Source organism: Lissotriton helveticus, chromosome 2_1 (assembly GCF_964261635.1).
Source record: "Lissotriton helveticus chromosome 2_1, aLisHel1.1, whole genome shotgun sequence".
NCBI lineage: Eukaryota > Metazoa > Chordata > Amphibia > Caudata > Salamandridae > Lissotriton > Lissotriton helveticus.
The window spans coordinates 862,672,358-862,816,536 of NC_136059.1; positions in this window are offsets into that span (position 1 = coordinate 862,672,358).

Genomic DNA, 144,179 nt, shown 5'->3' on the forward strand with positions numbered 1-144,179 from the left:
ACGTAAACGCAATTGCTTTTTTCTTGCTGATTTAATTGTTGCGTAGTCAATTATACATGGATCCCAATTCTTGGTGGCTAGTTGCAATAGTTCTTTTTCTATTGAAAGTTTAGCAGACCAAGGATTGTTTGGTTTTGCAAATAGGATTTTTACAACAGCTTTCATGGAATTGTCAGGGGCCGCTGTTGCCAAGTAGAAGTATTTTGCTAAGGAGGCCAACACTTCTCATTTTTGTTGAATGAGGTCAAATTCGAGGCGGATCAAGGTATTTCTTGTGCAGGTGGGCAGATGAAATATTTGTTTGTATGCTGCACAATACATATGTTTTTTCCAGGTCTTCTGCAAACATTCCCAGGAATGCCTGTTGCGCATAGTTGACTGATAGTAATAGTTTGGCTCGTAGTACCCTTCACATTGCCGTAGTTGTTGGGCTATCAATGGTAGCATATAGCTTGCAAAGGGTTTGTATGATCATTTTTACTTTCAACCGCATTTTATGTATGAAGCGAGGATAGGCCAGTCTCTTTTAGCCAAGCACAAAATAGTTCTAACTTTGTACACAGTCTAAGATCTGGGATATGATCTATGGTCGTCTGATTATTACAGGTAGGTCCATGAGCTAATTCTGGCTCAGACAACTTGGATAAGAAATTAACATACTGTCTTGCGTGTAAGAAAGTTCAAGCGGTGATAGCAATGGTGATCTGAGCAGGGAGAAACTTAGCTCTGACTCAGAGAAAGAGTCTAAGATGATGCATGAGCCCTCGTTCCGCATGTGTGAGTTTGTGTCTTGATAATGCTTTCCCCTTTTGGCTTTTCTTCATGTGCACGAGTTGTCGGGATAGGTTTTGAAATGTCAAGTGGGTTCGCCATGCAGTGTTGTATTTCCCGGGCAATAGCGATTTGTGAACTTTCTTGATTGCTTGTTTCCTGCTTTGTTTCATGCCTTGTAGTGTGCTTGGTTATTGAGACTCGATCAGCTTCCAGGTTGTGGCAGGAGTGAGGCCTTTTCCTTTCCCAAAGGGGACTTGCTTCTTCACAGAGACTGGGCATTGTTTGTACAATGGTTGGATGGAGAGATTCTATTCCTGGAGATGTGAAGTCTTGGCCTGTCTTAGACTCACTGCCTACGCCAGTAGCAGTCTGTAGGCTTTGCTCTTTTATAGTTGAAAAAACATCTGTACCAGTGCTTTTGAGATCCTGGGTGCCTGGTTTGTGTCGTCAGGGCTTCTCTCTTTGAGAGTGGGGTTCCTAGTCCGTTCCCAGCTATGCAGGTCATACGTCTTTGGGTTGTTTGTCTGGGCCGCTGCTCCCCTAAATGTGTCTATGTGACGTGGTGTGTTCTCAGAGGCACCTTCCATTAAATTTCCTGTGTGCGCCGAGGTGTTGTGGTGGATGAGAAGGTTCCATGTCCCAAGCGATGGCCCTGGTTCTTTAGATTCCCACGCTGGTTAGGGGACTAAAGAGGGGTCTGTGCCAGTGCCTTGATTCACGCTCAGCTCCTCTTTGTGTCACTGCCTCATTTGGCCGTTCCATACTCAGGGAGTTCACCTGGGGCAGAGATAAAAAAAAGTCCTTGGGTAGGCACTGCCTCGGCACTCCAACACCGTGCAGCACACCTGGGTCGATTTTGCACATTGCAATAGGTTGTGGTGGGTGTCCAGCAGCTTATGTATGAGTGTGTTACTTGTGTTACTTTCTGTTTCATTGGGATGCAAGTTGTGCCTGCCAGCCTGCCACTTGGCTGTTGGAGTTCCTCAGTGGGCCTTCTATCAATCTGGACAAGCAGGATAGCAAGGAGACCAGACAGAGTTGGCCCTTTAGTGTTCCTCCCTGAGCCTACTATGGGCCTTTGTGACCCAAGCAAGCTAGCTGGCCAGGAGGCCGGGCTGAATTGAAAGACTTGAGGGGTGTTTAAAACAAATGAAGATAATGAATTGCATGAATTAAAGAAGGAAAACAACAATAGAGGTAATACTGCTCAAAGGGACCAGTCAGAGGGAGTAGGGTACAACACCGTGCTCCAGCAGAAGCTGGTTGGGGAGAGTCAGCAGCTACAGAGATCTGTCCACAGCACCCACTGCACTGCCCTTCACTCATTTCATGCTTCCAGTGACGTCCTCTCAATCAGTATGAGGAGTGGGTGTTGTGTGCCTGGGTTAGGCCCAAGTAAGACGCTTCACATTTTTTTACATTGTCCTAATTTTGCACAATAACATTTCAGCTGTTACCTTTTGCACATATTCATGTGCGTAACCATGGTGGATTCGTTTCTCTGAAACAACTTCTGTTTACACATCTAGCTTCGCATAACATTATCACAATGACTCGAATATCATGTACAAGGCCTTTTTACGCACTATGTACAAATGTCCTTCTATCCAGGCTATGTACATATCCATAGCATTGCTAATTTATACCTACATCACAAGGATGCTTTCTATCATAAATATTGAGAATCCCAAGAGATTGATGGAGGAGGTGCATCAGTTGACACAGAGAGCCTCTGCGTGCTGAGAATTTACCACGCAGCGGTCTGTCATCTCGTAAGGGGTGTTCTGTTCGAGACCAAGACGGGGCCCTCCATTCTCTCCCTCCAGATAATTGGGTTGGATCATCTCTCAGGAGATTCTTGGCTACCCACCTACACACACTATATGTACACACAGAGTAGGGTTTGCATAGTATGAGAACACCTGATTACTACCTTGTTTTATATGCCTGCATATATACACTGTTTTAGCACCATGGTAGCACTGCATCTACAATTCATTCTTTTCGTGCTTGTTATCACTTTCATCTGCTTCTGTCTACTGATTATCGCAGCACATCTCTTTCATACAAGGATAACATTGGTTCAAAAAATATATTAAAAATGTCCGACTGTGCATTCTCTGTATATTGCTCTGGGCACGGGTAAGCACGAGTGATGGACCACGATCCCTGAGGGGTCAGGGTTGTCATGTTCAGTGGTTGCCAGAAACCATTCACTTCCTGGTATGGTTAGGGGGGCTTATGGTGGCAATCTGAGCTAGCTGGTCTCTAGGCCAACATATCCTGTGGGGTGCTTGGATTCGGTAAGGGACCTCACCCAAAGTTTATGTTGTCCAAATAACGTGCAGATCCTACGGATTAGTGGGATCTACACAACACCACCAAGTGAAAGTGGATTTGGGAGAAGCCATGCATGGGGATAATCTCCAAATGACAGAGAATATAGTTAAATGTATGAGTATAGTTCTACACTACTTATGAAGAATAGAGGGCGGGAAAGCCTCTGAAATTCTCTGTAAATTATTTCAATATTTGATGAGCCTATCTTGATCTCATATGAATCCATAACCTGGCATTCACAACTTTTACTTAATGTAATTGATGTTATTGTTTTGGAAAACATTGTTACATTTTAATTAATCAACAATAAATGTAATACACATACTTATCCGACTTTCCATCGCTTAACTAGAATAATCATGCATACCCAGCATGAACAACATTCGCGGGACACCAAGTTGCCACACAACATCCTTCACATACAATGTCAGGACCCCAGCTATGAATATTATGTATTGGAGTACGCTAAGTTGGCATGGCCAATGTACTTTTTTATCATTTGAGTGTGAGGGGTAAGTGTAATACCAAGGATGATTTGGTTGGGTGGTGAGACACCTGGTTATATATAGCTCCCCTGTGGCTCATCAACTATGTGTTGCTTGTAAGCAAGGGAAAGGGTGTGGCAGCTGCTACGTAACATAACATTGTAGGTCAGTAACTGCGAACAGAGAAGATGTTCTTCAATTAAGTGTTCTGAGTGACAAGCTAGACAACTCAAGCTTTGCTCTTGATGTCTTTTTGATGTTACGCCAAACCCCTCACTGATAAACATTTTATTTATTCTCACTTCCCCATCTATAATTCTTTATGTTTTATATTTGAATCCTCGATTTTGAATAGCCAGATTGTGAAACCTGGCTATTGATTGCTGTGCCAAAGTTGTTTGCCACTGTTCCTATGTCACAAGGGGAAGCACTTGCCTACCCTGTCTTTTTTTGCCTCACTTGGATCTATGGAGACACGGGCGAGGCTATGAAATGAAGCTTGGCTGCATCACCCACCTTCTACCCCTTCTCCCAGTACTCAGACATGAGGAAGGTGGTAGAAGTGAGCTACTTGTTGTCTGCTCCAAACACCCTGTCACATGTCACCAGTTGACATCTGCAGACCCAAGCAGTAAAGCAGTACATGCTAGCAAGCGGCCACTACAGAGCCGCTGTAAGTGCACTGCCAGTTTAGCTCTCAATGTGAGTGGAGAGAGCGTGGACATTGCAGGGAGCTTAGTGAAACTAACAGATAGTGGTGGGGTAGGTGGACTTTTGGCCAGGCATTTATTTTGCACTTTGCCAGCGGGTGCTTTTTTTTTGTTGCCTGAGAGTGGTGCAAGTGGAAGACATGAGGCCAAGTTTTTGTTTTTCCTGCTTTGGGTTTTGTAGAGAACTGAGTTGGTGGATGACAGGAGTCAGGTATTTTTTCCATTTTTTGCAGTCGAAGAGAGGTATACGAACTGAGTTTTTCTAGTCGGTGGGAGCAGTCCTGCTTTATTTCATATTTGTATGAGGGAGGGGAAGGGCTGAAGAGAGGGTGTTGTGGGTGGGTGATAGGGCTCAGGTAGTTTTGTTTCAATTTGGGTAGGGGAAGGAAAATTGCAGGGGTTGGTTGGCAGTCAGTCAGCTATTATTTTATTTGTGAACAAGGATGCAATGTTATATGGCTTCCCGATTACTTCTCTGCCTGTACAGAGATGTTTAAAGCAGGGGATTATAAATTGTGAGGCTAATTGTAACATAAAATTATAGATGGGTAATAAATGAATATTGGGGATATTTTTCACCTTTACATCAAGCATAAGTCAAGTTTCACACTTGTCTATTTGATTTCTCGCAGAACCCTGGGGTGATACGCACCTCTTATTCACTCTTACTGATAATAAATTCTATGGGCCTCTTTTATGAGGCCATGTGTCACTTTTACGCCGCCGGTGCATCACTTTTTGTGACGCACCAGCAGCGTAAAAAATGTGCCTTGTTGCACCATATTTACAAAGTGCCGCATCAAGGTGGATGCGTCACTTTGTAAACCCCTACGCTACATTATACCTACGCCAGGTATAATGTATGCAGGGGGGCGTTCTGACGCAAGAAAGGGTCATAGAAGTGACGCAGTGAAATCTATAAGATTTCACTGCGCCACTTCTAGGATACAAATGCGTCAATTTCTTACGCCTGCCTCACAGCAGGCGTAAGACTGATGCAGGCCCTTTCACATGGGGCTTGCCTCATGTGAAAGGACACATTGCTGGAGTTGCGTCACTTTTGTGACACACTCCAGCAATGCATCACTTTTGCGGCATACAGATACGTCAGAAATACTGACGTATCTGTAACTCCTTGCACCATGATGCGTCATACTGTAAATATGATGCATCATTGGTGTCGCAAGGAAGGCGCAGTGAAAAGTGACGCATCGCTATTTTCACGCAGCGATGCGTCACTTTTCATAAATGAGGCCCTTTATGTTCTTCTCCTTGGGGTTCTGAGTGATATTATCGACAACTCGAGCTTCACTCTGTTTTTTTATTAAATGTCCCTCAGAACCGGTATGTACACAATATCCTTTATTCTCAATGACCCATCTATAATTCTATACATTGTGTGTGAATTGTGGATAATGTGCAAAATCTATCAACGTAGGTCAATATTTTGTTTACTTGCTTTGTTTTCACACATAGTAAACACGGCCAAAATCTAGCAATGATACAACTGCAAGCAGGAAACAAGATCCTTTCAGCAGACATATTGCTGCAAGAAGCTCGTTGTAAGAACACTTATGTCACATTTAATGCCCACAGAATACACATGAACAAGACAGAATGCAATGAAAACATCCCCTGCTCTCGCTGATACACTTCTCAAACCTTGCCAAAAAAAAACTGCTTCAGCCTTGTGTTCGAGGTCCCAGGAGGCCGCCGGTTATTATCCCCCACTGAGCTGGTGCTTAACACACAGAGTTCCAACAATTCATACAGAAAAATAAACCATAACAGTCCTGTTTATTTTTGCTTTCGCAGAGAGGTGCTGACATTAAACAGCTCTGCCCGGATGCTATAAATCAGCATGCGCGGATATTCGCAGCATGACACCAGGGCTCCTTGGTAACAGTTCTCATGAAGGCAGCCGGCTGTCAGAACGCCTTCAAATTAAACTGTTATTACTCTAGTGTGCGTTGGTAACTTGCTGGCTATTAAGCTCTTTTTACATCTGAGCTATGGGCATTTGGTACTGCTTTCAATATGCAAGTTATATATAAACAAGATTAAGTGGTTCATGTAGGGATGACGGCTCCGATTATTGCTTGATTCACACTGTACAAACTACAGAATAATGATGATATCTTGGCCTTTGAAAAAAAATAATTTTCCACTTGAAGTTGTTTTTTCAGCTATCTAAAAGGCATACACCGCCAATCCACAGCATCCATGCCAATTGGAAGAACAGCAATAGGGGGAATATACTAGCGTAGCTATCTCGTGAACTTTGTGAAATGAATAACAGCAATTAAAGCCGCCGTCTGACTGATGCAGGGAAAAGATGTACTGCAATGACTCCATTTAACCTTAAAATGACAGTGACAGATTAGGTGGCTATGAGGCACATTGCCGTGTAGCTCTGTTCCCTGCTGGCATGATAAGAAGTGAAGCATTGTAGCGTTGCACATAATGTCCTTTTCGCGCCATTTAGTTTCAAATGTATTTTAATGGTAAAAGTGAACATTTGATTAAACGGTCGCCGAGGGAAAACTAAGTACTGTTGCTATTGTTGATGTGTGCGCGTTGACCCTTGTTTAATCCAAATGACTAGTTCTCCTTGTCTGACACAAGAGATTCAGAAGTTGTTCAGTTTTTTTTAGACATTTTTATTTTTCATTCAAAACAGAAATCATGACAAGAAGTAGCATTTTTCTACACTGATCCCCCTCCCCAACCATGGCAGCTTGGAGCTCTCACAGCAGCATTATTCTGTAATCGTTATTATTATGCTTATGAACACTTTCCATTCAAGTGGGTTGCTGTGGTGCAGAGATAGGTGTTCAGGGTAAGCTTTTGTTTGCAATCAGTTGTTGACCACTCTAGGCTTCGGTTGCTGGTCTACACTGATGTAAGGTCTCCTTGTAAGACATTGGGGTTTGGCCACTTGCAGGTTTAGCGCTGGAGGAGCCCCGTGCACCAATCTTTTTTGGCACCCCCTACTCCTGTGACCACCTTCTCCATGGATTCCATCACTACGACCGCCCCAATAGTGTCCCTCATCTCTCTACAGCCCCTCTTTCACATGCATTTCATTTGTTTTATAGCACTACTCATACCAGAGAGTGTCAGAGCACTTTGCATCACACACACTTCATATCAAATCAAAGTGCATTTGTAGAGCTCAACAGGTACCTCGAAGGAGGTGCTCTGGTGCTAGTGCAGACTGACAGCGAAGTACAGATACAGAGACAATGAACCATATATCTGTAAATCAGTCTATAGTATATTATGGGGAAGTACCACAAGACCAAAAGGTACGTTTCCAAGTATTCTATTTTATGCAAAGTCGAACAGGTGTAGGAAACACCACCGACCTGGCAGAGGAAATAGCTCCAACTGCGGATCAGATTCCATACATAAAATTCCAAAGACTACACTAATGGAATTAATAAACTCAAAGATAGAGATGCAGAGACGGCAATACACTGAGTCTCAGAGAGGCTGACAGGGCAGAGCCAGCTACCATGACCCACAAGACGCAGCCTCCAGTCCACTCTGCCTACGGAGATGCAGTCAAAGGAGACGTGGCCGAACAGATTTGAAAGCACTCGTAGAGCTGTACAGGGGGGAGGTGGATGGGGCCCCTAAAGTTGAGCGCCCCCAAAGCTATTGCCTCACTCACGCTGCTCAGCCCTGCTTGCTGTGCATAATAAGGGTGATAGCATCGGCAGAGGTGGAACAAGTGCATGAGTGGCATGGCGGCTACACCAGCGGAATGAGTGGAGAAAGGTAAGCCCTCTTTCTCAGGTGCTGCCCCATTCATCCAGTAGAGGTCCATGCCTGCTATCTTGCTACCGCCCACCCCACTGACACCTATCAGGTATTTGCCTATTGCACCGTTGGACTCCCACTTACCCACATTTCGCACAGAGCAAATTAGAGCTCAGAACTGGGCAATATTAGGGAAACACCTCCTGGTCGAGAGCCCTGGAGCCTTGAGTACCTTACTTTTGAAAACATTTGAAAATCCCCTCTGTAAGAAACACGAGGTGAGGTGACGTGGAAGTGGGTAAACATGGGGCACAAGAAGCGTGGCCGCACTTTTTAGGCCAAGCTATGGAGGGTTGAGTGGGGGGGGAAGCAGAGATGGCCTGACTAGCCACAGATGTGGTTTGCAAACCCCAAGTGCTCCCCTGCGCTTGAAAAGTTCCCAATCTTTCTACATTCTGCTTGCAGAGTATTGTATAGCCATGGAGCCACGTAGTAGTGGGTATATAGGCAAATTGAAGTAGCTGGGACTAAATCTCTTGGCTGTAGAGTGGTGCGAAAGTCATAGTATACATTTCTTGTTCACTTAGTCTGGGATTACACTGGTGTGGTAGCAGTATTAGTTGCTGGAACTGAAGGGTTGAGCCGAAGGGAAAGCAAAATTAGTCTGGCTAGGCCCAGGCTTGGTTTACAGGTCCCCCGTGAGTGCCCCTGCCTTTTGTATATCCATATCCATCAAGGAGTCAGCAAGTGATTGTGATTGCCATCGTGACTGCAATGCCGTTACTGATAATGAGGTCCTTGCGATCCTGTGGGACCACTCAGCCGCAAATAAAGTGGAAAAGAATGAAGATTAAACTGCATATCTTCACCATCAGCTCAGAACTAATTCTTCACGACTCAAATGGCTCCTTAGCTACAAGGCCAGGGGCTTTCTTGGAGACAGTCATGGGGAATTTAACCAAGTTCAATATGCCTAATGGTACTGCTGTCTAATCCTCCATTTAAACATTTTTAGATTTCAGAAAAAAACTCTTCAAGGAGACAAAATCCACCTAAGCATCTCAGCTACAATGGCCACTAGAACCTCAAAAACATCTGCAACTATAGGAAATCTTCTATCCTTTCAAGGTGTGGCTTTTGGGAACAACTTAGCAATTAGGCAAAGCCCAGCAGCCAGATCAAACTAACAATTATCAGACAGTGCTTCTAATCCAAACAAAAAGCTAGGCTCTCACATGACGGCTGTAATGGTGCAAGTCCATTCCAATCCAGAGTGCTGCCTCTTAACATCACTTCTACAATGGTCTCTAGCATCATATGAAATCGGCCAATTCCCCAAAATTGCACAACTAAAGACAATAGCATGTCTTGTGTTACTCTAGTTCAGGACTTATCGACCCATGTCCTAAGTGATGAGAAATCTGTCATGGTCTTACAACTGAGCCAGCAAATTCCAACAAATTTGGCCCTGCCACCATTAAAATTGACAACGAGATATAAAAGCATATTGAGTGTCATCTCAGTATAGGATCTATCAACACTTGATCCAAGTAATGAATGGTCTGAAATAGACCCCTTCAGCCCAGTTCCCACAACAGAATGCAAACATCCTGATCCAAAACTGATGTTAACGCCTCAGAAAATAAACTTTGAAAATTTCCCATTGCCAGAGTTAGGCCCCACAGAGGCGGATGATAAGAATTCTATGAATAACTCATTAAAGTCTGCTGATTTTTCTTTTTTGGCAAAATACAGTGCAATCAACTCTGATGATGTTAAATCCTCTATGGAGCCTTGACAGGACCATGCTGGGATATGGGGGAATATGTTTAGCATTATGGATGAAATACCAGGTGCACTACATTTCCATTCTGATAGATTGAACATACAGTTGGAGTTGCTTAATACTCCTGCTCTTTATGTTGCAGGGATAGACTCGAAACTACATAAACTGACTGACTTATTTGTAAAGGATCCCAGTGTATACAGGGAGCAATTAAATACAATTCAAGTGAGTTAATCAAAAACAATGATTTTGATCCGCAAAGTTTTATTCACAGTGGGATCCAGTGTATTGAATATACATAGCATAGAATACAATCAACTGTATTGAAAGTCATACAGTGCCCCGAGGAGGGAAGGGGGAAGTGATAGTGAATAGGTAAGGGAAGTGATGGGATTGTGTGACAGTAAAATCAATCCTTTAAAGACTTGTTCATGCTATAATTGGTATAGCAACAGCTGCCATTAAATATGGCGACATTATTTGAAAAGTGGCATACAACACAAGGTACAGTGTATATACAGAATATTGGCGTGAGGTTGCCGCAATTGAAAAAACAGTCGACGTTTCGACCCTCTGAAGTTGCAGGACAGTTTAACCTTGCTGTGGGGTCTTCATCAGGACCAGGGGGTGGGGCAGGGGACCACAGGGTCAAAGGCATTGATCGGCTGCCCTCGTACGGAGCTCTCAGATTCATTCCTACCGATAGACTAACCACGGATTCATTCCCCACGATGTCTGAACTCACCGAATCCTGATACCAAACAGGACGCTACCATCGATGCAGCTCCACTGTCTTCCATTCCTTAATCAAGACCACACGGCGGACTTTTGACCCTGTGGTCCCCTGCCCCACCCCCTGGTCCTGATGAAGACCCCACAGCAAGGTTAAACTGTCCTGCAACTTCAGAGGGTCAAAACGTCGACTGTTTTTTCAATTGCGGCAACCTCACGCCAATATTCTGTATATACACTGTACCTTGTGTTGTATGCCACTTTTCAAATAATGTCGCCATATTTAATGGCAGCTGTTGCTATACCAATTATAGCATGAACAAGTCTTTAAAGGATTGATTTTACTGTCACACAATCCCATCACTTCCCTTACCTATTCACTATCACTTCCCCCTTCCCTCCTCGGGGCACTGTATGACTTTCAATACAGTTGATTGTATTCTATGCTATGTATATTCAATACACTGGATCCCACTGTGAATAAAACTTTGCGGATCAAAATCATTGTTTTTGATTAACTCACTTGAATTGTATTTAATTGCTCCCTGTATACACTGGGATCCCTTCCTCTCAGTACCTATTGAACCCAGGTCCCAGTGACTATGTCTGGGTAAAACCCCCCTTCTATAGACTTATTTGTAAAAGCACAATCTGACACAAATAATCAACTAGTTACATGCACTTGTGCCCGTATTTTAGACAAAGTCTCAGCTCTCGTAAAAATAGTACAAGCTTTTGAGAAAGAAGTTAAAAACATGCCCTCTTTTCAAAATCTGAAGCAATATCATCATTAACCCCTGGTACGAGACAAAGGGCCTGATTTAGATATTGGCAGAGGGTTACTCCATCACAGCGGGGACGGATATCCCATGTGCTGAAATGTAAATCCTATAATATCCTATGGGATTTAGATTTTGGTGGATGGGATATCCATCATTGTTGTGATAAAGTAAACCATCCACTGATATCGAAATCAGCCCCAAAGTGTTTGCCAGATCCATGATTGCATAATTGCACCAATTGATCAGTCTCTACTAAGTTAAAAAGCTCAACAGAGGAAATTGACAAAATGTCTAACGCTCAGAATATCTCTGTGATTGAAAAGGTTAGAACGGCACCCTCAGTGTAGGAGTCAGGAAGCAATTTAATACATGTATTTAATGAGCAAATAAGCCTTACACAAAAGGCCAGAAAAGGGCTAAGAATGGTTCAGAATAAATATAAGAAAATAGTTTTACCTGCAAGGTTTGAAGAGAAGCCCAAGGGTTGCCTTGCTATTTTTAAATCTAATACCCAGAACAACCATCATTCACAGTCGAAATCAGCAAAGATGGGGGACAGCTGCATAAATCACAAACAGGCAAAATTAATTAATTCTCAACTTGGGCAGCAAATAGGTGGATTGCCAAACCACGATATGAAGACAAGAATAAAGGCCTAACCTTACTGCCAAAAAGAGAAGAATGCCAAACAAAGCATTGAACCGAAATACTGTGATAGAGAATTAATTACATTTTATCCTTTATTGAAGCACTATTCTAAAACTGATAGCTTCAATCCGTGTTCTTTTACATCTCACAGCAGGTGACCAGTGGCGTTGCTAGGTCTCTTGCCACCCGTGGTGGTCAAATGCTAGTGATTCCTGCACTTGCCTTCCCTGCGAGTAACGACCGCAGGTAAGAGCGGGGGGGTCACCGCCCCCAAAATGTATGCCGCTGGGTGAAGACCACCCGCCCCCTCGCTATGCCACTGCAGGTGACCTTGAGTCAGTCCTATTTAAGCAAGATTCCTCCATTCCCTCTCCAGGATCTACCTTTGCCACATGGCAAAATACTGACATTGCAAATAAAGTACTTGAATGCAGATCACACTTCGCAGAGTGAAGAATTTGTAAGAGAGTAGGGTCTGCTTCCTATGGTTACCCCCACTTTTTGCTGTTTTTTCACTTGTTTTTTCGACTTTAGTCTGGCTGTGGCCCTGCTAATCAGGACCATAGCCTAGCTGTTCTCTCTCTAAACTCATTGCATGTACTTTAGGTACATACCAGATTGGTTACTGAGTTACCTTGTGAGCCCCCTGGTATATGGTACCTTAGGCACCAAGGGCATTGGTACCCCAGAAGCCTACCAGGGGCTGTAGCATGTATTATGCCACCCCTGGGAAGCCTTCCAAAATGGCACCACAGGTCTGCACTTGCAGCCTGGGTAAGGTGGAGTAAGCACCCCTTACTTAGATATAGTATACCTATATCTACCTATATATATAGACACATATTAACCTATAAGTCACTCCTATGGCAGGCCTTGACAATCCTGAAGGCAGACTGCTTGGTTTTGTGTGAGAGGGTGCACTAGCTTGAGCTGAGCCCCTCTGCAGCTTACCGAAATACCTCATTATAGCTGTTCTATGATATAGCCATACCATATACTCTTAAGTGCATTATAATCCTCGCGCTTAATTCTAAATTTGGTTTGGCTTTATCAAAACATGTCATGTGTGGTGTCAAACCTTTGGAATACTACCCCCCTGCCAGTTCTGGCAGTGGGTGTAGCATTCCCCCCTTCTAGAGGGAGAATACATGTACACACTGGTATACCCGGTAATAGTTTTAAAGAGCCTCACCATCACAAAATGGATGCTGCTGCCCCAGACACAAGTCTGACATCCTGCTTCTGGATGAAACTCCGGCAGAGGAGGCATGGACAATAGGTTTCCTGTCCAGGGAGGTGCCAGCACCTCCCCAGACAGGCTTTAGTGTATTGAGGCAGGGTGGGTTGCATTCAGTGAATGCGTTTGAGACACTTTTTGCGGGACACAAGGTGCTCCATGCATTTCCCAGTTCAAACCGGTTGCTGGAGCACCCAGCCCCAGCTCTGGTGTGAAACTGGACAAAGGGGAAGGGGGGTAACCACCTCTCTCCAGGTCCTACCATAGGTGGGACCTCAGAGTTAGTCCATCCCCTAAACTTAGTATAAGTTTAGGAACCCAGTCACTAGGACTTTAGATTACCCTGGACGAAACTATGAAGATGGAATCTTGGACCTTCAACATTCATATTGACTGGAAGACGGAAAAAATCTCCTTTGGGGTCAAGGAGTGACCTCCCTGTTCAAACAGGCACCAAAGAGCATCCTGCTGGTCTGCATTTTCGAGGCTCCCACTGGATCCCGAAGAATCTGTGACACAGACTTCCAGACATCTCCAAGACTGACACGAGTCCCCAGCAGAACTGAGACCTGTAGCTATCACAACAGATGTGGAACCGGAACTCCTGGACATCCTGTAATTTTGCATCTGCACCTACTTTACGAAGTTTCCTGAAGTTGTGCTTTGGGATTTTTGTTGCTCTTGCCCCGAGCACCTTTTGCACCGAAGCTGAGAGGCCTGCACTCCACGAGTGTTCCGTGAGTCCCCTTTCTTCACTGCAGCTTGAGGCTCCTTTGCGATCTCTAGTCCGTTGGCTATTGGGTCCCCACGAAGGACAATCCTTTGTATTTTGGGTTTTCCTGGTTGCTCTAGACTTGCCCTGACTCCCCTCTAAAGGGTGAGACCCTCAGTCCTTGCTGGTTTGCACCAAAGCCAATCTTGTTTTCTTGCGTGGGTTGCTGTTGCCAAGGCTTGTTGGGTCCAATCTGGATACCAATACTGCAGCACTCGACATCCAACATGGCACAGCTCGAATCCAGCTCCTGGTTGTCGTTGACGCCTCCTGATCCTCGTGGTTGAGGAGTCAAGTTTCACCTACTTCACCTTAAAGCACCCGACATCGGCAGGCACCTTCCTGTCGCCATCCTAGTCACTGGTTAGTGACCCCGACCGTGCCCTCCCTGCTTTCAGGTTATTCAGATCTCAGATCCACCCATGGATTCACCCGGACACTTTTCCTCTGGTCGCCTGCAGCACTTCTTCGCAGCTCTCCATTGAAATCGACGACGAAACCCGACACCAAAAGAAGCCTATGCACCCGGCTTCCCTGGGTGAAGTAGCACGAGTACTCTCCCATGGGTCTTGACTTTCGAAGTGTCTAAGTCTAAAAGGGTTCCATCGTAGTTCACTCCCAAGTGTCCTTAATATTTTAAAATTGTAACTTGCTTTTCCTCCATAGAAGTCAATGGTGGGGGGGGCGTGGCTTGGACGGCAATGCGGACGGGAGCCTAGGTCCGATGCCTCCATAGCCTCGAGGCAAAAGAACTGTGAATTAACCACAGCCAATTAAGTCCACCCAAGAAACAAAAGGTGCCCAGACCATCGAAATACCTGGTGACCACAAGGAGCCTGAAAAGAGGCCGCATCCACAAGCGACAGCGGAGCAAAGGAAGATTTCCCCCAGTACGACGCTTAGGAGGAAGCGGATCGGCCATGATGGCGGCGGTAAAAGCTGAAGGCGAGATGCATGCGAGGTGAACACAAAGAGACAGCGTACACCCGCCAGAAGTGGCTAGCAAACGTCGTACCCAGCGGTGCACAATAGAGAACCGGGAACGACCGCAACATCAAATCGGCAAGAACCAGCGGAACAAAGGGCGAAAGTGAAACCAAGAGCAGGGCGCAGCCATTTTCAGATACACGTAGTCCGCTCCCATCCACAAACTGAACACTGGAGCAACAGCGAGTGAAGTGAGGAAGCGAATGGAGGGAAGGGGATGCGCAAAATGATTTAAAAGGTAGCACAGGCAGCGAAGAAGCTTGCAAGCCCACCACAAGACCCACAGACCCGGAAATAAGAAACCGAAAGAGACGCTGGGGCGGCCATCTTGCAGACAACAAAAAAAACGAACACAGACACTGCAACCGCTAGAGCGCACCAATACAAAAGAAGCGCACAGGAAGAACTGAGCGCGCACAGAGGAACACACAACAGCGGGGGGGTCCCAAACCGGAACCTCTCGGCGAGCAACAACCCAACAAAACATACCGAGCAACAGTAAGCGGGAGAAGGCAAATCCGAGTGTAACGCGGGGGAGCGGCCATCTTGCACACTGCAAACGCTAGAGCCCACCGATACAGCGTAACGCACAAAAGTAAGAGGGGCAGACAGGAACAAAACACAACCCGATTCCCACCGGCAAGTAATAGCCGATAGGCACGCACCCCGTAACAAGAGGCAGTAGAATATGGATACCGTGGGAGCGGCCATCTTACGGATGGCACAGGCAACTGGCACGAACATCTCGACAGCAGGCGCCTGCCAAAATAACAAAAAGGAACGCACAAAAAGACACGGCCCACAGATAAACAGCGCAACTGCAAGGGGTACCAAGAAGCTAGACACAAGCGTAAGCCACTGCACCTCGCGGGGGTAGCACTGGTGCATATCGAATCAGGACAAGTCCTAACTCTAGGACAACACGGGGAAGATCAGCCAAGCTAAGGAACTGGCATGAGCAAAGGCAAAGACGAGGACGAGAACAATCCGGGAACCCAGTAGATACAGAAACAAACAACCCGCCTCAACACAGAAAGGAGAGCCAAACAAAATCAAAACCACGCTCCAAAAGGAAGGCCGACTAGGCAGCTTCCAAAGGAGAAGAGGCCTCGCAGAAATGTCCGGACACGAGGGCAAAAACTGCAATGACCCCAAAAAACAAAGGAAAGACCCACCAGAATCACCTATAAAACAAAGAAACAAAACAACCATGGACATGATCTTAAAGAAAGTAAATGAGGGCAACGAACTGGCCAGGTCGATAAAAATCACCATAGATATGCATGCAGCTCGAGCTAACGGCAATAAGGGCCGACCTGCACAACACCAACACTAGAATAGAGGCTGCAGAGAAACGCATCAGCGATGTGGAAGACGCAACGCTAAGTAGCCGCAAATTGCTCACGGACAATGCCAAGACCTCTAAAGCACTCCAAAAACAACTGGCGGAGCAGGACGATCGGGCAAGAAGAGGGAACATCCGCATCCTGGGCATCCCGGAAGGTATGGAGGACAAAGATGGATCATGCACGACCATGCTCGAAGACGTAATACCGCGGCTAACAGGTCTCAGTTTCGAAAGACAATTTGAAATTAACAAAGCCTACAGAGTGCCAGTCCAGAAACCAACACAAGGCAAAGGACCTAGGCCAATAATATGCTGCCCGCTAAGGTCTAGCCACACTGAGGCGATCTTCGCTTTCGCCAGAAAAAACCCAAACCTTAAATGGGAAAGCAACAAGATAATACTCACTCAAGATTTCTCACGACAAACAGTAGAAAGCAGGAAGGGCTTTCTAGCCATGAGAGACACCTTACGCAGGAACAACATAGCTTTCACCTTCGCAGGCCCAGCGAGATTCAAGATCACTGACAAATGGAGAACAGTGACCTTTGATGACCCGAACGACCTAAGGAAATACATCCAAGGCCCACCAACAGAAGACATGGAAGCCAAGAATCTAGGAGCAGCAAAAAGAAGCGCATCACCAGACAGTGTGGAGAAATCGGACTGAACACTCGAACGGAGCATCCGCATCCCTCGGGATCCTATGAGGAGGATGCGACCTCCCAACCAGAACTACCTCGACCCAATACCACAGAACTATCTACCTCAAGAAGCCCAAAACAGGCACAACAAAGCTACCTCTCAGCTGATCTGCCACTGTACTCAGGAATCCATATGCTAACTTTTTACCCTATAGAGCTCTATGGACAAGCAGCTCTCGCAGCACCAGCAGACAGGACCACCGGCCACAACAGCTCCAGCGCACCGCAGCACCGGCTGCTGCCCTGCAAAGGGAGGAGCCAGAAGGCCACCCCAAGGAGAGCTGCCAAACCCCACGTATATCCTTTTATGTTACGCATGCAGTGTCCCTTTGATCACTACACTTTAAGACTTGGGAAGAACTTAATATAAGCCTCGGGGACTTTGGAGTAGGAAACGTTGCTGTCGCACACCCAATCAGCAAATGATGGGGGGAGAGGTGGGAAGGGAGGGAAGACAGCTATACAGGCTTTCTATATCTACTAATCTTTTACTTCTATCTCTTCTCTTCACTATCAATGTGCTAACCGGAGGTAAACACACTCAACCATCCCCAAACTTGGGCAGGTCACACCTTATAACGAAGCGAACAAACACATGCACGGCTACAAGTAGCAAAGGCGACACACAGCAGACAAGATGACACACAATCAACAAGGCCAGCTTCTGGCCAACATCAAAATTGTATCCTTCAATGTTAAAGGACTCAACCACCCGGTAAAAAGAAGGAAGGTTTTGGAGCACTTAGCCAAGCTGAACAGCGATGTGTGCGTCCTCCAAGAGACAAAACTAGCAGCAGACGACATTAACCTAATCAGAGTGAACTGGATAGACCAGTCATTGGGCTCTCCGGCCTGCCACAAAAAGAGAGGAGTCATCACGCTAATAAATAAAAAAGCCAAACTGAAACTACGTGACTCCTATGCCGACGATGAAGGGAGAGTCCTAATAACCAGTCTAACCAGGGGAGAAGAAACAATACATATAGCAAATATCTACGGGCCTAACACAGAAGATGCATCCTTCTGGACCAATGTCGAGGATAAGCTGAGCACACTTCTACAAGAAGACCTCCTAATAGTCGCAGGAGACATGAACCAGGTCCTAGACCAAGCCACTGATAGACATCCACAAATGTCCGGCCACAGCACGCAAGGGGGGAGCACTCTGAAGAATTTATGCACTAAGTTCCACCTTAGAGATCCCTGGCAACTCCAAAACCCGGACGCCAGGGACTACACCTTCTACTCACACCCACACAACTCCTACAGCAGGATAGACTACATCCTAATCTCAGAAACCCACACCCACCTCATCGACGAAACAGAGATAGCACCAAGAGCCATCTCAGACCACTCACACATCAGCCTAACACTATCAGGAAGACAGAACGAGAAAATCACGCAAAGATGGAGACTGAATGGCAGTCTTCTCAGGAACAAATCGACCACAGAAGAGATAGGCAACACCATCAAAGACTACCTGGAGCTAAACGACAACACTAGCACGGAAAAAGAAGTCCTCTGGAACACCCTGAAAGCCACCATCAGAGGCACACTACTCTCTATCAAAGTGAAACTAAATAGAGAAAGAAGCAAGAAAGAAGCAGAACTCGAGGAAGAGATTAAGGCTTTGGAAACAGGCCACATAGCCAATCTGAGAGACAGGAACACGCTCACAACGCTAACAAAAAAGAAATACGAGCTGAACAGAATCCTGAGTGAGAGAGCCGGAACCTGGCTGAACAAATAGAAGGCCATCAACCTGTGCTCAGCCAACAAAGCGGGGAAAGCCCTCGCCTCATATCTGAAGAGCAAACAAAGGCAACCTGCAGTACTCTCAATTACAGACACAAAAGGTTCTTCCCACACAGCGAACAAGGAAATCCTCAGAGTTTTCAAGGAGTTCCACGAAGATCTGTACAGGGAAGACCAAAGACTGGACAAAGACGGCGGGGCCGGACTTCTAGGCAAGATCACCCTGCCCACCCTCACAGATCCACAAAGAGCAACACTGGAACTAGACATCACGGGGGACGAAATTGAGAAGGCAGTAGCGAGCCTCAAGGATAATAAAGCACTGGTAGAGGTGTTCTCAAGCTGCATCCAAAAGGGGAGAATGACACCCACAATGGCGGAAGCAAACATCATAGTGATACCAAAAGAAGACAAAGACCCACAGCACCCCAAGAACTACCGGCCAATCTCGCTAATCAATGTTGACTGCAAGATATACGCGAAGATCCTAGCCACAAGACTGAACACGCTCCTGCCTAACCTCATACACTGCTCACAGGTGGGATACCTTAAAAACAGGATGTCCCATGACAATACTAGGCTCTTATGTCACCTGATCAACCATGCATCCAAAAGCACAAACGCCGCGGTCAAGATCGCCCTGGACGCTTAAAAGGCCTTTGACAGAGTGTCATGGCCCTTCCTAGACAGCACATCATGTGCCACCATGAGGTCATGGCGACATCCCTGAATATTGGGCACTCCATTAGGTTCTCATGAAAGTGAGACTCCAAGAGAAAGTTCGAAGAGAGAATTTTAATCATTCATCATTCGATTTTTAAAGTTCATCAGTTGGTTTTTACACAATAAAAGCATCCAAAGAAAATTATCTCCATGCTCCAATGCATTTCAGGCTAAGGCAAGCCCTTCATCGGGGAGCCTCTGCAATTAAATCAGACACAGCAATCGGTATCATAGTACAGTGGAACTAAATAACAATGGTACACAAATAGGTGAAATCTAAGTGCCGGTGAAAATTATAAATGGGTGCTGACGAGTGCTCCAAAAGAGACTAGTGATAGGTGCGGGTGAAGACCGGAATCATTATTGTGCCTAACGATATGCAAGGATCAAAAAAACGCGGGGTGAAAACGATATGAGCGGGTGAGGACCAGAATCATTAAAGTGCCTAACGATATGCAGGGTGAAAACCTTAATAAGTGTCTAAAGGTGTCTGCGGGTAAAGACCGGGTGAGCAAACATTAAAGTGCCTAACGGTATGCGGGAATCAACGCAGCGTGAAAGAACATGCTTACAAAATACGAGTGCATTCAATAAAACGCGTGCACAGCGTTTACCGATGTGCTAGATGGCTCAAAATCTAAGGTCGGCTTTTCAGTTACTCACAGTGAATCAGAATAGACGCGAGCTTCACACGCCGGTATCAGTGACACAGGAAGTGCGGTGAGATTAGTATGAAAGAAAATCGAAAACGGACTAACAGGTGGTCAACAAAAACGTGGTGGCCATCTTAGAGGGGTTGCCAAAAGAGTAAAAGTGTGGGTAAAAGGTCTAAATATTAAAGACTACAGACAGTTATTTACAGTAATCGCATGTAGTGGAACAGTGATATTTAAACAAAGCATGAAAATTCCAAACGATCATTAAGACCAGTCGGTTTCATTGTTTGCATACGATAGATCCAGGCCATTTCTCTCTGAAGTAAGTGCTTATTGTTATCCATTCCTTCCATTTTGCGCACTTGTTCCAGAATCAGGAATTTCAACTGAGAAACGTTATGTCTATGCTCGTTAAAATGCACAGCCACATTAGATTTGGTGTTTTGGAGTCTAATGTTCGATTTATGCTCGTTAATCCGAGTTTTAATCTTTCTTTCGGTCTTCCCAATGTAGCATTTCCCACAAGGACATTTAATCAAGTACACAACGTTTGTTGAGTCGCATGTAGCGTCTACGATCAGTTTAATGGGGTTGCCTCTCATGGGGTGGTTAACTGTAGTTCCTGGAATAATGTTATTGCAGTTTCCATAATTTCTGCATGGTCTTGTTCCTTTAGAAAGTGTTTTCTCTTGATGTTTACTTGTCAGGAGTTCTTTGAGGTTGGCACTGCGAGTATATGCGAACAGAGGTGGTTCCTTAAAAGTCGTACCAAAATCTGGTTCAACACTCATGATGGGCCAGTGTCTTAAGATTATACGTTTGTATGTGGAACTCAAATTAGAAAATTTAGAAACAAGTACCATTCTATTGCTGGTTTTTGGAGGAGCCTTGACAAACAATGATTCTCTCGGGGTGTCAATAGCTTTCTTCTTAGCGCTTTCAATGAGAGTGGGGGGATATCCCCTGGTTAGAAACCTCTCACCCATTTCATGTAGTCTGACCTGAGTTTGCTCTGGGTTGGAGGTAATCCGTCTAATTTTCAACATTTGTGATGCGGGCAAGTGTGTCTTCAATGAACCTTGGTGATGGCTTGAAAAATGCAAGGCATTATTGCGGTCAGTTTTTTTGCGAAACAAATCAGTTTCAAGACCATTCTTGGTGATGGTGACTCTGACATCCAAAAAAGTAATGGATTTGTTGTCGATCTCCCAGGTGAATTGTATGCGTTCATTTGCTTGATTCAAAACAGTGAGGGCCTGAGACAGAGATTCTTTTGTATCTTTCCATACGATGAAAACATCGTCAATGTACCGTACGTACATTTTAACGTTATTGGTCCAAGTCGGGTTGTCATAGATATGGGACTGCTCAAAGTACTTCATGTAAATATTGGCGTAGGTGGGCGCCGCGCAATTACCCATCGAGGTTCCAGACAGCTGTAGAAACCAGTCGTTATCCAGTTGAAAGTAACTCTGATACAGAGTAAACATGGTGAGTTCCATGAGGAAGTGCTGCATGTCTGGTGCAAAATTGCTTTCGAGAATTGATTTCTCCATAGCTTCAATGCCCCCGGCATGGGGGATCGAGGTGTACAGGGAGCGGACATCCGCTGTACATAATAAAATCTGTTCATCTCCAGTGAGGTTCAATTCAGCCAGTTTTCTCAAGAAATCAGCGGTATCCTGAATGTAACTTTGCATATTCCTGACGCTGTGTTGTAAATATCGGTCGATAAATTTTCCGACTGGTTCATGCAGTGAACCTTTGGTAGAGACAATTGGCCTAAAAGGGGGGTCCTCCAGGCTCTTGTGTATCTTAGGTATAAGATAAATAGTGGGACTCTTTGGAAATGGTTTAAGTAGATATTTCTTTGTTCTATCATCTATAGTACCGTTTTCATAAGCTTTTTGTACGATGTTAGTCAAAATCTCCTTAAATTGTGTAGTAGGGTTACCTGGTAATTTCATGTAGGTTTGTTCGTCTTGGATATGTTCTAACATCTTGCGGTGGTATAAAGATGAGTTCATTATCACCAAGGCGCCGCCCTTGTCTGCCTTAATGCATTTAATTTCTTTGTTTGTGGAGAGTCTTCTCAAGGTATCCTGATCTTTTTGAGTGATGTTTTTTTGATTTTTCTTCTTGTAGTTTAATTTCAAAATGTCTTGGTTCACCAGACTCTCAAAAAGGTCAATACTCTTATGACTTATAGGTGCCTCAAAAGTACTTACGGGTCTAAGGCCCATGAGTAAATCGTGTTTGTTAGGAAGTGGTGGTAGAACATGATCAAAGTAATGTCGTAACTTGAGTTTCCTGGTGAATTTGTATGTGTTGACTTGTAGTTCAAGAGGATTGGTTCTGTATGTCGGTACAAAAGATGTACCTTTAGATAATAGATCCATTTCATGTTGATTTAAAGTGACGTCAGAGATGTTAATGATCAAGTGTTCTGCTTCTTTTTTTCTTTCTGTGTGCTCCGAGTGCTCGGATGAGTGGATTTTTTCTCTTTTTCTCTTTCCTTTTCTAAGACCCCGCCTGGGTCGTTTGTAGTGTCTGTGCTCTCGACTAAAAAAGGAACCGCAGTGGAGGGACCTGGTTGTTGACTGGATTCGGTTGGTTTGCTTACGTTTGTCGGTGTTTTCCTAAATGGGCGGTTGGAAGTGTCACACTCAGAGGAGGATGTATCTGTTTGAGAAGTCGGTGGTTTGTTTCTCCTACGTTGGGCATAAACATCAGCCCACGTGTATACTTCTCCCAATTTATAATCTTGGGTGTCTCTCCTAAATTTTCTGATTTTTCTCTCGTTGATTTCACGAGTGTGTTTATCAATCTGCACCTTGGTATCTTCCAGTATGTTATTCCATTCCTCCGTGGTAGTCATTTCTGATAATTCTTTCTCCACTTCTTTAATCTCTTTGCCCAATTCAATCAATATATTTGAAAGTTCTTGAATAATAAGCAATATCAAGTCTAGGCTGCATTTGTTCAACACTGCGTTCCATTTTTCCTGGAAGGACTTAGAATTCTTGCATAATGACGGTTTCAGTGCTATGCGCAAACCCCTCGGGATGCGTAAGGCGCGATGGTATTTTAAAAGCGTACTAGCATGCAGTTTTTGGTTTATTTCCCTCTTGGATAGGTACAATAATTGTCGTATACATTGTTCCTTGGTGCGATTAGAGGTGTTAGATGCTATGTCTTCATCAATTAATGCGTAGATGCGAGCCGTTTCATCGGCGTCAAATGCCAAAACATCCACCTTGGCATCAGTTGATTTACTGATTTCTTCGTATTGCATGTTCAATCGATGCGTGCTGCCACCAAATTGGGCGGATAAGGTAATGCAAAAAGTTCAAAAGTAGGAAGCGCACAGCTTATTTTTAAAGTTAACACAAAGTTATTGGAATGTTCCTTAAAGGATTGGGTGCTCCCAACAGGTAACGTGTCCGTCCTTAACACGTCTATTAACAATACATCATGTGCCACCATGAGGTCATGGCGACATCCCTGAATATTGGGCACTCCATTAGGTTCTCATGAAAGTGAGACTCCAAGAGAAAGTTCGAAGAGAGAATTTTAATCATTCATCATTCGATTTTTAAAGTTCATCAGTTGGTTTTTACACAATAAAAGCATCCAAAGAAAATTATCTCCTTGCTCCAATGCATTTCAGGCTAAGGCAAGCCCTTCATCGGGGAGCCTCTGCAATTAAATCAGACACAGCAATCGGTATCATAGTACAGTGGAACTAAATAACAATGGTACACAAATAGGTGAAATCTAAGTGCCGGTGAAAATTATAAATGGGTGCTGACGAGTGCTCCAAAAGAGACTAGCGATAGGTGCGGGTGAAGACCGGAATCATTATTGTGCCTAACGATATGCAAGGATCAAAAAAACGCGGGGTGAAAACAATATGAGCGGGTGAGGACCGGAATCATTAAAGTGCCTAACGATATGCAGGGTGAAAACCTTAATATGTGTCTAACGGTGTCTGCGGGTAAAGACCGGGTGAGCAAACATTAAAGTGCCTAACGGTATGCGGGAATCAACGCAGCGTGAAAGAACATGCTTACAAAATACGAGTGCATTCAATAAAACGCGTGCACAGCGTTTACCGATGTGACTAGATGGCTCAAAATCTAAGGTCGGCTTTTCAGTTACTCACAGTGAATCAGAATAGACGCGAGCTTCACACGCCGGTATCAGTGACACAAGAAGTGCGGTGAGATTAGTAAGAAAGAAAATTGAAAACGGACTAACAGGTGGTCAACAAAAACGTGGTGGCCATCTTAGAGGGGTTGCCAAAAGAGTAAAAGTGTGGGTAAAAGGTCTAAATAATAAAGACTACAGACAGTTATTTACAGTAATCGCATGTAGTGGAACAGTGATATTTAAACAAAGCATGCAAATTCCAAACGATCATTAAGACCAGTCGGTTTCATTGTTTGCATACGATAGATCCAGGCCATTTCTCTCTGAAGTAAGTGCTTATTGTTATCCATTCCTTCCATTTTGCGCACTTGTTCCAGAATCAGGAATTTTAACTGAGACCAAGAATAAGCCTACAAAAACTCAGGCTGAGCAAAAGCCTAGGAGGGCTGAACGTAACAAACTTTAAGACATTCCAAACAGCATGCATAGCCAAACAAGGACTACACTGGCTAGACCCCAAACAACAGTACATACCTGCCTGGCTCACCCTAGAGAGAAGAATCTTAGAAGGTCTCGACCCAATAGCCCTACTAACAGCGAAAAAACACCCAGAAATCACAAATAATGCGATACTTAAGAACACCAAGAACGCCTCCTCAAAGTCGACAGGTTGATGGAGACGTGCATCAAGAACACCAGGTGGGAATCGTTATGGTTCAACCCTAAAATAAAATACCGAGAGAAAACGCTCAACATGGCCCCCTGGTACAGACACGGCATCTCCATCGCCATCCAGTTGGGAGACCAAGACACACACATCACCTTTGACTCCATAAGACTCACACACAAACTAACAGACATCGAGCTCTACAACTTCCTCAAGATAAAGGTGGCAATAACAAGAGCTGAACTCAACAAAGCTACTCCCTCAACAATACAATATGCAGCGAACCTAAACAAAATAGGTCACCAAACCTCACACCTCTACAAACTGCTAAGCCCAGGGAAAACTAACCTAAACAACAAAGCCCGAGAATACTGGAAATCTATCACCGGCGAGCATCTCACGGAAAGAGAGAAAACAAAACTATGGACATCAGCTACACACAAGAAAGTTACCACCACCCTAGCCCAAACCAAATTCTGGCTTCTGCACAGGACATACTGGACCCCGGCCAAATTAGCTGCAATAGGAATAAGAGACAGTGATGTGTGCTGGATCTGCAACAAGCATAAAGGGGACCTGGCACACCTAATTTTCCTCTGCCCGAAAGTCAAGAAGTTTTGGAGTAGAATAAGCGACGTCATAAACAACGCCCTAGGCCCCTCAATACAGCTGGACTTCCAAACTCTAGCCACGACTTTCATGTCACCAGTAATAGAATCCAAGGGGGACAAAGAACTGATCGATCTCTTACTCACCGCAGCGATCAAGACAATCCTGAACAACTGGAAGGACACAGGGAAAGCATTGTTTAAGATGTGGTTCAACTGGATCACCTTCCTACGGGGAGCAGACACCATAACATCAAACCAAACAAGAACGACCCACATGAATGCAGAAATGTGGCTATCCCTGGACAACTACCTGTCCTCACACAAGCCCCCCTAGACCAACGCCGTGTCGGCACATAAGCTTTACCACACAGGCAAGGTAGCCTGACCAAGAATATATGTAACGCGCACTAGCATTCCTCCATCTCCCACTCTCTCCTCCCTCCCCCTCTTACCTTTCCTTTCAGCCTCCCAGGGAAGTATCCGAGTACCACGGACAGCGCTGCATACGACATACGAATGTAATACGCATGCTACAAAGCCGTATGTAACCCCACCGGCACATAAATGTTTTTGACAACTGCCTTTCCCCCCTGGGGGTCCGTGACTCTATACCTGTATACTGTACCTTGTAAATACCTCAATAAAAGTATTGAAATAAGAAAAAAAGAAGTCAATGGTAAATCGCAGCTGTGTTTAGACACTGCACGCTTCCCCCGTGGGTCTCCTGCGTCCCTACCTTGGGTGGTTCCTGGTTGCCCCAGTGGTTCTGCAGGCCCTAGGCCTCACTTCTATCCCTCGTTTGGACTGGTGCAAGGTGCCCACTAGAATAGTGGACATCATATGCCAGGCCACAGAATTTAAGTCAAGAAAGATGTTCTCTCAGATTACCAGACATTACTGATACCCTCTGTGCCATACAAAATGGAAGAGCAGTCTATTTCTATAACGTATAACTCAAACCCCCCCCCCCCTTCAGAAGTGTTATTGGTCTTCTCTTTAAACCAACACAAATGTCGGATCTCACAATATCAAATATAATATCTGGCCCATGTACTTGCAAACAAATCCCTAGTAGGGAAAGTTCTAATGGAGGATTGGTCACGGCTCCCCGTGTGTCTTGTCCAAATCAAAAACTAAGAGTGATAATTGAAGCCTGACCAAACTTGCCAACCCTCAAATGCCCATGAGATTGTGCTCCTGGAATGTGCATGGCCTAGCAAGGTTGCTGGAAGATCCAGAGAAAATAATTATTTTTTACAAAACTTTAAAATACTAATGTTACAAGAAACACAGGAAAGAGCAATGTACTCCAATCATTGGTTACCCTTAATGCCGCTGGCACTTCACCACAAGGTAGTCCCAAAAGAGGGCTATCAATATATATATAGCTACAAAAACAAGATTAGGGAGTGAAGAGGTAGTGCCCTGCCCGGTCCGGGTGGGCGCAATACCCCTGCCTCCTGATGTCGTAGGTCCCGCCTCATCCTCTTCTTCCACACTAGTGGAAAGAGGTCATAGCCGCCGGTGCACCACAACACCCAGCATGCCGGCGCACCACAGATGTCCTGCTCTAAACCGGGTATGGCTGTTGGTCCTTTTGGCCAGCTGAGCCCACTGTAAGACAAATCATGATGTAGTGGTTGTACATGTCAGGACAAGACACATACCTAGATGAGCAAAGATCAGACTTTGTTCTCCTCTGATCATACTATACAGTTGTCAGTGTTTATTAGCTTAAATTATGTGTATGTTCACTGTCATCTCCTGATTTGAGTCTGACATGGACATCTCACAAGATTTTTGGTGGCTTACACATCTGAACTGCCAACCCTCACCTTTGGCATTCTTGTGATCTGTGTGTCCTGTAACTGCTACATGGGCAGGTTCCAAACCTAGGGGCCCATTATGATGGCGGGCGGATTGACCCCGCCAGCCTGGCGGGGGCAATCCGCCCGCCATCATCTCTAGTTCCCCCCGCCATATTAGTATGGCGGGGGGGACCTCGGCGGACGGAAAGACCGTCTGCCGCTTTTCCGCCACGGTCGCCTTGCGGCCGGGGCGGAAAAGAAATAATATTGTGGCTGTGTGTATTAGACACCGCCGGCCATATTATGATGCCCAAATTACAATGCCTTTCCGTGGCGGGAAAGGTATGCGGACTTCACTCTGGGGGCCCCCTGCGGGCCCCCAGTGTGAAGGACAGTAGGGGGGTGCACACGGGGGGGTACCTGTGGTATCCCCTGCACAAAGGTCCCCCCCGCATTTGCATAATCAAAGCGGCAGGCACCACGCGGTGCCTGCCACTTTGATTATGCAAATGCATCACAATCATTAATAGCATTGAGGCGGGTGCTGGTGTGAAAACCACCCGCCGCAATGTTATTAATGCATGCATGATGCGCCCGCCACTGTGGCGGGCGCATCCTAATGCCCACATCGGGACCCCCGCCCTTTAGGCAGGCGGTCCCGTATACCGCAAGGGTGGCGGGCAGGCAAAGCCCGCCCGCCATCCTAATAGGCCCCCTAGTCTACAAAAAGAGATCAGAGACAGTCCAGATTGTATTGAAATGGGCCTGTGATATGGAGTCTCTGCATTTTTACATCTGGACAAATGTTATCTGTTGTGTAGTATTGTATGAGACAACACAAATGTCGATTGGGGGTCACACATCCATATATGGTCTGGGCTATTAGGCTTGCTAAATTGTGAGTCAAACCTTTTGATATTCACTTATAAAATCTGACAATCCGGTGCCACATATTGGCTTCAGAGACTGATCAGGTAGTGCTGTGCACTGGTGAACAGTAGTGGCTCGTTGTTATAGCTATCTGTACATGAAAAATTGGCATACAAGCCACTGAGGGTAAGACATGTGTCTGTGGAAACACTTGACAAAATTGGAAACAATTAAGAGTGAGGCAAGGATCTCAAAGTCTGTCTTGACTCCATGGCAAATGATGATCTTTCTCAATCAGAACCCAAACTCACTGAATGCAATGCAAGTTACAGCATCTAATAGCCATTGGCCTCATATGCACACTGGACAGTGTCTGTACCATTCCTCATCCAATGCACACATCAGTTATGATTCCATTGGTTCACTGTTAGCAGTGCTGGCAGTGCAAATGTATGTACAAATGAATGTGTGTGCCTTTATTCCCCGGTGTCATGATTCCACGTACCCCTTCATGTAGTACACATGCCCTTTAGGCACATGTAGCATTCCCCTTATCGAAACCCGCCCTTGTCCCGTGCGCCCCGCACGCTTCAAAGTCAGTGTGATTGGGTGTATGTAAAACTTGGTATTTCATGCCTTATAACTTATTGTATTTACATCAATCATGCTTTCACTGTGCCTTGCGCTGGTTTTTGTGGTCTGATTTTGTTTTATTTCAGGGGTTTTGGACTTAGCGCTGGATAAAACTGAGCCTTTGCCCTGCGAAGGTCTTGTTGCTCTCTCCCCGCATCCCTCACACGGGCCTTTTGGTGCACGTCTGGAAGGGATTTGAAGACTTCGTCTTCACGCAAGTTCTAGCCCGTAACAGGGAGTGGCTGGGTGCGGTCCAGTACTTAAACCGCACCCAGCCTTCTAGAAGGCGCTTTGCCTTCTGATTTTCTCCGGAGAAGGTCGCGTCTGGAGAAGGAACTTACCTGAAGGCATTTCGATTCCGGAAGCACTTCAACTCAGCTCCTCTTCAAAGCGGAACTTCTTTGGCAACCGGAATGAGAATCCTGAAAGACAAGGTGTTAGAAAGCTAAGTACTTTCATTTTTTAAAGGCGCCCTTCGCAAGAAAGGTCAACTGTAATTTTTGGAACTCTAAACTAGCAGAAGACAATGCAAGGAAAAGACTTTGGACATTTCTGATTCAAGTTTATTTTAGCATCTCAGATTTTGAGGAAACATTTGTTTACAAGTTACATGTGTGAAATACTCAGTGAAATACTTTAGATTGTGAATTTAGTTTTTGTGCCTAATGTAAGGTGATTGAAGAAAGACATATCGGATATTGTGTGCCTTTTGGTCTGTGCTTATTTTTTGTGAAACTAGAGGAAAATACAAGAACCCCAAGACAAAGAAGCAAGAAGTTAATTTCAAGTAAGTGATAGGAATAGTTAGGAAAGTTTGCGAAAAGACTTTTAAAGAATGTAAAGTAATCCTACCTTTTATTTTTAGCATAGTACAACTTGATCATACAAGCTGACCACCTACAAGCTGACCACTAATCCTAGAGGACGTCTGACGACTGCATCACCACAACCTAGAAAGAAATACTGGACGAACGCCAACATCTTACTGATCGCAGGTAGGGGAACATCAGAACATCCAGACTGATTTTAGGTTCCTAATACATTAGATTAGAATAGCTAAAAGGTCTCAGAATAGTTAGGAGAAAACTTTTAGGTTAGATTTGTAAAGTCTTTTTGTGCTTGTTGCTTCGCAGGTCGACAGCAAGAACAAAACTCTACACTTCAACGTCCAGTACCGGCCTCCCTCCCTAATTCCTAGTTTAAACCTTACTGTTAACTTTTAGAACCAGTAAGTTTTAGTTAGTGATTTGGGAAGTTGGTCCCTTGCGTCTCTGCGAAATCATCTGCGTCATCCAAGAGGGCTTCTACCAAGACAAGGTAAGGGACGACGTGGATAGCTTGACAGAAGGCAAAGCCCACGTTGATAATTTCGCCCAGACGCAATGGATCAAATCACCCTGCAGGATTTGGCCACAGTTTTAGATGCAATTAGACAGGATAACGCTGCTTTACGTAGAGATTTGTCCTCTCTTCAAGACTCTGTGCAACAGAAGCCAGACTTGAAACCTGCCACTTTCCAGGGTTCATCCACTTCTGGTTCTCAAACGCAAATCCAAGTTGTAACTCCGGTTCCTACCCCTTTAGCCCCACCAGAGAGATTTTATGGGGATTGTAACAAATTCTCAGTGTTCTTACAACAATGTCATTTGCACTTTATAGCAAAGACTTCAGCCTTTCCTGATGATTCCTCCAGAGTAGCATTTATGTTATCCTACATGGGTGGTGACGCAGCCCTTTGGTCAGTCCCCTTAGTGGAAAACGATGAGCGGATTTTGTATAACTTTAAAGATTTTGAGAGGGCTTTAAATGGGAGAGGTGTGGCGCCGCGGCCAGGGCGACTGACGCTGGAATCTGGGGACCACGGTTCGATCCCCGGCTCCGGCGGCAGGGTAGCCCAGCACCATGTGACTCTGGGCAATAGCTCGCTTAATCTTCCCGACGGCCCCCAGCGCCTAGAGACCCTTACGGGTGATTGTGCGCTTTACAAATGTGGACTTTAAAGAAGATGTTTGCAAAACATCTTTTTGTTCAGTCAGCAGATAATGAGCTTTTAGGATTAAAGCAAGGATCATCTGATTTATTACATTACATATCTACCTTTAACCGTTTGGTTTTAGAAGCAGATTGGCCTTACGACAAAAGAGTCTCTATCTTCTACAGAGGATTGAGGGACGAATTAAAGGATATGATAACCCAAATTTTAGAGCCTCCAGAAGATATAAGTGCTTTCATTGACTTAGTGGTTAAATTGAATCACCGTATTTCAGAGAGAAAAGGTGAAAGAGGGAAGTCTGAACATAAGTTAGTTTTCTTTAAAGAAAGACCAGCACCTAACCGTGAAACTAGTTCTAAATCAGATGCTGTAGAACCTATGCAGATAGGTTCTATCCGTGGATCTTTATCAAAGGAGGAGAAGGAAAGGAGACGACGATTAAATCAGTGCCTTTATTGTGGAAAGACAGGACACTTTGTAAAGGAATGTCCCACACGACCCAATAAATTTAAAACCAAATCATCTGACTTAGCTATCACACAAGAAAAGTCGGAAAACTAGAAAACTCGGTAAAGGGAGAGGTCAGTTTATCGGGTTTGTTCTCTAGTTTGGCCTCAACTCTTCCTCCCATCGGTTGTAGACACTTTTCTATTCTAGTAGAACTTCGAGGTCTGCTTCCAGAATCTTACACTAGAAAAGTTGAAGCCATTATAGATTCTGGAGCTACTGGAAATTTTATAGACTCTCATTTCTTCCTCCAGTTAGGTTTTAAGTCTTTGTTAAAGGACCATCCTGAAACCGTCAGAGCTGTGGATGGCAAAGAATTGACTTCGGGTCCAGTAAATAGACAGACAGAATTATTGGAAATGGATTGTTCTCCTATACATAGAGAAAGGATACAATTTGACATTATTGATGCTCCTCAATTTAAAATGATTCTAGGTATACCTTGGTTGGTAAAACATAACCCGTTCATAGATTGGGTAACCAAGTCAATTACTTTTAAATCTTCTACTTGTACAGATCATTGCTTCCTTATTAAGAGATCTAAGGATGTGATTCAAGGTTTTGACTTTGGAATTGAATCGCCCAATATATTGATTTTGGATGGGGTTCCATCGGTATATAACGATTTATCTGACGTATTTGACAAAAAGAAAGCCAACACCCTTCCACCACATAGAGATTTTGACTGTAGGATTGATTTAATGCCTGGAGCAACCTTGCCCTGCAGTCGAATTTATGCTCTTACAGAGGCAGAAAATGTCCATCTGAGAGAATACCTTGATGAGTACCTTGCTAACGGATTCATTAGACACTCTAAATCTCCAGTTTCATCAGCTCTTTTTTTCATTCCAAAGAAGGGAGGGGAATTGCGCACGTGCATAGATTATAGAGCTTTAAACAATGTAACCATTAAGAACAGGTACCCCCTACCTTTGATTCCTACACTTTTGGACCAAATAAAGAAGGCTAAGATTTATACTAAACTGGACTTACGAGGAGCTTACCATTTAGTTAGAGTAAGAAAAGGAGACGAATGGAAGACAGCGTTCCGCACAAAATTTGGTCTCTTCGAAAACCAAGTTATGCCATTTGGTCTATGTAACGCTCCTGCCGCCTTCCAGTTTTTTATAAATGAGATGAGGTTTTACATGAGTTCATTGACATCTGTTGCGTAGTCTACATAGATGATATTCTCATCTATTCAGATTCCGAGGAAGAACATGTACAACAAGTTCGCGCCATTCTTCAAAAACTACTTTCAAACTCACTCTTTGTAAAATTGGAAGAAAGTCTGTTTCATGTCTCTAAAGTGGACTTTCTGGGCTATATTATTAGTCCAGAGGGAATAGAAATGGACCCTAAAAAAGTAGAAGCTGTAACAACTTGGCCGAGCCCCACTTCTGTGAAACAAATCCAAAGTTTTCTAGGGTTTGCAAATTTTTACCGCAGATTTATTCAGGACTTTTCTCAAATTATAACACCCATTACCAAGTTATTGAGAAAAGGAGTAACATTTTTATGGTCCCCAGCTGCTGATGAAGCCTTCCAGAACCTAAAGAAGAGGTTTACTATGGCTCCAATTCTATGTCATCCAGACCCCAGTCAACCCTTTATTGTGGAAGCAGATGCATCTCAATTTGCATTGGGCGGAATTCTTTCACAACGAAATTCTGATACTGGCCAAATGCACCCTATAGCTTACTTTTCAAGAAAGTTATCAGAAGCTGAACAAAATTATGCGATTGCTGATAAGGAGCTATTGGCAATAAAAGCTGTGTTTGAAGAATGGCGTCACTACCTGTTAGGGGCTCGTCATCCTGTAACTATTTATACTGACCACAGAAACCTCCAGGCTTTAAGATCTGTAAAAGCTCTATCTGCTAGACAATTACGTTAGTCTATGTTCGTCAATGACTACAATTTTGTAATTACATATCGTCCAGGGAAAGAAAACTTAAAGGCGGATGCTTTGTCTAGACTTGGAGATAAGGGTCCAGATCAACCTGAAATTATTCATCCTGTAATCCCTACTTCTTGTTTTCAGGGAAGTATATCTGTTAGTGACATCATTAATGACATCAAAGAAGCTCTGAAAGAAAAAGATATTGAGTTATTGAAAAGAGATCATCCTTTTCTATATGAGAAAGATAGTTTGATGATGGTCCATGATTTAATTTTCGTTCATAATGAGAAGATTCAAAAATCCATTATTCATCTTCACCATGATACAGTTTTGTCAGCTCACCCTAGTATCTTGAAAACTATGGAACTTATTAAAAGGAACTTCTGGTGGCCTTTTATGTCCAAGGACATTCAGCAATTTGTAGAAACTTGTAGCATTTGTATTCAACACAAATCTTCTCATCAAGCTCCTAGTGGGTTGTTAATGCCCTTACCTATTCCACCTCAACCCTGGCATACTATATCATTGGATTTTATAGTCGAACTACCTGAAACCAAGAAGGGATTCAATACTATTTTGACAGTTGTAGATCAGTTCACCTGAATGGCCCATTTTATTCCTTTAAAGAAGCTTCCTACTGCATTGGAACTTGCTCATTTAATCATGACCTATGTGATAAGACTACACGGAATTCCTTCGGTGGTAATTTTGGACAGGGGTTCCCAATTTGTTTCTAAAGTTTGGCAAAAGCTGAGTTCTTTGTTACATATGGAAGTTTGTTTATCTTCTAGTTATCATCCCCAGACTGATGGTTTAACTGAAAGAACTAATCAAACTTTAGAACAATATCTTCGTTGTATGTTGCCTAATGTTTCTGAAGAATGGTCCGATCTTTTAAGTCCTTTGGAGTTCGCCTACAATAACTCCGAACATTCTTCCATCAAAATGTCCCCATTCTTTTGTAATTTCGGATTTCATCCGAAAAGTATTCCCGAAAATTTTAACAACAACAACGATGATTCCGTACCTGCAGTTTCTGACTATGTATCCAAGGTATTCACCATTCAGGAAGAAGCTAAATTCAACTTGGCCAAAGCAAAAGAATCCCAAAAAGAAGCCAAGGATAAACATCGATCTGAGCAACCTCAGTATGAAGTTGGGGATAAAGTATGGTTGAGTACAAGAAATTTGAAATTAAAAGGAAACAGGAAATTTAATCCAAAGTTTATAGGCCCCTTTTCTATTGAAAAAGTAATTAACCCGGTTTGTGTAAGATTGTTTCTTCCTCGCAAGTATTTGATACATCCTGTTTTCCATGTCTCTCTAATTAAAGCTTTCCATCCCCAAACTCGTATTTCTAAATCTCCGCCTTCTATCACAATTGAAGGTAACCCTGAGTTTGAAGTGAAATCAATTTTAGATTCTAAAAGAGTTAGAGGAAGGCTTTTTTATCTCATAGACTGGAAAGGTTATGGCCCTGAGGAAAGATCATGGGAACCTTTAGAACATCTTAAGAATGCTCCTAGATTGGTCCGAATCTTTCATTTAAGACACCCAGATAAACCAAAACCAATTTCCACTGTTCTTGGGGGGATCTTGAGGAGGGAGTACTGTCATGATTCCACGTACCCCTTCATGTAGTACACATGCCCTTTAGGCACATGTAGCATTCCCCTTATCGAAACCCGCCCCTGTCCCGTGCGCCCCGCACGCTTCAAAGTCAGTGTGATTGGGTGTATGTAAAACTTGGTATTTCATGCCTTATAACTTATTGTATTTACATCAATCATGCTTTCACTGTGCCTTGCGCTGGTTTTTGTGGTCTGATTTTGTTTTATTTCAGGGGTTTTGGACTTAGCGCTGGATAAAACTGAGCCTTTGCCCTGCGAAGGTCTTGTTGCTCTCTCCCCGCATCCCTCACACGCGCCTTTTGGTGCGCGTCTGGAAGGGATTTGAAGACTTCGTCTTCACGCACGTTCTAGTGCGTAACAGGGAGTGGCTGGGTGCGATCCAGTACTTAAACCGCACCCAGCCTTCTAGAAGGCGCTTTGCCTTCTGATTTTCTCCGGAGAAGGTCGCGTCTGGAGAAGGAACTTACCTGAAGGCATTTCGATTCCGGAAGCACTTCAACTCAGCTCCTCTTCAAAGCGGAACTTCTTTGGCAACCGGAATGAGAATCCTGAAAGACAAGGTGTTAGAAAGCTAAGTACTTTCATTTTTTAAAGGCGCCCTTCGCAAGAAAGGTCAACTGTAATTTTTGGAACTCTAAACTAGCAGAACACAATGCAAGGAAGAGACTTTGGACATTTCTGATTCAAGTTTATTTTAGCATCTCAGATTTTGAGGAAACATTTGTTTACAAGTTACATGTGTGAAATACTCAGTGAAATACTTTAGATTGTGAATTTAGTTTTTGTGCCTAATGTAAGGTGATTGAAGAAAGACATATAGGATATTGTGTGCCTTTTGGTCTGTGCTTATTTTTTGTGAAACTAGAGGAAAATACAAGAACCCCAAGACAAAGAAGCAAGAAGTTAATTTCAAGTAAGTGATAGAAATAGTTAGGAAAGTTTGCGAAAAGACTTTTAAAGAATGTAAAGTAATCCTACCTTTTATTTTTAGCATAGTACAACTTGATCATACAAGCTGACCACCTACAAGCTGACCACTAATCCTAGAGGACGTCTGAGGACTTCATCAACACAACCTAGAAAGAAATACTGGACGAACGCCAACATCTTACTGATCGCAGGTAGGGGAACATCAGAACATCCAGACTGATTTTAGGTTCCTAATACATTAGATTAGAATAGCTAAAAGGTCTCAGAATAGTTAGGAGAAAACTTTTAGGTTAGATTTGTAAAGTCTTTTTGTGCTTGTTGCTTCGCAGGTCGACAGCAAGAACAAAACTCTACACTTCAACGTCCAGTACCGGCCTCCCTCCCTAATTCCTAGTTTAAACCTTACTGTTAACTTTTAGAACCAGTAAGTTTTAGTTAGTGATTTGGGAAGTTGGTCCCTTGCGTCTCTGCGAAATCATCTGCGTCATCCAAGAGGGCTTCTACCAAGACAAGGTAAGGGACGACGTGGATAGCTTGACACCCGGTTGTCATGAAAAACTTAAACTCCCAGAATGCACTCTGCCCGGTACAGTCAATGTGCTACAGTGAGCATTTTGCTTCATGGTGACTGCTGCATAGACACTGAATAGGTGAATGGAGGCATGGGACACACGATGGTACAGCTCTGTCTTCACTCACATCATACTTCCAGACACATATTGCATATAATTCACCTACCAGGTCTCTGCTGGCTGCTCATGCTTCTCCAGCTGAGCATGGAGGGTCGGCCAAGCTACCTGCAGGACCCTCCAGTACTGTGGCGAGAGGCAGGGAGGATGCACATGATTCTGGGAAAACTAGCCAAGTAGCTCCTCAGCCTTGTGCCCGGCCCAGCGTTTTAGGTCCTCCGAGTGCTTAAGGCATGCCCTCGCCTTCCTGGTGTAAACGCCCACTGCACCGCAGCGCTCATCAATTTTGGCCCATAGTGTGGCCCCACTGCATTACTCAGCTGGTCCTTTGACCCCCACATATAGCTGAGGATATTTGATCAGCACCCCCTTAGCTAAAATGCCTAATTCCCTTTCAGTGAAAGGGGGTGCTTTCTCCTCATAACACTTAGACATTCGGGGAGAAGTAAGGTTGAAAAGAGCAGCAGGATGGCAGAGGATCTGATCTGTGAGAGAGGATGAATCAGAATGAACACAAAATGGCTGTCAACAACTTCCTGTGATGTATTTCTTGTCTCCCACTTTCTGTATATAATTTCCTGTATGAAATAAAGGGTTCCGGTTCAATTTCGGAGGTTCCGGATCGTAAATGTAATTTCCGGTTCCGGAGCATCGTATCCACATGTGAGGCGCACACTCCGCAACTGGAAATTACGTTTTCCGGCCGAATCTCCAAAATTGAACCCTTCCCCATTATTTCATACAGGAAATGATTTACAGGAAGTGGCAGGGCGCCTGAACGATAATATGGCTAGCACAGAGAGCTTTAAACTGGATACGTTCCTTGATGGGGAGCCAATGCAGTGCCTCCAAGGCCCTTTTAGAGGAAGCTCTCCTAGGCAACCGCAGGACCAGACGCACAGCAGCATTCTGGATATGCTGCAGTCTCTGGAGACACCTAGTATTTGCTCTCAGGTAGAAGACATTCCCATAGTCCAGCCTGGAAGTAACCAGGGCATGGACCAGGGTCCTCCTAGCTGACATGGGGAGCAAATCAAGTGTCTTCCTCAGGCAGCGAAGAATACCAAAACACACCCTGGGTGTGATAGTCAAAAGAGATTTTAGCATCAATCCATATGCCGAGGTTCTTAACCTGATCCTTAGGAGTAGGTAGGGGGCCCAACGTGTGAGGCCACCACCCCGAGGCCCAAAGTGACGGGGACTTACCAACAATTAACACCTCAGTTTTGTCCCCATTCAGTCTGAGACAGTTGTTGGCCATCCATCCTGCCAGATCCTGAAGGCAAGATGCAAATCTGCTGGCTGCATGCTCAGCTGGCTGTGTCAGAGCCACAACCAGCTGAGTATCATCGGCATAAGTTACTGCCTCCACCCCATACTGTTCAGCTATTAAGGCTACTGGTGCCACATAAAGATTGAACAAGGTGGGGCTGAGGCTAGAACCGTGGGGAACTCCCTGCTTAAGGTCAAAAGCTACTGAAGAAATCATCCATCTCAATGGACTGGTAGCTTCCTCGGACTCTATTCTCAGGCAGCCTTTGTTGCATCTCCAGGACTGTTTTTATCATTGTGGTATATTGTATTAATTTTGTGTTCACTCATCCAGAGGAGAGTCATTGTTATAATATAATTTTGGGGACACATTGTCTAAAAGATGTTTAAGAAATTGCGTTCTGGAAGGGAAGTGGGAGGTTTGCCTGGTGCAAATAATGAAACTACTCGCACGAGAAATAAATCGGTAAACAATCCCCCCCTTAAGGGTCAATGCCATCTGTATGAGCTTTGGGATTTGCCCTCCCCTAAGAACGCTAATATACCTACTAAAAAAGCCCCCTGCGCCTCGGCCCAGGAGGTCCATCCGCAAGCTATTACATGCCTGCCGCTTTCTTTTGCGCAGCCCGCACCACAACAACCTGTGCCAGGGGTGTCTCCTTCCCTTGCTTTCTCCGAAGGGAATGGAGAGAGTAAACTTACTTCTTCAGTACTTGATAGGGAACCTATGAATCTTCTACCTTTGTCTCAAACCCCGCCGAAGGATAGGTTGGGTGGTGATTTGTCCGCACTATCTATTGACCATGAACTTTGCGGCCGGTATGTAGATATAGCGAAAATGGAGTCCCTGGCCCCTATTAAATCTTCGGGGGGTGCTACCCCATCTGGTCTAATGTTGTATAGTAGTACCCCCTCATTGAACGATCAGGACATGTCTGATTTGTTAGTCGCTTCCGGGACCCCGGGTCTTAATCTATCTGGTATTTGCCGTCCACTGGAAGCATGTGAAAAACCAATTTCTGAATCCATGATTGCCTTGGAACAATTACTAGCCTCTATTTTGTCTCTTTTGGGGAAATTTGTTGGCAATTCGGATTGTATTTTGGAATCCGTTACCCAAATACTGAAGTCATTGTTACAAAAGTCACCGGATATGAGGAGTGTTCCCCCCATGACCGAACATAGTCTGCCGTTAGGGGAAATAAATGTGGCTTCAGTGGATTCTGACACGAAAGCTGGGACATCAGTTTTGATACCACATACTGCAGCTATCCCCTTAACTGCAGTGCCAAACTGTATAAATAACTCAGTTCTTGAGATAATGGAGGAAAATAAATCCATTTCTGACCCTAAAGTGGTTCAAGACCTATTTCCCATCTTCGTGTCTGAAAATAAAAAAGAACTTACTGATGATAAAGATGAGGTAAAGGTAAAAAATGGTAAATCTAGAAGCAATAAGGGGAATAAAAGGAAACCAACTCGTAAATATAGGAAGAAAAGGCAGCGTCGGATAATTTTTCAAAATTCTTTGCCTGCACGGGAGAATGAAGTGATCGATTTGGAGCCATCTTCTATACCTGTAAAGGCAGATATCGATATTGAACTGAACTTACCCATTAGTACCTTTTTTAAGGTAGAAAGTGAATTGTGTCCCCCAATGACCTTGGAATCTATTCCACAAACGGGGGGCCTTCTTACCAGTCTCGCCCTACCATCAGCGACTGGAGTTTCAATTCAAAATCCATCTGGGTCTCTTAACCCCTTGGCCTCTCCTTTCCTTGTAGTTTCAGAGAATGGTGACCGCCATTCACCGGATTGGCCTTTAACAACTTTAAAAGCTCCAGTAGAAACTCTCGTGTTAGACTTTTTACCTTTATTTGACGTTGACTTGCCCTTATACAGAGCTTGGCTTCTTAAGCGTTTTAGTGAGATTGAGAGTCTCCATCATATCCAAACTAGGGATATTGAGTTAGTCTCCCTGTTTGGTGAAGTCAAGGTAACGAGCATAAGGGTGAAATTTTATTCTCCTATCATTGTAAATTTGATATTACAGCAAGCTGAGAATTTCCAGCGTACAGGCATTGATATTCTCCCGATCTTTAACCTTGGTAATATAAACCCGTCTTTCGGGGAGGTATTTAGAAGGGAGGAACAAAACGGGGTAGCCTCTCCTCTTAGAGACCTGAAGATTTGTGTATCTAAGGGAAAACGCTCGGTTTCACAAGTGAAGCCACTTCCGCTGACTCAGAACTCCTCTCTGGTAGAGGACAATAATCGGTGGAACTGGCTGCACAGTGCCTTATCCACAAAATCAAAAGATAATCCAAGATTGTTTCAGCATCTTTAACACCCCACTAAATATTATCTCCTGGAACGCTGCAGGGATTCACAGTAGCCCAGAGAAATTTGAGTTTCTATTCTCTCTAGGAGCTAATGTGATCTGCCTACAGGAAACGTGGTGTACTGATACGCTGAAGGTCTCTAAGGATTATTATATCCTGGAAGTCCCTGCCGTCCCTTCTAAGAAAGGTCACGCCAGGGGAGGAATCGCTTGTCTATTATCAAATAAATTGCACTGGAAATTCACCCATTATATAGATTCTAGCAAACTTTTTCATGCTATAACCATTGACAATTTGTTTAATAACGGCATAAAGTCCCCTATTGTAATTGTGAATGTTTATATTCCTCCGGAAGAGTGTTTTAATGTGACTTTAAAGCAGGTATTTCGACACATTGATCTAATTAAAAATGTCCCATCCCCTACGGACATTTTGCTGGTAGGAGACTTGAATTGCAAAATCTCCAATGTTAGTCTGGATCTTTTTAGGAATAAACCTAAAGAAGAGGCGTATTTTGTCCCGCAATCACTCTTCCCTGATAAATTAGTGACAAACAAAAGAGGGAAGATTTTGCTAAAAGAATTAGTGGCCGTCGATGGACTTATATTAAATGGGAGATTTCCGTCTGACGTGCCTGCAAAATTTACTCACAAGTCTCCGTTTGGGTCCTCTATCTTGGATTATGCAATTGCAGACTATGGTTTGTTCCCTTTTATTCAGGACCTTAAGATTATATTTACTCCTCTGAGCGACCATAGTATACTGCTTGTTACTATTTCCTTAAAGCCTTTGACAATTGCACCTTGGTCTTTTAATGGCAGTGATGCCGCCTTTCACGCCTCTTCGGGAAGGTGCTATTGGAATCCCTCAGCCATTAATGGGGTACAGGATTTCCTAGCCGATACCCTATTAGTTTTAAATGAGTGGCATGGGAATGAAATAGCATATTTTGAAGAATTTGTGCGCAACATTACTTTTTATGCTAAAAAAACTTTCCGACCTAGAAATAGGGTAGCGGTCCCTAGCACATTGCGTAGCCTGAACAAGGAAATAAACAAACTAGTTCGCGAACAATATCTTGATAGAGTGATGGAACGTGGAAAAGAAATATCAAGGCTAAAAAGAAAGAGAAGTAGATTCCAGTTAAAATTAAAAAAAGTAAGGGAGGACAATGTATGGATTAATCTGAGGGAATCTGTTGTCCACAGCAGGATCAGAGAATTTTGGACTATAATCGGCAAGGGGTGCGGTTCTAGACTAGGCCCCTCCCCTATCCCTATAGCGGAAGAGGTATGGATTTCCTATATTCGGGATCTCTATGCAGGGAACGGGATTTTAAGTGATGATATTGCCATCGGTGCTAATTCAGGTAATGATACCGCCATCAGTGTTACTCCCGCGGGTCTTACTAATTACCCCGCTGAGAAAGAAATTGAGATAGCTATAAAAAGCATGCGTGTCTCCGGGGCAATGGGACCCGATGAACTCCCCATGACGGTTCTGAAGTCGGATCCTCCAAGGTGGAGTAAAATCCTGTATCCCCTGTTTAAAGCATGTTTTTTGACGAAAACGGTACCTGCCTCTTGGAGGGGAAGTATCTTGGTCCCTATCTTTAAGAAGGGAATTAGGGACAGCCCCAGTAATTATCGTTTGATTGCTCTCCTCGACTCCATCGGAAAGGTGTTTGCGAAATGTCTTCTAAAATCCCTCTCCGGTTGGGTAGAGGAGAATAATATTTTGCCATTAGAACAGACTGGCTTCCGTAGGGACCACGGTACGTTAGACAACCTTACTGCTCTTCATGTGGTTACAGATAAGTATGTTCAGGTGAGAGGAGGGGTGGTGTATGCTGCCTTTATTGATTTCTCCACAGCGTTCGACAAAGTTGACCGTGGAACGCTGTGGAGAAAATTGGCAGTGCTTGGTCTTCCATCCTATCTGTTGGAGCTGGTGCGGGCTCTACATACAGAGACCTGGTGTAGGGTCCTGTTGGGGGGCGAAAGGGGATTATCGGATATAATTCCTTCTTTGAATGGCCTTAAACAAGGCTGTTTGTTGGCCCCCCTCTTGTTCTCCCTATACACGGTTGACCTACCCGCCGCCTTGTCTTCCAGAGAGGGCATCGCCCCGGTGGTCGGGGGGACCCCTATATCTTGCCTGATGTATGCCGATGATGTCCTTATCCTTGATCTAACCCCCAAAGGACTCGCAAATCGGCTTCATGCTCTTCATGCTTTTGCTGTGGCTCATTACATGAAGATTAATATTACTAAAAGTAAAGTTATGTGTATAGCCGGTACGAAGAGGTGCCGCTCTGTTGATTTTGGTTGGTTTATCGGGGGCCAAAAACTAGAGGTTGTAAAGTCCTATACTTTTTTGGGGAAAATTATTACGGCTAACCTGAGTGAGAAGCTCCACATAGAGCATTGTACACGCAAAGCTATTGCCCATGGCAAAGGTTTAAATTCCCTATACCATGCAACGGGGAAACGGCACTTTCCGATTTTATTGGAAGTGTACAGATCTAAAATCCCCGCTACAATTTTGTATGGTATTGAACTTATTGATGTGAAAAATTGGGACTTTTGCCATAAGATTGAGGGGAAACTTTTAAGATCTCTCTCCTCCCTAAACACTGCGTGCTCTTTGGCCGCCTGTAGGCTCGACTTTGGTCTCAGGAGTAGTTGGGTACAGGGATTATCGGCCCTTGTAAGATGGGTGGCCTGCCTTGCAGGAGCAGAGGTAGGGACTATGAGAGCTCTCCTCAAAAGTGAATTATTGGGTAATTTTAATGAGTTTTCTCAACTTGTTCGTAACTTTAGAAAAGCTGTAACCCTTATAAAATTAGATGAAACTGCCTTGTTTTTGTACTCTTCTTTACAGTTAAAACTTGTTTTAAAAGCAGCTTCATGGGACTTATGTTTCCAGTCGGATAAAAAAGTAATTTGTGGGAAAAGGAAGGTAGATCCTCTCCTTGATTCCTATCTGATGAAACTCCCACAACCCTATGTAATATGGACCCTACCGCATGGTATCCGTAGATTTTGGTTTCTTCTACGCTACGATTTATTACCTTTAAACCGACTGTTATCTAAATGGTACGGCTCCTCTCCCTTGTGTAATTTTTGTAAAGTAAATATCCAGGACTGTATGCATGTGTTGTTGATTTGCCCCGCGCTCCGTAAATTGCGCTTTAGATGGTTAAAAGTTATCTGTCTGCATCTAGGCATTGTCACTTTGAACGATTTTTTGTCTGCACTTTATTGCCCTCCTAATGAAATGTTCTGCTTCCATATTTTTAACTTTTTTAAAGGGTTCTTAGCTATTTATTAATATGTCTCTGGAGATGTTTCTTGACTATCCGACCTTTGTAGTTTGGTTTCATATGTCAGTCTTGTATTTAACTTAGGATGTTTAAAGGGTATATTCTCTCCTTGCTCTTTTTTGTAATGTAATTGTTGTGTGTCTAATTCTGTACATTTTTATGTGGCCCTCTTCTGAGAGCCAAAAACATAATAAATAAAAATTGAATTTGAAAAAAAATTGTCAAAAGCTACTGACCTGTGATAGCCCTGCTCGACATAGAAGGTGCGGTCATGAAGGAAAGATTCCAACCAAGTCCATGCCTTCCCAGTCACTCCACCCCTCCTCAGACACTGCAGCAAGGTGTGATGTGCCACCGTGTCGAATGCGGCACTAAGATCGAGAAGAATCAGTGCCGCTGTCTGACCCTCATCTACATGCTTCCGCAGAGCCTCTGTCGAAAAGAGAAGGGCAGATTCAGTAGAGTGGTAAGTACGGAAACCTGCCTGGGAGGGATGTAGTAGCCCATATGCCTCAATGTGTGCCGAGAGCTGTAGATTAACCAGTTTCTCGGCGATTTTGGAAAAGTAAGGGAGGAGAGAAATAGGCCGCAGATTGTTCAGTTTTGTTATACTAATCTGCGGCTTTTTCTTGAGAGGAAGCACCACTGCTTGTTTCCAAATTGTCGGCACCCTGCCGGTGTCGAAAGATAGAGTCAGTAGGTGCTTAACATAAGGAGCTATCATTCCAATATTACCTCCCAGGATTTTAGCGGGAGCTGGATCTCTGGGGGAACCCGATTTCACCCCATTGGCTACCTTAATTAACAACTCCTCCTCTGGAACCAAGAAGGCCCTTAGGCCATCCTTTTCCAAACTTTCCTCCTCCAGCCGCCATTCACCACTGGAGCCGGCCCTGGCTTCCATGGGGAAAGTGGAGTAAATGTCCTGCACTTTTTTGTAAAAATATTCCGCTATCTGGTTGCAGGAATGCACAGAGGAAACAACCTGCTCTCCAACTGAGGCCAGTGAGGATACCTCTTTATACACCAGAAAGAGTTCCTTAGCCGAGCTCTCCGCTTTATCAATTCGCGCAGAAAAATAAGAGATCGAGCTTTCCTTATTAAAGCGTGATATCCCTTAAGGCTTGTTTTATAAGCCCTTTCAGTGTCCGATAGATAACCCTTTCTCCAGGATCTTTCCATACGCTTACAGGCTGTCCTAGCTTCTTTCAATTCCGCATTGAACCAGGCTGCGGATTTAGTACGCCGCATGGGACAAGTGCTAGCCCAGGGGGCCGTAATGTCTAGGGCCATCTGAATGCGGTGACCAGGGCGTTGCATGCCCCATCAATCGAAGCGCCCAGTCCTTCAGGGGGACTCCCCTGAGTCAGACTAGCACCAACATTTTCCGGGGAAAACTTAGCCCATTTCCGCTGTTTCTTATTGGTGTCCCTTCCTTTCCCAGTCTTACTATCCTTCATGTACTTAATGCGAAAAGGCACCAAGGAGTGGTCCGTCCACACCATCGGGAGCGGAGGATCAATCACAATGCCTTCCCAATTACAAAATATTGGGTCCAGCAAGTGTCCTAACCGATGGGTAGGTAACGTCGATTGCAACACCAATTGTATAGTAAGCAGATCTTGGCGAACCTCTCGGGCCGCCATATTAGCCACATCATCAAAATGCAAGTTAAAATCACCCAGCAATAGGAGTTTGTCGTAGCGCAGGGCAGGAGCCTCTATTTAACTTTCTTGATAGAAAACGGCCAGCAGAGGTCAGTAAAATACCAGAATCACTTTATCATACTCTAGGTTCCAGTCCATAGAAATTGTCTTCCACCAAAGACCCTGATTTTATATTAAAAACAGAGCTTGGACCAAACCATTTCCAGCTGAAAGGCAATATTTCCCTCCAGGTGTTCCCATACCTGCCTGCCATGTCACACAGTTTGGTGCACCCAAGATAATGTGCTGCATAGTTAAATACATATAAGCTTCCAAAGGCGAGACCGATTGCATTGCAAATGCTGGTTGTTTTTTTCCTGTCTTTTACTGCCAGGTTTTTCCTGGCAGTGACAGACAGGAAAAAAAGCCTTTGCAGTTTCCATATTAAACAGGACGGGCTGTGTAAAGTCCTTACTCCAACAGTCCATACTCCATCGGAGCAACTATTCCATCGACAAAGCCCACAGGGCTCATTCCACAGAATAATTAAACTCCAGCAGACTCTGTATGAGGTGGGCGGACCATCAGTTTGGTGGACTGGGTACTCTGTAATGTTTGCGATGGAGTACCCTGTCCACCAGACTCTATATCAGGCACTAAATTAATTAATTGTTTCTATGCTTAGGTGCATGTGTCTCCCAGCAATGATGTACCAAAAGATGCTAATAGTACTTTCCACTTTGACACGCTGAACCACATCTAAAGTGAGATGCGTAAAATGGTGTGTGTGCCACAGACATCCAATGACACAAATTTGTTGAACTAGACTATGCTAACATGGTACACTAATCTTAAACAACACATGTACATGTTCCTTTTAGCCTTTCTGCTTTTGTGCTGGTTTTGTATTATGTCTAATTCAGCACTAGGATGCTCTGTTTGAGTGACAGTGTGCTTTACAAGTACCCCCTCCACCCCAAGAAGAAGAATCACATTGATTTAGGGAGAGGACTGAGCACATTGGTTTATGGAAGTAGGTTTGTGTAAATGTGTTTATTTCCATACTGTATCAACACCTCGTTCTTGTAAACATAGGGGCATTTCCTTCTCAACGCCCCAACCCATGTTCAGAGTGTGCTGTTTGAAAGTACGAGTCGGCTATAGGAAATTGTAATAATTATAAAAAATACACCACACTGTACAAGAAAATGAACCGTTGTCTTAAAAGGAGGTTACCACAGTTACATACAATTCAGATTCCATCATTTAAAAATGTGTGTTTTTAAAAAAATGTCACAATAAGAACCCGTTTGACTCAACAGCAATCCAGGCCTTCTGTCGAGAAGGTATCATTTGTTGCTGACTGCATTTATTTTAACTCTGCAGTACCTCGCATTCGTCTTGTACCGGTTAGAGTAAAACACTAAACCTACATTGTAATTTCCAGCACTTACTAAGAATCATATTATTATACCCATAGAAGCGTTTCCACCTCAAGTTCCCATCATAAAATATGAAATGTGTTTTCAAGATCAAAACATACACTTGACGTGCCTTCAGATTTGCCCTGCATCTTTGAAAGGAACAATGCCGGAATGCTAATTAAGCTTGACGTGAGCATGGGTATAAAATGCAGTATGCCATTCAGCATACCATCGGTGAAAGTGATTACTAATTATAAACATTCCAAGCGTGGTGACAGCATACCAAGATGGAGATGTTGAATATTTCAGCGTGGAATATTATCTGGCTTGTTTAAAGTAGAACTACGTGTTCTGAAACCAATAGAGGTAATTGGTATGCATGTAAAGGCTGGCAGGCTGAGCACATCACTTATTTATAGACTCTTTTGATGTAACTGTGGGGAAAAGTGTTAATAAAACATGTTTCAAAGGAAAATGTATGCTTGCCATTATAATATGACAGAAAGTACAAATCATTATACCTAAATAACCTTTTTTTCTGAAGTACATGGCTCCTTTATTCATTTCTTAAACTACTGCAGTTCATTGAAATGTATTACTAAGGCAAGAATGCTAGAGGAAAAAGAAGCACATTCTGCATTAGTTTAAGCTACGGTACAGCTGCACAAATTGAGGTAACAGCTCAACGCATTTTATGTTCCTTCTAAGCCTGTGCAGAATTCATTATTTTGTTATAAAACGTTGTATTTATGAAAGCAAACACTAGAACGTATCCCCTTAAGTGTCAATTTACACATACAAGGCTTCAGTAGGAACATTGCTAAACAATTATAATTTATCAAAGGAAACGTTCTTAAAGCATCATCAGAAAGTGAACTGCGTTTCATTTAAAATACTGATATAATGAGGTCTGGCCTAACCAAAAGAAGGGAAAATGGAAAGGAAAAGACATGTTAAAAAAATTCTCTCCAATGCCTATATAATACACAGAAGCCTGCAATCCTAGCCTGAAACCGTATCTCTAATTTTCTTCAGTCTAGTTTAATCTCACTTCTTACCAGTAATAAGCGAATAACAACTTTGTTCTACTGTAATCATGCATTGCCATTTATCTGTGGTGGCGCAATGCGTGTTACTACAGCCACAGGGCAGTACATAATGCAGCTTCCTGAGCAAAAAAGCCAATGAAATTGCTTCATAAACAATTTAGAAGAAGGGCCATTATTAGCTTCCTCTATTTATGCTTCCCTTAAAAAATCAGTAATACTTAAAGATACCGTTGTGGCGTATGTTTTTAGCACTGCTAGGTTCGGATCCAAAACATTTTTGACTGGTGGTATTGGGTTTGGTGGTAATATATATGTGACAAGAACTTTAGTGCACATTCGCTGTGTGGCATTTTGTTGTGCTTGAGATGTGTTCTGTTCTATTTGGTGCTGCATTATTGCAATGCAATTTAATTTTATTGTAATGCAGTTTTTGTGTTGTGTTCTCATTTGACTCTTATGGGTGATGTGCTATGACATGTTTCAAAAGTGGTATAGTTTTGTGTACGTTATTGTCTTATGTTTAGTTATTTACTAGGTATATGTTAACACATGCTACTATATTTCCAGACAAATGCTCAAATGCCTTGTACATTCCTGTAATAGGGACACATTTGCCAATTTCTAAGCTGCGATGCTCTTCAACAACTTAAGACACCAATCAACCCAAAACCGTAGCTTCCAGCAGTACTCATTTTATGTGATACAGCCCTAGATGCATGGCCGGACTGGCCGGACTGGCCAGCCGGTTAAGCGGGCAATCACCTGGAAGGCAGGAGCCCCAGGTGACTGGTTTAGACACTTGAAGGCCGGTTTCGCCCTCCAGTAGTGGTGGTGCACATTAGTCGATTTTGGTGGTAACTTGAAAGAATTGTTCTGGTTCTACCATGCATTAGCACGGCTGCCCATGGGGGCTGAATTTATAATTTGTGCCAGGGCTGTTTTAAGTTCCCAGTCTGGCCCTGTCTAGATATTGGTGACTGAAGGACTTTTGATAATGGTGTAAAAACAAGGCTTATTATATCTATGTTAAAAGCACCCTATTGCTATGTTTATTTCTATGGTACAAGTTCTGCCTTTAGTTTACATATCTGCAACTAGAAGAACACTGTATTTAAAATAAGCTATACATTAAACGTTTAATAGAGATTTGAAAATGTATTTAGATTAGACCAAGCAATCCAAAGACTAAAATGTCTCACTGTCTGTTCAAATATTACTGCGTCACAAAATAGTACTGCGTCACCCCTAAAGTCTGTGCTCTTTCAATCTAAGTTACCATTCATCATTACTATATTTAATGACTGAACTTTTTGGTGCCTTGAAACATGTCATAATATACATTTAGCTGTATTTTAACTCATATATGATGAACTCTGCATCATCTTCATATCACTGTTTCGTTATGTATTCATCACTCTTAGAAATTGGGATGTGGCTGACTAGGGGTTGAGCGCTGGGCAAGCAGCAGGCACAATCCCTTGCGGGGTAAACCAACAAAAGACACAAACAATAATCGGTTGTTCGCCCTCAGTAGTTTGCCACAAAAATCAGTCATGCTTAAATTAGAGGCAATGTCCAAAGTATTTATGCAGCATGCAAATAGAATTAAAGTGAAAACATAACACAAGAAATATCACAAAACAATTTAGAAAAATAGAGTACATTTTAATAGATTATTAGACACCAAAATCCAATCAGTAAAACCGGAAATGATTTTTAAATGTTTTTAGTAAAATCTAGCACTTAAAAGATCAGATCACCAGCCACGGACATCTGGGCGCACAAGACCAGTTCAAAGTCGAAAAATATGTCTGACTGCTATAGAGTGTGGTTCGGATACAAGAAGTAGACGGCCCAGTAATCGCTTACTTTCGAACTTAAAAAAATTCTTGAGACACATTTTCTGAGAAGGTAAAGTTCAGTGGGGCAAAGTTGTAGGACATGGGCACTCAAAAACTTTTTCCAGGGGGCTGCAAAGTTTGGTCTATGAGGTGACCGAGGGCCGCACTGATGCCAGCAGGGGGGTGTAAAGTGGGTGTAGGGGTGGCAAAGCATGTATATCCAGTGGCTGTCTTTAAAAATGAAGGAGCTCGTAAAGCTAAGGGCCTAGTTACTTCCTTTCCCTATCTGCAATTAACCTTTAAATGAGTGCTTTCTGTATATTTAAAAAAAATCATGTTAATGCTGAGTCGAATAAACAACAGGGGGGCACATGTAAAGGTAAGGAAGGCCGCAAGCGGCCCCGGGCCCTACTTTGAGTATTACTGTTGTAGGAGGTGTCCAATGACCGATCATCGTCACCGGATAGCTTTAGGTCGAAGCTGCAGTGAAGATATCTACATTTTGACTTAGTCGTCGAAATGGAAGTTGAATATCGCCAGTGGGATGAGGCAGAAGTCTGTACCCGAAGTCAGTTCCATGAGGGTGGATACCCCTTTGATGAAGTACTGCTGAAACAGGTTTGCCAATGCTGATCTCCTCCTGGTTCTCAGAGCAGTTGTCAACCAAAAATGTTACAAGTCCTCACCTTTGGAATTTGGATATCTGGGCATATTTAGCACCACTTCCAAGATTCCAGGACAGTAGGGGAACCATTTGGAAGGTCAGGACTCACTCCAGCTGGGCCCAGATGCAGGTACAAGCTGGAGGAAGCCTTTTTTGTCCTTGTGGCTCTGAAAAGGTGACAAGAAAACGACCCCTTGTGATTCACTCTGGAGGTTCTGACAGGTTTCTGGCAGAACTGCATAGGTCCAGAAGTGTTTTGAAGAGTTAGTGTCTGAGTTCCTTCTTTTATACCCTGGTTCCTTAGTTCTGGAAGATGAGAGAAGCTTCTAAAAAGTGGCTATGAAGTGCATGGAAGTTCCTGCCACCCCTACCCTAGCTCCAAGCTGGGTAAAGTAACAATACAGGGTCGTTAGGCCCTTTGTGTAGAGGCAGAGCATACGCTATTCAGATGTAAGTGTGGTTCCACCCCCATCCTGCCAATAAATGGTCAATTCAGCACACCTAATACTTCTAATGAGTGACTGTCTGGGGGAATTCACAAAGTCTAACCGTCAGTTACACCCAGTCATGTGATCCAGGCCAGGGTAAAGGTACAAATAGGCTAAGGGTAGAAAAATGACACCTTTCTAAAAGTGTGTAATAATCCAATTGGAGTGTGGGCGGTCGCACTCCAGGTGTGAATAAAGTAATTGAGGTAACTCCTCGTGGTGGGTGCCTTATTGGTGTGTCCTCCTGGGCGTAAGGGTAGGTAACTACAAAAAACAAGCGTTATCTCCCGTGGGAGTGACGTCCCCAAATGGCACACCTTAGACAAAGTTTCAATAATGTTTATGAGACCCTTGTAGACGATTTTGTCATTGGTTGATTTTATTTTGTTTGATTTTCATACTACTGCATTCATAGTACGTATATGTTAGCTTGTGTCAATTCACATTATTCTGCCCAATGCATTTCGGGCAAAGGCCCTTCTTCAGGGGACTTTAATTCTGAAAGTATTAAAATACTTTCTGTTTTTTTTTGCAATGGCATATACATGATGTTTTCCTGTGCCAATGTTGTAAATTGCTTTATTTTAATACTTTCAGAATTAAAGTCCCATGAAGAAGACCCAGGATATTCAGGCTTTGCAGGCAGACAAAAACAAGTGTTGGCTCAGGAGAAGACGTCCTTTGTAGTGCAATTGACTGAATTCGGGGTTCCATGAGTGATTTGGGAAGCATTGTAAAACTGCAACAGTAACTTACCAGTCTGAACTTTGGATACATGTATTGGTGGAGTAGTTTAAATACCACAAAGCATGTGCCAAAAACTGCAAGAGAATCAGTTTGTTTCAAAATTAGAAAAGTTAAGCTTCAGAACATTTAATTAGGTTTGACTAGATCTCACCACCAATAAATGTGTACTTTTTTTTAATGTACAACTTGGCCCACTTGAAAATTGAATGAGCTTGTGCCTCAAGAGGAGATACGACTTCACTGTGTAATGTATTGAATAACTAATGCCTGTCTGCCTTAGAACGGAACAAAGTTGTCCTTTATTTTTTACTTTAACTTCTGCTTTCAATTTTGCTCCAAGCCAGATGGCACAGCCATAAATCTGCTTTTCCAGTGTGGTTCACATTCCAGCCACTTTTATAGCTCTGGACTGTGTCACCTTGAGGATCTTCTTTGACTCCCATACAACTCATCTCTTGGCCTTGGTCTCCCATTAATTTAAGTCTTGATGAAGATCCAATATTCTTAAATAATCATAACTCCCTCAACTTTGCTATTAACCAAACCTGAACATTTTCTAAAAATACCTGCCACTACATTAACTGTAGTGAATAGGTCAGTAGGTATCTTTACCTTGTTTTAGCATGTCAACTCCCAAGACAATCCAAAATAATTTTGAAAATAATGGTGAGATGCTGTTGGACAATCTAAGGGAATGGGAGGCATGAATAATCCCAATCAAAGGATAACATGAGTAAACCAGCAGTACTTATCGCTGTTAGATGAACAAGAGGTACAAGTTAAATCTCTGGCATTCACATAGTCATTGGCATCCAAGGTAACTTTAGCACAACTATTACTTTATTACATTTATTGGAGCATTTTATGCTTATACTGGAAGAGTTTTTAGGGGAGATGAAAACCTCAAAACGGCAATAGATAGGGATGGCAAATGCAATCAAAGGATGAATCTAGAAAATAGGGGGATTAATGACTCATTTGTTTTGACAAAATGGAAGAAATAGAGCAAAGAGTGTCAGGATGTAAAGACAAGCTGTACACCACTGGAATGTAAACTGTGAATCTAGAGAGGGGGTTAGCAACTTTGCATGATAAACAAATGGAGAACGATTGTAAATCATGCAACTTTAGAATCACAGGTGTGTCTGACATGCAGGAGAACAATGGTGGGTCTATTCCAATTATCGAATCTTTAATAAGCACATGCATGTTTCCAGAAAACCCAAAAGATATGTCATTATTGTGTGCTCATTGCGTTCCCTCATATGCTTCCACACCGGCCAAGTACCCATGCACAGTGTTTGGTAATTTTTTTTAATTGCATAGTAAAGAAATGGATATTGGATAAAACAATTAAATAAAAAGACTTCTTAGCACACAGGGAATATTAATTTTAAATATGCTCAGACATGAAGAATTTAAAATCATAGTTCCTTAATTTCAAGCAGTGGGTGCTCAGACTTGTATAACTGAATTGGCTAGGCTAAAGTGATTATCTAAAGGAGACAATCAGGTGTTCACAAATGTTAAAGATGCACAAACATTCCTGATTTTTTTAATTCATTTATTTTTGAGCAAGATGAGCAATGATGAAAATGAAAATAAAATTGAATATATTATTAAGGGCTAAGATCTAGGCTTGAGGGGACATTATATCAATGTATGGAAGTTGGGGCAATGATGAGCAGGAAGTAAAGAATACTGACACCACTTCATGGCCCTAGAAGCCTTCCGGCTGTGGCAGAGTGTTCTAGGTTGGTGGATGGGTGACACACCTGATATAGCACAAATACGAGGGGAATGTTTGGTGTGGCATTGTAAAAAATGTAGAAGGGTTCCAAAATTGTGTGACACCATTAAGAGTAACCCTGGGCAGAAAAACTTAGTGCACTATGCAGAGTTCCTTGAGAGCGTGGAGTTGCTTGTTCCGCCCGTTTGCGATGCCTATTTGAGGTTCAGGAACACATATTGGATGTTTGGGGGGAACATCCTTTACAACGCAACTTTTACAACGCACTACCATTATAATGCAACTTTTACAATGCAAGTACTTTTACAACGCATGTTTTTACAACGCATGACTTAACAACGCAAGTGCCTTCACAACGCAAGTGCCTTTACAACGCAAGTATTATGTATTATTGTTTATATTTTTTTGTAATTTTGTAAAATTTTTTTTAAATATATTTCTATGAGGGTAAATGGAGTAAGTTTAAAGTAATTTAATACTGAGGTATTAATAAAAATGTTGAATTTTTGGGAGAATATACATTTCTGTAAAGAAGAATACATTTAATACTTATGTAATAAAGTAGGGAATTAATTAGCAGAGAATTTAAATACTCTGGTAATAATAAATAAAATATATTTTGAGGGAATGAATTTAAATACACTGGTAATAATAAAAAATATATTTTGAGGGAATACATTCTTTATTTTAGAAGAATTAAATTAATACTTAAGAAACATTGTAAAATTTTATAAAAGAGGGAATTAATTAATAGTGAATTAAAAAAAAAAATTGGAGGGGAAATGGAGTAAAGTTGAAGTAATTTAATACTCAGGTAATATTAAAAAATTAAAATTATAGGGAATTATTTCTTAAGTAATTAAAAGTTTAGTATTAAAACAATTTATTTAATGAACGTTTATTCATAAAATAATAATATATTTATTTTAATAAAGAAAAAGTAATAGTAATTTTGAAAAATAGAAAATTATTTGAAAATTCATATTTTTAATTATTAAAAATATTAAAAATATTAGGAAAAGATTAAAGATATTTTAGCTACAGTTAGAATTATTTTAACATTAAAAACAGTTTAAAATTAAAAATTAAATTAAAAAAGAACAATTAATAAAATGATTTTCCCACGCTTTTGCCTTGTTTTCAATGGGAACATTTGTCCTTCTTTTATTGCATAGTTGAAGGTATGAATCCCACGGAACTACTTTTGAAGCAAAGAAAAAGGATGAATGGAGAATTTTAGAAAGGAAATGGAATAAGCATGGAGGTAAGAAGAAAAAAACATTAATATACATGTTGCAATATTTAAGTTTTAGTAAAAGTTTAGATTAATACATTTAAGAAAAACAAGGTTCGCTAGTTTTGTTTGTTTCATTTTTTATTAAAAAAAACTTTGTGAAAGTAAAAATTGTACTCATTTTTTAACATATTTTACATAATTTTTATAATTTAATATAACAATAATAAAAATAAATGAATGTTGAAAATAATATTTTATTAAATAGTCCCTTTTCAATCTTTGCAGTTTCCAATGACGTTGACGAGTTCATGTTTACGTAAGCGGCCATTTTGAAGAGCATCGAGGAAGGAAGCAGCAGGAAGCTGATCTGCGCTCAGGTAGGAAACACTTTAAACTTTATTTAAACATAATAGAAACAAAAAAAGTATATATATATTGTAAAGAAAGGATAAGGAGTGGTTGCGGTTTACAAAAAGAATGTTAATTTTGTAAAAACGGCATGTCGCCGACCATGTTACTAGAATATGTCTATGTCGGGTCGCTAAAAGTAAAAGGAAATAGTAATTTGGGGGTTGAAATGTTTTAAAAAATATTAAACAAATGTAATACAATGGTTTTTGACAATTGTTTTCTATATGCAAATGTAATGCATTGTTTTGAAATATCTAATTGATTTTCCCCAGCATGCAATGATAAAAATTGATGTTTAAAAGTTAGAAAAAAAGCTTCATTGTTTTGTATGGTGAATTTGGTTGATATTTATTTTCAGATTTGTAAAAAATTTTGGTTGTGGAAATTTTTAGAAAATAGTAAGGGTGATATAGCGTGAATATGGTTTGCAAGGAGGTAGAATTTTTATGAGCATGGTCTTTTATCAATTGAAACAAACACTAATTTGGAACTTGTAGGAAACTAACAAGGGACATATAGTGAGAATATGTTTTGCTAGGAGGAAGAAGTTGTTTCGGAATTGTTTTTTAAGTTTACATTTGCAACATATGGCGTTTCGTAATTACAAAAGTAAGTCTTTCGAGAATTATTAGAAATGTAGGAAGGGTGAGATAGTGAGAAAATGTTTTACCAGGAGTTTTGAAAAAACCGAGTTAATTGTCTTGGGGAAAAATAAAGAACTTTGGGGACCCAAACATTGGCCATCAGAAATGGGTACTCCCCCAACTCCAACTACACAGGCCCGTAATCTAGGTTTTATTGTGGATGACTCGTTGAATATGCACCAGCAAGCGGTTAAAACATCGTCCACCTGCTTTGTTATCCTAAAGTGGCTAAAGAAAATGTGCTGGATGCTACCAGAACACACAAAAAAAACGGTCATCAATGCCTTAATAACATCAAGACTAGATTACGCTAATGTGTTATATATGGGGGCAAATAAAGCTACAATCCGCCGATTGCAAACTGTGCAGAACGCAGCCGCGAGACTGTTAGGTAAAATTCCTATTTTCTCATCCACCACCAAATTTATCCGTGAACTGCACTGGCTGAAAATAGAGAAAAGGATTAAATTCAAGTCCCTATGCTTTATGCACAAGATCTTTACAAAAAAAGCCCCCAAGTACTTACAAAATCTGGTTCACCGTTACCATCCAGCTAGGACTCTAAGATCTGCTACAGCCAATAATTTTGTCATCCCTAAAATAAAACTTTCACGCATGGGTGGCAAATCTTTCGCCTTCCTTGGACCTTCATTGTGGAATGCCATGCCACAGGCTTTGCGCTCCGAGTTGAATTACATGAAATTCAGAAAAGCCTTGAAAACCTGGCTATTCAACATCTAAGTCAGTTGTCCTGTCAGCTATTACTGAATCACAGCACCGGGAAACCCTTTGTTGGGTAGCTGTTTGCGCTATATAAGCTAAATAAAATAAATAATTAAATAAATAATAATTTTAGGATGCAATTATAGTGTTTTTGCATTTTCTTCACCATGTTTTACATTCAAGAAGAAGATGGATTAGGAAAAAAACCAAGAAGGAGTTTGAAAGATTTTGCATTTGGATTTTTGGGAATTTTATCAGGATGCTTATGGAGAATGGATTTTTTTGCAAAAAACATTACAGTTGAAAAAAGTATTTCCTGGATTACTCTTGCCTATACAGATGGACTTTGGAAAAAAAACATTCTATGGACCTTGCTTTTTAAATAGAATGGTAATCACCCTTGAAAAACTTTGGACATGACCTACAACAAGATGAAAAAGATCTTTGGACGGAGGGAAAGAAGAATTTTAATAGAACATGTATTTTGTGGACTTGAAAAATAGCTAAATATGGACATTTGAAAAAATAGGATTTTCCAGATTTTTATTTTCCAAGAAGTTCCACATGTTTGTCAAATTTTTTTCAGTTTTTAAAAAAATCACATTTTGACTTTTTAGTTCATGCTTTATTTTTAAGAAGAAAAGAAAAATATATGGACTTGTTAAGAAGCTTTTTTGGGAAAGTCAAGAAGAATTTTCTTTATTGCATTTTAAAATATATGCAATGCTTTAAGATGGTTTGAAGTTTGAACTGGAGAAACACTTCAGAAAAAGAAGAAAAAATTGTTTAATCCTACTAGTTTGGATTATTGTCGTTTTTTTTTGGTTTTGAAAAAATGGATAAATTATGGAGGGAAAAAAGAAGAAAAAAAAGAAAGAAGGAAACTACAGGTAGGCTGACCCGACGTAAATTTAGAAATAATGTTTTAGAAAAATGTTTCTGCCAATTGAATTATGTATTTGGATAAATTTAGGTCAAAGCAGGAAAGTAAGGTGACATTTTTATTTAGAAATGGAGAATGTTAGCAACATTTTCTAGGTAGTCTAGAGCCACACACAACGAAAACTGTTGTAGTAAACCCAATAGTCTCTCGGACATTTCCCTTGATTTGATTGAAATTCGTGGGTTTAGGCTACCAGTTAATGTTTGTGAAATTCTCAATTCTTGAAAACTTTGTGCCTTCTTCAAAGTTTCAAGAAAAGAGTAGAAGTTAGGGTGTGGTTTGCCAATTGTATGGTTGAAGGAGTTATGCCATCCCTCTATGGCATTATTTGTTTTTGCTTCTCCCTCTAAACAGCACAGCTAACAGTTCCACCACTCCACATGGTAACGTGGCTTCCTCCTGCAACCCGATCTGCTTAGGTGTCCAATCCATGTGTCCTCAAAATAATTTAGTATACGTGCCAATTTATCTTCATTTTCATTAAAAAATTCAGATTCTGTAATAGCAGTGTAGTACTCGTCTACACTTTCGGGAGGAACAAAGCAAAGAGCAGTTAATTTTTTTAATTCGAACTGTAGTTTGCTATCAGTTAAGTTATCTGCAACCAGGGATGTTTTTTGTAATTTACGCCAGAATGCCTGGGAAAAATGGAAAAAACATCCCTGAATTTGGGTGTACGTGTACGTTTTAGTGATCACATTGATCATAGTCAATTCAAAATCAACAATTATTTTCCTAGGACTTTTTGATGTTATGTTTTTAATAACTGATAAAAGTTCAGTATAGGTTGCAGATTGCTTATCCGGTAGCAATCTATATACTAAGGGGATCACATTATTGTTCATTTTTGCATGAATAGTATAAATTTGGGTAAAGGATGGGGTGTACTTTTAAACGTCCCATCCATCATCCAAATTTCACTATTTTCTAGCTTTACAATGTTGCGGGGTGTACTAAAGATAAGAATACGTTTTTGAGGGTTTTTGTTGTCATGCAGAAGGAATGGTTCATTAGCAAAAGAAATAGTCAGTTCATTAGGAATTACAATGTCAGAAAAGTATGAGGAGTTGTAGTATGTGTGTTACTTGCCTGCTTTTGTCTTTGTATAATTCTTCTCAAATTAGGAATCATAGGCATATTACTAGCAACATGACTGGGGACATGCTGTGCAACCTCTCTTAAAATAGATCCGGTAGAATCATTGGAGGTGGATGCAATTTCTTTCATTTCATTTAAGGTTTCCCTTACTTCAATCTCCATTGCAGAGGCAGAGTGGTTATGATCAGTTGTTTTAATAATGATATCATCAAGGGTAACCGCTCTGCCGCTGCAATGGGATGAGTAGTATTGCACACACCTCCAATGATTCCGTGGGAAACTTATCCTTTCTTTACAATATATATATCCTGCATGTTTTAATAAACGGTTTCCTTTTCTAGATTTGATCTATAAAGCTGTTTCCTGAGTTGACATTTTCTGTGAAAAAAAGAGATTTATTTTAGTATGTGTTTTAAAAAAAATTTGATTCTACACTATCCTTCACTTTTCCTACAGCTGTACCTTCCTGGACTTAGAATAGTAAATCCGGCCCCTACACTATCCCACACTTCCCCTACTGGTGCATCTTCTTGGAGTTAGAAAAGTAAATCTTGCCCTTACACTATCTCACACTTTCCCTACTGATGCACCTTTCTGGAGTTAGAATAGTAAATCCTGCCCCTACACTATCCCACACTTTCCCTACTGCTGCACCTTCTTGGAGTTAGAATATGAAATGCTGCCCCTACACTATCCTACTATTTCTCGACTGATGTGCCTTCCTGGAGTATTAATACTGCAGTATTGTCAAATGATTTTTTACATAGCTTACATTTCTTTTTTTGAATTACCTTTTGAGTCTGTTCTTGTTTTTTGGAGTTTATTTCTGATGTTCTGGGTTTTGACGTTGTTTGTGTTTTTTAGGAGACTTTAATGAGAATCTGCAAAAAGAGAACAGTATGATTATGTTGTTTATTGTTTAAAATGCTTTTTAAAGAAACCAAAATGTCTGCATTTCTGTGCATAAGTTTATATTTAATTCACTGTTGTTTTTCAAATTGAAATGGTACCCATACACTTTCCCACACTTTCTCTTCTGCTGTACCTTCTTGGAGTTAGAATAGTAAATCCTGCCCCTACATTATTTCACACTTTCCCTACTGATGCACCTTCCTGGAGGTAGAATAGTAAACCCTGCCCCTATACTATCCCACACTTTCTTTACTGCTGCACCTTCCTGGAGTTAGAATAGTAAATGCTTCCCCTACACTATCCCACACTTTCCCTACTGCTGCACCTTCCTGGAGTTAGAATAGTAAATGCTGCCCCTACACTATCCCACACTTTCCCTACTGCTGCACCTTCTTGGAGTTAGAATATGAATTGCTGCCCCTACACTATCCTACTATTTCTCGACTGCTGTGCCTTCCTGGAGTATTAATACTGCAGTATTGTCAAATGATTTTTAACATAGCTTACATTTCTTTTTCTGAATTACCTTTTGAGTCTGGTCTTGTTTCCTTGGAGTTTATTTCTGATGTTCTGGGTTTTGACGTTGTTTGTGTTTTTTAGGAGACTTTAATGAGAATCTGCAAAAAGAGAACAGTATGATTATGTTGTTTATAGTTTAAAATTCTTTTTAAAGAAACCAAAATGTCTGCATTTCTGTGCATAAGTTTATATTTAATTTACTGTTGTTTTTGAAAGTGAAATGGTACCCATACACTTTCCCACACTTTCCCTTCTGCTGCACCTTCTTGGAGTTAGAATAGTAAATCCTGCCCCTACATTATTTCACACTTTCCCTACTGATGCACCTTCCTGGAGTTAGAATAGTAAATCCTGCCCCTACACGATCCCACACTTTCCTTACTGCTGCAACTTCCTGGAGTTAGAATAGTAAATCCTGCTCCTACACTATCCCACACTTTCGCTACTGCTGCACCTTTCTGGAGTTAGAATATTAAAACCTGCCCCTACACTATCCCACTCTTTCCCTACTGCTGCACCATCCTTGAGTTAGAATAGTAAATCCTGCCCCTACACTATTTTACACTTTCCCAACTGCTGTACCTTTCTGGAGTTAGAATAGTAAATGCTGCCCCTACACTGTCCCACACTTTTGCTACCGCTGTACCTTCTTGGAATTAGATGTTTTAATTATGTCCCTATACTTTTAAATACTTTCCTTGTTGCTGCTATTGTTTGTAGTTAGAATAGTATAGTTTGTCCCTATTTTATCACATTATTTCTCTACTTTTCCTCAATTTTTGAACCATTTCATTTATCATGCTTTAGTTTATTTAATAAGTACACTGCATTTCTTTTAAAATTATTTACCTTTTTTAAAAGTCGTCCTTTTTTTGTTCAAAGAAGAAAGTCCCTGTTATTTTCTTACTTGATTTATTTCTGTGAGAATGATAATAAATGTGCTTGTTTAAGAAATAGTTTTCGTACTTTTGGTAAATTTGAATTGACTCAAAATAATTTCTTAAATACCTTTTAATTTATAGTTGTTAAGGAGTGTGGCTCCTTTTTCAAATCGCTTTTTCAAATTGTTATCCCTTTCGCTTATTTTTCAGTTTGGCTGTTTAAAAAAATAATTGTCATTTGTTTTATTTAAAAAAAAAAATATTCACATGGTAAACATAACACTCTATTTTTTTATATTTCTCTAATGTGAGAAAAATGTGTGACGATGAAATATATTTTGCATTTTAAAAGGTTTAATTTGTGTTACCATTTTTAAAGCAATAGCGTTTTGCTGCAAATTTATAATAGTTGGGAAAATAAAGAATAATATGTGTTTGAGCTTATATAATTTTTAAAGTTGTTTAGCACGTAGAAAATCTTTTCTCTATTTTGTAAGTATGGAAAATCTTAAAATTAAGGAAATATAAGTATTACTAATAATACTTATTTAAAAGATTTTTAACTTAAAATTGCTGTTATTATTTTATACACTTACTTGAATGTTGATAAATATTTTTTATATAATGAAATCCAGTCGTAGCTCGCTAAAAAGGTCAGTGGGGCAGAGGGGCAGCGTTTGGCGTCTGGTCACTCTGGGAGTTGATAATCAACTGTTTTCAAAATGGTGTTTAGCTTGTATTTATAAGTTTTAGTCAGTGTTTTTTAAATAGTGAGAAACACAGCATTTAAATGTGCTTTTTAAATCCTTTCATTTTCTGTGGCAACTTATAATTTAAAGTTTCGTTTTTAAAAGTGTTCTTTTAACTTTCTCGTCCCATTTTGGCATCCATTTTGTAATTAGTGTTGTGGTGTTACTTTCATGAAAAGAGTTGTAGGACAATTACTTCATCTTTACATTTTAAAATGGCGACTATGTGAGTGAAAATTGTTTGTAATTACGTTTAGTCTGTTTTTTTAATATGCTACTATTTTTTCGTGTGTTTTATTAGTATTGTTATAAATTTAGTTTAAAATGGCATGTTTGGAAAATGTGTGAGTATTTTTTTAATACCGGAGTATTCATTTTAATACTTGAGTATTAATTTAAAAAAAAAGCTTTGAATATCGGTATATTTATGTTCAGTTTTTCCCAACATTTTAATACACTTCCCCACCCAAAACCCGTATTTTCCCTGCATCCCGTGCCCGTGCCAGGTTTATTTTACAAAATAAATAAAAAACATATTAAAACGATTTTTTATGCGTTGTGAAGGTATCCGTTGTAAGTGATTTCGTTGTAATGGTACTTTGTATATTTTGCATTTTTCTACTGTGTGTGTGTTCTTAGTGTGTATTTCACTCTCTTTCTATTACTTGCTTGAAATAAATGTTTTACTTACTTTCTTCTCTGCCCCCCTGCCTACCCACAACTATAGCGAAGAGTCTTAAAAAGACAAAGGGTCAGGGGAAGAGGTCCATGATGAGCGAGATCTGCAACGCGCAGAAGGCGTGCAGCCACGGGATGTATTTTCCGAGGTGGAAGTGGCCGCACTAGTTTTTTTTGTTCAGTGCCACCTCCCCTTAACCCTGGCAGCAGGCGGCAGGCCTGAGTCCGGGTCCGGGCTCCAGGAGCATCAACGGCGTTGGGAAAGGGTGCGCTGGGCAGTGTTTTGCTGCTCTAATGTCCGGCGCACCCATAACCAATTGACGTACTGGTGGTCCAACATCCTGGAAGACCACTGGACCTGCTAGGTGTTGAGGTCCCGGGACTTGGTGAGTAGCTAAATATATTACTATTGTGTTCTTCTGTTCTGTGCTATTGCAAATATAATTTTTTCACAAACAGCTAACATGCTGCTGCTGCATGCAGGTAACTTATGTTTAAAAATCTTATATTATGTGATTGTTACTTCCAGACAGGTACTCAGCGCTACTAACTAATCATGCTTGTTTGTAAATGTGCGGTCTCTTGGACTGGTTATGTAAGAGAGATTAGAGAATTTAAGTTAGGTAATGCACATAGGAAAGACTCCAGTTCTTTCCTCTGTCCTTTCAGGCTTTCCTGTCACTAAGATAGTAGTAGTAGTTAGTTAGTTAGTATTATGTAATTTAGGACTTCAGTCCTAGTAGAACCTTTTGTAGTTCGTATAGTGAGTGAATAGCAACCAACCAATTTGGTGTATGCAAAAATGCAATATGCATGCCTCAATCTATGCAGTAAGAAGAATGAATGTAGACTTAGTAATTGGCCCGTCAAAGGGGGTTGGAGTTGATACTAAGAGATGATTTGCAAGGAGATCGGAACTTAAGCAAACATAATTTTTTTGCAATTCATTCCAAAGTCTGGAATAGGCGAGCTAAGTATGTTTAGGATTCGGGAATCGGAATAAAACTGTGGAATAATAAAGATGGGATGGTGCTCAATTGTGATACTAGTCTACTACTCATTGATCTGATTTACAATAGGTCAATGTTATTGCAATTGCTGTTTCCTGTTTAAAAATATTTTTTGAGCAAATATATTCATTTATTTAACACAAATAATTGTTTGTCACTTAGTTAAGGGGCAAGAAGAAGACTGGGTCTGCTGGCAGAGCTGTTTCTAAATTCTTGTTTTTGCTCCATTACCTACTACTACTAGTACAAACAATGTTTCTAGTGTCTGTTTTTTTTTTACATCAGATCAAACTGCCTCTGAATAACCTCTGATACTGTATTAGTCTGTCTATAGCTTGCTTTCTTCTGGGTTTCCACTCAGCTTTCCCTCTCCCCTTATATGTGTATTGCCTAGTAGTAGTACTGTAAGACTTAGAGAACCCATTGGTCCTAGGCTACTACTAGTACTAGTAGTACTAAGGATTCATTTCTACTACTAGTACTAGTAGCACAAATCTGCTGTGCATATTGCATGCCCAAGTAAGATATTCTACGCAGGTTTGTGAGATGAGAAGGCTTTCTTTTACTGTCTCATGCTCTATCAGTAAATTGTGGTCACGCACGTTGGACACCCCAACGTGGTGTATTTTATTTTTTGTATTCCAGGCCTAGTACTTTTTTTATTACCAGCAGTTGATGGTGAACACTGAACAACTGATTACCGTGCACCTTGGCAGGAAGTAAGTGTGAAGAGGAGGACAGCACCATTAATTTCCAACTAAGAAAGACCTCATGTCTGCCCAGTTGGCCACTCTTTCTTCATTTCCAAAAATGTGATGCACCAAAAGCTCTAGCTACTGAGTCCAGTCATTGGGGATGTCCTCCTATTGAGAGGCTTTTCAAAAATTGCAGCCAACGAAATGCCCAACGGGATATTACTTTGTTATTTTTGATAGGACATACTGGTTACTCTACTCTACTATACGAATTGTAGATAGTGATTTGTGTATTGTATGTATTATTTATTATGTGTTTTCAATCTTGCTAATAAAAAAAATAGGGAAGGAGTATGGCATCTGAAAAATGTGAATTTCTTTTTCAGGCATACTGACCCCCAGTGCCGGGGCAAGAGGTGAGGTCCATGCCACTCGAGAGAGAGCAGATGCAGCAGCTGCAGGGGGTGAGCCAGCAGCAGTTGCGGGCGGTGGTAAGACATATTCCTTTCTTATTGAGAATAATGTATATACTCGCTGCAAGGGTGTACACACTCAGTACACTGTATCTCTGCTGAGACTAAGTTGTTGTGATACTGAACAGTTGAAGAAGACACCCTTTACTTAACATTAGCATTAGTGGTGGGGGTTGAGTAACTAATGGCCTATTCGATTCTATCTTCAACTGACCAGAGAAAGTTTTATGATGAAGACAAAGAGTCAGACGACATGTAATATAGGACTGGCAGCGAAGGATGCGTGGGTGAAGGAACAGGCCCTAGAATGCATATAAGTGGCATGGATAGTTAAGGGATGGGTGAAAGGCGAAATAAATGAAAGCAGAAGGGATGCCTGCCTGGGTGGGTGAAACTGTATGGGTGAAAGCAATCCTCTGGGGGGTTTGAGGGGTCAAACTCAAATGCAAGCAAGGACGCATGGGTGGTGGTTGGTTAGTTATAGCTATGACAAATATATGTTGTCGGTGAAAGGTTTATGATAGCCATGTTTGGATGGATGGGTGCCTGGATGGTATCATAGTAGGTGAGTAGAAGAGTCAGACTGGATGAAGAGAATGTACAAGAAATTTAAACTGTGCCAGAGTACCAAAGCCAAGTGTGAAGAATAAAATAATGCTAGAAGAGCAATGCAATGATACAAGAACAAGGACTGTTTTTTGCAAGGTTTTTTAATCTGATTCAAAGGTTTGAGGTTGTATTTCAGAATACAATGCTCCCTTGACTCACAGTAGTTTGCAAGCACAACATATACATTGTGCATGACTATTATGTACCCTACCCACCCATCATCAATCGCCTCCTTCCGACTCTGAGGACCACTTATGCTCCAGTCCCTACCCATGTCATTTTGACCATGTCAGCCATGGGGACCCATCGACTGCATGGTAACAACTTACAAATCAGTATGTCATCATCATCATCACATGAGTGACGTGATGTTGTGCCGTATATCAGCATCATTCATAAGCATGTCATGTTGTGCCTTATTGCAGTAGTCAGGGTGAAAGTGAAATTGAGCATTTGCCATACATTTAACAGAGTATGGCCGTAATGGAAAAATAGATAATTGTGTAGTACAGCTGCCCCACCTGCAGACAGTAGTAAAGTAAGGTGAGTCTGTGACAAGAGTATGTCTGTCTAGGGCACAAGCTGACTGAGCTGACATGCCGACAAGATTAATTGTGCTAAACAATAGAGTGAAGAAGAATACTTGTTTACTCCATAGTGCCTAGTGCCTGAAAGTCTAATCATTACATCAAAATCATAGGGGCAGAGGAAGTGAGAACACCACAACTGTTAGTGCTGCTGTGCCACCATAATTTGTTTGTGTGTGTTACTGTTTTGCTAAGAGTAATGGTTGCAATTGTCTTTTTTCTTTTGTCATATAGCTACACCTTCCAACCCAACATGCAGGAGTTAGCAATCAGGGCCCAGCAACAGAAGCTAGAGGCCATCCAGCAAGAATATCGCTAGCTGGTTGTCCTGGCAGAGGAGGCGGAGGAGGTAGCAGCTGCAGCTTCCTCTAATGCACCGGCCCCAGCCCGGCCCCCCACGTGCCTCCAGTGGTATGACACTGTGCTCTGGCCGCCCATCACATTCATCATCATCCACTGTTGTTCCTGCAGGAACTTTTGGTGCCGCATGCACCTAGAGGCCAGGCTGGAGGAGGTCCTGGAGTGCACTAGCCGGCACCCCCATCGCTAGACCTCAGTCTTCCACCATTGCCCCTTTTTTATTCTGGTTTTGGTGGGTGGAATGTTGAAAGTTGGAGAAAGTTGGGGTTTTCTTGAACTTCCTGACTTGGACAGTCATGGACATTTATTTAATTTACTGGGCATTGGTTGGGGTTAGGGAGAGGGGTCAGGCAGGTGTTTTGTTAGTTTTTTCTTCTAGTTTATATTTGTTAGGGTAATAAAGTATTTATATTTTTGCAATACATATGATGTAAATCGTGTCTGTGGGGGTTACTCTTTTAGGTTGCCTTGTTTGTTTCCTCTTTTGCTGCAGGGCCACAGCCAGTTTATGAAATCTGCCAATAGTGTAAAACACCAACAGATAGATGCAGTGCCCTCACTTGTCCTACTACTGTCAGTCTCTCCTCCTAGTCTATGCATTCTGCAACAAAACCCCTTTTGTGGTATGTACTGGGAAGGATGTGTGAATTCATTAATTTCCGTAGTATATACATTATTGCCTTCCCACACTTCTTCTCCTACCTGTGATTGATGTTTAGGTGAAGCGCAGGCTGCATAGTGATGGTTTGGTTTCCTAAGGGGCCATGGCGGGTGGTGGTAGCAGTTGCATTTGCAAAAAAAGAAAATGAGCCAGTCAGTCACCTGAGGGAGACTAGGGAACGAGTAGTAGAAGTACAATACACAAGAGGAAGACTTCCAAACAAGAAACCATGATGATGAATGGTAAGAAATTATAAAGTTAAATAAAACATAATGGTGGAAGGGAAAGCCTAGTACAAGTTACAAACTGAAGTTGACTCGACCTGTGAAGTGGACAAGCGTAACCTTTGGTGCTGGAAGGATGATAAATCGATGCCGCAATTAATAATGATGATGGATTAATTATGTTCCTCTGGAAAAAAATTAAATAGCGAATACTAAGCATGGGTGGGCAATCTAATCGTCTTTTTTCCAGTGTATATATATATAACTTAGAGAAAAAGAAGATCCTCGCCCTGCCTTGAGTTAGTGTTGCTTTCACCATATCCACCCGAGCAAGTGTCTGATCAATTATTGGTGTAAATTTAATTTAGTCACACTATTATGAATCACACAAAATGGGGAAGAGGGTTATGGTTTGATAAAGAGAGGGGTGAGAGGGGTTGGCCTAACGGCTAAGGCGCTCGACCTCGGACCTGGGGATCTGGGTTTGAGTCTCGGTAACGACGCCAAAAACCCCCTGTGATTCTGGGCAAATCACTTAATCTCCCCGTGCTTAAAATGAAAGTGTGTCCTCATGTAACGTAACTGGTGCTATGTAAAGCGCTCTGATAACTGATTCGGTTCGGTTCTAGTTCGCGCTATATAAAACTCTGCAAAAAAATAATAAAATAAATAAATAAATAAATGGTTGGAAAGGTGCATTTGAGGAAAAGGTTTGGCAGAGTCAAACACTACACACGGACAACACACAATCTTGACAGACGACCATTATAAATTGGTTAAAGGAGAAAAAGGAAATGCATGCATGATGATGATTTGATGATCATGGTTCACCTCTCCACATTTTGGGGTGAGAGAATGGTCCTTCTCACTGTCAGAACAGCACCAGCAGCACTGAAAACTCGCTCAGAGCACTGGTCACTGGTGCCTTTTCCCATACCAATACTACAATGGGTTTTGATCAATGAAGACCTCTGTGGGGTCATCCGGATATGCCTGGACCATCCGCTCAATGCTCAGGGGTGTTCCCCTTTGCTCAGCCTCTTTTGCCTTTGCCTCAACATATTACTCTATGGAAGAGGTATATCGATGATGTCCTCTTGATTTGGACAGGTAATCCCGATGTCATAGGTGTCATAGAGGAATTTTGAAGGTGTCTTGATGGGAGATCAAGGGATATATAGCTCACAATGGCATGTAGTGAAGAACAGGTAAATATTCTTGATCTCTCGATAAAGACAGAAGAGAAGATGCTGTAGACCTCTCTCTACAGAAAACCACTTGAACCAAACTTGTTATTGGGCTACACCAGCTATCACCCCAGAAATCTGAGAGACAATATGTCCTACGGACAGTTTCTGAGACTTTGCAGGAACTGTTCCCGTAGGTCGGATTTCTTTAAAGAATCTGACTCACTTATGTCCAGACCAACAGAACATGGCTATCCAAGGAGTCTTTTGAATAAAGCAAGGAAACGAGCTTGGTACTGTCATATAGACATATTACTGCAGACCAACCCAAATAAAAAAACTGAGAATGATAGGACTGTTTACGTCTCAACATTTAACTATAGGAGTAATGAAATCAAAACATTACAAATCACAATTGGTCCCATGTGGTTGACGAAATAGGAACCACTGACCCCCCTCTCTTTGCCTTCAAAAGAGGAAGAAATATCAGGGATTGTGTGGTCAGTTTGTACCTGAGAGAGAAACCAACACCCAACACCCGTGCTTTACTGATGTTACCTCCATTATATGGCCACTTTAAATGTGGATTTTGCAAAGCCAGTGAGTTAACAGTGGAACAGAAAGACTTTACACACAATGGTAAACAATTTGCTTTACATCATCATACAAATTGCAACACCAAAGATGTGATCTACATCATCAGATGTCCGTGTCATAAAGTATATGTTGTCCAGACCAAACAAAAGATTAAAACAAGAATCTTACATCACCGTTTACTTATTCGTTGTAATGTACAAGGTGCTCCAATGGTGGAACGCTTAAATGAGATGCACCACTCCCATGACAGCTTTAAATGGTGGGTATTAGAAAAGATTCAGCCCAACCCAAGGGGAGGATCCCTGTCATTCACCATGAACCTTAGAGGGTGTAATTGGATCCATCTTTTAGACTCTGTTCAGGGAGGTTTAAATGAGTTGGGGATATTTCAAGACAAATCTCCTTGTTATGTACTGGCTAAGTAACTTGTTTGCATAATGAGGCTTTGTGCCCAATCGTGATTGAACTTTCTGAAAGGAGAACATAATAATTCTATGTGCATAGTATACGGACACGCACAGAAATACATATAGAATGCTTCATCTAAACAATGTTCATGTCTACAAATGTTTTTTCCTATCCAAGAATGTACTTTTGGCAACATCACATGTAACCTCTGATAATAATTGTGACCTTTTTTGACTGTTCAAACACTGACTGTGAAATTGTATGCATACTGTAATAAACACAATGTGTACACTGCACGTTAAATGCACCACAGGAACATGACTTACAGTGTAATCTGGCACAATTGTGTCACTGATACCTTCCCATGCTAGTATGGAACAACATAGCAACAAGCAATCATTCCTATGGTCTAACATTCATGCCGTTACATAGCGCATTTGGATACAACCCTACGCTTTTTGTTTTTTTACTTTGGACTGTCTTAGAGATAGGCCATTACCCAAGTGGTTAAGTTTCCCAATAGGATGAATATTTATTTTACACAGACCCTATGAGAACCTCTAGTAAAGCTTTTTCAGCAACTCCCTTGCGTTTTTTCGTTGTGACCAGCATGTAGGAATACACATTCCTAACGTGCCAGCCGTCTTTGAGGACGCAAGTTGCACGCCGTTGCTGTGCTTTTAAATTGCTTATACACAGGCAGTCTTCCACCAGAAGACGCACCTGTGGCTACGCTGACAGTGAGCACATTGAAGGCAAATCACACTCCGAGGATGTTTCCCCCTTTCCTTTTCAACTTCATGTGGATGGCGGGAGTTGATGTATTACTCCTCTTCTTTTCTTTTGTAGAGCCCATGGAAATGAATTTGTTCCAGCACTAGGGATTTTGAGCACATGGAGGCTAAATGCCCCAATTGAGTTCCAAATGCTCAGACGACTCTGAGCATTGCACGCCAGAGGTCAGTAGCTACTCTCAATAATAAATAATGTATGTTTTCCATGTTGTATTTTAACAAATACACAACAACAGTTATAGCTTTTATTTGAGATGATCCACAAGCACTCTGTGCCTTTTTCTTCATGATAAACGTACCTAATGAGAGGTTTTTGAGACTGACTGCCCTTACCTATTTCTGCAATTCCTTGATGCCTCTGAGCGCTGATGCCAGAGGTCAGTGGGATAATATATAATATATAATATATTATTTAAGTTTAAGTGGAATAATATTACATTCCATTTAACCAATAAGGGATTTATGTATTCTTTTTGATGGTTTGAGAACACACTGTGCCCACCCCTGATGTTTCTTCCATATATCTATGAGCCATTTTTGAGCTCCAGGCAGAAGCGAGTTAATAGCCCCCTTTCTTTCATTGAATTCCATCTGGGACCATATCTACAAGGTGAGCAAAGTAGAATGGCCTCACTTAAACTCTAATGGATGGTCTAAACACATGAGATCTAAATATATATCTCTGTTGTCATGCAGGCAATACACAGGCTATCTTGTTCTTGTCCTGAGGAAGACCCAAGTCTGATGCTTAAAATTAAGACATATATAGAAAGGTGTGGCGCCGCGGCCAGGGCGACTGACGCTGGAATCTGGGGATCAGGGTTCGATCCCCGGCTCCGGCGGCAGGTTAGCCCAGCACCATGTGACTCTGGGCAATAGCTTGCTTAATCTTCCCGACGGCCCCCAGCGCCTAGAGACCCTTATGGGTGATTGTGCGCTTTACAAATGTGGATTATTATTATTATTATTATTATTATTATTATTATTATTATTATTATTATACAAAGGTTGAAACGTTGACGCATAACAAGAAGCAGAAAATTCCAATTTGACTGCTACAAAGAGAACAGGAATACAATTCCAGTTAATCTTGAGAGTAGCAACATATTTTCACTCTGTGCCCGAATGTAAATGTTGTTCATGTAAATAGTCTTTTGTATTCAATTTAATATGTTGTGATTTATGTACACTTCACTTCACTTTGTCTCACTTTCTCACTAGACAATAATGTGTATATGACCTGTTTCATGTTGATACATGATTTTTGCCATATAAAATGTGAGTATGCTACATAATACCACAATCAGTTTGTGCTTTTTACTTTTTATATGTGTTTAGACATATGTATATATGACATTTATTGAAATCCCACGGTAGAAGGGGATGAAGAAGTCAGCTTTGAAAAATGTGTTGTGGCAGAACCACTGTTCGTTTCATGTCAACACTGGACCTAACAAGCCCTTGCTTTAGAAACCATTTCTGTACCAATTTTGGTGAGGCTGATGCTCCTGTTGTTGTTGTTGATGATGTTCTTAGTATTGTTGGTGGTTTTGACTGCTGTGAGCCAACTGCACAGCCCTCAGGCTCTGAAGTTGAACTTGACGCTGGCTGCCCTGCAGTACTTGTTGTGGCCTGGAGTAGCAGACCTCTAATTCCCAGCTGTTCTTGTTCTAAGTGACTGGCTTCCGCAGCTATCCAACTTTTGTACTGGGCAACATCCCCTTCTAAAAAAGGAATCAATGTGTTCAGTACTTGTTTGTACCATGGATGTAAAGGTTTATAACACAATGCCTCTTTGCACCCTTGTATTTTCAGATAAGCGAAGGGTTAAGCTCTCCCTTATGCATATGCAACAATAGGATAGCTTGGCCCATGATACAGTCCTCCTTGCTGACTTCATGTGTGAAGAGCTCAAAAAGAAGTAGCATCTCTGTAAGGCATTTAACTAGGCCCCATTGGTACATCTTAATGATCAGGCCTTTCACACTAGCATCTCCTCTTTGCATGACATATTCATTGAATGGTCTGTACTGCTCAAACAGACGTTCAAGCATGTAATAATTTGAGTTCCAACGTGTTTGGTACTTCCTTGATGCGTGCTTTAACTGGCATTCTATGCTCATGTTGAATGATCCTCAGCTGCTTCCGGCTTTAAAAGAATGGCTGAAATGTGTGCAGATTCCTCTGCAGGTGGTGAGTAAGTTCATGACTCTGTATTTTTTCAGAAAGTCCTGAACAATGATGTCAATGATGCAGTGCGCCAAACAAAGGACCCTGAAATAGCCACCATCGAACATGACCTTAACTATGTTAATGCCATTGTCTGTGGCAACAAAACCAATGTTAAGCCCTCTTGGGTGCAGCCATTCAAAAACCTTGCTTTCAAAGTCTTCCAAAATGTTTGTAGCAGTGTGGGATTTCTCCACGGCGAACATGGCTACATATGCATATTTCAGAGTGGCATTAAAAATCTCAGCAGTGTCAGCAACACCTGCTGCAGATATCTATTCTTTAACCCCCACAAAAGAGATCCAGTGTGCAGTGATGCACATGTAATCAGTGGCTTGGCAACTGGTCCACATGTCTGTTGTCAGGTGGATAGTGTGAACAGAACTCTGCTTTAAAGCTTGTCCACCCAATTCCAGCACATCATGATGTAGTGCTGGAACAGCAACTCTGGCAAAATAGGGCCGGCTGGGAACCTTCCATGTTGGGAAAATGGCTGTCACAAATTCAAGAAATCCTCCCCTTCCACCAAAGAAAAAGGGAGGAGGTCCAGCACTAACATTTTAGTAAGCTTCGCATTGAACAAACGTGCCATTGGGTGGTTGCGTTCGTACTGCCTCTCCGACCTAAACATGCTGAGAATGGTAGGCTGGATTTTTTTCTTTTCTGGTGCCACTGATGCAGGTGATTTCTTGAGATCAGATGGTGTTAGGCTTAACGCATGGTGTCTCAGCCAAACTCTTACTCTTGTGCCACTGTGATGTTGCTGATGAGGATGTGGGTGGTGCCACTGCTCTGCTTGGGACATGGCTACTTTGTATACCAGAGAAAATGTCTCCCTCTTGATTACCTTCCACCGCTATCGTATCTTCTACTTCTTCATCCCCACCAACAGCAATGGCTGCATTTTTTTGGGCCATTAAGGTGCACCTCCCACTGGATCAAGTGGTGTTTGTCAAATATGTTGTTTGGCCTCTATACCATAGTTTGTACCAAGCTTACTCCGATGAACACCTTGTCCACAAATGGAGCATATAGCAATGCTCACCTCCCTCCTGCTAACAGAAAAGAAGTTCAAATCTGAGATGGTCAACTTTCTGGCATTGCTGCTGGTGCCACTTGCAATGCCAGATGAACTGGTAGGTGGGCTTGAAGTTTGGCTCTCTGCAGTACCTAATTCTACTGAGGTGGTACTTGTGGTGGATGTACGTGGCTGCTGGTGAAATATGGAAGCTGGAGATGGTGTTGGTGGTATGATCTGTGTTGGTGGTATCCGTGCCACATACCTCACAACATGAGAGGGACTCTAAGGCTTTCTGGAACTTTCCTTTTCCCTAGCTTGTGGTGTGTCTCACTCTCAGACTGAGGTAGTGGGATCCAAGTGGTGTCTAGATCATCAGAAGGGGGGTTTGCAGACGAAGTTGATGGACTAACCCTCCATTTCCTTGCTGGGGATCTGGAAGACATTGAATTTTCTGAAAGAGTGGCTTGCTCTTCTTCCTCTGCAGGAAGCTCTATCTCCTGATCTGCCCCTACTTCGGGAGAAAGAATTACTATTAGGGGCCGTTGCGGCTGTTGTTGCCCACTTATCTCATCTCCCTGCATTGATTGGGTACTACTTTGTGATACCGATAAGTCAATTTTAACATCACTGCTCGTCAGCGTTGTTTTGATTGGACTGGCCGCCTCTGTGACAGGCATGGGCTTGGGCCTAGGTTGGTGAGGTGGGTTAAATGATGCGGGGGTGATGCTCCCAGCTAGCTCCCTAGAAAGCTGCTGCAGGCGCAAATTTTGTTTTCCCAAAAACGATCTAGGGCGGCACACCAGTCTTGGTAGGTAGCAGTTCCTTCTTCTCACTGGAAACTTTCTTGATACTGGAGGATCTGGTACCTTTCTTTGGGACCATCTTCTTCAGATGTCAGCAGCATGCAGTGGCACAAGTTGAAGAGGTGTCTGTGGTCACACGTCACATGATGTCTAGCACAGCAGAACTTCTGTCTAGCAATACAATTGCTGATGACGCCCCTTCTCTTTTGTGCACCTAAAAGCAAAGAATCAAGAAGAACATTAGTGAATCGCCAACGTGGTATTCATTATTGTGGTTCAATTACTACTAGTACAAACAAACAAATATAATATATAACTGTGTGTAGTAACACTTATTAATATTATTATTAAATATTACCTCAGTTATTTAAAAAAACATCACAATACAGTATAGACATTGGTGAGACTGACAAAAACAAGCACTTTCATGGTGTACTAGTGTACTGTACAGAACACTGAGGAAGGATAGGAAAGAAAAAGAACAACAAGAAAACTACAAATGTAATGGACCCTGTTTGGCATTGTGCATCATTTGGGATTCAGCTTTCAGGGAGCTGCAGATGACAATGGATAGAGCAATAAACCAATAGGATGAAAGGAAAGAGAAAGACATGCAGGTCTAATGCAGAAACACACTGGCTGCCTTCACAAAATGTCTGCTAGCCACATGGCCAGGCCACAACAACAAGAAAGGGAGGAATGACAATGCAGTCCTATGGCAAAAGCACACTGGTTGCCTTCACAAAATGGCCACCAGCCACATGGCTGGGTAGGCCACAACAAGAAGCAAAGAGGAACAAAGGAAAGAAGATATGCAGGTCTATGGCATGTACTAGAGAGCTGGGGTAAAAACCTCACATGCAAAACTACCACCACCACCACAAAATGGCCACCAGCCACATGGTCACTCACAACAACAACAACAAGCAGGAGGCCTGGAAAACAATGAACTCAGGCAGGGCTATTAATGCCACAGACTTTACAAAATGGCCTCTGGCCACACGGAGAAGCTCAGCAAAGGCAAATGCTGGCCCACTATTACAAACAAACACCCTCATACACTGGCCAGCCAAAGGAGGCATGCTAACCAACCCAGCTTGACAACAATGCCAAAAACTAAAATCCACAGGGCTAAAAACGGTTTGCAAATTAAAATGCAAGTTACACAACAACCACACACATCCCACAAAGGCATTTTTTAACACACCTGAAAAAAGTGAAAAGCCCCCCAAAACACATTTTGCATTTCAATCCAATGCCATCCATGACCTAAATGATATTTAAATTCAACAGACACCACATAAACATTTGTTTAATGCACCCATGAGTAGCTTCGGGCCTACTGTCTGAAAGACCTATTGGCAGACTACTGGGCTAGTGATTTAAATACATTTTGCAAATTGATTTCAAAAGATGGAGAAAATGTAGTGAACTTTGCAACATGTTTCCTTTATAAAAGAAAACTAGAAGGAAAATTACATACAAAGAAACAACTAGGCCCCTACTGAAACTGCAGGCCACCCACCACAATACATTTTTAAAAAACAATGAAAAGTACAAAGAAATGTAGGTGCAATGCCACAATCAAACAAACAACACCAATTCTCCAACTTACTTGTTAAATTTCAAATCCAAAAGTCCGCAAATCCAATTATATATGATGTAGCAGACAAAATAAAAATTTGCAATGCAATAGCTTTCACACTTACGTTGGTTTAAGCTATTGGCATTGTAAATTAGAATGCCTTTTATTTATGTTTTAAAAACCAAAACATAAATGAAAGGCATTGTCATTTACAATGTTAGTAGCTCAAACTCGCGTAAATGCGAGACCTTTTGCATTGCAAATGCTTGTCTAGGACTTGTGCCCAAGGTGCATGGGATGAGATGGGATGGGCAGTGAAACTGAGACTAGGACAGCAGATAAGATGGAGCTTGGAGATGACAAGAGGAGTTGAAATCTGGTTAAAGTTTTCGAGGTTACATGAGGTGGAGAAACAGCGCTGCATTTTCTTTTATATTATCTTTTTGGTAAAATATTTTCCCCAGGCAACCTCCCCATTGGGTCTCAAATATCACCACGACAAGCTGAATTCAATGTGCACTCATCTATTGACATTTTTACACAGTTTTTTAATTTAGTATTTGACCCAAAACACAATTAAATCTTCTGCCAGGGAACTAACAGGCACTTAGCTAGTCAGCCATTAGAGTTACAGAGGGGGAAAAATGCGGCCACCCAAGGTGGACAGGGGAGACAGCATTGATGTCAGGGATAATTGGGTGTCTGAGAGAAATTGCCAATGGCAGGCCAAAATCCCCAGAGTCCCTGCAAAGCAGACCTGAAACTCTAATAACGGAAAGCACCTTCTAGAAAAGGGGGTATTGGAGCAAAAATAATAAAGCTTTTGTGGTGACCGAGTTATCTCACAGAAAAATATATAGATTGGAAAGCAGTTCAGCTCACATCTGTTTTGCAAGTGAGGTTTTTTTCCCCACCTCTCTAGTGCATGCTACTTAAACTACATGTTGAAGTGTATTTATATATCGTAGATTTTGCATAAAATTGAAAGCGTTTCAATATCAGAACATCGACACTTGTTCAAACGCGCTTTTTATTAGCTTGTGGAAACAAAACAAAGATTAGCGAAAGATGCTGTTTCTAGTAGCAAGTTATGCCACCAGGGTACACACTTTTCTATTGTCAGGATATTCAAACAGCATGAGGTCTTGAAATTAAAAATGTGGGGCACCATACATATTGAAGGCAGAAAATAGAAAAATGCTACCCCAAAACACATTTGCATCTATGCCATGGGGGTTTACTGAAGGAATCTGAAGGCGACCCAGCGAGCTTTACTGCTACGAGTTGAAGAGATCAAAGGTTGGGGGTAAAAACCACCATAATGAAAGCTCAGATTGTGGTGAGGTGACCTAAACTCCTGCTCTGCTGGCTCCGACAGTATTAAGCTTGGTAAAGTGATCTGTGCCTTTAATAAGGCAGATGGGGGGGGGGGCTCAAAGGAATTAGCTGCCTAGGTGATGGGGGCCCTCTGATGAGCCCCGTTTACTTCTACAGTTCCAAATTTGTGTTGAGAGATTATGGTTGAAATTAAGTGTTGGCACATGATAACACAAAACTGCATGCACGCCCTAGCTGTAAACCTTCAAACAAATCATGGCAGCAAACACGAACACGTACCCTAGCATTCCCCAAATCCGGAAGCTTCCATCGTTCCTATCTCAGGCTGAAGCCGTGGGTCCCCATGCTTCTCGTACACAAGTGCCTGGCACCAACTGCTCAGGGAACAATACCTTAAGTTTCAAAGTACCCGACCCCATAATCCTGAGGACACAGCTGCGAGTCGCTGCATCATCTAATACATCACCGGAGGAAGAAGGGTGGTGGAATGAGAGCGGAGAGCCGGTGGGTGGATAAAACAATGAAACCATTAACAGCACAGCGCTCATGACGAGTGCCGTGCTACTTATGTATGATTAACAGCACAGCGCTTGTGACTGGCTCCGTGCTGATTATGTATGCAAGTGAGTGTTCAAGTTCAAGTTCATAAAGCTTTATTCGATTGTTACAAATTTACAATCATAAAAGCACAGATTTAAAAAAAAGATAGTTTTTACATTAAACTAGATTATGTAAAAATTACAGAGTAGCAGCTATCATGTTGGGCATAACGCATTCATAAAATGACCAATATTATTACATGAAGAATTAAAACCATTCAAACGAGAATTCTAATTCATCAAAGGTAATTCAACTTTTCCTTGAATAAAATACTCTCTTTAAAAACATGGCAAGTCTCCATACTATGTGATCATTTTCCAGTAACTGAAGTTTTAAAAAAGCAGGACAACATTGTCTTAGCCCATACGTTTTTAGGAGCGGGACCAGCCACACTTTTCTTAATTCAGAGTAAAATTGACAGAAGAGAACAGTGTAGATTGTAGACTGGCATGAGTGGTTATCGCAAGAAAATGGTGGGAGTTGTCTCGACCAATTATTCATTTTGGGCCACGACACCATTCTATGAAATGTATTTAACCAACATCTAGCCAATAACATTCTATCAAAGGTAACAGCTACATATGACAAGTATGGCTCCATTTCATTTTTTTTTAAATATTTTTATTCAAAAAAAAGTTTTTTTAACTTTTTTCCCCCCTCTGGAGCGCAGAGAGGGCATGGAGCAGATAACAAAGGAAAACAACATTGTCTACTCATATGAAGTTTACACCATATGTTTCGAAATAAGGTAAACAAAAAGAGAAACAACTTTTTAACACCAAATTAATCCATCCCTCAGTATTGGAGTAATTTACCTCTACTTATACATACTAGATAACATCAAGCACATTATATCTATGTTGTTCGTTATTGAATCCTTTTTTTACACAAAGTCTACAGACTCATACAGATTATATACACATTATATACATATACCTTTCCTATACACACTAATACAAGTTGTATACAAATTATATACATTTACCTTTCCTATACAGATCACTCTTCTCCCTTCCATTTCGTTATTATCCCCCAAATTTCCAAACCTATTTTCCTCAACCTTTTACCTCTTCTGGAGTAGATCGCTTTTTCGAGATTGTATATGCTCAACAGCCTGGCTAACCATTGTTGAAATGATGGGGCCATTTGATCTAACCATACAGTGGCGACGCACAATCTGTACACTGCCATAGCCACAAAAATGAAATATTTCCCTGTGTCAGCTACGTTATTACCATCTACCCCTAACAAAATAATCGCAGGTGTTAGGTTAGCAGGTAATTTTAGAGCCCTTTGTAAAAACATTTCTATCTCTTTAAGTATTCCAGCTAGACTTGGACATGTTGCGAACATGTGAATGGCATCTGCGGCTACGCACTTGCATCTAGGACAATTAATACCAGTTGTCGCTCCCCACTGTGCCAGTTTAGCCGGGGTATAATATAGCCAGTACATAGTCTTGTAGTGCTGTGCTTGTAGTGACGCAGAGCATAGGATGTTTACCCCCAGTTCCAATGATGTATTAAAACACTCTTGTCCTATGCCCAGCTTCCTTGACCAAGTTTCCCCCCATTTATCCATGTATGGCTCCATTTCAAAAGTAGTTTAAATAATTGGATGATGATTGTTAACGGTGGGCTTAGTGAGTTCCCTAGATCGTCTGGCCTTTTCTAAAATGCAGAGCCCCTCTCTTTTTATTGTTTCCCGTGAAATCTTCTGCAAGGAGCTTGGGTTTGTAAAATTCTCTAGGTGCCCTAATTCAGTCATAAAATCACAGACAAAGCTATTTTTAAGGCTCCATCTAATTTAAGACAATCAGCGAGAATATCCCGATTTAACTGTGTCTGCTTCTTAATCCAGATACTATGCAACAATAGTATTGGTTCTATTTTAATTAGATCAGATAGAAAAGGGAGACCCAGCTCTTCATGAAAAACAAAAGTTGATGTGCTAGGGGGACAGATAATATAAATCTTAAAAAAGAATTCTCCACTTGTTGCAGCTGCGTGGTATTTGCTAGTCCCCATACCCCGGCGCCATACATTGTGGAGCTGATACACCTTGCTTTGTAAATTTGTATCAGCTCTGCACGGGGTTTCCGGCCCGGTTTTTTAGACAACCCCACCAAGGATGCAAGTGAGTGTGTCATGCTGCAACTCAGCATGAAGGGCTGCAAAAAGAAAAAGAAGTTCCCTTTGGAGACACATGAACAATGAAAGCCACAAAAACTGTAGTTGGGCGGTGATGCTTCTGGAATAAACGGAAGTGACATACAGGATCAACAGCTAACAATAAGCCAACCAAGAAGAGCAATGCCAGAGTTAACCAATGGCAAGTGGCAGGAGAAATTACACTCCATATCCTCTTTACTACAGGTCTTGCGATAGCGCATACGCTGTCTAGGCTCGACCTAAAAAGGGATCCTTCCAGCTACGAATCCAAATGAAAAGTGAACAGGAGATGGCCAAAGCACTTGGAGGAGCCTGCCGGGCATGGACAGGAAGTTGGAGACACTGGGGCACTTCCTTCCTCTTAAAAAAAAAGTAAAAAATGATAAAGTACTCCTTGCACAAAAAAGTATGGCTAAATGTCAATCTTAGGAGTTCTTTTAATCCAAATCATCATTTCGATAAGGTTTTGTTGCTGCTCAAGAGAGATTCTTCTCCAGATTGCAAATTCTGCGTGTTCGGGATCTTCACAAACTTCCGCTGAAAGTCTGATGGCGCTCCCGAATGACATGTTCGCGATCATACCATCTCTAGGGACCGTAAGGCCGGCTACCAAATCATGTGGCTGGATGGGAAATATCTTCGGCGATCGCAGGCATCCCGGTAAGTCGCTCCGGCACGCACAAAAATGCATTTTGAGCATGCAAACACAAAAACAACTCCACTCCGGTCGGAGCGCGGAGTGTTTGGTATCTCAGCGTTCTACATGGAATGCAGAGTTGCCAAAAATCCGCAAGCTCCGGGAGCAGAGAGGAGTTTTACGCCCAGGCCTAATTAAGAGACGTTATCTTTTAGAGGAGCTTTCTGATATATACACTCCATCAGATCTATGCGTGAAACAAATCATTGCACTTTATATATTCTAAACAAAAGTCCTGTGCACGTGTTAGGTGAATATGAGTAAATGTCTGTATGAAGAAACACAACGTGAAGGCGGGAATGGAGACAAGGTAGACACCGGTAGATGGTTTCTTTTAAGGTGAAATATATTTGAACCTTCTTCTTCAGAAGGAGAAATCAAAGAAAAACCAGCCGACACGTGTTTCATCCAGCGGGCAGTGTGCCTGTGACTCTTCAGGGCTGAAATAAATGCAAACACCTCAGTGTTGAGAGAACTGTGATACTTCCAACCCGGTCAGGACGGGTTCTAAGGTGCAAGGTTGGGCCAGTAGTGGCTCGAAAGCGTGAGGGGAAATGGAGGACAAACCAGTCATTTCCCGCTGTGTCAGGATAACACAGGAAGACAGGCGGGTTCAGCCATCGGTTCGACCTTGGAAGTCTTATTTGAGATTCGGCACGTGGCTCTTTCCTGGTGATTTATATATTATAAGCATGATTGATGGTGTTGTACATCTGCTCACATCTCTAGACTATTTAAGTAGAGCCCTAAATCATTATATGTACTTTTTCATTCACTACATATGTATTAAGATCAGCAGGAAAGGTGGATGTTTGAATAACTTATGGTGGAACAGTCCACAAATGTTTGATAGAGATAGGATGTAAACAAGGCTATTGAGTAATGCTAGTACAATATTTCATTAAAGTGAATAGATTAAATATTAAGAGAAGTGTAAAGGCAGCCCAAAGTAGGGTAGGGGGGTCACTATTTTGATCACAAAGAATCTCAGTACCAATTCATACAAGGCAGGAAAATAAAGAGGGTAGTTGGTGTTGGGTTAACTGTACTATTTCATTGATCTGTACAATCTTAGTCAGTGTTTGCATCTGATTGTAGATAACACAGAACCATTTTGTACTAATCGCGGAAAAAATTATGATGAGGTGATTTTCTTTTTTTTGTGATTAGCAGTGGTGGAGACTACAAGTTGGAATAAAAAGTAAGTAAATTCCAGCACACAAGGGTTTTGAGATTGTATCAGAAAGTTTAATGCTGCTGGATCCATCGAGACTATTGTTCACAAAGAACCGAGAAAAGACCTGTGTATCAGCTCAATATTAATCAGCAATTAGTGTTGATTTGTTTCTGACTGCCTCAACAATTAAATTTGAGAATGTATTTCCCAATGTTTTTTTCAGATAATTCAGCTGTCAAACTGCATTTCATGGGTTTAATGGAATGGAGATGGACTTTCAATAAAATATACTGAGAAAGAAAATTTGATTAGAAGAAATAAAGGTAGAGGTCTCAGTATTATTTTCTAAGAACCTGGATACTGCCTCAAAAGATATGATTTGGGACACATTTATAGTACCTTTGTTAATATTTTTTATTTCCAAAGATATTATCTGCTGAAAGAATATTAGAGCAGAAAAGTTGGAGCTTGAAATCCTGGTCATAAGAACTTATGATAATGTTAAAGATGCTCAAATATAGATGATTTTTTTAATGAATTTATATTTGAGCAAGTTGAGCAGTTATGAAAATGTGAGTTAAATTGAATAGGTATGATCTAGGTTTGAGGTAACATAATATCTAGATATGGGATAAATTCTTGATGCATGACACAAAGGAAAATAATATAGCCTTTGAAAAAGATACACATATTTTACATGAGTATTAATATATGGAGAGCTACATGAATAACTCAATATATCTTCGGGAAATATATAAGTAGAGTAATTAAGCAGGCAGATTTATAGCCTGGCAGACTTTTGAAATAATTATGAAAAACACGATTAGCACATTAAGATTTGAAACTAGCTTTGCCATCCCTCAACAAATAAATATGCTCTTCTTCGAGCATTATAGGCATATGGTAAAGCAGATAAATAATTGTTTGTATGAGGGAAGCTGCAAGATAACTAGCAGTATTAGAATTCAAAAAATCCTTCCATGCCTCATTAGAGAGCTGAATATTTATGTATGGTGACAATTGCTGAGTAAAATGTGTAAAGGAAGAAATAGGAGAAGAAAGTTTTTGATATACTTTAGACACTATGGGGCCCATCATGATGTCAGGCGGATTGCCCCCGCCAGGATGGCGGTAGCCACCGCTGGCCTGGCGCGGGCAATCCACCCGACATCCACACTCGTTCCCCCCCTCATATTAGTATGGCGGGGGGGACCTCGGCGGACGGTAAGTCCATCCGCCGCTTTTTCGCCCCGGTCGCCTTGCGGCCGGGCGGAAAAGGAATAATATGGCGGCGGTGTATATTAGACACCGCCAGCTATATTACGAAAGGCCCTGGCAGGTCTTCACTTTGGGGGCCCCCTGCGGGACCCCAAAGTGAAGGAGGGGTGGGGGGCGCACACAGGGGGGTACCTGTGGTACCCCCCTGCATTTGCATATACAATGCAGTAGGCACCGGGCGGGGCCTGCCACATTGTGTATGCAAATGCATACATGCATTTATGGCCACTATTTTATAAATGCAGGATGCGGCCGCCACTGTAGCGGCCGCATCCTTATACCACCCACGGGACCCCTACCATTATGGCGGGCGATCCCTAGTCCCGATAGGATGGGGGGCGGACTAAGTCCGCCCGTCATCCTAATGACCCCCTATCTGTCCTGTATGACTAAACATGTTAATACGAAACTCCACACTAGAAGGTTAGGTCATAGGTGACAATTGATGATATGCATTAAGAATGGTGTTACAAAGTAACATATAGTTAGGAAGATCAAATGGAGATAAATTATATTTAGCTTTAAGATCTTCAAATGAATAAAACACATCTTGAAATATATCAGCAACAAAGAAAACACCAGCAACAATCCATAAATTCCTAAAAGAAACGGTTTATGGTACTGGAGTTTGGGAATAAACCAAAGTGAAACTTTCTTGGTAGATACTATGGCAATAGACAATTTTCAAATGATAAAAGGGCAATATTAGGAGCCACAATTATGGGCGATCGTCTGCCAAATGAACTAATGACCATAGTAAGGAATGCAAGTAATGGATACAGTGCCAATATATTTTCCTTCAGAGTAAGCCATTTGTGTGAATTAGAAGGAGAAATATTAAGAAACCATAATGAACATTGTGTCACAAGAAAGAAAACATGATCTTTTTTTAATCTGGAAGACCAACCCCTCCCTCACATTTGGTCAATTGCAGACTAAGACTAATGTGTACAGGCTTATTGTTCCAGAAAATCTTAGTACATAATTTATAAAGTTTAAGAAAAAATGTAAAAGGAAAAGAAAGGGGCAACATGGACACCAAATAAAGGATTTGTGGAGTTATAGACATTTTAAGTGTCCCAATATGTTCCCACTAATTTAAATGAAGATTGGACCATTTATCCAGTTTCTCTTTAGTACTATGTAATATTGTAGAACGATTGGTTTCAACTCTACTTTTAATTGAATCAGTAAATGTTATGCCTACATATTTGAGTGTTTTTGTAGACAATAATATATCAGTGTTTGCCAACATTGTAGAATAACAAAAGATATTTAGGGGAAAAAAATTCTGTCTTATGTATATTCAAGGAGTATCCAGAAACTGCATCATATCTATGAATAATATTGAGAATAATAGTTAACGATACATGACTATTATTAATATATAATAACACATCATCAGCATACAGAGAAACATTTATATCAGAATTTTTCAAAACAGTGCCAGTGTAATTGTCACTAATGGGGAGAGAGCACAAGAGGGGTTCAAAGACAATAAGAAACAACAAGATGGATAGTGGACATCCTTGACGTGTACCTCTATATAAATGGAATGGAGAAGAACAAGCCCCATTAACAAAAATAGAAGCCAAGGGTGACGAATACAATGCGCTAATCGTTTTGCAAAAAATAGGCCCAAACTGAAAATTATCCATTATATTAAATAAACATTGCCAGTTTTCATTATCAAAGACTTTTTCCACATCCAAAGCCAACACACCAACTGGGCAATTGATGTCTTTAGCAAGAGATAAGGAATGACAAAGCAAGCGAGTGTTATGGGCTGACAACCTACCATTCAAAAAGCCAGTCTGGTCAGGTTGAATAATGGAGGAAAGGATGGGTGATAATCTATTTGCTAAACTTTTGGTATATATTTACAATCCTGGTTAATTAGAGATATGGGATGATAATTTTACACTAAAGTAGGATCCTTATTCGGTTTAGGATGAACAATGATATTGGCTTCCTTAAAAGAGCCACCCATCATGGAAGTGTGTTGAAAGTCCGTAAACAGGGAAAGTAGGATAGAAGATAGTTGGTCTTGAAAACATTTGTAAAATTCAGCCAGAATACCATGTGGGCAAGGTGTTTTATTGGGGGTTTAGTGCTTTAATAAGCTGTAATTATTTCTTGAATGTTGCTAGGATTTTCTAGGGCTAATCTATCAGTGTCAGAAATGTGAGGTAATTGACAACGATTAAGGAATTCAATGGTACATGATTCTGAAGAGCAAGAGGTTCATGATATAAAGCGGAATAAAAGGATAAAAAGTCTCTCAACACCTGTCAGTAGGGTATCCTTACTTGTTTTTATAACTAGAATTAGAATTTTATGAAGCTTAATGTGTCTATAGTTAGCTAATACTCGGTAATAATTGTTTGAGTTAAAATGAAAATTAGATTTTTCTTTTGAAATAAGTAGTCCTATTCTTTTACTAAGCATTCTACTATATTTATATCTATATTACTGAAGTTGGCACTTATATTGTGGATCTGAGATGAAATGGAAAGTCTTTCCAAAGTTGCTATTTGTTTTTCTAATTTGGAGAGGTGAGCATCTTAGTGGATAATTTTGGAGGTATCCAATGGATTATTATGTAAAAATATACTCACTAATGGTAAGGCATTTTTTTTACAATTAGTTGGATTAAGAACAACGTCAGAGTTCATTATCCATCTTTTTTTTCGAGTATGATAGTCAGAAATAAATAAGGAAAAGGAGATTAGGGCATGATTTGAAATTGTAATAGGGTGTATTACAGACTCCTTAATCATAGGGCATAGATTATGTATAAGTCAATAGATAATCATTCCTAGAGAAAGTAAAATGGGCATTAGAATAAAAAGTACATTCTTTGTCTGTGGGATGTTCTAATCTCCAGGCGTCAACCAATTTAGGGGCTCATTATGATGGTGGGCGGACATCAGTCCGCCCGCCATCATCACAGTGATGGGACCGACTGCCTGACATGTGGCAGTCCCAACGGCTCAATTATGATGCGCCCACCACAATGGTGGGCGCATCCTGGCCTTTTACCATTGCGGATGATGCTGCTGGCTGCAGCACTGTCCGCAATGGTAAAAGGGCATGCACAACATTTCCTTGCACCATGTGGCAGCCACCACGTGGTGCTTGCCCCTTGGTGCAGGGAACTGCAGTGCACACCCCCAAACCTCCCCCAGGGGGCCTGCAACAGGCCCCCAAAGCCAATCTTATTAATCAAAACAGGGGGCACTGTTCCAGATGAGGGGCACAAGTAATCACCCACTCGATACAGAGTAAGAGAAAGGTGTAACTGGTGCTAGGTTTTTTGAGGCCTACTTGTGAGAGGAAAGAGCAAGTCTTGTCTCTTAATGCCCTCACACACCCCGAAGGATGTCCTACATCATCATTGGGCGTTTTGCTACTCATCGGGCCGGCGCTGCAACGCCCTATGAGTCCCCCGAAGCGTCACTTTAGCCAAGATCTTTTAAGACCAAATGCCATTTGGTGCATGCAGGTATGTGGTGTGGGTCCTCTAAGAGGGTGATGTGGTGTGTGCAAAGTGAGTCTAAAACTGTCTAAGGGTTACCAGAAGCATGATTTTCAATGAGAGGGCACCCTTAGCAGACTAACAAAACCCATAGGTTAGGTGTTACCTAGGTAACTAGAGAGGTCAACATGTTTCACGCCTGTGTGGTCAAAACAGATCAGTGGCGCTTCTTCAGGACCAAGAGAACAAAATAAATAAAGTGCAGTGCACATGATGAGTGAAAGGCTTAATACCCTCAATGGGTATCCGGGCGGGCACGGTAACAGTGTACCCTGCAGTCTAACTGTAATGACTAGTTAGGTTTTTGCTACTCTTGGATACCACCTAAAAAAATTGAGGAGAGTTGCTCCATAGGCTAGTAGGAGTTGAGCGCCGCACCTTACTGGGAATTGTGCTTGGGTGCTGGCTCTTGTGCACCTACCCCAACCGTACTCCTGCCTGCATGGAAAGGCCCATCAATCACCCACATCCTATTATGGTGGCACCGCCACCATATTAGTGGCCCAGCTCCGCCTGGCCGACAATTGTAACGATTGCCAACCAGCAGAAAAGCAGCGGACGGACTTTGCGTTCGCCACGATACCCACCGCCATCATAATGTGGTGGGGGTATTTCTCATTATGATGGTGTAACGATTGCCATCGCAGGCCTGGCGGTGGCGATTGTTACACCATTGTAATGAGCTCCTTAGTAACAGAAAAAAATGATTTTAAACCTAAAAAGGATTTGTTTGTTTGAAATTTAAATGCAGAGAAATGATTCAACAAAGGACCTCTGATTAAATTAAAATCCTCACCCACCTTAAGGGACGAGCCACCCAATTTTAGTATTTCAGCAGCAGCATACAACCAAAAAGAAGAATCATCAGAAGTAGGAGCATATATATTGACAAAGTTTAAAATATGTTTGTCAATTTTGACTTCAGCATAAACAAATTTACCATAAGAGTCATGACGGTAAGTCATTAGTTGTATTTGTGCTTTATGGAAGAAAAGTATAGCTACACTATTTTTACATTTTGCAGCAGGAGATGGAATAATATTTCCTAGCCATCCCTTAGACATGGTATGTAACATTTTATCATCCACATGTGTTTCTTGCAAAAAATAAAGATCTGCATTAGACTTTGTCAAATATTCTAGAATGTTACACCTTTTAACAGGTTGCCTCAAACCCTTGACATTTAATGAAGCAACAACTAACTTACGTGGCATCGACATATCATGTTATGAATAGCAGGAAATAGATAGAGAAAAGAAAGAAAAAAGTAAAGTAGCCCACATGAAAAAGACAAAACAAGACAAACAATATATAAAGAGGTCAACCTCGAAGACCTCATCTCAATAGAGCAGTAGAGATGGAGGTACGAAGCAAGATTAGCCACCTAATGTGCACCTTCTGTAAAAAAACGAATAACATCCTTTAATAAGGGAAGTCAACATTAGCCTGCAGATCCCGATGGCTTAGAATAAATGACAATAGGGTCATGCTGGTCTAGAAATTGTATTAAATCTGAAGGTGAGGAGAAAGACCTGGAGACATAATTTTTCCAAATGTGCCTAACCGAAGGGTCAGAGAGGCCATACTTATATCCAGCTTCTCGTAGACACGGCCTCAGATACGAAAATTTGTATTGTATTTGAACTGTTTCTTTTGCAAAGTCTGAGTGTATAAAGACTTTATTTCCTTCAATCAAAAGAGTTGGGATCTCTGGCACAGCTTTTCCTTTGAGAAATAGGTGATGATGTTACAAAACTTTAAATGTGATTTGTAGTGATTTAACCAAATTGAGGGGATTCTGTGAGCTTTATCAATTTCAAACTGTATTGGATATTTAAAAGTTTGAGTAAAAAATTCTCTAAGAAAAGGTGACAACTTTGTCACTCAACTCCCTCTGGGACATTACATATGCATAAATTGCACTGTCTATTTCTATTTTCCAAATCTAGCAATGATAGTTGGGGAGAAGCAACCTGATGAATAAGTGGAGTCTTATTCATAATAGCGTTAGTATTGTATGAATTACTTATTGTCTGCTACTTTCATAGATAGAGCGGTAATAAACCTACCAAACTTCACTCGTTTACTTGAGGTGCCCCAAATCTTTCCTGCAGCTTCGCCAAAAAGTAAGAGGGGACTGTTATCAAAGACAGCTGGAACAAACCTCCCCTTTCATCAGAAATTGCTCTTCTAAAAACAGGTGAGCACTGAGCTCAAGTTGCAGTTGCAGTTCCATGGATATTTTTAATTTAAAATATATATGTACAATGTGTTTTTTTAACTTGATGCAGAGCAGGCTTTTGAGCTTGTGACTGGAACACACATGTATATTATCCGAGAAAACTGGATGCTCCTCTCAGGTCAAGGGAGTCATGCACAGTTTTTGGAAAAGCGCAAAGAGTAGAGTGTTTATACAAAGGGGCGAAGGGTAGGATGATTATATATTCTGAGTTGGCAGTTATAAAGCTCAAAGTGGTACAATGAAAGGAGCTACTCTTTTGCCTCATTTATTTGCTTTTTGTAAAGCTATTAGTTATTTCTATGTGAAAAGACAATATAGTATGTTCACCACTGACACAAATGGCTCAGATAAAATTGTATGTGGAGGACCTAATGTTATTTTTAAAGCCCGACCGAACGTTTCGGGAAATAGTTTTTTAAAAATGTTCTCTTTTTCTGACACTGGGGAGATATACGACTAATACATTTAAAACTGATATAATATTATGTAACTGCCGATCAAACAATTACTGCCCGAGCTTCAAAGTTATTACAATGAACAACTAAACCACTATCTTGATACTGAGCTTTCTAATAAAACAGAGGATCTTTATGAATTAAGTTATAAGCCTCTATTATTTCATGTCAGAATACTGCTATTAAGCTGAAAACCACCATCCACTCAAGCTTTTGAGTAGAGCAACTTTAATTAAAATGATGGTACTTTCTATGTTCACTTTTTATTTTTCAGCTGCACCATGTGAATTATTTGCAACTTTCTTAAAGAGAGTAGAGTCTATGATCTTATCATTTTTATGGTAGGACTGTAGTCCTAAATCAGCGCTAAGCACATTATACTGTCTTACCACAGAAGGAGGACTTGCATAACCAAATTCTTAAACTTATTACTATGCATTCTTTGCACAATTTACCACTAGTTTAGATAGAAAAGTATTTGAATCCATATTATGATAACGGATCATTCAAGAATATGTCAAAAGACAGTAACATTATGGATATTCTCAGATTAATTATGGTATCACACTGTTTCTAAAAAGAAACGCACAGTTTTTTAATGAATTTCACAATTGTGGACCCACTACAAGGATTTGGTTTTTAAAAATCAAGATGTTATAGATAACTTAATATTATCGAGATGGAAATGAAATGGCTTTTCCAAAACAATCGATTTTTCAACCGGCGATAGATTGAAAACTGGGAAACAGAGAAAACAAAAGACAGGCTAAACATTAGTTGCAATGGTGTAGTAATGTTATATATCTCACCCACAAAATAATTCTCCTGACACTGATATTTTACCAGGAAGAATTGGTATTTAACTTAATTGAAAAAGTTTTATCTTAAAACAGGGAACTGCAAACAATACTTAATGAAGGTAAAGCAAACGCATGTTTACATAAAAATTTCCATTAAATGGTAGAAGCAGGAAGATATTGTTGTATCACCTGAAGTATGTACCGTCATTAATGATCTTAGGACCCCATCTCAGATGATTTTAGTGGTCGACAAAACAGGAAATCGGGCGGTTTGCTACGGCTAAATATGTCTGTGGCATGTACAAACCCTATTTTACGAGTCTGTAACCTAGTATTGACTTCCAAAATACAGTTTGCGACTTGTATTAGGTAGGGGCGTGCAATGGGCATTCCTAACAGTGAATTACAGTGTTACGTTCGAAAGATTTGCAACCAAAATGCGATCAAAAACATTCACATTTTACCACCAATGGAAGGTTGGTGGTAAACTGGTGGAGGAGTGATGGAGGGAGGAGGGCAGCGGCTAGACGGACGTAGATCGTCTCGGCTTCCACTTTGCACTCGGCTCCTGATCACCTAACTGCTAGTAAACAGTGACTTCTCAGTCGGAAAGCACACCGATGGCCGGCTGAAGATATGGAGCACACATTGAGGTCACCATCTTTCACAATGGGTCGCAAATTACAACCTGCCTCATACATTTTAATGAGGCAGTTCCCTTGTCTCAGACACTGTTGTAGAGTCCATTTTGTGAGTCACAAATTGCAAGTCACAAATAATCAATCTATTGTACTAGTTTATTTACATAAAAGCCTCCCAGAATTTTCAGTAAGCATTCAGATGTTGCTAATTAGTCCAATATTATATGGCCGGGCCCCAGATTATACAGATTTGGTACTTCATATTCAATAATTTGAAAGTTTACTTCCAATTCAAATTCCTCGGAACTCTATTACCTCCTTGCTGAGCTATTACTCAGTTCAGAGAACAACCTGCATATGCCAACGCTGATCTGTATTTCAATGCTGGTGGCATGCTAATTTATATTACAAAAATGGAGGCCCATCTAAATTACTTCATTTGTCGTTTGGGTTTGTAAAATATTTAGAGTAGGACAATGTGATGGATTAATTGTGAAATGTTTAAACAAATTAGGGAGGCCCCTTACGTATCCAATACGGGACAAGGGGAGTCAAATGTCATGGAATGCAAAAGTTCCCAATTTATCCAAAAGATAAACTACTAGATGTAGCACAAACAATGTACTCTAGAGCCCACTGTATCGCATAATGAGAGCTCTCATATTAACAAATCGTAGTACCAATGGTAGAACCATATATGTAAATAAAATTTTACAGAAATTAAACAAATAGTAAACAACAAGACTGTCACAAATTATTGCAAGAACATTTCATGCATATTTATTCAATACATTTGTACATTCATCGTAAACACAATTTACATGTGCATAAGATGCAAAAATATAGTAAAATCACAACAATTAAAAACCAGTATCAAGGTACTGTATGATGAGCTGAAACAAGAAGCAGTTGTCGACGCAGCGTTTCGTTTTTTTTTAAGTTAAAAACACCTTCTTCAGGACAGTTCTTTAGCTTAGCACAAATGGGGAGATACTTATTCTCCTTATTCGGTCTTTGAAGGCACCGTGGACCGTATGTGGATATATGGGTCCAATTCAGCAATGATAATTTCTATTTACCTTGGGTTACGACTGGGAGGGCTACACGGATATTCAGAGGAGCCACCGATAATTAGTTCTGGTTTTTGTCCTCGAAGCCAAATAGGGCGGAGGGTAAAACAATATTTATAATGCCTCCGATGCAGTCACAATCCTGCTTGTTCAGGTGGCCACACGTGCAAGGGGAATATCCTCCCAAGTTTGTTTTATTTCTCAGTTAAAACAATCTGTAAAGATTTTTCCGGCCTCCCTGCTCCGTCTGATTTTGTGATAGCGTCAAACGTCACAACCCCAGCGTTTTCAGAGAAGACACATGTACAAATGTATTGAATAAATATGCATGACATTTTCTTGCAATAATTTAATAATTTACATAATTTAATAATTTAATAATTTACATATATGGTTCTACCATTGGTACTACAATTTGTTAATATGAGAGCTCTCGTTATGCGATACAGTGGGCTCTAGAGTATGTTGTTTGTGCTACATCTAGTAGTTTATCTTTTGGATAAATTGGGAACTTTTGCATTCCATGACGTTAATTGTGAAATGAACTTGAGCAAGTCAAAAGCACTTAAAATATGGGATGAATTGTTCTCTAACTTACCTGTGCTAATGCACTTTATTAGTTTAGCATTTTATGAGTATAATCTGCTATCTGACAATATGTAGCTGCATAAGGATGATTTAAATAATACATTATGTGTTTGTGAAGTTAGATAAGTGTAATCCTTTATTTTTCACTCCAAACACTGTCTTTATAAATACAATGGGTTTTTACTGACACCGCAACTATAAGTATAAAGTATTATGTATATGAACTGCATATATTACTGGATATCAGTTAATGTGGATAGGTTCCTATGTTTATGTATCACACGGCTAAACATTTTGAATAAAGAAAGGTTTACTATTTGGAAATGCATACACAAGATGATGGTCTGCTGATCCTTGCAGGGCCCCACCCATGTGTTTGTAGCCAATCCCAATGGTGGCCTATTAGACATAGGTCACATCACAAAATTAAATAATGGTATCAAAACGTTTGTGTGTTTTTGTAAACACTTTGTGACCCATCTTGTAGTACATGTGGCCCCAATGACTAGTATACCGGTTGAATCTTTACCATCTGATGAAAGGGTAACAATGCAATTTTCTTGCCCAGGACAATGAGAACACCTCCAAGGGCCTAATTCACAAAGGTGTTTTCATTCTAAACGAAATAAAGAAATTTCCATGTACTTCTGCCAGCAATTTTGAAAATGATCCAGACAGGCATAAATAGATTTATCAAAAAAACGTCCTATATGATGAGTGGAATAAAGCCTGTGTGTACTGTGAACTATTACATCCATTCAAACCATTCCCACAATAATATGATGTCCGTGCTCAACCTCAAGCGGCTCACCGTAAAACCGCTGACAATAAATACAAAATCAAACTGGAGGAGCACTAATATAACATAGGTGTTACCAATCAAATATTGAATCCAATCCAAATGCAAGCTTCTTAGTTCGTCAACTGAGTTCAGTTTCTTTATTGGTATATTTCTTTTGACTCAAAGGATTACTTCATATGAATACATCAAGAAATGAACCATCAAATGTATAAAGCAAAACTCCACAGCCTACACGTTTCGTACCCTATGGGACATCATCAGGGCTGTAAGAAAATAGAAAAAGTACAATAAACACTTGTCTTAATCTGCAATTTCTAATGTTACCAAACCGAATTGTTGAAGACATGAATCATAGAAAATACATTAAAACCTAACAATCAGGAAGTATACCTATGTGCCATTCTAAAACAAGTAATTTGTGCACATGTACACCACTGAGGATATCGATATCGAGGAAACAGTTTGTTATATATCAGGGGTTTGCAAATTGAGAATAAGGGCAGTAGCTGACCTTAATGAGAACCATAGTGGGGGAATAGTCGCTATTGGTTAATTAACACGGGCTAGGGATTGGCCAGGAGCTCTTTTAAAAATAGGGAGTGAGCAAGCATTCTTTGACATCAGGATTTATCAAGCCTGGTAGTCCACGGAGGGTGCTCAGAACAGCTTTTCTTTATCCATAAACAGATGAGAATGGGGTGTGACGTACAGAGGATAAACTATAACGGTCTGGCAGAATAGGCAATAATTGTCTAACAGGGATATTTTTGGTTTGTATTTATTTTACTGTATACAGATGGTGTCATTAGTGAATTCGAAATGGTATGGGAATTTTGGACCTGGTTAATAGTTCTATGAGCACTCAAAAATCCAAAGAATTTAACTGTATATAGAGGTGAGTGCATTACAATATTGTGCATCAATATTAGCATGGTGGTGTGATAAGAACAAGGACCCCATGGCTCTCAGATTACATTTTCAAACGTAATGAATCACATAGTACAATGGACTGAATGGTCTATTTCCTTGCATTTTCCAGGGATTTTATTTTATTTTTGGAACTTATAAATCTGAAACCTAAATACTCCAAATGTCACATTGATGTAAGACTTATCAGAGAATAAATAAGATTTTGTGTATTTGAATAGCAAGGTGAGATGATGTATAGCAAAGAAATTAGTTAAAGGAAAATATGGTGCAAGGTGTGAAGTTAATTGCACTCATGTTGGGGTTCTTTGCAGATACGGATATATGGTTGGGGTGCAGAAAACCTACTACTTTACACAAAAATGAAGATTTAACAAATATTATTTGGGGTGAGTTTACTTTGGATTAAATATCATACTGAGGGACCTAATAATAAGACAGGTTGAACAGTGGCACTCTGGCTCAATTATTTATTTAAATTGTTTTTCGTGATTCCAGTAAATGAATGGGAGAATTATTGTTTGAGTTTAGGACATGGAGACGGTCTTGAATTATATAAATGTTTATATATAAAAAAAATCTTATATTTTTATTGAATGTGATCAATGGTCCCCTATGTTCTCAGGATGGTGGTAAATAGCCATTTGAACATTAGATTGTTATATAGGCAGAATGGTGGTGTAAATAGGCACACATTACTTGTTTTAGAATGGCACATAGGTAGGCTTACTGATTGTTAGATTTTGATTTATTTTCTATGATTCTTGTCTTCACCAATTCGGTTTGGTAACATTAGAAATTGCGGAGTAAGACAATTGTTTGTTGTACTTTTTCTTTTTTCTTACAGCCCTGAAGATGTCCCGTAGAAGACGAAACGTGTAGGCTGTGGAGTTTTGCTGTACACATATGATGGTTCATTTCTTGATGTATTCATATGAAGTAATCCTTTGAGTTAAAAGAAATATACCAATAAAGAAACTGAACTCAGTTGACGAACTTAGAAGCTTGCATTTTAATTGGATTATTCATGGACTTCAATATTTGTTTGTTAACACCTATGTGATATTAGTGCTCCTCCAGTTTGGTTTTGCATAAATAGATTTACCAGTATTTTAGATGGAATGGCGCACTAGGAAGATATCATACTTTCAAATGATATTCAAACAGTGTATCTTAAAGTAGCAAATATATTCCTTTTTATTAATCTTTATCATGGACATATATATAAACAAGTTGTCTGTTTTCCTTCTGCACAGCAGTGGTACCAATCAACGGCAGGTAAAGGTTTTTGAGTGCACAGGCCCATCATTTTTGACAGCGTGGAATGAGGTGCAGGAACTGAGGTCCGCAGTTGTTTCTGTGGAGCTTATAAATAGATTTACCACTAAGGACTTCTCTGCCACAAGTGATGAGAAATCCTTAATAGTAAATCGTACACAATGGGTCATTCACAAACTAAAATTCGTCCTATTTCCATACTCGAAATGGTCTGAAATGTTCTCCAGTTGAAGTCTATAAACTCCCATCCCAATATAAAACAACCATTTGCAATGCAAATTGATCTCACATTTGTGAGAGCAGAGGTATTTCCGTTATAAATGACAATGTCTTTTATCCATGTGATTTATATTGGAGTGGAGTGGATGTATGAAGCCTCAAAAATGTCTTCTATCAGGCCTGCACAAAGTAAATAAAACATGAACTCATCATTACAATTCACAAGCAGAGCAAACAAAGAAAAGAGTGAAATTATAACATATAATTCACAAAGAAAGTAGAAATAGTTCCTCATTTACATCACATGCAGTGTAGGGAAAATAGCTAAGCTTAATTAATCGAAACTGCAGCAGTACTCCATTAGAACGCTCTTGTTCTCTCTTTAACCCTGACCCTGTATGTTTTGTCCTTCATATGGTTCACTAAGCATTCCTGCTCTCAGTTTTATTCACCTGTGTCCCAACCTCTCTTACTTACTTTGTATGTGTCCTCCCTTTTTTCCTGTTCATATTTATCTTTCTGCCAATCTGAACCCCTGACGTCTGAGGTTTACTTTGTTGGTCGCATATCGATTCTGGAGTTTATAGAGTGCATTATTGTGTACATTCATATAAAATGTGTGACATTTATATTTTCTTTGTCCTGCACTTGTATAGGGGGTGTTGTAAAAAGACGTGGACACATTTTATTTAAAGCGACACGTGTACCACTTAGAAAGATTGCCGTAGAAAACAATACATATTTGAGTCTTTCTTGGTGGTTAGATTTTATCTGCCATGCTATATTACTGTGTAGTTGTTATTTCCAAAATGTTTTCTTAAACCTCCAGATTGTGATTTTGAAAGGCAGAGTCTTGTCATCGTGGGATTGTGAAATTCCTTTCTGCCCACATCGATCTCTCTCATTGGTGGAAAGAAAACAAGAGGCAATCACGGTGGTAGTGGACTTACAAAGACTATGGTGGCCTAATGTGGACACTAGCACATGGTGATCACCCTGTGGTCTGCGCTGTCTGAAAATCATGTAGGGAGGGGGGCTTGGGATGAACACTGGGGTGGTTGAGGTAAAAAAAAATCTGGTGATTTTGCTTGAACATTAAATGCCTCCAAATGTTATTTCATTTACTTCCCGGGGTGAAGAAACACTTTTTGAGACCTCAGAGTGAGTACATTGGCCATTTTCATGCACTTTTACCCATTCCGCAACTGTTGCGTTTAGGGCCCTTGGAAGCATGAAAATCACTTAAAACATGCTCATTTTAGCTCTAAAAGTGATGATCCATGTATAAATGTGAGCTGACGTTAAAAAATGCGACATTTGAAAATGAACAATTTTTCACCTTTCTGAAGAATGTCGTAAGGGGGGGGGGTGTTATCTCTTTTGTCACAAGGCGTTTTTGCTTGAACATTAAATGCCTCCAAATGTTATTTAATTCACTTCCTGGGGAGAAGAAACACTTCTTGAGACCTCAGAGTGAGTAAACTGGCCATTTTCATGCACTACATTTCATGAAAGGCATTTTACTTTCACATTAAGAGACACAAATGTCCTCTAAACTAAACGCTCTACATCTATCTTCTAATGCGCACAATACATATACAGCTGACTGATGGCGTTCTAAGACTCTTATGAAAGCCAGCACAGATTAAGAAAGCGCTGCAGTGCCATAATACCGATACAAATTGCTATATAAATAGTGATAACACAGCACACCTGCTAGCAATAGCGTTTAAAAGAATCCAATTCAGCATTCCAACTTCCAGACATTAGTCACATATTGGATTCAAAGATGCATGTGTGTTTGAAGTAACATGAGCTAGTTACTTCAGTCACCATTTGATAAAATCTGTAATGCTTTAAGCCTTGCAAGGGGTATGGAAAGTGTGATAGAAATAACAACACAATACAACTTAAGGTTTCCACCAACATGTGTACTAAGTTTCACATTATTGTTGTCAAGGCCCATAATACACATCACAGACTGTTGTAGTTAGAAAGGGAAATCAATTGCACATTTACATGAGTTAAAACCATAAATCTTGAAAAAATCTGACACAGTCTGTAAAGTCAATAAAACACAACACTTTGAACTGTGTGTTCAGTATATACTCTACCTATTCTCACTTCAGCTGTGAAATGTCAGGTTCTCAGTGTGGGCGCTGTGGCCACTCGCTGACCCTTGCAACACTGAATGATGAAGCATGCTCACTCTGAAAAAATCTCCCTAAGAGGTCAGACTAGAGGCAAACGCTTGCAGTAGGGAGCAATGCAGAAGGATAACCAGACGGACATGCCCAGACTCACCGAAACTCTGTCTTAAGTGGAAAAGCATCCCTCACAGATAGCCTTTCTTTGAAAACATTAAAAAAAGGGAGGGCTTTCGAAAAGCCAAACATATAGGTGCATTATCATGCACTTTATTATGACCCTCTGAGTGCCCCCTTCCATATGAAATGCTTCCTGTAGTAGGTAACAGTGCCCACCAGCTCCTCTGTGGCTCCGGCCAATATTCCATGCCACTGCTCTGTGCACCTTTGGGCCCCCCATCTCTTGCGGATCTGCAGAAAAGATATGAATACAAATGAGTGTGTGAAGGGAAACACCAAAATGAAAAGGCTGGTACCAGCAAAGGAATTTTCCAGATTTACAGGTATGTCCGAGCTCGGAAACACGAGCGCTAGCTACAACAAGTAAAAGATAAGGTATGGCGCTCATGAAACGGGCGGTGCACTGAGAGTTTATGTATATTACAAATGATTAAAAACATAAAGGTGGGAGAGCTGCACCCTAATAATTATAAAAAAGCTTTGTAACGAGGAGTACTTATGAAGACCCTTGCAGCTGGTAGCAGCATTGTGGTAGGGAACCAAGCTGTGTATAAGGCTGCTGTGCCTAGACGGGAGGAGGGAGATGAGTGTGATAGTCAACTAAAAAGTTCTCTTAGAAAAATCACCAGGGAGGGAATTAAGCACACAAAGGAATGACATTATCACAAATGCACCAGTAACAAGCCAGCAACTCTAAATACCACATATAGCAGCCAATGGCAATCGGGGGTCTGGCAAAGGCCCACAGAAGAGCTACAACAGGTCGAGGCTCAACCTAAAAAGTGGTTATATCGGGCCTAATTGTTCTGAAACTATAGGATTAAGTGCTTCTCCATGGGAAAAATGGTTTCCTTCACAGAAAAGAAGGCAAAATATGCATTTGTGTAAAATATGAATTTCCTCAATTCATGAATAGGAGTCTGGGGGAAATGTCACATTGAATTCACATTAAATTCCCAGTAGTAAACCTAGAAACCTGTGCCTGGAGCAGCTTTCCAGTTGTTCTTTTGAGAACAGTTGGGAATAGTAAAACAAATATTAAAAGTACATTAGGGAATCTGACTGCAGTGCTAGAATCAGGAAGTACAGAGGCTAAGGAGAAAGGCACAACTTTCTTTTTCGAATACGCCAAGACATGCATTTTCATATTTCAATTGATAGAATGCATTGAGCTTGGTCCTAGTTGTTTTTGGGATGTAGGCAGAATAAGAGGTCAGTTTTCACTGCTTTGCATTTCCAGGAAAACCCTGGTGGTAATGGGCAGTGAAACCTGCTAAATGCCCCCTTCACCATGTGAGTCTAGTCCCGGGTCAAGGAGATCATTTTCAGATATATTTTTTAAAAGAAAATCCAGCATCGATATTTAAAAACAGTTTGATGGACGGCTCCCTCACATGCACCAAATTTTTAAAACTATCGAATGCTTTGGAAACGACCCACAAGTTTGTGGTCATTTCAACATTTGGTGGGCAAAGTAGTCTTGGACTGGTGTACTTTAAGTCCTTCACCAGGCCAACGGGGCTTACTGTGTTCGCCAGATTATAAAACGGACCCTTACTTTGAAATATTGTACCTAGCAGGTGTTGCTACATTTCAAAAGGGATGAAAATAATTCTATGAAGGGGGCATGCTTTCAAGCTAACAGATAATACATATTTTAAGTTGTTTTCTAATTAAAAGATTACAACACATAATGGTAAACTGACAAACGTAAACTCTATATAGCCTAGTATCTAGACTATAGGAACCTGGTTTTATGACCATGACAAGGTCTAAGGCCAGTTTTCCTTAACGATAGAGTAGCTGCTAATATTTTATAAAATATAGGTAATTTCCTCAGAATTTTCAGTTACATATACGAGCAAATTCCTAAACAATACATTGTATGTGTAAATGAAAGGCTGATTTTTATTTAAAAGCTAAGAGCACAGCTCTTAACTGGTTGGGTCTTGCTCAATTCCAAATCAGTAAAGTTATAATTTTTCAACTGGATTTCATTATGTAATCGACATGTTACAATGATGCAATTTTATTTTGAAAACAAATTGATATTCCAATTTTACGAAACAGAATGGTGACTTTAAATGAATACGTGTGTGAGGAAGTACAAGTGAGGATAATCGCGTAATTGAAATGCATTAAAATGTGCTGGCAAGTCGTTGAGTAAGAGACTTGATCTTATGGACCAGGAGAGCTCTGTGAAAGAACTCTTTAGCTCATCTTTCTAAGACCAAGATTTGCGTTATGAGAAGTGTTTTCAACAGTTTCCATTTAGTGAATTTATGCACCAAGAGAACATCAAACATTATAGAAATAATTTTCAATATGGGGTGTGTTAAATAGGTTTCAGTTCGGCTAGACAGTATTTTTATATGATTTTCTGTATGTCCATGGTTCAAAATGACAAAATACTTTTATATTGGCTGAGATGAATGAATGTTGTCTGTAATTTGCCCTTATTTTTTTAGGATTTTATAAACCTACCTGTGAGGATTGTAACGTTTTTCATGGTATGGTCTTGCAACCTTACTGTGTAAAAACTGTCTTGGGTCCCGTCAGGTTTGGTTGCAAAAATAGTTAGCCTAATCCTGGGTAGCTGTGGCTTTGAGCAGCAAGGCTTAAACAAAGGAACTATGTAAAGCATTTAGAAGCATCAAACAACAAAATAAGAAATCTACACAACATGAAAGAAATCCAACACCAATTTATAAAACTAGATTATATTTAAATGAATATTTAGACACCAAAATGCACAGAATTCACCAAATCGTTCCAGAGATATCGATTTTAAAGTAAAACATACATCTTAGTTTATTAGTCCAAATTGCAAACAAGCTTTGGTAATTGAAAAGTTTAGAAACTTTTGAAAAGTTTGAAAGAGTAGTTTTTGACTACTCCAGCCTGAACTGGTTGACCAAATCCCACAGAGCGAAGGTCAGGAGGTCCACTAAAGAATATTTAGACAGTTATTTGGTCACCAAAGCAGACTCAAGTCCATTTCCACATTTTACATCAAAACCACCATAGACTTTAACAGAGTAGTCCTGATGCTGGTGATGCAGGATGCTGAGGATGATGAGAATGCTCTGGGTGCTGTGTGGTTGAACGGGATGTCCTTGCAGTTATTCCTCGATCCACAGATGGAGTGTGGTGACTTTAGCCACAGGGGTGGTGGTCCCTTGAAGTCTTCTGTGAGCCAATCTAAGGTCAGCTGCTGCTGTACTACCAATATCCATACACAGCCGGCCCATTGGTATCCTTTGGGAAAAGCTTGTGTACCGTAACCCCTTGCATGCTGATGACAGACCCCAGCCGTCATGCACTACGGCGCTTGTGTGCTGATGACGGCTGGGGGCCGTCATAAACCCGCCCACTTACGATTTTGCCACACAGGCGCAGAATCGCGGCCGCATGCAAGGGGTTAAGGGTGACCCATCTAGATGTAGACAACACTCCCAGGCCCTGTGGACCAGGGTGCAACTTTTGGCTGTTGAGGATCGGTCTCCCGGAGTACCCAGCAGCGGTTGGCAATCATTCCAGGAATATGACTACCAACTTCAGCTTTTATGGTCCTGGTGCTGGTTCCAGGGGGTCAGCCGACCAACCCTTGTAGCCACTTCTTTGGTTTTAGGCTCAGAAGCATGTTTACCTCAATCCAAGAGCCACAGACACAATCCTCTCTCTGCTGGTCCAAGGTGCGACAAGTGCAGACCAGCAGATGGTGCATTCTCTCTAATCACGCCCAAGGATCAATAGGGCAGAAGTTATTTGGTCCTTTTTTCAGTTCTATCATGATCTGAGGTTTAAGATGCCAGGGCTGACATATTTATGCCCAAAAGGTGCACTGGGGGTGGGGGGTGATGTGGTCACTAGCCAAGGAGCTGTCAAGATCCCTCCGATCCTGTGATGATTTGTGATATGTGCGCCATCTAACAATCCTAGGGTGCACTCATTCAGTTGTGACATTACTGCCCCAATCCCATGTTCTATGTCATGACCTCCTCATGTGCCTTATGTGCAATGGTTCTAGCATGCAGGGCTCATTTTGAGTTACCCCTGTGGCACATTATGGTGTACTATGACATCTTGCCTGAGTTTCCCCATGACCATTGATTCCATTACCCTTGATTCAGTTTAGTGTTATTCCCCAAACCACAACAGTCCATTACCCTTGACTCTGTGTTGAGTTAACTTTGAGGCACCTTATGGCGCACCACACTGTAATGCCTGAGTTTTGGCTTGCCTTACTCCTGATATTTCTAGGGTCTTGGAGTGTTTTCCCATGTACACGTTTAGACAAAACAAAACATTTGTTTCCCATTAAGTGATACCATCCATTAGTTTGCACATGCTCTTTCTATAAAGTTAAAACCAGTGTACTAACACATGTTTCCCTCATGAGTCTTGGAGAACCTTTCAGATTGCCACATGCACCACGTACCACATGTGATCCCGCTGAATCCATTGGACCTTGAGCATGTTATATAACCATAACCAAACCTGAGCCCCTTGCTTGGCCTAAGCTTCCTGTGGAACAAGCATCCTGCCAAACCATATCTCCTGAAGAATCTCCTAGACCTGGCTACCTTAGCGATGGGATGAGACTTGGTAACACTGTCAGAGTTAACTATCTGATGCATCTCATCAGGTATAATCTACCCCAGAGAAAACAGGTTGGCCATGATCATGGTGATGTTGGCACCTGTATCCATCATGCCTTGTACTTCAACCCCATTGATATTTTTTGCTGATGTCTTTAAATCACCATACTGTCAGGCCAGTGTGACAAGGGTTCAACTGCCTTCCCATTCATGGTATCTAAAGGGGGCCTTGTAATAACCAGTGGCAACTTTGACCCCCCATCCCTATATTTGAAATGCTTTGGTATGGTCGCCAATAGGTGAAGTCTTGGTACACACAGGGACTCATTTACGAGAAGTGGCGCATCGCTGCATGAAAGCAGCGATGTGCCACTTCTCAATGCACCTTCCTTGCAACACCAATGATGCGTCATATTTACAATATGATGCATCATGTCGCAAGGAAGGGCATATACGTCAGTATAACTGACGTACCTGTCAGTGCAAAATGTAGCGCATCGCTGGAGTAGTGTCGGATGCCTGGCGCAACTCCAGCACTGTTCCTTTCACATGGGGCAAGCCCCATGTGAAAGAGCCTGCGTCACCCTTACGCCTGCTATGAGGCAGGCGTAAGGTTTTGACGCATTGGAGTCCTAGAAGTGGCACAGCCAAATCTCATAGATGTCGCTGCACCACTCCTATGACCCTGCATACATTTTACCTGGCGCAGGTATAATGTAGCGCAAGGGTTTACGAAGTGACGCATCTACCTAGAAGCTTCACTTCGTAAATATGGCACAAATGTGACGTACCGGTGGAGCAAAAGTGATGCAGGGGTTCATAAATGAGCCTCAGAGTATCTACCCTCTTATGACCTGGCTGTTTATGTCATAGCACACCCAGCCTTTGTAGGGATATAATTTGTTCCCAGGTACCCCTTCCCCTTTGAATGAGATGTGGTTCTGTGCTCCCCCATATGCATATTCTTGGGACTCTTTGGGAGTTTCTGACGTTTACGTTTAGCCCCATATTTCCCCTTAAGGTGGGGGGCTGTCCTCCTTTCTTGTGATCACACCCTTGGGACTACTTGGGGACCCTAAAGCTCTAGGGCTAGATGTAGGTAATTCTATTTTACCACTTCTTAAATACCGAATTTTACCGATTCGGTATTTAAGAAGTGGTAAAATAGAGGGGGGGAGATGTAGGTAATTCCAGATGTGGAATTACCGAATCTGTAATATTCGGTATTTACCGATTCGGTAAATACCGAATCGGTATTTCCTATTCCTTCCTATGGGCTGTGAAGCCCATAGGAATCAATGGGAAATACCGATTCGGTAATTACCGAATCGGTAAATACCGAATTCTGCAAGGGTGCAGGGGGTGTCACTTTGACACCCTCTGGCACCCCAAAAATAGGCATGTGCGCCATATGGCACACAGACATGCCCTGAGGGCATGTCTGTCTGTCACATGGCATAGGTGTGCATGCACACATGTGCATGCACACCTGAATTCGGTATTTTACCACCCAATTGAATTGGGTGGTAAAATACCGAATCTGTAATGGCTTTGGGACTCTGAAGAGTCCCACCTACATATGGAAGATTCCGAATCGGTAAAAATACTGATTCGGTATTTTATCGATTCGGTAAATTTACCGATTCGGTAAATTTACCGAATCGGTAAACGAAGCCCCCTACATACCGAAAACCCATTTACCGGTCGGTAACGGCCCAAATCGGCCGTTACCGGTCGGTAAATGGCTCCTACATCTGGCCCCTAGAGTGTTAGATAGCTTAGAATCTAGTAGATGCTGGTTTAACTACTCTGAGAAACAATTTGTAAGTATTTGTTATTTGACCACCAAATTATAAAGCCCCTCATAGGTATCTACCTGGTTACCTTTAATCCAGCCTTCCAATGACTTCACAGAAGCATCAACAAAGTCCATAGATGTTTGAGGTGATCCCTTGAGAGTATTTCCGAACTTCTGCCAGTACTATTTAGGTTTTAGACCAAAGAGCTCAATGAGTGCCTACTTCATGTGTGTGTTCAACATTGCCACATCACCTTCCAGTTTCAAAATCCTTTCTCTCCCCACTGTTCGATTCAGCTCCCACAGCAAGAAACCCCAATGTTAGGTACCCTCAATTCCCATCCTGAGAGCCCTCTCATAGGATGCTAGCCATTTGTCTATATCATCCCCTTCAGTATATCTTTGTTGCTGCTACCATGTCCTTGGGGCTTCAGACCCTGCTTGACCCTCCTCTCCTTCAGGGTCAAGTTTTCTCTCCTCGAGGTTCAGCTTCATCTTTTGAATCTCTAAGAGGCTAATATGTGCCTCTCGGTTCTTTGGTACGCTCACTGAAGTGGAACTCTTCTCACTCCCAGATGTGAAGGCATACCTTGAAGAAAATTTGGGGGCCATACTCTAGTTGTCCACCTAGATTTCTTTATCAAAAATATGTCTGCCATCATCCTCATCCTCACTGTCAGGGGTAATCTCTTGAGAAAGTTGGACTTGAGCTCTCCTGGCTTCCCCCCACCCTCTGAGGGCCTTCTCCAGGCCATCTTTCTTGGCAATGACCCCAGACTTATTTTCCTCTCCCTGCACACAACCCTCAAATGGGCAGGATGGCTAATTCAATTTCCCTGTTTCCCAACCTTTGGAGACTCAGCAAAAACCTTTACCAAACTTTTTTTGCCTTTTGTCGACTTTAACCTTTTTACTGGTAGGCTGGTAAATCTCCTAGACAGCTTTGTCTTGGGTATACAGAACTTGGCAAAAACTTTTAGAAATTGTTCTCAGTGAAGACATGTCATATTTTCAGTGGTTACTAAGGAGCTAACTTAAATATTGGCCAATGGGTTACTCTGTCACAACAGTGACAGATATCCCATCTGCCCAAATATAAATCCCATTATATCCTACTGGATTTATATTTCGGCGGATGGGCTATCCTTCACTGTTGTGATGGAGTAATCTGTCCACCAAGATGTAAATCAGGCCCTAACTTATTAATTGTCTTGTACAGCTAAAAACAAGCTCTGGATCCCAATGCTAGACGATTATGGCGCACTATATGGTTTGGTTGTGCAACCTTACAGTGTAATACACTTGTATAACTGTCAGGATTGTTTGAAAAATCATTAAATCAACCCTCTATAGCTGTAGCTTCAAAGAGTAAGGCTTAAACACTAAGGATTATTTGAACTGCTACCTGGTCACCAAGTAATCTCAAGTCTAGTTCCAAACTTTACATCAAAATCTTCACAACATTTAATGAAGTGGTCCTGATGCTTGGGATGGAGGATGATGAGAATGCCCTGGGTGCTGTGTTGTCGATGGGTGTGTCTTTGCAGTTATTCATTGGCCCACAGATAAGGTGAGGTGATTTTAGTCATAGAGGCTGGGGTCCCTCGAAGTCCTCTTTGAGCCAATAGAAAGATAGCTGGTGCTGTGCTACTGGTCTCCGTACACAGCAGGTCCAGGAGAAGGTGACCAATCTGGACTCAGATAAATCTCCTGGGTCCCAGGTGCAACTTTTGACTGTTGAGAATTGGTCTGCAGAGTGCCTAGTGGCATTTTGCAATGATTCAAGAAAAGTAGCTACCAACTTTCTGGATGGGGCATCTTTAGCTTTGATGGCCCCGGTGCGGGTTACAGGCAGTCAGCTGACTGACCCTTGGAGCCACGTTTTTGGTCTGGGGCTCCGGAGCATCTTTTCCTTGAACCATGAGCCACAGGCACAGTCCTCTGGTAGCCCAAGGTGAGGCAGATGCAGTCCAGCAGATGGTGCAGCCTCTCTTGCCAGGTCCAGGGGTCAGCAGGGCTGTCCTTCTTTGGCCCTTTCTTCAGTCCCATTTTGATCTTAGGTTCAGGGTGCCAAATGGATGGGTTTCCTACAGAGGGAGTTTGTTTTAGATTTGTTTTCCTCTTTCTTCTTTGTGTGTGTGTGTTAGGATGCTATATTTATGCCCAGAAAGTGCCCTAGTTGGATGAAGCAGTCACTAGCCAATGGGCTACCAGGATGCCTCCTGCCCGGTGATGACGTCTGGCTATGTGTTGAATCTAGCAATCTCAGGGCACACTATTCTCCTGACTCCCAAGATGTCTGAACCCTTCCTTGGATATTAGGAGCTTGGTTACCTACCCTACATGTGTGGCTACCTGTTGGCTACATGCCCATGGGAAAACCTGTGTGGGCACTGTTTTCCCCTTTGCGTTCCCTCCTCCATTCTGTCTACCTAAAGAAAGGGGAACCCTTCAGGAGTGTAATCACCATATGTCCACCAAAGGCAGCTTCGCCTTTGAAGCTCACCTTTTGGTACAACGCCCTTAGTGACTTCCTACAAGAGGGAGATAACACCTCTCTCTGTAGCAAGTAACCTTTGTTTCAAATGCCTGGGAGTCATTCACACAACTCGACAGGAGGGCAGAAATCTGTCTGGTGGCCAGCGACTGAGTGAGGCCATTGGATGAACGGGGCTGCAAAATGGCAAGTTTATAAAAGGTGTTGTTCCAAAAAAGTGACATAAAGTTCGAGTTAGTTATCAAGTTGGGTTTATTGTCAATGTTAATTTGATACCTTGAAATACCCATTTAATAGTCCCATTCAGAAGTTAGCTAGGAAGAGTGGTCAGTCGGTTACTCTGTGTTATCCAATGGGGCTACTAATGCTTCACAGCAAAAATTACACTTTGGAAGTTTTACTGTGACATATAAAAAGAGTATGTCCTACTTAATATTACTCAGCTCCCTGACTATGGGTGCCATAGGCTTCCTTATGAGAGACTTGCATATATCATTTAGGAAAGTGGGGGCTTTGCCTCAGGTTTAAGTGTCAAAGATAGTTGAAAATTGCTCTTTCAGGCTTCAGTGGTAGGCTGGGTTACATGTTTGTACTTGGTCCCACACAAGATGGCAGAACCAGTGCTGCAGTCCTGGGAAGACAGATGCCCTGGGAACCCTTGGTACCACATTCTAGGGACTTGTAAGTCAGCTTATGCCAATTGAGGGTAGCCAACTCAACAAACACTTTTTAAGGGGTTAAACCATGCAAACATAATAACTATTAATGATGTACTTGTTAAGAAGATGTATGGTATACCTAATACTCAGATAACCTAGCATCTACCACACTCTCAGTTTTGGGAAAAGTATAACATGACCTTAAGATTAACCCCTTCCGTGCTCATGACGAGCTCAGCTCGTCATGAGGCACAGTGGCTGAGCTCGTCATGACACGCGCGACGCTCACACGGAGGGCTAATTCCCCAACTGTGCTGAGCGTTCTTAGAAACGGGCGTGTTCATGACGAGCTCAGCTCGTCATGAGCACAGCACCACCGTGCAGCGTGATGAGCTCAGCTCACGGGGGAATTAACACCCCACGGCTAAGGTGTTAAAACTTGATTTGTTCCCTGAATAGATCATCAGAACTTAAAAAGAACTGAAGATCTCTGTAATCATTCTACATTGGAGTGAAGATTGGTCTGAAGATCTCAAATCAAAGGTTGAAAAACGGTGGCAAACACAACTCAGACTCTGTAATCAACTTGCCAGAGGATCACAGGGTCAGATTAGATCTAGGACAGATATACAACATAAATTCTTCCTCCAGGAGTGCAATTTACAGTACAAGATGCCCTGTTCCTAAAATCTAAGAATGTCTACACATTCTTCGATGAAAGAAATGCAATGGAACTCATTAAAAAGTGGGCCGTCTATGGCCGTCCGGGGCTGACGGGGGCTGGGCCACGGACTTTGGCTTTTTGAACTTCACCCTAAAACTGTGGGACTTTTTAATATATTACGGCATCTGTTTCTACACACGTGTATTGTTTAGTAGTTACTGGGTTTAAGTATGTCTAAACTGAGATCGGCTAAAACCCCACTAGTGACGAGCACAATGGATAACTACTTGGTCAAAGTAGTGAGTAAAATTAATAAAGAAAGGCGTCTATCATTAAATCAGATAAGCCCTCCGGCCTCACCTACTTTAATGCTAGATCCCATAGATACTTCTGTTCCAAATCTTAACTGCACTCAGGGCTGCACTCAGGGCTCAGGGCTCCCATTTAATAACCAGTAATGAAATAGACGCCCCTTTAGTGCTGATTCAAATAGTCCTAGATAACTCCCAGGACACCTCACTCCAACCCTCCCCGATATCCTCGCCTGTACCATCCCCAGTACGATGCGTAATTAGGGCTTGTCGGAAGTTACCTGCTAAGCGTGGGGAGAATAGGAAAAGCAAGAGAGCTGGCACTTCACCTATAACTGTAGGGGGAGAAAACGAGTCTTCAAATAAGACCGAGGTGACCAAGCTGAACCCTGAACCCTGAACTCTGAACAAATTGATCTGTTGGCCAGTCTAATTGAATCTAAATTAGATCTTTTGATTAAACCCCTTATGGCCAAATTAGATCAGGTCTCAAAAGAAGTATCCAGACTGGGTGGCCTACTAAATTCTCAATTGGGTTTGTTAAACAAGAGCATCCAGGGTGGGAATAATACAAATAAAGTTGTAGCTGCTACTGGTAATGGGGATAATAGAAGCTTACAACCTGTATCATCTACACAATCTGCCAACTCACCTCTGTAACGGCATCTGCTGCTCTACCACCCCCCTTTAGTCACTCAATTACCCCTAACGACCCCAAGAAATCAACCTACTCTGACAGGGGGGCACAATAGTGAGGGGAGAAGGGAGATAAACAGAAGACCCTCAGTTAATCTACGCCCAGACTGTGCACCATACATAGTGGTATTAACAAATGTACCTGGGGTGGATACCCACCTTTCTGAGTCGGGGATAGAATCTCATGATTCTTTGATAAATAAATCAGTGTCATGGTTGAATAGAAACTGTGGGTTCCCATTGTCCTTTTCTGATGATATAATATCAACTTGTAGAGTCAGTTGGATAGGAACCTCGAGGAAAAATTTCAGGGGGGACTGCATTATTGTTAACTTTAGGCATCCACAGCATGTAGCCACAGTCTTGCTTAGAGCAGCTTCCTTGCCAATTGTTAACAACACCGTATGTGCTCGACCCCTTGGTTTTTTCTATAATCCCCACGGCAATCCCCCACACTTACATACTACCCTGCCCAAGTCAGTTCCACCTCTACTTAGTCGTGGCTGTAATATACCTCCGCAAATTGGAAATTACCCTGTGAATAGAATGGACCCATCTTATTATAGGTTGACCGGGCCAAATAGTCATTTTGATCATCCACTCCCACTGACCAATCGATATTCCTCGCTAACATCCCTGGAGGAAAATGATTGACTGCCAAATGTCCCGAGGAACATTGTACAGCCTTCACATTTTTCCTGCTGGATTATGACATGGAATATTGCTGAAATTAAGGACAATGTAGGGAATGAAACTTGGATCAATTTTTTAAAAACCTATGACATTATAGCGTTCCAAGAAACCTGGGCCCTGACGGATAGTTTCTCTTTGGATGGGTACAGTCACTTTTGTATTCCAGCAACCTGCAGTACGGCAGGGAGAGCTAGGGGAGGTCTAGTGAGCTTATTTAAACTTGATCTAAAGGGCTCCTTAACCCTGTGTAACTCAGTATGTCAAAATTGTTTAATTGTAGAATTATCATGTCCTGACAATCCTAAGATTTTATTTATTAATTTCTACAATTCACGTGCTAATGAGTTAACTAGTTTTAATTTAGACCTTTTGGAGAAATTCTTGTCAGTCTATAGAAGTAAGGTGAATGCTTTTGAAATAGTCCTATTGGGAGACTTTAACATTCATCCCTGCAACCAACCATGTGCCAATACAGAAGAGGAGCCCCCCCCCCTATTCTTCACCAATTCATCTTGAACACTCTAAACGGGGTGAGGCTCTGGAAAACTTTTCGGCAAGGTGGAATCTTTATGAGTCAGGATGCGGGGAGGGTGGTTCTAGGACATCCAGGTCAAAAAAAACCCTACTGTTCCATTTGGCTCATAGGGGTCCAGTGATAGATGTAGTCCATTAGTCTTTGTTTTGAAAATTTACCTCCTAATCGGCTTGTTACCAGGCTTTAAATACTTGTAACATTTCCCCCCTTAATGCCCATGGTTAAATATTATCATTATCCCTTTTTGTGTAGGCGGCTTATACATGGCGCCTTTTACTGTCACCAAAGCGATCTCAGCTCGTCTCCTTGTAACACACGAGGTTTCTATGTTAAATCAATTCGAATACAGGCAATTATACCATCTCCGCGCATGCGCGAGGCGGCAGACACTGAGTCCGGTCTGTCACCGGTATCGCACATGCGCGAAGCGACTCAGGGTTGTCACTGACGAATAGAGCAGGGGCGCATGCGCACCACTTTAACACTACTTCTCCGCACATGCGCATTCACACGGGAACACCCTACCCGGTGCGCGCAGATGCGGAATGCAGACTAGGGGTCCGGACCAGTTATGGGCCTTTTCCGCTTTCAATTAGGGGCTAATTGAAGTCTTCTGAGACTATTTAAACTCGCTCCTTAGTTCACAGCCTCACTCGTCGGAGCCGCGTGGAGGGGGAGCAAGCCAGACAGCCCTGTGAATAACCGTGAGTGTGTATGGATGTATGAACAAGCCTAATGGTGTGTGATCTTTTATTATCGAGGGATTACAAACCTTTTGATCCATTCCCTTAAATACCTCACAGGTTGCCATATCGGGTAGAACGGACCCCCCAACACGCTGTGGCTCATGAGGCCATTGGACCTCTCTTAATAAGTAAGCTACACAATTGGGTCAGAAACCATACCCTCTAAGACCTATCTGATACTTTGAATGTGTATGTGTCTCAGTCTATATGTTGTTCGTTTTTTTCCTTTTTTTTTTCCTTTTTTTAGGGTTCCTGGACCTTCACTTTTGTTCCTTGTTACCCTTCTGTGTATTTACACAGTATAAATACGAGAACATGTATTATACTGTTTAATAATAATTCTTAGGGTTCCTGGACCTTCACTTTTGTTCCTTATTACCCTTCTGTGTGTTTGCACAGTATGGACACAACAATCTGTGTCATCGTGTTTTACATGACTTTTCTGTTACAGGTATCCTGAACCGCCAACTGGGCGCAACGGACCGTACATCCAACATAGATAGGTACATTATTCACCATATCTATTTTTGTAGAGCACACTTTTAAAATCTACACACATGTGAGTAAGGTGGGGATAAGTAGTGCATATTCCCGTCCTGAAGAAGGAGTTCCATAACTCCGAAACATGTCGACGCACTAACTTGGTTGGGTTACCCTAATTAGTAAACCACAACCACTCTAGCACTCTTTTTAACAATACCAGCCGGAGACTCATTAAAAAATTTTCAGCACTCACGTGCCAGGTATTTTTTAATCCTTCACTTTCACCTCACCACTCACATTTTGGTACCCTCACACACACCAAACACATAGTTCACTCATAAAGTGCTCCTGCGTAGTCGTGAAGTCGTAGCACCCCGCATTCCGTAGAGGTTTGCGAAGACCCCGATGATGAAGCATGACACCAAGGGGCCTGTTGGTGTGTGAGGGGTATTTTAACAACACTGGTTGCTCCCCACCATTGTGGTAACAACCGCCGTCCACCTAGTGGATTCCTTTTTGTTTATGATAGGTTCTAGGACCCCTACTTTTAAAGGGACAGTTAATGGTACTATCATTGATTGTATTTTCATGTCTTCTTTTGTTTTATGTAAGGTTTTATTGTATAAAACTGAGGTCTCGGTCTTCAGTGATCATAACCCGGTGTCAGTAAATATAAGATCTACTGACCTTCTAAATTTTAAAAATGTGATACTCAAGGGAAGCCTAAATGTGATCGCTAAAGAGCAAGGACGCAGGCTAAAATGGTCCAATATAGTTCCTGAAACCTTCTTGTAGGCTGTATTGGGCAAGGTTGAAGATGATGTGGCCATATGCTTAGAGAAGGAGGCTCAAAACATCCATGTGGTCACTGCCTTTGATAACATTTGTAGACAAATCAATCAAAGCCTACTTGCTGGTCCCAGTCAGATACATCACAATGGGAAAAGATGGTTTAATAAAAAATGCTCTGGGGCACACGCACGGTTACTAAAGGCTCTGAAGGCTACCCCTAAAGATAGGGTCGAAATAGCAAGTTTGAGATCCGCATATAAGAAAGCTATTTCGGACCGAAAAAATGAGTTGAAAGAAGAGGCCTGGTTGCAACTACTTGCTCCTGAGACTTTAAAAAATAGTGGGCATTTTTGGAAAATCGTTAATCAACCACTATTCTCGTCTGAGGATAATTCTATTTTAGAAACAAATATCCCGGATGAAAGCTGGATTTCACATTTTGGGAAAATCTACTCAATCCCAGATATAGAAAAACAGCAGATTAATATAATTTCTAGCTCTGAGGGCTTATATGTGATTTTTGAAGAGACAGAGGTAGAAAATGCGATTGAACAGACTCTAAAAAATAAGGCTCCAGGCCCCGATGGGGTTCCCTCAGATGTGTTTAAATGTGCGCCAAAATTTTGGTCAAAAATCCTGTGTAATGTTTTTAACGCCCTCAATCAAAATAACATTCCAGAGTCTTGGAAAAAATCTATTATTATTCCAGTCTTTAAGAAGGGAGATAGGCAGGACCCCTCCTGTTATAGACCTATCTCCCTAATAGACTCCTCAGTAAAAATTTTAGGACGTGTTATTTTGCACAAATTAACGCTTTTGGCTCAACGATAGAGGGGTTTTGTCGAACCTGCAATATGGGTTTAGATCAAAAAGGAGTACTTTAGACCAGTGTCTCAACCTGCAATTACTTTTAGATAAATACACTAAGGCCAAAGAGGGGTTAATGTACCTGGGGTTCATGGACCTCTCATCAGCATTTGACCTTGTAAATAGGTCAAAGCTATGGCAAATTTTACTTGACATGGGACTAGATCGGGCCTTAGTTAACCTCCTGGCTGATTTACACTCGGGTTTCTTGGCATCTGTCCGGGTTACCACTCAGGGGCGATGTTCTAGCCATTTTAACTCAGAACGGGGGTGAGGCAAGGGTGTATCCTGGCCCCCCTTCTTTTTACGGTATATATTAACGCCCTAGAATCTGCATTAAAGGAGGCAACCCTTGATATACCGCGTATAGGGGAACTTGGTATTCCAGTCCTCCTCTACGCGGACGATGCTGTCCTTCTCTCACGGACGGGGGTTGGACTTCAACGGATGTTAGATGCTTTCGGAAAATTTATGGGATCCCTTGATCTTAAAATAAATGCAAAGAAGTCGCAAATTATGGTTACAGGGAGGTGCAGCAGGAAGAAACTATCTAAAACCTTCTACTGCTGCGAAGAAGAATTGTGTAGAGTGACCACGTTCCCTTATCTTGGGATTACCTTTGATGAGAGAGGGAATTGGGGCCCGCAACTCAAAAACTGAAATATCTCCCTTGCTTGAACTACTTCTGCACTTCAGGGATTCGCAAAGAAACTGGGGGCAAGACCTATAGCTGCATTGATGAAAATATACAAAGCAAAATGCATTGCAACTGCGACTTATGGTAGCTCAATATGGGGCTATAGTGCTTTGGATTGTCTGCAGGTGACAGAAAACACATTTCTGAGATCAGTTCTCTCTGTCCCACAGTCCACTCCCTCATACACCATTCACTCTGAATTGGGGGTAGGGTTTATTTCTGACATGATAAGAATGGCTCCCGTAATATGCTGGATGAAGACCTGGTTGAACCAGGAAATCTCCTTGAACCATATTATCATGAAAGATTGTCTCTCACTAGAAAATTCCAGTAAGATTCAGTGGTTGACATATATTAAAAATACCTTTTTTAAACTAGGGAGACTGTAGCTTTTTTCCTCCCCAGAAATAATAACGTCCAGGGACTTCACAAAAATTAAGGGAGCCATGGTAGAGTGGATGTCTTTGGAAAGGGAGGAAATAGAGCTCAGAAAACCTACCGTAAGGGCTAATCTAATTGTTGCTTGTTCACACGGCCCAGAAATGTATCTCACCCTGGTGAACCGCCCTTACCACAGGTTTCTTTTAACTCGCTTCCGTCTTAATTTGATCCACCTGAATCTTGGTTATTTTCCAAATTGGAGTACCCCAGATAATGCACTGCCGTGTTCTTGCGACAATTGTTCCAACCAGAACACAATGCATTTCTTGATGTTCTGCGAGCATTTCACGGAACCTAGAAAGAAATTCCTGGTCCCTATATTTAGGGAGGCTGGGTTTCTGCAAGTTAAGCCCGCTCTGTTGTACTTGCAATTATTAAAGACCCCCCCGGACCACCTTTCATGTGGCTAGCTTTTTAGTGAGTGCTGTGAGAATTAAGAACAGGACGATGACTATTGGCACATAAATGTTCAGGGTTGTATTTTGCAAGGATGTTTTTACTGTAAAATTGACTGCTAGGGCAAATAATTTGGTATGATTTTATTCTATTTATTGTGATTTCTTAAGCCATGAAAGCACTGTGTACACCTTCTTAATTAGTTTTATATTAATATTATGTGTAAATAATGTATTCAATGTGAGTGTTCTTTTGTACCATTGCCTTTTTATGATCTTGATCTTATCGAAATAAAGTATTCTGACTGACTGACTGACATTAATACTTCTAACAATCTTATGCCAGCCACTAATTTCTCTAATCCAATTCCTGGAAGCCTACTTAAAGGATCTTTCAATTTGTCAAGACTGCACTCATCTGACAATTCAGATAGAACAGAAGTGATGCTAGTATTCATCACAGGAACTTCCGTAGGTTGCTAATGTCCGCAGGATTTCTGTACAGCTTTCATCTGACTGTCTTTCGGTATGATTCTGCTGTAAACACATCACATCAGTTTCATCGTTTTTTTAACTCCAGATTCCATGACACATTACTGTTTTCCTCTTCCTGCCCTATGTCTATATTCTCTCCTGTCTGACAGATGACTGCCATTTAATTAGGTTTGTACTCCTTGGAAGAATGACTCCAGTACTAAAGTAAAAATCAAAATATAAATCCTTGGACTCTAATGTTTGTTCAGAATACTTCTCGAAAAACAAGATCCTTGATAACTTTTGATGTATACGCAGTGAAAAGCAAAGTCATGGCAGCAAGATTCCGACTGCTGAAACTAGGGGGCATATTTATGAACTTTGTAGCAAAGGCAGTGCAGCAAGTCACCTAGTCACCTTGCTGTACTGCCCTGCATCACAGGGAAAGAGCAGGTATGTGTCGTATTTAAGGCAGACAGCACATTCCTGTCCTTTCACCCTTGCACCATGGTTCAAGGGTACCTGCATTGCATGAGGATGCAATTCCTCTATCTATGTATGCTGCAGAATAGTTATACATAAACCAACAAACCTTAACAAAGAGGCACACCACCATGGTTAAAATATCTTTAAATAAATATTAAGCAAACATTTTTATACATCAATCAAAATAACATAAGTAAAATAGAAAATGACTGACACATAAAAATAAATTGTTTACTAATTGATTAAAAATCAACATATCACCAACAAAGCACAACATTAGGAATAAACATAAATTGAAGCAAGTAAATGCAACACATAGAAATGTAAAACAATACATTGCATTTACAGCAAATGCACATACATAATAAAACATTCCCTCCCACAAATAATTAACTAAATTAAAACTTATAGTTCTGTTGCAACAAATCTTTGCCCATATTCATATTGTCAAAATATAATCCACCAAAAACAGGAACATTTATTCCAAAAAAGCCCCAAAAAATGCGAAAACGAAATAGGTACAAATTAAATCCAACAAAGCAATCCGACATAAGGAAGTATTAAATGGTCAAAAATATTTGTTTTAAAACAAATGCTCCAGGAAACCCAAAAAATTCAAAGCAATCAAAAACATAAATATTGGTTAGCTAGAAACCAAAATGATTTCCTTTAGAAAAATACACAAACTCCACACATCCATAGACTGACTTAAGATCTGTAAACTAAAAAAATCCTTCACACAAAACACTACTTTTAATTACAACATAAACCATGCATTACAAAATAACACACACAAAATAAAACATAACATTATCTAGCTTAATTTGAAACAACTACCAAATGCTAACCAGGCCTAACACAAAAACACTACTAAACAAAATGCCACCATTGCCTACTAAAAAGCCTTAAAACTAAAAAACAACACTGTAGCTACTGTTGTATAGTGTTTTAGGACCCTAGTGTAATTTTCCCGATTCATGCCCTTATATAGGTATAAAATACTGTATCCTTTTATAGGCATAGAAATCATAACCATATTAAGACATAGCTCAAGTAGTCCTAATACGGCTTGGATACTTCCACCAGTTCCGAAAATCTACAACGATTTCTTGGAAAAACCCGCCTTCAGCAGTCAGGGACTTCCCCCTGCATGAATATTATGTTATCCAAGAAATCATGGAGTTTTCAGAGAATTAAGTCTCTGATGACGTTATTAGGTCCAATCTTATGTCAAACTCGGCACCTTCATGGTATAAATATGCCCACACTTGTCCAAACAAACACACAATGATTTGGAGCAGTTCAACTATCTACTTGTCCGACACGCCCTGCTGCAGCAAGTGCCGAAGGAAGCCGACCTTCCAGCTGACGCACAGCTCCAGTGTTTCCAGTCTACCCTTGCGGGTTGCTGGGAAATCAAGTCCTGAGAGAGAGATAAAAGACCTCCTATAGTCTAAAACCAAGGTACGGAGCTGATTAGACCCTAAGAGAATTCTTGGAAAAGATTCTTGGCAAATAATACTAAAACTAGGCTACACCTCACTTACTTCTTCCCTTGTACTAGACCTAGGTTAGGTACACCGGGGTAGGCGTAATTTAGAAGCACGGGTTGAGTACTTTTAGTCATTATTTATCACTGTATGTATTTTATGCATTTTAGGTATCTAATGGCTTAGAAACCATATCATGCTTTTACAGTATTATTTTATAATACTCTTCGTATTATATGCTCTGTACATTTCTTATGCTTGAGAAAGAAGAATGTTCAATAAATACTCTTTTATTGAAAAAGCCCGTCTCTCTATTTCTCTGCACCTCTGGTGAAACGAAGCATGCACGATTGACTGAGTGAAATAACTATCTATTGTTTCCGCGACTCTAGAGATATATTTCTTAGTCTTGGGGAACAAAGTTGTCATCTTTTAAGCGGTTGTCAGAAACTAATCCCTTCTTGTTTATTCGAGAAAGTTTCTAGTGACCTCTGAGCTAGCTGGCACACACACAATTAAGTTTAGTATATTCGGTAGAGAACTAGTTGACTTCAGTCCTACGTCTAAACTACAGGATACACTATTCCAATGCGCAGAGCCTATTGGGAATATAGGAACTACACTACCATTAGCTAGTTCTATTTATATCCCTTTATCCCCATAGCCCTCTAAAATGATTTTTTAAATATCTTACTTTATCCAGTGATTTGTAGCAGCTGACCACAATTTGATCCTAGAAAACAAGACTACAAATGACAAGAATAGATTATAAAAATACAGTTAGCGATAAAAAACGAAGAAAAAATACTTTCTCCCTTTAGAAAACAAGGGGGGGTTGACAAAAATTGTTAGCACTCTTATTAGAATGTTTAAAAATGTTCTTAAAATATTCAAAAATGTAAATAAATGTTTGATCAATATTTAAATTGTTACTTAAAGTATGAAAGAAATAATATTATTGAACCAACAAATATAAGAAGATACTATTATTTATAATGTACTTGAAAACTATATAAAATGTTTTGGGAAAAAAATATTCTGAAAAATGTATATGTTTGTAAAAAAGTGTTCCATATAAAAAATTCCTATCACATACATGGAAATAATTTTAAATAAAAAAAATTAAAATCTTAAATACATAATCCTTTTAGAACAAATTAGTCCTAAAAGATTACGAAACAGCACTTTTTCTTTAAAAATGAATTATGAATAACAAAACTATAATTCACATTAATTAAATAACAACTGCAATGTAAATATTGTTCAAACAAACATATTAAAAAAAAAATTATCATAAATATTTTTTAATAAATATATTTAAATCATTTAAATTATAAAACATATTTTACTTTAGAATATTTGATTTTATACATTTCAAAGATACCAAATTAAAAATGGTATACAATAAAATGGAAATAAAGTACAAATAAATATTCAACTTAAAAGCTAATGTTCGAAATCCCAAAAATGTTTTTTTTAAAATCTGGAATTTAAAAAAGTATTTACAAATAAACATATAAAATGCTGCCCAAAAAAATACATTTTATTTTATTATATTTTTTTATAAAACATTCACATGAATGTAAAACATGTGTTTCACATTCCAATTACAAATTACTGTAATAAATAAAAACTTATATTTCCAAAACTTAAAAATATTAGAAAACCAAATAATAAGAACATTATATTTCAATATAAAACATACCATATTAAAATTCATACACCAAACTTGGCAAACAACTTTATTTAAGCATATTTTAAAAATCTCCCAACACTTTTCCCCTACAAACCCAACATCCCAATCCCATAAAAAATAGAAATCTGTCAAATGTAATAAATTAATCTAGATAAAACTTAAATAAATGTTTTCAGTATTTACAAATTAAATAAAACTGATTCTAAAATATCTTTTAACACAAAAATTGAGTATTCAAATCTACTTAAGTACTGGAAGCAAATTCCTATAGAAACAATATATTTCATTGATATGTAAGTAAACTTTATTTGTTATGTTATTAAAAGGAACACTAAAAACTTTGGGGCTCATTACGATGGTGTAACAATTTCCCCCTCTGGGCCGGCGGTGGCGATCATTACGCCATCATCATGAGCTTTGCCCCCGCCATATCATGATGGCGGTGGGTATCACGGAAGACGGAAAGTCCGTCCTTCGCTTTTCTGCCAGTGGCAATCAACATGGTTGCCTGCCGGGCGGAGCAGGGGCTGTAATATGGTGGCGGTGCCTAGCAATTCTAAGATGTGACAGGAATGGCAATCAACTTAGGCCTGTGTAAAAAGGACTCCCTATGGGCTTTGGCAATCTTTCTCCTTTTTTACCCGGCCATATGCAGGAAGTAGCACAGCCGTCAACTTCATCATTGCCTCAGCAGTGATGAGGCCCATACTGTACTTTCTACAATTTGTAGCTCCTAGGATAATGATTCTCTAGACCCTTATGTTTACATTCATGTTTTTGCACACATGATCTTGCTTACAGCTTTTTGCCATGTTCTCCAGATGCCCAAACATCAATTTCCTTTACACATCAATTCACCTTTTCATCTACTTTTCCATTTTGCTGATTGAAGCTAGAATCATAGTAAACTTGAATAATATTGATGTTAATGGCAACTTTCAAAATATATTCAAGAAATACCTTTGCAGATGTTCCCTCCATATTTGACTATTGCACATGGCTAGAGCCTTTAGATTATGTTAAATGGTACAATGAACAAGGTTTTGGAAACATCATTGTATACACATTGGGTACAATCTGATTGTTTCACTTGATGGCTTTGACCTGTTGGGTGTGAGTCCGTGCCAGTCTTTTATCTCTTTCGCTCCCATTTTCCCTAATCTCTTTTCACATTCTTGGAGCAATGATTTTACTCTGATATCCAAACTACCATCCGTCAGTTTCTCAAAAAGCAGTATTAATGACAGGTTTTTTCAGATGGGCTTCAAAAACCTTTCCTTCTTGGTAGCACCCAATCATTTATTATGAATAAAAGATAATGTGATTATTCTTTTGAAAGGAGATCCATTTGACCGATTATATATATATATCCAGCCCTAACCTCATTGTGCGTGGCTAGAGAGAATCACAACTTTCCTCTTTGGCTAACGTTGACCCCTCAGGAGCTGCAGGGGAAGACTTCCGTAAGTATTATGCTCAGAATGTCTGCAACAAGTATGAGGCTTCAAGGAAATAAGACTCATGAGCCCCTTGAGTAGCCATAGCATCACTTTTTGTGACGTTTTGGCGGAACAAACTACAAAATCATATGTCTGAGGTCATGCATGGCTTTGAATGGCCTTATAGAAATGGAGTAAGGAAAGCGTTGGGTGGGTGTTCCCAAGCAACACCCATGGATTTTTACGCTAGTCCTGATTTACAAAACCAAGTAAACCTGGGGATGCACTAAAACCCTACACCTCTCCAGGGGAGAACAACTTTATTCCTCCTCGTTTTTCCCTCTTTCCATGTGTGCTGCATTCAGCAACACACATACAAAGAGGAAAGCGCGTCTCAGGATTGTTTTCGTGCGGGAAGGTGCCCCTTCCTTAACAAATAACATCCTGCCAACGGCACAGGCACCCTTTCAGCATACTGTAGTGGTGCCTGCATTGGCGCAAGGCTGCCGAAACAGTGCCAGTGCAGGTGGAATGGACAGGCATGCACTGTATTGAATAAATATGGCGTATTCCTGCCCTTTCACTTAATGGAAAAAGGAAGTATATCTATTGAAGAGATGATGAACTCAAAGTGTAGCATACAGCTGCAGTAGTAGCTGAGGGTTTGTGTCCCCCTGAAACACTATATGTGTCAGATCCGTCACTTTCAGTTCTAAAGTGGATGGCATCTTCAACCTCAGCGTCCACTTCTACAATGAGTGTTCTATAACTTTATTACAATACAAGAATCAGATAATAAAATCAATGTCTTGGTGGTGTATACTACTTCTGACAACATTGTGCCCTCCATATCTTTTGATTTCCATTCCCTTTTGCAAGGTCTGAATCACTTTGAAACATTGTTTTATATTCACAAATCCTGAGTAATCAAGTACTGACTGGATGTCTTCTGTGCCTCCCCGCCCCCTAGCTACACTGACTTTCATTGTGTGTTTCAAAGCCAATGGTTTTTCCATGGCAGACCTCAATCCTCTTTCCTTAGGTTACATTCTCTATATATTTAATAAAAGTGATGAAAACTGGAACGAGGTGTGATAACCAGGACAAAGAAGAAAATTCTCATCCCCTCAATTGAAAAATAAATGTAGCTCAATTGGTGTAAAATTACAGGGAAAGTCTTGCTTACCTCTACATTAGTCTCATTGTTATAATCAACATCTGATCAGCATGCTTTTGTAGCTTATAGTATTTCTTAATAGATCCTCCCCATTGAGGCTCATAGTCTATAGGAAACTCAGGAATGGATTTGGGGTGGATATCGACACAAGAGTGTGGAATTAGATGTTACTGCCTTAATAGGGCATAGACTGAACAGTAGGCACTTATTGAAGCACTGCCCAAAATGTACTTCCACTACAGCATCCATGACGTATCCCACTCCGGGTAAATGTATACTCAGTATTCCCAGAAACACCAGCAGCTCTGCCCACTTTCAGTAACTGCAAAACTTAGGACTTCTAGAATGTCCATACAGAACTCGAAGATTCACGTGCCATCTTGACAACAACATTTTATTCCTGCCACAATATACTATTTCAACTGCAAGAGGTGCTTGATTGTAAAAATAAGCAGGATAGTGGTATGTTAAAATTACAATTCCTACTCTAAAGGGTGTTTGCCTCTGAGAAAATGCTGGCTAGTGTTTAGGTTAAAATAACTATTGCAACTCCAAAAAACACTTGGCTAAGAGAAAGTGCTGGATAGTGTGTAGGTTAAACTATCTATTCCAACTCCAAAAGATGCTTGCCTAGGAGAAAGTGCTGGATAGTGTTCAGGTTAAAATAACTTCCAAATCCAAAAGGACACTTGCCTAAGAGAAAGTGCTGGATAGTGTTTAGGTTAAAATAAATATTCCAACTCTAAAAGATGTTAGATTCCCAAAATGTGCATTATTCTACTATATTTACATTCCAAAACCTACTCAAAAATATGATTAACTCAAAAAAAAGGTGGATAGGGATGAGATTAAAAGAAATAATCTTACTCCAAAAGCTGCTTCTATAAAAAACAGGCACAATATTAAAATGTTTAATCTCCTCTTCACACTCTAATTTTCTTTTTATATCAACAGATTACTACAATACATCCTCAAAGTAAAACAACATCTCAACAAAGAAATTGCAAAATACACTGCACAACAGAAAATTCATATTACACGGTAATGCTCTAAAATACAACTAAGGGGCCGATGATGATTTCGGTCAGGAGGGCTCCAAACCGGAACATTTCGCATGGATTCCTTTCCGACCGAGCCATTCTGATGGGCTTGGTCAGAAAGGAATCCGACTCGGATTTCCTGATTGTGGACGCCTTTCCGCCGTCCGGAAATCCCTCAGTACTCCCCCAGCCGCCTCTTTGGGACCGAGGGAGTACGATGGCATTTTTTCACTGCCTTTTCGTGCCGGTGTTGGCGGTACAAAAAGGCAGTCAGAAACTGTCTCTGGGGGCCCACAGCAGGGCCCCATGGGTGCGAGGCTGCCAAATGGCGGCCTGGGGGCACCTATTGTGCCCCTCTGTTGATCCCTGTACCCAGTGACAGGTAACTTGCGGTGCCGGCCACAGGGTGCAGGGATGAACTGCATCCCTGCTTTACACAATGCAGGCATACATTCCCCTCGGAATGCATGCTTCCATTGTGATGCATACGAATGCGACTGACAGGGTTCGGTCGCATTGTACTAGCAGGGTCACAATCAACGACAGCAGGTCGGTTACGGCTCTTGACCGATGTCGGACGGATTCAGGTCCGTCCGCCATCGAAATAGGCCCCTTAGTAAGAAAAATAAATGCTGGATAGTGATTAGATTAAAACAAATATTCTTACTCCAAGGACTGCTTTTTTCAGAAAACATGCAAAATTAAAAAAGCTAACTTTCTTTATATATCAATAGATTACTTCAATTCAACATATAAAGTCAAAAAGATCACAACAAAGAAATAACAAAATACACTGTACAGCAGCAAAACCATATACAAAGGTAATTTTTCAAATATAACAAACTTTATAAAAAAAATACAAACACAAAACACATTATCAAAATAAAATGCTAACATTGTGAATTTATCTCTTTCAGCTTTCAAACTTTCAAAGATGAAAAAACAAAACAAAAGCAAGGTAATTAACACATCACTAATTATTATCATTTTGAAACTGTACATACATTATATTCCAGAAAATAATATGTTCTCTTCTGCAAAAAACAAATAACTGATAAATACATCTGTTATCCTTGATTATAAAATATTCACAGAAGAACACAAATGTAAGTATAACCATGAAAAATTTTGTTTTACAATAATAATAAAACAGAATAGTACTGCTCCTTAACCAAAGAAATGTGTTTATATTTCATAGATCTTATGTAAAAAACAATTCAAACACTGACATCATTTTTCTTTCATCTTTTACGGACCACAAAACAACTACAAAAAATGAAATAAAGGGATAAACAACCAAAACTATTTTCTAAAGGTAAGATATTGAAAACACAAACCAACTAATCTAAACTACTATGTTAATCTCACTAGGAAACTTCACCAGTAAAATACAAATATCTAATGAAACTATATTAAAATATTTTTTTTCAGAAACACAGACAACAGAAGCTAATTTGGGAAAAGTAACGAACATTACAAGATATTATTGAAAGGTAAGAAAAATGTATTTATTTCCCTATAAAACTAACTAATGTTTCTTCCTTCCAATAAAGCAGTACTGTTTATATCCAAATACAACACAAATTAGAGATGCATCAAATGAAAAACAATGACTAAATATAGCACATGCATACATTGCCAACAGTGAAAATTATGTAAACATACTGTAATTTTCCCTCTAAACAGGTATACATCACTAATTTAAACATAAATAACATTGGTGTTTTTTTTCTTCTCTTTACTGCAAAAAAACGGCAACACCATCCAAATAAGCTAAATACCTACAAAGCAAAGGAGGGCACAGACTACTGAACTATAATGGGTATGTTTAGTGTAAGTAGAGACTATCTGAATCTAGATGTCATTGGAGGTGTGTGCAATATTACTCAACCCATTGCACAGGCATAGCGGTTACCCTTGGTGACACTGTTTTAAAAACCACAGGCCATAACCACTCTGCCTCTGCAATGGAAATTGCCCGGTTACTCACCGGTAATATCCATTACTCCGAGTCCTGGTCTCCCCGTCCCATTCCTGATACGTGAGCAGCTAGTCTGCTCCACAGAAACCCTAACCAGCTGCGCTGTTTGCACTTCCCCCTATGATGATGTCACCATCACGTGACTATATAGGGGGAAGTGCCACAAACAACATCCTGAAAATACCAAAGATACCCAGAATGAAAAACACAGACAATCACCCAAACAAAAAAACCCAAACCAGGGAGGGAGGGAAGGGCTCAGGAATGGGACGGGGAGACCAGGACTCGGAGTAATGGATATTACCGGTGAGTAACCGGGCATTACCTCCTCGTCCTGTCTCCCCGTCCCATTCCTGATACGTGAGCCCATACCCAAGCACACGGTGATTGCCAGAAAAAAACAGACCACACAGGTTTGAGAAAACAAACAGGGCCATTTAATCCATGGAAAACAGTACATTTCAAACATCATGCACCGCAGAAAGGACACTAGCCCCAAAAGCAGCAGAGGCCGCCATCCCCAACTGAAGCCGGTAATGGGAAACAAAAGTATGGGGAGAAGCCCACGTGGCAGCATTGCAAATGTCCCTCAAGGATGCCCCCTTGAACATGGCCCAGGAGGACGAAACGCTCCGGGTCGACCGACCCTGAACAGAGGAAGGCAGAGGACAGCTGGCAGAGTCGTAAGAGGAAACCACAGCACCCCGGACCCACCGAGATAAAGTGGACAAGGAAGGACGCAGCCCCAGCCCCGAGAGGCCATAGGTGACAAAGAGGGAATCAACCTTCCTGAAAGCAGCCGTACGCTCCAAGTAGATGCGGAGAGCCCGCAACACATCCAAAGAATGAAGGAGCACCTCCTCAGGAGAGGCAGGGGCCGGAAAAAACACAGGGAGAACAATATCCTCCTGACAGTGAAAGGAAGACACCACCTTAGGGAGAAAAAACTGACTCGGACGGAGAATCACCTTATCCTCGCAAAAACGCAAGAAAGGCGGGGAGGCCATCAGCGCCCCGATCTCACCAACCCGTCTGCCAGAAGTAATGGCCACCAGGAAAATAACCTTAGCAGAAAGGAACTTCAGGGCCACGGAGTCCAAAGGCTCGAAAGGAGGACCCGTCAAAGCCCGCAGAACCAGGGGAAGATCCCAAGGAGGCACAGGAGAACGGGAGACAGGACGCTGAAGCAAGAAACTCCGCAGAAGGCGAGCCACCAACGGGGAGACAGAGGCAACTGAAGAACCCCGAAAAGCAAGTACGGCAGCCCACTGAGCCCGTAGGGAAGAAACGCAAGACCCAGGAGGAACCCATCCCGTAGGAAGTCCAAGACTCTCACAGCGTCACAGGAGGCAGAAGTGAGACCCTTCCCAAGGCACCAAGAAGAGAAATTCTTCCAGTGACGGGCATACGACTTCAAAGTGGAAGGACGCCGAGAAAGCTGAAGACAATGGGCAACCTCAACCGAGCACCCGAGATCCAGCAAACTCAACCTCTCAAGTGCCAAACCCCCAGCCGGAGGCGGCGCAGAGAGGCAAGGCTCAGAAGAGGAATCCTCAGAGGGGAGGGACACAGGGGAAACCGCCAATGAGGGCGAACAGAAAAGGCCAACAGAAGGGGGAACCAAGACCGCCGAGACCACTCCGGAACAACCAGGAGAACCTCCGCCCGATCCCAACGAACCTTCCGGAGGACCCTCGGAATTAAGGCAAACGGAGGGAAGGCAAACAGCAGACCCTCCGACCAAGGAATCGAGAAAGCATCGGTGGCCCACGCCTTCGGAGAGGGAACGATGCTGCAAAACCGAGGAAGAAGGGCGGACTCCTCCGAGGCAAAAAGATCCAGCCAAGGAAGGCCGAACCGGAGGACAATCAGATCGAACAGGCCCGGAGACAGACAGAGGGACACTGAGGACGGGAACACCCGGCTCAACGAGTCCGCGGGCCCATTCTCCGTCCCCGGAAGATAGACCGCCGTCAGAGACAAGAGATTCGATTCGGCCCACAGGCCGATCTTCCGGGAAAGGAGAAACAGGGCACGACACATGCCTCCCTGGTGATTCACATAAGCACGAACCACCTGATTGTCGGTCTGCACAGAGACCGCCCGACCCCGGAGGAGAGGAGCGAACCAAAGAAGAGCCAACCAGACAGCCCGCAGCTCCTTCCAGTTCGACGACTGGAGAGACTCGAAGCCGGACCACCGACCCTGAGCCGAGGAGGCACCCAGAACGGCACCCCACCCCAGAGCACTGGCATCCGTGGACAAAACGACCACAGACAGGGGAGGAAGAAGATCGAACCCCCGGGACAGATACAGAGGGGACAACCACCACTGGAGATCCGCCCGAATCCCCGGAGTGACAGGGATGAGAGTCTCGTAGTCCAAGGAGGCAGGATCCCAGTGAGACAGGACATGATGCAACAGGGGGTAGAGATGCAGCCTGGACCAAGGAAGGAGATGCAGAGTGGACGCCATCTCCCCCTGACTCCGCAACCAGAGACGGGCAGACACCCGGGACTGGGACAGAAGCCAGGAAAGGTGACGAAACAAAGTCAACTGGCGCTCCTGTGAGAGAAAAACCATGTCCATGTCCATACGGAAGAGAGCCCCCAGGAACTTCAGGGACTGGGAGGGCACCAGGGAGGACTTCCTGCGGTTGATAAGGAACCCAAAGGACCCCAGCAGAAAACACACCTGGTCCACATCCAACAGAGCCTGCGAAAAAGAAGGAGAGACAATCAACCAGTCATCCAGGTAAGGAAAAACCACCAGTCCCATGGAATGTAGAATACCCACCAGAGGGGCCAACAGCTTGGTGAAAACCCTGGGTGCCGATGAAAGGCCGAAAGGGAGCACCCGGAACTGATAATGCCGGCTCCCCACAGCAAACCGGAGGAAACCCTGGTCGTCCGGATGGACGGGAACATGAAGATAAGCATCCATCAGGTCCAGCGACGCCAGGAAGCCACCCGGAAGGACCAGAGGCAGGATGGACTGGAGAGTAACCATCTTGAAAGGACGATGGATCACGAAGCGATTGACCCGCTTCAGATCCAAGACAGGTCGAAGATCCGAAGTGTCCTTCTTGGAAACCAGAAAGAGAATGGAGTAGCACCCCATGCCCCTCTCCAGCGGAGGCACCTCCACAATCGCCCGCTTCTCCAACAGGATCCGTACGCCGGCCAACAAAGCATCTCTCCGCAGAGGAAGACTGGGCAGAGGGGTCCGAACAAAACACGGAGGTGGAGGAGAGGAAAACTCGAGCCGGTAACCCTCTGAAACAGTCTGAACCGCCCAGGCATCCGGAACCGACAACCACTGGGCACGGAAGGACTGAAGGCGACCACCAACCGGCAAGGGCAGACAGTCATTGAGAAGAGGAGGAAGCGGCGGCGGCAACACCAGCAGCGGCCCGGGGCTTTGCACTTCCAGGGGCCCCCCGGCCACGACCCCTGCCACGAAAGGGCTGAGAAGCACCACGAGCAGGAGGCCCAAAGGCGCGACGGTAACCAAACCCACGACCCCGGGAAGGGGGGCGGACAGGAGCCACCAGCTTGCGATTCTCCGCAGATTGCTTGACTAAATCCTCCAACCGAGGACCGAAAACCTTGGAACCTTCAAAAGGCAACTTAAGGAGGACCGACTTCTGGGAAGAGTCCGCCTTCCAGGAACGCATCCAAATATGACGACGTGCAGCGATGGAAGCACCAGAATCAGCCGCCGCCGCCCCCAAATTGTCAAAAGAAATATCCGACAGGTACCGAACCTGCTGTTCCATCAAAGACAAAAGAGGAGTGGCATCCTCACCGTCCTGCAGCAAAACCGACAGGGACTGGAAATCCTTAAGGAGCGACTGAACCATATAGTTGGAATAGGCAGTCGCACGGACGGAAAAATTGGAAGCAGCATAAGAACGCTTCACAGCACCCTCAATACGCTTATCCACAGCATCCGCTGGCAGGGCGTCCTCAGAAACGACCAAACCTTGAGAAGAGAGGCCAGCCATCAAATTATCCACCTTCACAGCCTGAGGAAACTCAGCAGAAAAACCCTCAAGAGGGTAACGCCGAGACAGGAAACGAGGAAAGGCAGACTTATCCACCTCCTGCCACTCGTGTGACAACACCTTGCGAATAGCACTGTGCAAAGGCAAAGAATCCGGAGCAGGCTGGACATATTGCGTGAAGAAGTCATCCTCCAAGACATCAGCGGCAGGAGGAGAGAACCCCAAGTTGGACCGAACATGTGCGAAGAGGTCAGAGAGCTCAGCACCCTGAACAAAATGTCCACGCACACCCTCATCTCCCTCAGGACCCAAGTCATCTTCAGCTTCAGCCTGGGGATCCACAGAAACACGAGGTCTCTTGGGAGGAGGAGCAGCCGCATCCCTGGCCAGGAAAGCAGCAGCCACTGCCTCACCAACAAGGAGGCGCAGGGCATCCAGAGGGGACGCAGAAGAAGAAGCCGCAGCATCCATGAAAGCGCAAGTCCAAAAACCACACCAACAGGCAAAAACAAGGACAAAAAAACATCCAAGAAGGACCCCTTAAATACAGGACGAGGACCCGAACACCTGTGGCAGGTAATGCAATGGGCCGGCATAAAACAGCCCAATCAGCAGACCACACGCCCCCAAAGTACAAAAAAAACAGGAGCGCCACACTAGCAGCACCAGCAGAGCCCCAGCCCGCTAAAAGGACCGAAGAAAAACCGGGGACGGCCGCTGGAGCAGGCCAACCAGAGCCAGGTAAGGAAAAGCACAGAAAACGGCCGCTAACGCGAGCCGCGTAAACAAACAGTGCCACCAGACCACAGACGGCCGCTAACGCGAGCCGCGTGGACAAATGAAGCCCCCAACACGGAGACGGCCGCTAACGCGAGCCGCGCAGAAATAAAACAGCCTGGGGGAAGCAAAAATGAAAAGGAAAAGACGGCCGCTAAAGCACGCCGCCGACCACACCAAAAACAGCAGGGAACTCACCTCGAGAGTAGACCCAACAGCACAGCCAGGAACGCGGTCCACGGGAACGCTGAAAAAAAAGAACAGGATGTCGTTTGTGGCACTTCCCCCTATATAGTCACGTGATGGTGACATCATCATAGGGGGAAGTGCAAACAGCGCAGCTGGGTAGGGGTTTCTGTGGAGCAGACTAGCTGCTCACGTATCAGGAATGGGACGGGGAGACAGGACGAGGAGGTAATGAAGTTCGTGAAAGGATAAATGAAAATAAAGATATTGCATCCACCTCCGATGAACCCTGTGGTTCACTTTTAAGGGAGGGATCACAACAAATACCCCCACATGTTGCAAGTAGTATGCCCACAATACCTAATTTGAGAAGAATTATGCAGTGTCAAAAACAGACAAGTAACGCACAAAGAGTAACACCCCAAACATACTCTGACATTATAAGTCCACTTGAACTCTCTATTAGTTCTTCAAATGAACCTTTCCTACTGCATGATAATGAAAACCCTCCAAAAAGAATATTATTATTCAGCACAGCACATAATTTAGTACGGTTAGAAAACAGTGATATTTGGATGATGGATGGAATGTTTAAAAGCACGCCCCATCCATTCAACCAAATATAAACTGTCCACGCATACATTAACAATATGGTAATTCCCTTAATATACAGTTTACTACCTGATAAACAATCCTCAACATACAGTGAATTTTTATCAGTGATAACATCGAAAACATCCAAGTAAAGCCCTAGAAAAGTAATAATTGACTTTGAAAGTTCTATGATTAATACAATTACAAAAACATATCCAGAAACCCAAATTCAAGGATGTTTTTTTCACTTTTCTCAGGCATATTGGCACAAATTTTTTAAAAACAACCTTAATTGATGATTATATATCAGAGTGTAAACTGCAGTTTGAACTTAAAAAACGAACTGCTCTTTGCCTTGTTCCTCCTGATAGTGTAGACGAGCCATACCCCATGTACGATGGGTGTACGAGTCGTACTCTTGGACTTACATACCATAAAAAACGTCCCCAAGAGTCCTTTTATTCTTTAATCCATACTCAATAACACATAATCCATGTAAACAATCCATTACCCGATGAAAAAGATGTCAATATGCACAGTAAAATAAGTGCATACATCCAAAAATGCACCCAATAAAAAAGTTCTGAAAATAATTTTTGGTGTAGAAAAAATGCAACAAAATCCAACGATGCAATCCAATCATAAGGCAAAACCAAATACTTTTCTAAATCCTTTGAAATCCAAAATGAGGAAACCCAAGAAAAAAATTCCGAACAATATTTTTTTTAGTGAATATGAAAACAACGCCAACATTTTCCAAAAACCAATGCATCAAAACCCAAAATCCTGTAGAAATGAAGTTATTAGCACATCCAAAAGATATTACATTTTAAACAATGTATAAATACATCTAACCGCGAATATAATAAAAATGTGTTACTTATTAAACAACGTACCACTAAACCAATAAAGTACACATTTCCAAACACTTTTGTTAAACTAAGTACTTCATATATATAATATCAAGTATTTCACTTACGATAACTATTCTAGAAAAAACAAGACCCGACATGGGCCTACTAATGCAACATGTAATAGCGGGAATCAATTAGTGAAAACACAACAAACGTACGTAAAAAACATTTAAAATAAACAATACCACTGCACTATGGGGCCTATTAGGATGACGGGCGGACTCTGTCCGCCCGTCATCCTACCGGGGTTTGGGACCGCCCGCCATAAGGGTGGGGGTTCCGTGGGGGGTATTAGGATGTGCACGCCACAGTGGCAGGCACATTCTGCATTTTTAGCATTGTGGCGGGCGGTGCTCTCTGCACCGCCCGCCATAATGCTAAAAATGCATTAATGCATTTGCATAGACAAAGCGGCAGGCACCGCGCGGTGCCTGCCACTTTGTTTATGCTAATGCAGGGGGGTACCACAGGTGTCCCCCGTGTGCACCCCCACCTCTCCTTCACTCTTGGGCCCCGCAGGGGGCCCCCAGAGTGAAGACTGCATGCCTTTCTGTGGCGGCATCGCCGCCGCGGAAAGGCATCTCAACAAGCCCATCATAATATGGCTGGCGGTGTCTGATAGACACCCCCACCATATTGAACTTTTTCCGCCCCGGTCGCAAGGCGACCGGGGCAGAAAAGCGGCGGACGGTCTTTCCGTCCGCTGCGGTCTCCCCCGCCATCCTAATATGGCGGGGGGAATTTAGGTGCGGATGGCGGGCGGATTGCCCCCGCCAGGCTGGAGGTGGCTACCGCCAGCCTGGCAGGGGCAATCCGCCTGCCATCCTAATGGGCCCCCATGTATTTTAATAATGTAAATGTTTTTTACCTTAAAGCAGCTCTCCCTTGCTTCTGTTCTCTCCAGCGACGCTCTCCGTAATGATGAAAATCGCGTCTATTCGTCGATGTTACATACTTCTGTCAAAATGAAAAAAGGACAATTTCTCTCATTGAAACTAATGGAAAAGTGTGTGAAACTTATTAAAAAGTGTATTTTAAAATGTTACAATACTGAATAAAATGTTGGAATAATTTTGTTAAATATTATGAAATATAACTGATTTGTTTATATTTTTTATGAATTTATTACAAATGTGCTAAAAATGTGTAATAATCAATACAAAATTTGAAAACAAAGTAACTGTTTTCTATTTCTCTGTAAATGTTAATTAATGTTTATTGTGAATTAAAATGTAAAATCTATTTTGTGTTATTTACAATGTGTTTTGTATTTTAATAATTATTTACATATGCTTTACATTGTTAGATATATAATATAATTCACAATTCACTTTTAACAATAACAACTTTTTACCTTACAAATAAATATTTTGTAAAATTATTAAAAAAAGCTAAATATTTATACATTTATATTTTTAAAATAAAGTGTATATCAAAAAAATACATTTTTAACCTACAAATTCAATATTTACCTACATAATTAATACCTGAATAATTTTGTATATCATAATTAATATTAAATATTTCTATAAATACATTCATATTACTTTTAATAGTACAATTGTTATTAATACCTGAGTATTAAATTACACAAAAAATGTAGGCTACACATTTAAAAACATTTTAAAATGTTCCCCTAAAATTAATATATGTCCTAACTAAATTAACGTTTGAATATTAATTTATTAATAAAAAAAACTAAATATTTAAAAAATACTTTTTGAAAAATAAACGGTATATCAAAATAATACATTTTTAACCTAAAAATGAAATATTTACCTACATAATTAATACCTGAGTATTTTTCATATCATAATTAATATTACATATTTCTATAAATACACCCATATTAATTATATTTGTAGCATTATTATTAATACCTGAATATTAATTTACTAAAATATTTAGCCTACACCTTAAAAACAAATGTTAAAATATTTCTCTAAAAATAATATATTTACCAACTAAGTTAATATCTGGATTTTTTTTTGCTATAGCAATAAAATTATTTCTAAAAAAAATTCATATTAATTTCTACTGTAGTGTTAATTTACTCATAAATAACTATTACCAAATATATAAATATATTTTTATATATTTGTAATATTTTGTAAATATTTCAAATCAATCATATAAAAGTTATAACAAAAACTTACCATACTATTCTTACCAATGCGCTGTAAAAACATGCGTTGTACCTACATATGCATAGTTATAGTATGCGTTGTAAATTCCTGCAATTTAACTGTTTCTGCGTTGTAAAAGTTGCGTTGTAAAAGTTGCGTTGTAAAGGCATTGCGTTGTAATGCCTGCGTTGGGAAGGATGTTTCGCCTATTCACTCTGACAACTGTATTATCAGCGCTTTTCACTTCTGTGCATCTCCAAGGAGCAGTCTTAAGAATGGGCACGCTGGGCAGTTGCCCGGGGTTCCCATGAACAGACCAGAATTTAACACAAATTCTCTGTTAAACATTGTTATACATTGAGTGGTTGTGTAGGCAGGCCCCAGTGCACTGCTTTGCCCGGGCACCTATAATGCTGTTAAGACTGCCCTGCCAAGGAGAACAGCCATTGCGAGGCCTCACTACTACTGTTTTAACCCATGCTCCTGCGTGTGTAGAGGGGCCGTAAATACCTAGATGTAGGCAGGCTTAGGATGCAGATTGACATTTCCACCATGGAAGCATGGTTACTCATAAATGTTTTCAGTGTGGAAATGATAGCACAAAAGGTTTGTGAATATTGACAAACTGCTGTGTCATAGGTGTTGAATACATTTCCCACTTCTGCTTTCCTGCTATGGTATTAGAAAATCTGCCACACTGGGCACAAATTGGTGGCTTCATGTACCAAATAATTTTGCAGTCCCAGCACTTGAATTCACAAAATTACAGGGTTTGCAACCGTAATTTTTTTTTGGGTAGTATTGAATCCATTTTTTGAGCCAAAAGCAATTCTGATGTGCAAAATGGGTTTACCATCTTAGGCATGGAGGCGATACCTCCTAATTGTGATGTCTATAGTATGTATCAATGGTTTGCGACCACCATTGCGGTTGTAACCCATTGAATAGTTTGCTACTCCTCAAAGGAGGTGATAACTAATTCGGAAGGATGAAGCTGTCCTCTTTGGACAACTTCCCTTGAGGAATCCTGTTGGGTGACCGCAAGGGGAGAGCAGGCAGCAGTGCAAGGGACCATTACCTTCTTTTTTTGAAGAAGAATAACCAGTTTCTTTTAGTCAACACAGGCTGCTTTGACAAAATATCCTGTTTGGGTATGCAAATAATGAACAAACATTGCCGTTCCATGCAGGCCAACATCCCTGTGCTTGATGCCAGCCCCAAGGGGTCACAAACAGCGACCTGTCTAATTAATAATCATTGGGCAGATCATTTCGAAACACTCTCTACCTCAATATTTTGTAATGCGACCTAGTGGTGCATTTGCCGCACTACAAAACTAACAAGCATTTGCAATGCAAAAAATCTTGCATTTGCGAGAGTTTGAGCTAATGGCATTTGAAATGAGAATGTCTTTTATTTATGCACTATGTACTTATAGTCCTTGTTTACGAGAAGCAACATCTATTAAGAACAAAGTGAATGTTACGCACCCCTTACAGGTTTTCAAAACACATACAAAAAAGCCATTGTCATTTTCCATGCCATTAGCTCAAACTCTCACAAATGCGAGGCCTATTGCATTGCAAATGCTTGTTTGATCTGTTATCGTTTAGATATTTAATAATCAATGCAAGTTTGTCATTCTGAAGAATTCTGCTGGAAAACTAAGAACCTATATGATCCTCTTGAGGACAAACACATCCTATTCTAAGTTTTTTTCCGAATTCTTGGAAACATAACGTTTTTTAGCTAAATCTGGAGGAATGACACACAAACAGACAAATTAAAACACCACCACAATTCCCTTAACACACTCAGTATGCAGAGCTTGTCTGATAAATATCTTTTATTGCATATATGCTCTCCTCCATGAGAGACAAATAGAGTAAATGCATAATTTAATTAAGAGCGGAATATTTGGCTAGCACAGTTAACGCAAAATCACTTGCGAAGAAAAAGCTGAACAGTATTACTTCAGAATGCAATTGGTTAAACACTTCCCATTTTAGGTGCTCCGAAGAATCGTTTCTGAGTGTAAACTCACTTTTGAAAAAAATGTGCAATATGAATTTACACTATAACTCAGTGTGTGTTTACATATAATTTTACACCATTAGTGTGTGACATTACAAGATAAATAAAACTACATTTAGGGTAATGCTATGGTGATATTTCAGGCCTATGTGCCTGTTTAATTTGGTGAGCTCTCACAAACCAAAAAATAACATAGAATTCATGAGGTGCGAGAAAAATATTTTTTACAGGGCAAGTACGCTTTTGTTTTACATGAATTCCGTATTCAATATGCACCTGTTACTTTTATGCGTGTGAGATCTGAACAACTGAACACTGAAGCCTAAATGAGTATTATGACGATGGCGGTCGGACCATTTTGGGACCGTCGCAACTGCCAGGGACCCGTGATCCCTGGCAGTCTTGCAGCAGTCTGGGGAAGCAATATGCACGATGGGGTCACTGCGGAACGACCAAGAATAATACGAGTTTCTCCACTGCTAGCATTTTCATGGCAGTGAGCCTGCCATGCAAAGGCTGGTCGTGGGGATACACTGTTGCCGCTGTGCATCGCATACATGTAGGGGGGCACAACAAGTCTGCATGCACCCCCTTTCCTGCACGGCATGTAGTGCACAGTCCATGATATGCAGGAATTTATTAGGTGCTACCATTGAGGTGCCTTTTCAATAGCCATGGTGCCTACCCTGCCAGACAATGAGGAAACTCGTAATCTGGAGGGCGGGTCGACTTTGGTGGCCTGAGTGTGGAACGCTGGCGTGACAGCCCGCTCCCATACCACCAAAGTCATAATCAGGCCCTAAGTGTTAAATGCACGTCTTAGGGGTGCATTTATATGACTTAATGTGATATTTAAGCAATTTTACAGATTTGTATAAATCCTCTAGTCCTCTTATCCTCAATGCCAGATTGCAATTACTTTTAAATGGTTTATTTTATTGACAGCTTTATTCACTTAAGGCATGCACTTACAATATAGGTACACCATGAGTTACAAACAAAATTTCTGGCAAAGAAAGACAGAGGGAAGGGTTTAGCGGGCTTGTTCAATGTCAGTTTGAATGTCTCTTTTTAACAAGGTGGCCGATTAAATCGGTACATTGTGTCCAGGTTTCATGTATGCAACTTTGAATAGAGGGCATGCCATTTGTAGCAGAGTTCAGTACAATATGCAACTCAAAGAATTACCTTTACACCACAGCATTAAAAGTACAGTCCTTTTTCTATCACCCTGCATCTAGTTTGCAGATCGACTTTGAAAATATATTCTGATGTACAGTCTCATGACATCTAAGGATTGGTTCCAAGAGCTACAGCCTCTTTGGAAATACAGCTGTTTGACCTGTTCTCATTAGCTGGTACCAGCAAAATGGTTCAAGAGGTGAGCATAGATGTTTCAACATAAAGCATTGTTAATACTTCAGATTTGCACGCTTTAACCTTAAACCATAGAGACAGTGCACATCTTTATAAAGCTGAAAGTCAAGATGGTGGTGCTTCAGAACACACTTATATTACTAATTTTGAAACAAGCATTTATCCGCTATAGAGACAATAGTCAAACTAGAGGTTTGTTCAGTCTCTTCATTTGTTAATATAACAAATTTAAAGTTGAAAAGTAAACTTACATGAATGTTTGAATACTTTTTTATGGCTTGGAATTAGTCCTGTAGAATGTCTTCTTGTGAACAATAAGTCAGCTTCTAAAATGTTAAGTTAAATCACACTCTAAATGTATACAGTATATTTCTTGTGTGTTAGTAATATTGCTCTGAAAGTACGTAAACTTTTTAGTTTTCTGATTAAGCTGGGTGGACTTCAAAATGAATATTCATAATATTACACGTCAATACAGTAATATTAAAAAGAATGCAAACCTGGTATGTAAAAATTCAAAAGGAAATCAATAGTGTACGTAACTGGGAATAGGAAAATAGACTGTTTCATTTGCTGGAGATGGTACAAAAAACAGTGAATTTATTTGCAAGAGCTAGCTGGGGGCCTGATTACGAGTTCGGCAGTCCATAGGACTATGATACCCATGATGCCTGTCTGACCACTGCAGCAATGCAGGACAGACAGCAGTATTACAACTTCAATAGTTGGACCGACACAGGACAGCTGCGACTGCCAGGGATCCAGGATCCTGCTGCATTCGCGCAGTGCTTAGTGGCAGAAATATGCTGGTGGTAAGCGTATTTTGAGTTGCTTTACCATTTTGATGCTGGTGAGCCCACCGTGAAAAAGATGGCATTGAGGTACCCCAGGGGGCCCTAATAGGGCTCCCTGCTGCCTCAGGATCCATGGGGTTCCATGCAGGAGGGCACATGTAGTGCCATCATGGATTTTCACTCCCAGTTCCTGCACAGTGTGGCATGTATGACACACCTGCAGGAAGTTGCAGTCAGTGCTTTGGGAGCAGCAATTTGCATTTTAGGCTCTTCTAAGAGCCAAACAGATCGCCGCCATCAGACCACTGTATCACCACTGCCAGACCAGGATAGAAGTCCTAATATGGCAGGTGGTTGCACCACAGTTTTGGTGACGTAGGGCAATATAGGACCGCCAAACTCGTAATCGGCCCCTGAGTTTCTAAAGCATTCAGATAAGTGGCCAGATGCCCTCCTCCTTCAAAGACCTTTATGGAATACCTCTATCCTATTCTGACTGCTAGGAAAAAGTGGGTATTCTGTATGCCCTCACCAGAGACCCCGCCATCACCAAAACCCTCACCAGAGACCCCGCCACCGCCAAAACTAACCTACACGAAGGGATGAAAGACGTCGCCGAGTGGATGAAGAACAGCCGCCTGAAACTGAACTCAGACAAGATGGAAGTCCTCATCCTGGGACCATCGCCCTCCGCCTGGGACGACTCCTGGTGGCCCCCCGCGCTAGGCACCACTCCCAAGCCAACAGACCACGCACGCAACCTGGGCTTCATCCTGGACTCCTCCCTCTCGATGACCAGACAAGTCAACGCCGTTTCCTCATCTTGTCTCAACACCCTTCGCATGCTCCACAAGATCTTCCGATGGATCCCGACCGAAACCAGGAAGACGGTCACCTAGGCACTCGTCACAAGCCGACTGGACTACGGAAACACCCTCTACGCCGGAACCACAGCCAAGCTACAGAAAAGACTCCAACGCATCTAGAACGCCTCCGCCCGAGTTATAGTTAGAACCTAGTTTCCATAGGAAAAGCATTTTTTGATTTGCTAATAACTTTGATGTTGTTTGAAGAATCTTCCTGAAATTCACAAAACGAAAAGGCTATCCAGGTCAGCTCCTATCCTGAAATTTTGGAGGTGATTCTTCAAGCAGGGGCTGAGAAAAAAGGGGGTCCCAAAACATGTTTTCTCTATGTAAAAAGCCCTGTCCTTACCGACAAAATATGTTCCTTGAGATGGAACCAATGGGGGGAAATCAGAGGACGAGAAAATGTAAGTGTGTAAACAACTCTGCTTATTGTCAGCTTTCTTACTGTTTACTTGGAGACAAAAATTACCTTGATGGGGTATATTCCATACAGGAGAGGACTCACCCTTTTTTGTTTTGTCACCTAGACTCGAAACATAGGTCCCGATTCACAGAATGAACTTAAGACAAAATCCTAAACTTACTACTTCCGGAATTCACAGAATAAACTTACTACTTTCGGGATTCACAGAATAAACGTACTACTTTCGGTATTCACAGATTTGACTTAAGACTACTAACTTTACGTCCGCCGCCCGGGAGTAATTTATGGCTCGTAATCGTAATTTACGCCACCGTGCCGTAATTTACGATTACGGGGCGTATATTACGATTACGGGGCGTATTCTACGATTGCGGGGCGTATCTTACGATTACGGGCCGTATGTTTTGATTACGGGCCGTAAATTACGATTTTGGGCCGTTGGGCATGTTAGCCAAGGGGAAACACCTGGCCATGGTCCACCCATCCCCCAACATGGATCAGCTGACACACAGCAGCCAATCCCAGCCAACAGCTCCATTTTGCCATGGTGTATGCTGCCACTGCCTACCATCCCCCACCACACTCCAGCGAAGGAACAGGTTTGGCCACAGAGAGATTGTTACGACAAAGCTTCCAGTGCCAGAGACCATGGAGATGCGCAGAAAAAGAAATTTATAAAGGGAGATCCGAATCCATCGATATTGGGTCTTAGTTAATACCCACTACACATCAACGAAGACTTCCTCCACAGAAGTGGTTTCAGCGCGAAAAATCCCTTTATAATTCATTGTATTAGAGTATGGTTGTTTAACTCTAGGTCACACTGTTGATTTCAAGTGATGTCAGTGGCCTGTTAGCTCACTTTGTTTGCCTGATATTGTTTGCACTTACTGTCTTCTCTACTTCCTCCTTTGTGTATGGCACAGGACTGTGCCTTACAGTAACCTTGATGTCTTCGGTTACCTATTTCATTCAGACATCAGAATAGATTATTAATTGAATAAAGATTCCCTGCCCGGCTGGGTAAGGGGTTTTGTATACTATATAGTAGCCCATTGTGGTCTATATATTAATTCGCCAAAACTACTTTGTTTATGCTGGGGACCACTTGTTCTCTTTGGAAGAAATTGAATGCATCACATGTGGCAGCAGGAATGTAAAGTTGCTAAACAAACTTATCATTGTAGGTACAATGTTGTCCTCCCAGAACCCCAGACGCCCACTGACTTCTGCTACTAGGTTGGACTTGACATCTGTCCAGGGACCACCTACAGCTCCGGTGCAGGGCCACGGTAAGTCATGCTTGCTGAATGCTTATCAATTGTGCCTTTCACCTCCACCGTATGTGTTGTACAACTTTGTTATCCTGCATCACAATATGCTCACATAGGGCATTTGAACACATAGCCAATCAGACCCTGGTGGCAAATGAGATGCTGACACAAAATGTATGCCAAGTGTGTGCACAATGGACATACAATAGCACAATGTGTCATAAGAAACGTCCACAACACAACAGGCTTGCTATTCAATGATATGCTAAATCCCTAGCAAAATTAACATGGTCAAATCAACATGAAATTGGTATGGCTGAGGCACACACTGGTGCCAGTTGTGTACCTGTGAGATGGGTGTAGGGGCTGCTAAGGTGAATCTTCATGCAGTTACACCTGCTAAATGATTTGGCTGAAGGGCAACAGGATAATCCTCTGCAGGTGGGAAGATTCAAAGCTACTCACCTCATCTGCAATGTGTGATCTAAACCAAATGTTGTCTTCTGCTTGCCTCCCTTCTACCATATTCAAATGTATAGGTGAGTGTATGAAATATGAGGTTTGGATGTCTGCTGCACAAGACACCATCTGTTGTCCTGTAAGTAGTACCATGATGTTGGAAATGGAGCATGGGAACAGAGAACACTCAAAGGATGGACATTAGTAATCTGTGTTTGCTCATTCAAAAATGAGCTGTGTGACCTCATGGGTAGGGAAGCGCAAATGGGCAACATCAGGCCCCTGACAACTGCAAATCTCACACATGAACACCTTTCTGACTTGTCAACAGACAACATTACACCCATGGAAAAAGTCTGTCACAATGGTAAGGGTGAAATCAGTAACCTTCTCATACAAGTTCGTCAGTTGATGTGTCATCTTATTGATGTCAGTGCTGCATGGCTGTAAGCTAGCAAATGCTGCTTGTGAGCAGGTGCCCACATGTTAAGTCAATGAGCTACACATGCTGCACATCGTCCTTGATTATCCACAAATGGCTAATGAGAATTTAATTTGATCTCATAGCCACAATCAGTTGTACTAAAATATGGACATGTATTTCTCATCACAGGTGCTGACAGGATGAGACAACTGCAACGGACACCATCCCGGGGGTTGCATGACATCCTGGCTGCAGCTGTGAAACCGTCGCGCACCTGTCCCACAGGTAAATCAGGCATGAGGAGTGTCAACAGCTTAGATTTCGAAGCCATTACAGAGATCGAGATCCCCTTCTCCATGGAATCAACAGTTGTTGATTACAAAGTGAAAAACTGACCAGGAGTGACACATATGCAGGTCTGTCATTTGGTGAGGCAGATTGTTGAGAATGTTGTTTCTACCCTCTACAGGTATTTCTACTACAACTATGATGAGACAGGTGCAGCAGGATACACCAGGAGGGAACGCAAAGGGACAGAGAGTTGGGGCTGGAGCTGGTGAGTTTGCTAGTATCATGTAGATCTCCGTGTAACACCTCAGTGCTATGGTGTGAGCGGCCATTTGTGGTGGTACCCTAACATGATCACATGATCCTCATCTGCTGATGCAAAGTGCAGTAAATGCAACCCTGGTGTTGCTGCACATGTAATACCTGGTCAATCACTAATACAGTTGCAACCTCTGTGTTTCAGGTGATGCTGAGGGAGAGGCAGACAGCCCGACAACCAGTGGTGGCCGACGGGCAATCCGAGGGGAGATCCTCTGATCCTCCAGGCAGCAATGTCGGCTGCAACTCATGCCCAAGAGGAGGATGATCAAGATCAAGAGGACGTAGACTTAGAGGATGATGAGTACATTTCTATTGACTCCGGGGATGACAATACTGACATCCTGGACTCACATCCTCTGACAAGCCACGCCCGTCTGCCTCCTCTCAAACCATCAACAACACGACATACATCAAACCATCCACGGCTCCCACACATCCACTCACAGATATCACTCACTCACAGCCCTCACGTCCGTGACCGACATGGTGGTTCCCCTACCCACTCTTCCCTACGCAGTTTATCCCAGCCATTCTCTCCAACAACTGTGGGAAGTACCAGCCCTGTTGTGGACCTGGTATCCCCTGGGCACCCTACTCCTGCCCACAGACTTCTACCTGCCCACCCCCCTCTGTTGTTGGACCTGCTCATCTCATCCCTGGCAGACACCAGCAGAGGGGGTCTGCACGTGGCGATGGTGGCCAGTGGGAGCAGGACTTCTTCCGACAGCAGGCATATGTGAGGCAGGACATTCGGGACATAGGGGCTACCCTGTCCGACATTTCTGGGTCCCTGCAGGACATGGCCCAATTCCCTCAGGTGGTGGACAGGATGGCCCAAGCTTTGGATAGGATGGATAGCACTTGGCAGGAAATGTCAAGAAATATGAGAGACCAGATATCCATCCAAAGGGAAGACAGTGCAAGACACCATGCCTTGGCCATGAAGATGATGGAGGGCATGGTGAGAGTGATCCAAAGTCTACCTTCACGGCCAACGCAGGGAGGGGAACAATCATGTCGGCCTGTATGACAGCACATCCCGACACCTGTAATACCAACTGCACAGCACCACAGCCAAGGTACCCAAACACACCCGCACCGTGCACAGTCACTCCCAACACCCCCACTACCTGCCAAAACACCACAAACCTCTGCACAGTCACTCCCACCACCCCCACTACCTGGCCAAACACCACCAACCCCTGCACAGTCACTCCCAACACCCCCACTACGTGTCAAAACACCACAAACCTCTGCACAGTCACTCCCACCACCCCCACTACCTGCCCAAACACCACCAACCTCTGCACAGTCACTCCCACCACCCCCACTACCTGCCCAAACACCACCAACCTCTGCACAGTCACTTCAACCACCTGAACAACCAGCCCTTTTCCAGCCACAGACACCTAATGTGCAGACACCATTGGCACCTGCACCTCTTGATCAGCCTGGACAACACCCACAGACACGAAGGCGACAACCTCAACCTCACCCCTCACCGCGTTCCTCCCCCCCACTATTGCGGAAATGCAAACATGACCGCTATTGACATTGCCAATTTGTTTTGGGCTCCTTCGGAGTATTTTTACAATAAATATCTACCAAAGTAATATCCTGTTTGAACCATGTCCCTTCTGACAATGTAGGCATGTGTATGTGTGTGTGTGTGTGTGTGTGACAGGTACAAGTATAACACATCATAGCAACACGTTGTCATGTGCATAGAATGTGACTTACTAAATATGTGTCTATATTTGGGGATAGACATTCAAAATGAAGTCAAACTAGTCAGACAAAGTCAAATTCTGCAAGTTATTTATGTAGGAACACAAACAAACAGTCCGTTTGGAAGGGAGAAAGGAAAATAAATGATGATTTTAATGCAGAAGGAGAATGGAACTTGGATTTGGGTGGGGCAAAACAAATATAATACGTCTGGTAGCGTCATAGGAACCAGTCTATTCACAAGGGGAAAAAGAAATGTCCGTCCGAAACAATGTCTCCGTCCAACAGTCAAGTTTCTTTCTGGTCATCCTCCAGGACCACAATGTCTAGATCCTCTGGGGCGGACACATCCACACGGCTGGCTGATGCAGGACCAGGCACCACACGGGAACGTGACAAACGAGGAGTATGGGTGGAAACAGTGTGGGGCAACGGACAGGGGGACACATTGACGGTGGTATGGGAAGGCACTTGGGAGATGAAAGACGTAATGGCTGTGTTCAGGGACTGGACTTGGGTGGTGAGGTTGTCCAATGATCGGACTATGTGCGCTTGCATCGAGCGTATTTCCAGACACACCTGTAGCAAGATGCGAGCGGACATGTCCGATTCACCCTCGACCATCCAACTCAAGTCCCCTGGCACAGCCACGGGAGGAACAGCACCAGCACGGGGGGGGGGGACACAGAAGGGATGTGGTGCCTCAGGTCCGGAGCGGATGGGTACGGCTTGGCGGCTATGAGGAGGGGGTCAGGTATCAGGGGATTGAGCTGGAGCCCCCGATGGCATGGGGGCCGCTAGAGGTAGGGAGGGGCTGATGGCAGGCCCAGGTTGAACATTAGCCTGCCCCGTGGACACCTCTTCCTGACCCACTGGTGAGGTATGTGTGGATGAGTGGCCATCCCCCACATCATGGTCGGAGGTGTCCGGTTCTTCACCCCCCACTTCAATGTCTACAGCCTCCACCCGGGACATAGTACCAGTATCATGTTCTTCTTCATTCCGGGTGGGTGAAACCCCCTGGCCTGCAGATGTTGAGGGCCCCTCCTCCTCCTCTTCCTCCTCCTCTCCTTCATCGCTGGTGGAAAGAGGGTTTAGCCGCCGCCGAACTGATGGTCTCTTTCTCCGGACTTGTTCCTGCGGATCTCCTGTCTCACCAGCCTTGCCTGCAGAGTGTAAGCAAAATCCTGAAGTGGTGGTTGTTCCATGCATGACGCTACACATACATTGAATAGCCTAGGTCCAAATTTGTTTGCCTCTGATCACACTGTATAGTTATCAGGGGCCGATTTACAACTACTGGCACATCTCGCTAATCAGCAGAGGTGTGGCTGAAGAGTTGCAACGCATCAGCCCACCCGTGCGTCACCCCTGATGGCCCGCATGTACAAAGCGGCACAGCGTGGCGCTTGGGTGGCAGATGTGTGATGCATCCCCGGTGGAATAGCCGGGCTTTGCTGGAGTGCTGACATGCTGCGGCAATCCTTACACCTGCTTCAAGCGGGTGCGTAGATTTCAATCTGCTTGGCCATAATAGTAACTGAGTGAAATCTTGTAGTTTCAATCAGCCACTTTTAGGATGCGATCCTGCACCGTA